We start from the raw sequence: 124,476 nt of genomic DNA, 5'->3' as shown, positions 1-124,476 counted from the left end.
TGGGTGGATGCTGGGTTACCTCTCACTGCGCCACAAGCCGGCAGCGGCAGAAAGTAGCACTACAATACTGTCCTCTACTCAGAAAAAGGGGCAACCAATAAAAAAAAACTTACTGCATTGTCCGGATATTTTTTGACATCCCGAAAAAATGGATCGTATTTACCGTTTTTTTGTAAGTCGATTGGTCGTAAGAAGGGATGCATCTGAAGAGCATTTTTTACCACCATTCTAGTTTTGCAGAGTATTCCCAACTGGACCAGTCAGCGCTCAGTAAACAAGTAATGGACTCCCTGACAATTTGCTGTGTGCCTCTTTGCAGTACAGTGGGACCTCGGTTATCACGGTTAATGGGAACCAAAACCACCCACGATAAGTGAAGATCCGCAAAGTAGCGGCGGCACCTTGGGAAAAAAAAGAAGTATTTTTTAATTTTTATTTTATTATTATTATTATTATTTTTTAGACCCGGTTAATGGGGACCAAAACCACCCGCGAAAAGTGAAAATCTGCGAAGTAGCGACGCCCCTTCAAAAATGCTTTTGAAAAAAAAAAAAAAAATATATATATATATATATATATATATATATATATTTTTTTTTTTTTTTTTAATTATTTTATTTTATTATTTTTTTAGACCTACGAAGCTCTGAACCCGTAAACATGGAAGCACGAAGTAGCGACACCCCTTCAAAAATGCTAAAAAAAAAATACATTTTATTTTATTATTATTATTTTTTATGCCCGCAAAGCTCTGAATCCGCGGACGTCGAAGCGCAAAGTAGCGAGGTCCCACTGTATATTTAATAAAGCATGTTTCTGTGTATTTACCGAAAGAATGGAGCATCTCCTCAGACTCTCTTTACTGCATGCACTGTACGAGGGTGTTGTTTCAAGATGCGATTATATTATGTCAGAACAGGCCTCACTTCAGGGGAGAAAAAACGTTTTATACTTTGCTGAAAGGAAATTGATATTGTTTGACTGCTATTGATTTAAGAAAAAAAAAAACGTCTCAGATGCCATTTGTAACGTGATCCACTCCTCAATGTCTAATCCTTGTACATTATCATTCCATGTGGTTATCTTTCCTTTAATGCTTAATTGACCAGACCAAATTTGAATGCGAAAGTGGCCTTTTTCACTTAGCTGAGTTCCTTCCGCATCCACTTTGAAGTTTTCGGACATGGCTCCTTTTCTTTAACATCGAAATTAGTTGCTGGGTTCTTTGTGGACGCACCCGGCCATGGCTGATTACAGGCTTGTCATGGTTGGAGAAGTTGATCCCATAAATGCAGGCGCAAAATTAGATGACTGAAAAGGAATTTGTACCAGATACTGTATAAAAGTTTACTAGGATCTTCACAATTCAAAGACGTCTAATCTACTCTGACAGGCTGTAATACTCATCCCTGGTACATCAAGTTGAAACACTTACTTGATCTAAATGAACAAATCATGAAAGGACGTCGACACAGGATATTTTGGAACACAAACTAGCTCACACTGAACAAACATGAAGGTAAGACAATGCGGCATATGTTGGAATAACGACTGGTTCTAACTGAACAAAACACAACCAAAGCATGAAACGTGTGGAAAGAAAAGAATGTCCCAACACCAACCAGCTCTAACAGAACAAAACATGAAAGTAATACACCACAAGAACCATTCCCACAGGTGGAGAGAACAACAGGAGTGCCATGATGATGGGACCAAGACATTTAATGCAGTTCTACTAACTACCTCTAAATGAACAAAAACATAAATGAAATAAAACGTGCAATATGTTTGAACACAATCTAGCTCAAACTGAACAAAATGTGGAAGGTAGTGATGAGTTCAAACCTTTTTGCACTCTTAAAATAAAGAGAGAATACCTCAACAATTTGGAACAAGACGGAATAAGTTACAATAACAACTGGTTCTAACTGAACAAAATAGGAAAGGAAGATGACGCAGGGATGGAACTACACCATAATGTTCAAACACCAACCAGCTCTGACGGGACAAAACATGACAAATGACACAGATATTCTCACACATGGACTGAACGAGAGTGCCAATGTGACAAGACCAATACACATAATGGAATACCCACACACGAAATAGCATGTGGGGAACAAACTAAATGGTAGATTGAACTACATAATGTTTGAATACCAAGTGGCTCCAGCAGAACAAAACATGAGTCACTAGCTGTCACTGGACAAAAACATGAAAGAAAGCCAAATTATGAGATGTTGGAACACAAACTAGCTCTAACTGAACAAAACGTGAATGTAATACAACTCGTATACCGTATTTTCCACACTATAAGGCGCACCTAAAAGCCTTTATTTTTTTCAAAAGCTGACCATGCGCCTTATAATACAGTGCGCCTTATATATGGATCAATATTAAGACGCAAAGTCTTGCAACTAAGGCAAGCAGCCGCCAACTAGATTTTCCCCTGAAGGCGAAATAGTCCGCGGTGTGTGCTGGGATTTATATACCGGCGTTTCATTTCCTAACCAATGTGTCAATCATCATTTGAATCAGTCACTATTGGCTAAAGTTATTCAGAGGTAAAGGGGGCGGATCCTTTTTATCATTTACAGGCTCGCATAGGCTAAAGACGCGAAACAAAGCCTGCAATTGGCCGAAAAAGATGAATGTGAATCGCACGTTGGGTTGCACTACGGCATAGAGAAAACATTTTTTACTATTCTGTATTTGTAAATATTTTACTCTCCTGGATTTACCACACTCACGGTTGTAAGAAGACCATGGTTATGTATCATTATTGAACGTGATGGCTGCAAGAGAACTTAGGTGAGCTATGCGGCTTTATATTTTCCCGGTATCTTGTTTTAAAACGATCTTGATGTTTCTGTGATGAGTCTATTTTTAAACTAAATTAAATTCAAAGTGTTTATTGTCATATGCACAGTAAAGAACCCCGTTTCCATGCACAGTAAAATTCCTACTTTGCTGTCCACACAGTTGCCAGCAAAAAATAAAATGGAAACTAAGAAATGTTTGGTATTTCTTGAATCCCAAGACTTTAACCCTCCGAATGATATCTGGAACGATTTAATTTATATATTAACGATATTTTTAATGTTTCAAAACTATTGAAAATAGTAGTATTTGCAGACGACACTAACATTTTCTATTCAAATGATAACTATATGGATTTGGTAACCTGTATTAATCGTGAACTAATTAACCTAAAAATATGGATGGATATAAATAAATTATCTTTAAATTTAAATAAAACCAAAGTAATATTCTTTGGTAATCGTAAGGCAAATCAAGATTTAGAAGTAAAAATGGATGGTGTCACAATAGACATTGTATCAGAAATTAAGTTTTTAGGGGTCATAATAGACAATAAATTAAGTTGGAAAACACACATCAGACACATACAAATAAAGGTATCTAAAAGCATTTCAATAATTAATAAAACCAAAGTTCTTTTACATTATAATGCATTGTATTTATTATATTGTTCTCTCGTTCTGCCATATTTAACATATGGTGCAGAAGTCTGGGGCAATAATTACAAAAGTTCACTACAGCCCCTTTTTATCCTTCAAAAACGTGCAATAAGAACCATACACAGGGTAGGATATCGGGATCATACCAATATTTTATTCATGCAGTCCAATTTATTGAAATTGGATGATTTAATAAATTTTTTCACTTCACAACTGTTATTTAAGGTCAACATATACATAGTGCCAGAAAACATACAAAGATTATTCACTCGAAAAGAGGGAAATTATAACTTGAGGGGCTGTGGTGAATTCAAAATCCCAAAGGTGAGAACCACCAGGAGAAGTATGTGTGTGTCTGTGTGTGGAGTCAGACTTTGGAATAATTTGCAAAATGAAATCAAACAATGTCCAAATATCCATGTGTTCAAATTTAAATACAAAAAAGCATTACTGGCGAAATACAGAGATGAAGAAAATGGATATGACGGAGACTGGAAATACTGCACTTCAAACTATGGCTAACTTGTTGTTATTGTGCTATTATCACATCAGAACTGTTATAAGTATTGTGTTTATTTTTATTGATATTGTCACTGGTGCCGCAGTGATATTATGCGCATTATGACGTTGAGGGATGGGTATTGCGAAGATTAGTGTATAAAATATGTGATTATTGTAACTATTATAATAATTGATATCCGACCTATGTAATAAGTATATCCATGAGATTTTGTTGTATTGGACACAAGAGGAGCTATCTATAAAATGTATTTAATAGGGAAGATAAAGGGGTAGGAAAAATAAGCATCTGCTTCTGACTACCCCTTTTCGAACATGTTGTGTGACATTATTTCGTTGCTGACTCATTGTTTTTGTCTTGTTTTTATTTTTATGTTCGAAAAAAAGTTTTCATTCATTCATGCATTTGAGTGATTGGTGACATCGTACAGACACTGTTTCCGTACATGTCTGAGACACGTATTTGCTTCTTTGCAAGCTTTCGGATTGTTGACTGAACTATCTGACTGTTTTGTCGACGGTCCCATTATAGCACCTTATAATCCGGTGCGCCTCATGTATGGAAAATATAGGACCAAAAACTATTTTTTGGGGGTGCGCCTTATAGTGCGGAAAATGCAGTACCCTCAAGAACACAATGAACAGTAACGAGAGTACCACGACAACAAGACCACGAAACATAATGTTGGTACACAAACTAGCTCTAACAAAACAACACATGAAAGGGAGGCGACACAGGATATGTTGAAATACTAACCAACTCTTAACTGAACAAAATGTAAAGAAAAGACTACGCAGGACTTATACGATACACATTGATGGAACAATGACGGGAGTGCCGTGATGGCCAGATCAAAACACAGAACATGAAAGCACAAAACATTACACTACACTCAACATGTCCACCCAAATTCAAATCTTTGGGGATTAATTGTATACAAGTCATGAAGTAAACTAACATACAACTGTTTAGAACTTGTAAGTCGTTCTTTCCTATCGCGTTTTATCACAGTAGCTGCCATTCTCTTGTTCAATTGTGTGAAAGGAAGTGTTGCGTAAGTTACATGTGTAAGTGTAACCTAATAATAAAACGTCCTAGACGAACATGCTTGCTGCTTTGTCCAGGAAGTGATCAAGTTTCACCACTAAGTAGTCATTTGCAACCTCTTGCCGCAGTAAATGATGTTTTGACGAGGATCACTCCCCTACCAGCCTGGGGGAAATGAAATTAGAATGCTAGCCCAATGCCTTTTTTATTGGAAATGTAATTTGGTTAGTTTCCTGCAACCTTTCGTCTTGATAAAAATTGTTTTGCTTCTGTAAGAAGTTCTTTTTGTCTTTTCCATGCCAAAGTTTTTCTATAAATTCTTTAATGGGACAGTGTGTAATATTTGACCACTCGATGTTGCTGTATTGTCATGCAAGCAAAAATCTGCTATAAAGCATAAGGGAAAATATAAATTAGAGACTCAAAGTGAACAAACCGCAACAAGTTTCTTCTCGTTTTTTTTTTTTTTTGCCTTTCACAGGGTGTTTGGTTTTTCAGGGTGCCCATTGCAACAAGATGGCCGACCGTTTATCTCAGCTCGCTCAAGGTGAGCCTCATGTTATTTAAAAAAAAAAATAAAATCTTGACGAGTATTTAAAAAAAAGCATGTTCCGGCCGGTCCAAATTGTCCCTAGGTGTGAATGAGTAAGTGAGTTGTCTGTCCCCGTGTGCCCTGCGATTGGCTGGCAACCAGTTCAGGGTGTCCCCTGCCCACTGCCCGATGATTGCTGGGATGGGCTCCAGCACCCCCGCGACCCTACTGAGGATAAGCGGTGCAGCTAATGAGATGAGATGTTAAATGTAAGCTTATTAAGTTTTTTTAATGAATGATGTTTTTTTACCATTAGGAGGCGCTAATAACACAATGTTCCTGTAAGGTTAATTTAGGAATAAACAACGGTAATAATAAACCAATTATAAATAGTTACCTTTTAAAGAATGTATTTATTAAAAAATAAGAATTATTGTAATGATAAAATATTTTGGCTGTTTAAAGTGTATCTTTAAAAATAGTTTAGATATTCAGTAAAACGTATTAAAAATGTTGCTTTTAAATACTAAATTATAACTACATATAATGCATATCTACAATAATCTGTCTTTTGATGTTAGAAGTGTTTGAAACACATTTTTTCCAAGTTTAAAAATGTACATAGGATACAATTTCATGAAAAACTTACTTTTAATATGTGACAGACACGTTCAGCACAACACTTTATTACACTACAGAAACTTTGAACTGGACCATACTTGGGTTATTTTTGCACGACAGTCATTTTCAACTGTGTTTTATCTAATTTTAATGTTCTTGCCTTAAGTCATCTTGAGCTAATCTTGTATTTTTATCTTTTTGATATTCGTAATATTCTTTTATGTCTACATGTATACAGTTTCTTAGATTTATTAAGCTGGCATCTGTGTGCACAGGAAAGTAGGAATTTTTGTCATGATTACTCATCGCCCTCACCTGTGCCCGCTCTTTTGGCGCCAGCTGCTGCTCGTTGCCTGATTGATTCCCCTCCTATTTAAACTAAGTACTCCAGTCACTCTTTTTCAGTCCGTCAGCGAACCTCCCCATACGCAAGGCAAGCACTTTGACTCTGGCTCCCGTCTGTCCCATCCTCATCTGTTTCCTGCTCGTATGTCCCTGATTTCCTGATCGTCTCCGGCTCCCTGACTCTTCCCTTCCTTCGACAACGCTCTAATCTCCCGCTCCGGCTTGTGACCCGTTTTTGCCCACCGACCACGCTCCGGTCTCCCACTGCGGCCACTCGACCCGTTTTTGCCCACCGACCACGCTCCGGTCTCCCACTCCGGCCACTCGACCCGTTTTGCCCATTGACCACGCTCCGATCTCCCGACCAGGCTATTTGATCCGTTTTGCACGTCGACCACGCTCCGATCTCCCACTCTGTCAACTCTACCCGTTTCCGCATTCCGTCCACGCTCCGATCTCGTGAGCTCCTTGCTCCTCCTGCCCAGTGAGCACCGGATCGCTGGCGTTTGTTTTCCCGGACCTGACTTCCTCGTTTATCCAATAAACTTTTGTGTGAAACGTTACGCATTTGGGTCTCCCATCTGTTCTGGATCTGACAATTTTATTGTGCAGGGAATTATGGTTATTTATTGTGCATATGTCAATAAACACTTTGAATATTTTAGATATTAAATATAATTGTTATTTATTTGGATGTTGAAAGTTGTCCAGTATACAACATGTATTTGAAGAGTTCAGAGCTTCACTAACAATTTTATGAAAAGAATACTCATCAATACTAAATAATAACTACATAAAAATAAACGTTTTGTCTTTGGATGTTGGAAGTGTATGAAAAACACAAGTGTTTAGAAATAGACAAAAAATTTTTTTGAAAAGAGTTACATTTAAATACTAAATAATCAAATGTTTTATTTGAATGTTGAAAGTTGTAGCGTGTACAATGAATGTTTTTGCTGAATTTAGACATTTAAAAAAAAATTATGTAAAAAAAAGTTTTTTTTTTCAATTTTAAATACTGACGATCTTAAAAAAAATCTGCCTTTTCTATGGTGTAAGTCGGACAGTGTACTAAACATGTTTTTGAAGAGTTTAGAAATCCATCCATCCTTAATCCGCACTGCTTATCCTCAGTAGGGTCGCGGGGGTGCTGGAGCCTATCCCATATATCTTCAGGCAGTGGGCAGGGGACACCCTGATCTGGTTACAGGGCACACAGAGTCCGACAACTGACTTGCTAATTAATGCCAAGGGACAATTTGGACCGGCCAATTAACCTGCCATGCATGTTTTTTGAATGTGGGTGGAAACCGTAGTGCCCGAAGAAACCCTCGCAAGGACGGGGAGAACATGCAAACTTCACACAGGAAGGTTTAATCTCATGAACTAAGAACTGTGCCGCACGTGTGCTAACCATTACATCACCGTGCTGCCGAGTTTAGAAATGTCCCTCCAAAAAAGTCACTTATGGAAGATGTTACATTCTTTTATGAAAAAAAGTTTCTGTTTTATTCTGGTGTACATTTCCTACATTATTGTTGGTCAAATTGTGTTTCTTTGACATTTGGTGTCACAATGTCTACATTGATTATATATTCATCATCAAACTTGCTTATTTTTTTTCACTGTTGTTACTTTGTAGGTGAGCTTGACTGGAAAATGTGTGACTACGTTTACATGCTGGCAATGATTCAATTGGAAATGGAATAACGTTTTAATGAATCATTTAAATCCTGAGAGACAATCAAATAACACTGTTTTCGAGTATTCAGATTACAAGGGTGACGTGAGAGCGAACTGATGCAAATAGGCGTCGTTTACGTATTTCACTTTTGATATTATTTATGTCACTCACGTAATTCAACCAAGTACCGTCCTCTAAAGGTGAGCGCTGTTGCGGCATCTCCTATGTTTACAAGTTGTACTCATACGTGACTCGCCAAAAGCATGGACTTACACTATATATATGAATGTCTACAATCGTTGCATTTTCACCTTTGGGGCAGAACATTAAATGGAGAAATCAACCAGGAAACATGAGGCTTTTTGCATGTACCATTCGTCTCTGTACTACAGGTCCAACAGTTTTCCGGGCATTAAAAATCCCGAATGAGAGAAACAAGATATTGGATTACTCTAATGCAGGGGTGGCCAACCATTCAGCGACTAAGAGCCGATTTTTCGTCTGTGTTACTACAAAGAGCCACATCATAGTTGTTAACGGGGGCGAGTTGATTATTTTTTTTCTTTGTTACTAAAAAGCCACATTATACACATAAACATCTTTTAATCATGTACGCACGCATACACAAATCTCTACTCGACTAGATCTGATGAAAATAACCACACCAACATGATAATATCAATAATTTTCAACAGTTAACATTGTGAGCACTGTTCCAGATCCATTATCGACTTGAGGTCTGAGAGCTTGGGATAGTCCTTGTCCTTCTCTTCCATGAACAGTTTCACTGGATCCAAAAGCTCAAAGAAGCGAGATAGTACCTGGCTTTTTGACAGCCACCTCACAGTGCAGTGCAGCGGCAGGTCACCTGGAAGTCCTTGGTCCAGTTCAGCGATGATATTCCTGAATATCCTCCGGTTAAGCGCATGTGTGCAGATGAAGTTGACGATTTCCATCACAGGTTTCATGACGTTGTCAAATTTGAGTGATTTAGACACGAGTTGCTCCCTGTGGATGATGCAGTGGAAATCCCAAAAGTCTGGAAATGTTTGATCAGCTTTGTACAGTCCCACAAGCCCGTTCATTGATCCGATGATGGCTGGCGCTCCATCCGTAGCTCTTGCAGTTAGTTTGTGTGCAACTGTTATTCAACAGCTATTAATATCGGATATTCTTCGTTCCATACTGTGGCGAGACAGTTGAACATCTGATTTGCTCTGTTTTAGTTTGTTGTCTACAGGAGCCAAGATTTCAAAGGCGTCAATGACTCATTTTTAATGAATTCTCTTTTGTTGTATAGCTTTTTAGCCCGTGCTATGTTCCAAGCTAACTGATACGAAGCAAGCGTTACGGTCTCAGACTGTTTCAGATTTTTTTTTTGAAAGAAATGCAACTGTTTTTCTGCTTTGCTTTTCGTAGTCAACAACTTTTTCTTACTAAGTTCAGTCCCTTTTGGAAATTCCTGTTCGATGTTAGGGTGGAGTGAGCTGAATTGACACCGAAGATTTGAAGCTTTGAAATGTCCTAATGCCGCGTCACGTATAAGGCAGATAGGCTTGCCATTACGTTCAATAAAATAATATAAACTCTCCCATTCTGGCAAAAACGTCCTGTGTTTTTCTTCATATTTTAGTTTGGCTGCTCCTTTTTACCTGCCATTTCAAGAGGTAATTTCACATAAATTGACTACAATACATTTTGTCAAACAAATATTTTCTCGTCGCTCGTTTTACGTCACTAAAACAGACATTCATTGTCGGAGTGCCATCTAGCTGTAGGAAGGCAAATAACAGTGCCGGCTAAACATTCTTGATGCATGTCATGTTACAGCTTCGAAAGAGCCGCATTAAACCAGTTTATAACAGCTCCTAAAGAGCCGCATGAAACTAGTTCAAGAGCCGCATGCGGCTCGAGAGCCGCGGGTTGGCCACCCCTGCTCTAATGTGTATACATGCACAAATAATCAGAAAAGGTAAGGACGGAACCAACTATAGCAATCGATATACAATTGGATTATTGTGTGTGTTTGCCTTTTCGGAATATTGGGAATGCGCAGTTTATGCACCGATTATTCAATTTTTGCAGCTTAATAGGATTCCCTATTTTATTTTATTTTTTTAAAGTTGTTTTTGTAAAATATGTCCAATTGTTTATAATCAATCTCCGTGGGCGGCCATTTTAAGTATTCGTATCGTGAGACGAGGATTTTGATGGTTTTGACCAATGGTGGTCCTGCTTTAGAAAACATGGGAACCGTGATTGGTTGTTCGACTTTGGCAACATCAACGACATCATTATTTTTTAGAATCGCTGTCTCCAGAAAAGGGAAGAGGTGGATTTTGCCTCCTAAATCATATTCTACAAAATGAATGAATTAATTAATAAATTAATCTATACACCATTTTTTAGAATAAGGGTGACTTATACATGTGAGGCTCCAATATACTGTTTTTCTGTTCGAATGTTAATATTTTTTTACGGTTGACACGTTCATCATTGTGGCAGCACGGCGGTGCAGTGGTTAGCGCGTGTGCGGCACAATTCAGAGGTCGTGGGAACCTCCTGTGTGGGTTCAAATCCAGCGACCGGCCTTACTGTGCGGAGTTTGTATGTTCTCCCCGTGCTTGCGTGGGTTTCTTCTAGGCACCCTGGTTTCCTCCCACATTCCAAAGACATGCATTTCAGGTGAATTGGGCAGTCCAAATTGACTGAGCGAGTGAGTTGTCTGTCCACGTGTGCCCTGCGATTGGCTGGCACCCAGTTCAGGGTGTCCCCTGCCCACTGCCCGGAGATGGCTGGTATGGGCCCCAGCCCCCGGCCACGTTTTTAGAGTTACTAAGGACAAGTTTTATCTCCAATGTACTCGTCCCGAGTGTACGCATGCGCAGTATGATGGTTGGCGTGGGGGTGTTTGCGGAGGAATCCAGTAACGTTGCCGTTGTGCTGACTTCACACGCCCTCGGGGCTATTTTGCCTGAACTCCCCTAAAAGTTCCGTCTTCCTTTCATTCCTGCAATCAGCTTCTCCACTCACTCCCCGCCGCCCCCTCCTCCCTCTGCCCACGGCTGTGTGGGCGCGAGGCTGGCGGGACAGCAGCTGGAAATGGTCACCACCTCGCGGAGGATTTTTGCGCTCTCCCGGTACCGTGACGCGGTCGTTTGACTTCAGGTAAGTTCACCTTGCTTCTTCCTTTTTAAAATTTCATTTCATTTTTTATGGTAATACCTTGACACTTCTTGACTAAGTTTTACATTTGTCAACGGAACAGAACAGGTTAAGTTTGGTCGAACTTGTTTGAACAACAATTGTACTTTAGACTCTCGTACGTGGAAGGTTTTTTTTTCAAGGCTCTTAAGAATTCTTATAGATTTTTCGCTAAATATTCACTTTCTGAAAAAATTAATATATTACCAGCAAAAATAGAACTAATAATTGTCCAGAGTTACACACATTCTTGTCAGACTTTTAATATTCACTATTTCGCTCAAAAAGAGTAAATGTATGGAAGCCCAAAAGGGCCAAATTTCTATTGATAAATACACTTTTTAATTTACAATTTTTTACTAAATTAAAGAAGTTTTTTGGTGTATTTTTTAAAATAGGGCGACCGTGACTCCGGAGACACAAAATAAATCTGTTCTGAGTTGAAAAGTAAAATTGCCTTATAGCACAGGAACCCCCCCAGCTCCCTAGATTAAAATCACAAAATAGTACATTGTTAGTACTACTAATGTGTAATTGTGTGCGTATGATAAACACTATAAATAAAAACACATGTAAAGGAGAATGAAATTTAATTTAGTTTTGTGGTGTTGTGTGAGGGGCTGAAGTCAGTGGGTGAATGCAGAAGTTATACGACTATTTTGGATGAATTTGGTCACATTTGAGATTAGTCTGTATTAATTTGAATACAATTATGTCTAATAGGGACCAGACCCATCCAGCACTGCAGGTCCAAAAGATGTCTTTATTTGATTGAAAAGGACAATAGGAGGGAAAAAGTCTTGTAAAATATGTTTTGGGGTGGACTAAATTTCATCTTTGTCAGATAGGGCTAAACAATACAATTGAATATGTTTATTTTCTGTCTAGATTTGGTCTTCAAAGGACAACATTGAAACCGAACAGCACTGGAGGTCCAAAAGACGTCTTTATCTGGTTGTAAAAGTAGGGAAAATGTCTTGGAAAAAGACCACTCTTGGGGATTCAATTCAGTCCACGTCGGCAGGCTCAATACAGTCAAATTTTAGGCGCCTATTTTTGTTCTGAATCGTGTCTAAATTTGGACTAGACCAAAATACAACGTCCATTGGATGTCCAGTAAAGGGTGGGTTGATTTACTTGATAATGCACTATTAATCCATTGAAAAAAAATATGCTCAAGTGACTTGAAGTTGCCAAGAATCCTTTTAAGCATTTACTCAATACAAAAATCGATGTCGAGTTCTCACCACAGTTCATCTGCAATAATAAAATGTGTGGCAAATCCTCCACTTTTTGGATGGCACAGAAGACTGCTTCACTGTGCTGTCTGGGCACGTCCATTGTCTTTGTCTTTTATTGTCTTCCTGTTGTCGGTAACTGCCTTTTGTTTTTTTGCATGTGAGACCTTTACAGTAGAGTGACATTCTTGGAGGTTTAACAAATTGTTTTTTTTAGGTTTTTCTTTTAATGTGTGAGCATGAACTTGAGATAAACATATTGGTACACTCAACCCAACAGACCTTATACACTGATTGAGTATTTGAATGAAGTGGACGGAGCAACACAGGTGGAAAGGCAGTGTTATTCAAATGACTTGCATGTTGTTTCGATGAGATGAATGTTGGCTTTGTGCTTTATATTATGTGTTTTTCTTTGGGCAGATTTTAAAGAAAAAAAATCTCCGGCATACAAAGTATCTGTTCTGAGGTGATGATAGCAATGTGAAATTGCTATCTCTCTTTCTCTCTCTCTCTCAACACCATCCATCCACGCGGCCTTCCTCTTGGTCTCCCTCCATTTACTTCTGCTCTGTAGCTCTTCTTCAACATTCGCTTCTCATCCATCCTCTCCATGTGTCCAAAACAACCGATCACTCTTATCCAAACGCTTGCACTCCATTCCACCAACTGCAGCCACATTACAACCCAAGTACCTAAAGCTTTCAATTTATTCTAGTACCTGTCCATGCAACCTTATTTCTAACGCCATGCCCACTCCACCACGTGAACACTTCATCACCTTACTCTTTCCGACATTCACACATAACTTACGCCTATCACACATTCTTCCAAACTCCATAACCAACCTTCTCAATGTTTCTTCAGAATCAGCCACAAGTGCTGTGTGGTCTGCAAACAACAACTGACTTACCTGCCACACCGTTCCACTGTTATCGATCATCTCTACACCTCTGCCAAATACTCTTGCATTCACCTCTCTCACCACGCCATCCATGTACATATTAAACAGCCCTGGTGACATCACACACACCCATGTCTCACACCAGTCAACACAGGGAACCACTCACTTGTCTCACTCCCTACTCTTTCACATGCTCTGCTGTTCACATAAAAAAAGAAACCTACACTAATTAGCTTTGAACCCCCCTACCCCTCATATAAAAATTGAAATAACAAAATAGTTTTTAATAACTACTACTTATTTAAACATGCATACATATACTACACATAACTATCCATGTAAAATAATTTTGCGCTGCCATGACAAGCTAGTCGAGTGGAGTTGCGGGTGGAGGCGGAGACTGACGACTAAAGACTGACTTGTTCTAAAACTTGCACTCGCGAATATTGCCATACCTTTAGAATATGTCCCTGCTTTAATTGCCTCCCTGGTTTTTATAATAGTCCCCATTGTCGATTGGTCACAGCCATATTCTTAAACAAGAGTCACTATGTGTGTGTGTCTTCTTAATGATTGGAAGCTTATTTTCGGTTTTTGCTTCTCCCTTAAACATCAATGCAAGCCCTGGGACACATAGATGAACAAACTCAAGTTTGTTACACAAGATTCGTAACTGAACAAAGAGTGAGCAAGAGAGTGTTGTGGGAAGGGACTTAGTTCATAGTAAACCCAAGTTTTCATATTTTATTTGTTTGGACTCAAGAAGAGGAAGGAAGGGTGATTTTGGCTGACTCCTCCGCCCTGGCACACACTTACTTCTCTGTGTCCAATAATGTCGGAGGGCGTGCGTGCTGCATGGATCTTTTGCAAAGAAAAAGAAACATTGAACAAAGGAAGGGTCGATAATTTGGGGGGGGAAAAAAGTAAGCAAGAAAGAAACCCGGCCTAAACCAGAACGTAAAGATTGACATTTTTGGCCCAACACGAATTTTGGGCCGGGTCGGGCCTACGACTTGAGCTTTTAATCTCTGAATAATCTTATGCTGGTTGTAAACTTGGTCAGGAGCTGGTTAGCTGTAGTACCGTAAATGCAGTAACTAAGACGAGCTAAATTTAACCTTCTTATATGCAATTGACTTGAGTCTAAATTCAGACAACATAACAAACCGGCTTAATCCCTTATTTAGGTTTCATGCAATATACTCTTTTGGATCACTGAAATCCAGAGTAAATTGACAGACCTCAACATTTTCGGGGTTGTACAGTGCACTGGAACTTTTTTCCACACACTGTTTTTGACCTATTTCATGCCTGTCTGTACCTAATTTTTGCTTTATTTTATGCAGAAAAAAATGGCGTCGCCCAACCAGAGTTGTCACTATGACAAGCCCATGAGCTTCTTCTACAACAACAGTGGTGCCGACGACAAATGGGACACCACGCAGTTGATACTGGTCCAGGTGGTGGGCTCGTTCTTCTGCTGCTTCATCCTGCTCTCCAACGCCATGGTCATCGCCGCCGTCATCACCAACACGAGGTTCCACTACCCCTTCTACTACCTGCTCTCCAACCTGGCCGCCTCCGACTTCCTGGCGGGCATCGCCTACGTCTACTTGATGTTCAACACGGGCGAGGTCTCTCGAAGGCTGACGGTCAAAGGTTACTTCATCCGCCAGGGCCTCCTGGACATCAGCCTCTCGGCCTCGCTGGCAAACCTGCTCGTCATCGCGCTGGAGCGCTACATCTCAATCATGAACTTCAAAGTCCACAGCAACTTGACCAAGAGGAGGGTTACCCTACTCATTGTGCTGGTTTGGGGCATCTCCATCCTCATAGGCGCCGTGCCCAGCTTGGGCTGGAATTGCATCTGCAACCTGAGCGACTGCTCCCAGCTGGCACCCATTTTCAGCAGGGGCTACTTGATCTTCTGGTCCGTGTCCAACCTGGTGGTTTTCCTGGTGATGGTGGGCATCTACATGCGGATCTATGCTTACGTCAAGAAGAAGACCTCCCTGCTCACGCCACACACCGGCGGCTCAATCAACCGCAAGAGGACGCCCATCAAGCTGATGAAAACAGTCATGGTGGTGCTAGGTCAGTGCTACTCGGCGTTATGACTTATAACGTTTTCTTCTGAATTACTGCATGAAATACAGTCATTGCTGACAAACTTCCTGATAACTACAACTCCCAATATATTGCGTCACAAAAACCTTGACTTTTCGTTACACAATACCATAGACCCCTGGGATACGACATGTATTTGTTCTATGGTGGGGGTCGCAAGGTAAAATTGCCTTTTGGCTGGGGAGAGAAACCTATAGTAATGCATAGCTAATGTGTTCTACAGATTAAGAAAAGTAAAATAACAAAATGTTATGTAGTAATTACTACTTATTCGTAGTATGCGTGCATATGATTGTATTAAATTATGAATGAATTTAAAGGAAAAATGAAATGTTATATACCTTAAGCGGGACATCACTTGAGCTGGTTGAGTGAAGTAGCAGGTGGATGCAGGGGGAAGTGATGCCTGAATTAAAAAAAAATAATAATTTCAAACTGTCAACCTGTTAGGATTGTCATGAACTTAATAAATTTAATTACTATAATTGGCTGCTTATTTTTTATAATTTTTCTTTGATTAGTTACGGCCATGCAATTTGACAAGGGTAGCGATCCACGTGCCTTCATGTTTCTTGATAATCTAATGCTTTATTTCCATGGTTTTCATGTTATTTCTTCAACCTTTTGCGTAACAGACTTGGAACACATAACGTACAAACAAAGTACAAAAAAATGATGTATTTGGTTGGATTTTTTTCCAACACGGTCTTGTTCTGATACCTTGGCATTGCATGAAAAAAGATATCCTGTTTTTAAAATATTTATTGTTGAATATACATACATGCCTATATTTAAATGCTCATCTTATATTCTATTTTATTAACAGAACATTTGATCAAATTGGTTTTGGAACACCCGGAAAGGGAAAGTATTATGCAATGCCTCTTTTTAAGCAATGCATTTGATAAAATGCATTGAAAAAAAATCAACATCCAATAGTGTTTCATTTTGCATAACATTTGATAAATATCGTGATAAATAAAATAAGTGCATGATTTAAAAAATTGTACATGCGGTAAAAAAAGCACATTTAAAAATGTTAAAAATGACATGAACATTATTTCAATATACACAACGTGGTACAAATGTTTTTTGAAAAATATTTTTATGGAGTAGGGGGCCACAAAGGGAAACTTTGGAAAATATACCAAAATAACAACAATTTCCTTTTTTCTTTTTGTTCACTGGGCCATATTAATAAGTCTGACCAGGCTGCAGTTTTCCCACTGCTGGTTTAAGCTAATTCAATAATCCCTCGGTTATCGCGGTTAATGGGGACCAAAACCACCCTTGAAAAGTGAAAATCCGCGAAGTAGCGACGCCCCTTCAAAAATACTTACAAAAATAAATTTTTAAAAATTATTATTATTATTTTTTTAAATTATTATTATTTTTTTAGACCCGGTTAATGGGGACCAAAACCACCCGCAGAAAGTGAAAATCTGCGAAGTAGCGACACACGCCCCTTCAAAAATGCTTAAAAAAATGTATTTTTTTTAAAAATTATTTTATTATTATTTTTTAGATCCGGTTAATGGGGACCAAAACCACCCTCGAAAAGTGAAAATCCGCGAAGTAGCGACGCCCCTTCAAAAATACTTACAAAATAAATTTTTAAAAATTATTATTATTATTTTTTTAAATTATTATTATTTTTTTAGACCCGGTTAATGGGGACCAAAACCACCCGCGGAAAGTGAAAATCTGCGAAGTAGCGACACACGCCCCTTCAAAAATGCTTAAAAAAATGTATTTTTTTTAAAAATTATTTTATTATTATTTTTTAGATCCAGTTAATGGGGACCAAAACCACCTGCGAAAAGTGAAAATCTTTCAAAAAATGCTTAATATATATATATATATATATATATATATATATATATTCATTTATTTTTTTAAATTTTTTTTTGAATTATTTTATTTAATTATTATTATTTTTTAGACCCGCGAAGCTCTGAGCCCGTGAACGTGGAACCGCGAAGTAGCGAGGTCCCACTGTATAGTGATTGTTCCTAAAAAATGTTAATCTCTAAAAAAATTACACAGGTGAGACCAGGACTGAAACGGTTTTCCTTTTAGGGATGTGGTTTTTTTTTTTGCCCCACCCAGACTTACACAGAAATGTTCAGTCTTTTTCAATATCCAATGTCATTATCCTTTGACCATGCCAGTTCTTTTTGTCCGTCCAACTAGCTCAATTTACATGTGTTTTTGTTTTCCAAAGCACTGTTTAATTATCGCGTCCTGCTGCAAGGCACCTTTTTTATTACCCCATCAAAAAAAACTCCACGCACGCTGTCAATCCAATTTGTATGAAATGTAATTCCCGGCACCAGTTTTGTTTTTTTAAAAGCTTTAACAATCATGTTATCCAAAGGTAATAATGGTAATTCATTTTTGCTGCAATTTAAAATTTTACTATATTTTTAACCTGTTTTAAATTTTACTATGAATTTTTTGTCTTGTTTTTTCTTAAAAAAAACATTTATGACCAAAAATATCTCCAATGATACTAAGTATTTGGGAAAAAAAACCTGTAAAATCACAAAAAAACAACTACTTTCACATTCGTCTTTCCTTTTGAACATCCAATAAAATGAGTGTAGACCTGTGATAACATCAAAGTAAATCTGTGGGACCCAGTCAGTATGGCCGAATGTCTCCATCTGGGTATGCGCCTGATGTCACAGTCAACTATCACACTTGAGCGTTTATGCCGGACATGCCCCTCCATACGTAGGTGTAGATATTGCATTAAAAACAGACATTCGCAGCTAAAACTCAATTACCATATTAACAATGTATGGGCTGTACAGAAATCCCCTTTGATTTCGGTTGCGTCGCACCTTCATAAAAGCTCCCAAAGGGTTAAACTTACCTCAAGATCTCGTCATTCCCGACTGAGAGTGCATGTCTCTCACAAAATTATTATAGATCTACAAATAATAATACAGAACACAAAATTGCGGTTGACTTCATGTTTTTATTGTCATTATACAAAAGTAAAACAAAATAGGCACCTCTTCCTTTCAGTTTAAGAAAGCAATTTAGACAACGTCCACCAAAATGCACGCTAGCAAATGGAGACCGATTTCTGCAATGATTAAAATAAAACCGCCACGAATGTAGCGGTTTCCCACAAGTTGTCGCTCTAAGTTATTATTTCGTGGCTAATGGACCTGGCAAGATACGGAGTCCGCAGCAGTGGCTTCAAGTTAGAGGTAAGATCGGGCCAAAAAAAAGCACCCGAGCCCGACGCAGGCCCGAGAGGTATTAAACCCGACCCGGACCGAGCCCGACTAATTAACTGGATTTGCTGGCCCTGCCCGAAAGGGGCCCGAAATTACATATTTTATTTATAAGGAGGGGTGATTTATGATAACAAATTAAACTCTGCCTTTTGTTACAACATCTAGGCCTAAGTTAAATAAAACTGTATAAACATTTACATATTTTATATTTCTGTGTCTGCACTGCAGATGTTACATTAAGCGACAATCTGTCATTGACGTTTTTTTTTTTTTTTGAGGTAGCGAAAACATTTAAGGGCGTCCGTCATTTTGACGACTTGATCATTGGGCCATAATCCACAGCAGCAGTAGTAGTACGTCCTTAAGATTTTAGCGCAGCACTTTCATTGAGGGGGTGTTGACGTGTTGTGCCCTTTTCCGATTCCTATGCAAATTCCCCCCCCCCCCCCCCCCCCTCCTGATCGTATTCTATATAAAACGCTTATTAAAACAATAAAGCGAGCTAATTATAATAATTGGGAGATCCTAGTCTATATAACGCGTTTATTTAAACAATAAAGCGTGATTTTATTCTGCAAATTGCGTTTTTTAACGCGGATGAAAATGTCACCAACGTCAATGTACGCTTCCGACAAAAGCGATCGTATTCTATATAAAACGCTTATTAAAACAATAAAGCGAGCTAATTATAACAATTGGGAGATCCTAGTCTATATAACGCGTTTATTTAAACAATGAAGCGCGATCGTATTCTACAAATTGCGTTTTTTAACGCGGATGAAAATGTCACCAACGTGAAATTGCTCCACACTTCACTCTTACCAGAGTGCGTTTTCCTCGTCAGTTCTCCTCTCTTGAGTTTATCCTTAACTTCTTGTTGGTCCGACTCCATATCAGGGATACCAGGCCAAAATCACGCGAATTTGCGGAGGGGAAGATTATTAATAGGACAGCATTCACGTCACGTCACGTGCACAGAGCATGCTCTGGCTCCGTTAAAAGCAATTACAGCTCCTTCTCCGTTTTATCCAAATTATTTATTTTATAACAAGTATTCCTTGGTCTAGTATCCATACATAGTTTAAGTATATATTTTTAATGAACATATATTTATAATTATTAACTAATTTAAAACCCGACCCGACCGTATGACTGACATTTCAGGCCCGACCCGGCCCGAAATTGCCTCGGGTTCGGGCTCGGGCCATAAATCTTAGGTCTACTTCAAGTACGGTAGTTTTTAGCCGAGTCGTTAACAGTAGGCTGGACCAGCAGCACCGCTCTTGCCTACACCGAAACTCCGCCTGAGTCGCGTTCTGAAACCCGATAATCACGATAATTCACGACGCACTCACTGGTATTCACAATTTCATTGCGCTTTTCTATCTTTCCTTAGAGTCCGATTTAATTGATGAATTTATTTTCATTTAAAGAGCCGCTAAAAGCTAGCAATGGCTATGCTTCCTAGTTTGTTTACAGTTGGCCTGTTAAGACTGGTGTAAGCTGTCAGTCAATCAGAGTTGCTCACCCAGACATTCACGCTCACCCAACACAGAGTACCCTCCTCAATCCGTCCTCGCGGAGCGCTGTCTAACGAGATACAATGCTCGATAAATTGATGTAACAATAAATGACAAGAAAGACAAAATCAATTCGTTTAGAAATCTGTGAAGAAGTGGACCAAGTGGCAATGGTTCTCTGTATTTCCGATTAGTCTAAATAACAACAACAGTTATTTTCTTTAAAAAAACATTTATAAGCAACCCCAAACATTTACACAGTAGTGTGTATATTAGAATGATTGGGAAATTTCCATGGTACACTAGTTAAAAATACACTTCTTTTAATGAGTCCTTGCCCCCCTCCCCCAGGACTAAAAAAAAAAAAAAACATCATCGTCTATTATGAAACACTGCTTCATTGATAAAGTGACATCGCGTTTTCAAACGCACCAGTGCAAACAAGATGGCAAGAAAAAACACGAAAGAGTTCACGGCGCTTGAATTGCTAAATACTCCATAGTATAAATGGCTTTGTGTGAAAACTGGACCGACTGGTTTCAAGGTCCTTACGGGGTCTGATCGGATCCAGGTCTTTCGTAACATATTGTGTGATTACCGAAAAAAGTAAAAGAGTATTTGCATAATGAAAAGCAAATTGAATTTAGTCATGGTGTTGAATTCTAAAGTTTTTAAAATCAAAGGTGGAGGATAAATACTTTCTTTCGTCTGCAGAGTTGCTGCTGTACACAAGTCTGAGCTTGTGCTTCCGCAGAGTGCCAAAAATCTTTTCGTGTGCCTGGGCATGTTCGCTTGTGTTACATGCTACATTCTCTTTGTGATATCTTAGTGTGTGCACTTTTAACCTCTAAAATTATGAAAATTAAATGAGGATTTTTTAAAAAAAATCATTTTTGCTAATGTATGCTTAGCATAAATGGACCTTTTTTTTCCTTTTTTTGATGCTTTATTGAACAACATCTTATATGCAATTTCTTAAAAAGATTAAATAAATATTATACAGTATATTTTGTCTTGATTGTTTAAGACCTTGACTGCTTGCTTGACATCATGGAATAAAAGTCAGCCTACCTTAAATATTACTGTTAATGTAAATAATAAAATTATATGAATAATATAGTAATATAGATATGTTAAAATAAAACAACATTGTAAAAACCTAATAATAATAAAAATAATTCATATCATAATAAATATTAACAAAATTATTAAAAAAAACACAATATACAAATAACAGTAAAAAAGGGAGACCTTTAACAAAACATTCTAAATAATTAAAATATTAGTTAAACTAGTCATCATATTAAGAAAAATGATTTTAAAAATACATATATATATATATATATATATATATATATATATATATATATATACTAGCAAAATTATGAAAAGAAACACAAAATATATGAATAACGTGAATAATATTTTGAAATATTAACTTGATAATAAAAGAATAATAAATAATAAGATTCCAAATTGAATAAAAACCAATGATCTTAACACAATTGAATAAGCGTAAGAGGACAAGTAATAATACAAAACATGATAAGTCATATTAAAAAAATAATAAAAAAAATAAAAATAAAGATTAATAACATTTTTAAATGATTATGCATTGAATGACTTAGATTATAGTTTAGTAATACTTTGCTGCCATTAGAAATTTGTTTCAGTAATAACAATTAGTTTCATTTTTATAATAATTTATAACTGTTAGTAATAGGAAATATCCAAGTGGAAAAAATGATAGTGTCAGGAAAGACGGACTGACAGTGAGGAACTCCGCAACAACACAGCATTCCTTCTCGTGCACACAACAAGAACGCAAAAAACTGGTTTCGCTCGTGTAAAATCGTATAATGTGTGAGCACAACCACATCCTCGTGGCTGTCAGATTTTGGTTTCCGTCTTTGTATCGTTTGGCATTTTTCACAGCGCTTTGCCGCAATTGCATTGCAGGAAGAAAGACTTCTTAGTCACATTTGATTTCAAAATATCAAATTCCCCAAAAGTCAAAACCTTTGGCATTGTATTCGCTTGAGTTTTTGTTGACGGGACCAATTGCATCAGGTAGTTTTTTCAAACAGGGCCGGAGTGGACCCCTTTTTTAGCCCGGGAGTTTTACACCCAAAGCCGGCCCAGGATGTATTTGAATCATTGGAACAGCAGCGAGCTCTTAAGTTGCATTTTTATTGGGAAGAAATTCGGGTATATGTTGATAAGTTAACAGAAAACACTATTTTAAATCAAAGGAAAATCATATAAAGATTCAGATATAGACGAAAACATAATTACCTATGTTTAAAGTTAACGGATCCCTTAACCGCATGGATCGTCAGTCACCAATAAGAATGCAACTCTGAACAGCTTTCTCCACTGTTGACAGTTCCTGGACTGGTTTTGGGTCTGGGGCACACAAAATTATTTGGCGGGCCGTATTTGGCACGCGTGCCATAGGTTTTGACAAATGTGCCCTAGATAAAAACATTGAAATAACAAAATACTAAATAGTACTGTGCTAATTTTATGTAATATACATGTATACGATTAGATAACATCGATAAACAAAAATTTAATTTGATTGACCTTTTGTGTAATGTGACTTGAGCTGGTGGAGTAGAGCAGCGGGTGGATGCAGATGAAGGAGACTTGAGATTCAAATTGAAATTTATTTTAAAACTTACACTTGCAAGGATTCTCATGCCCTTCAAAGTTTGATTTGCTTTAATCACTTCCTTATTGTTAATAATTGTATCTGGCGACAATATTGGACAATGTAATTAATTTTTGACTATTTCTATTATTGAAATTTGACGACAACATCGACTAATCTTAGCAGCCCTTCTTTATACATCCTGAAATATGATTTTCAATGTTTTGTGCGGTTCCTGTAACAGGGTTTATACAAGTTGTCAAAATCCTTGAAAATGCTTGAATTTTGATGTTGTGTTTTCAAGGATTAAAAATGGCTTGAATCTTGGGTGAAGTTTTCAAAAATGCAGTTGCCATTATTTTTGATTGACTGAATATCTCTTGTTCCTCCAATGTCGGATTTTCCCGTTGCAGGAGCCTTCGGATTTAAAATGGCTTGAATTTTGAGTGAAGTTTTTATAAATGCAGTTGCTATTATTTTTGATCGGCTGAATGACTCTTGTTTCTCCAATGTCGGATTTTCCCGTTGCAGGAGCCTTCGTGATCTGCTGGACCCCCGGCCTGGTTGTCCTGCTCCTAGATGGCCTAAACTGCACCAGCTGCAGCGTGATGAAGCTAAAACGCTGGCTCCTCTTGCTGGCCGTGCTCAATTCTGTCATGAACCCGTGCATTTACTCCTACAAGGACGAGGAAATGTGGGCCACCTTCAAGAACCTTCTGCGCTGCATTGGCAACGGTACCCGGCGCCAGCGATCTACCCGGGCCAACGCGCGGCCCCTCAGCTCTGCCCAGGATACCGGCAACAGCCAGCCGCCGTCCGAAGAGACCAAAACTGGAGATCAGGAGATCTTACAGACTTGAGGGCAGGATTTGCCGTTGACTTTGAAGGAATCTCTGCACGCTTGGAGAAGCACTCAGTGGAGAAGATAATGCGGCGACTGGTGTCGGTCGCTTATCTTCAAAGCAAATTTTGTCTGGAGGAGGGAGAACGGCAAGGGCAAACAAGACATTTGTTGGGATTTCACCTTTTTGAAAAGGAAAGTTGCAGTTTTGTATGCACGATAAGGACAACCCGACATCAGACAAGTTAAAAAACACACCCTCCAGGTTGGTTTTACCCAGAAAACGCGCTTAACCTGGAGGCCAAAACTGGACATCAGATCATATTTACATCGTATTGGGAAAGGTCCACATCATGCCTACTAAGCATTGGGAGAAACCCTGCCAAAAGTGATTCTACTGTTTCTGTACTCGTTGTCAGAATGACTGTTTTGTAGTGCAACAAAGTGTCAATACAGAAGACCCCGGGATACAACATGAATCGGTTCATATATCGCAAAGTGAAATACCCGTATAGCGGGGTATTGAAATATATGCTAATCAGCTATTGCCTACGGAACCTCCAGTGCCTCAGATAAAAACATTGAAGGTGAGGTGGACCATTTGAGTTGAAATGTAATTGTTTTCCCTATTAAGTGTATGTTAACAATGCCCACCTGAGTTTGAAGAGCACTTATTCTTAATTTTCCACTGCGGCTGTCTGCTTTTAACAGAGATGGTTACGGCAAGGCACAGTAGGTTCGAGGAATAGTGGCGGGGGGTTTTTGGCAGTGACGTTATGCCTGTCCCCACAGGTTTTTTATTTATTTATTTCCATCCGTCAGTGTATCATGAAAATGATGGAAGTAGGGCCTGCTTTCAGTCCAAATGTCAAACCAAACCCCAAGAAAGATGACAATATCAGATCTGCATTTTAATGATGCAGTGACCCAAACTAAGAGCAGACCACAGCATTCTATACGATGTTGACCAATAGCAGACAGGCATCATTACAGACAGAACTCGTAATGCACAAACACTGCAAAGTTTGAATTTTGTACATTTTTAGGCATTCAAATTAATTTGTTGATTTATTATATGGAAAAGGCTGTTAAAAAGGGGTGAAGAAAACAAACACTCTATTCCACACTATTGAGTGAAAACATCTTAATGCGGTTTGCCATGTCCCGGGGTCTACTGCATGAAATATCTAAGTAACACTTAGCATTGTTCAGCATACTATTTTCGATAACGACCTCTGTCAACCTCAACCACTTGCATGCCACCTTGACAAAGGTAAAAAAAAATTCACAAGTGTTCCACTTCAGCTATCATGTGGAGCGTAGGAAATTTTCCCCCGCCTCATTTTTGGTGTTGCAAAGACTTTTTTTAATGGCTATCGGCAAAACAAGAGCAAAAAAGTAAAGGGGGGAAAAAGTGGTAAGGAATCTGGTCGGAGGTCGGGGCTCAATAGCTCACCTTCAGGAAGTGAAGAGGATGTGAGCGACGAGGCCGCTATAAATAAGCTTCAGTTTAGACAAAAGAGCGCCGCAGACGCCAACACGCACAGACAGGATGGCCGCCACCAAAACGATGTGATGTTTTTTCATTTGAAGTGTCCATTTTGTTTGTGTAGAGCGCAACACACGGAATATTTTTTTTATGGTTTTAAAAAAGAGATTTTTATTTATAAACAAATGTAAGAACAATGAGGAACTAGCTTGTTTTTTTGTTGATGCATTAGAATAAAAATATATGTGAATTATAGTAGCGACTTGGACTTTTGAGTATTAAAAAAATACGTTCAAAAATTAAAACTTTCTCTGCCCCTATTTAATGTTAAGCTCCTGCATGTATAAAAATCCTAATGATTCTTATAAATAAGCCAAACCATTTCTCATAACATAACCATCTCTTTTTTTAGACTTGTAGGATTAGTAATGCCCTGTGGTGAGGGGGGCCTCTCCTCGTGAGAGGTAAGAGAATTCTCGCACCGTGGTCTGCTGTGTGTCGTAATAGGCGACTAAAGTGGAGGGAGCGAGGGGACTGGGGATCCTCTCCTCTCTATCTCTACTCCCTAAAAGTCAGCAAGGCAAAGAAAGGGTGGCGGGACACGGAAAGGTCTCGCAAACCCTAGTTATAGGGTCACTAAATGTGAGAGGATGTTGAAGTAAAGCGACTTAGTGGAAGAAAGAGGAGATCGGAAGGATGATGACTAAAAGGAGGGTTGATGTGTTAGCATTGAGTGAAACAAAGATGAAAGGGTGAATTACAGCTTGGAGGTTTGTATGGTAGAAGGTCTGGAGTTATGGGTGGACATGCTAGAGAAGGAGTGGCTGTGCTTGTGAGTGAGAAAGAAAAGGAAAAACTGGTGGAGTGGAAAGAGATATCTTCCAGATTGATGTGGGTGAGGTTGAAGTGGGGTGTAGAAGTATGGATGTTTATAAGTGCATATGGACCTGGTTCAGAAAGGAGCGCTGAGGAGAGAGAGGAGTTCTGGAAGGACTTGTCTGAATGTGTGGCAAGTGCGAAAGAAGGGTGGAAAGTGGTAATACTAGGTGACGAGAATGCTTGAGTGGGTGATGAAACGGTTGAAAATGTGATTGGTAGATATGGAGTACCAGGAAGAAATGAGAGTGGGAAGAAATTGACTGAGTTATGTGTGGAAAATGAGTTGGTGATTGGAAATGCATTGTTTAAAAAGAGGGACGTGAATAAGTATACCTTTGTCAGAGTGGATAGTGGCAAGATGGTGGACAGAGCACCGATGGATTATGTAGTGGTTAGAGAAGGGATGTTAAGTAGATTGTTGTATTTGCATGTTTACAGAGGCGAAATGAGTGGTATGTCTGATCGTTTTTATGTGGGAGGAAAACTGAGAATAGATGGATTGTGGAGGGCTAGTTATAAGAAGAGTGTGAGGGAAGAGGTGAAAATGTCAGAGTTGAATAAGGCAGAAAAGGAAAGAGAGGATAAGGGAAGAGTATGAACGGATTGGTAGAAGAGAAATGGAGAGTAAGGAAATTGAATGGAAGTGGTTTAAAGAGGCAGTGTTGAGGAGTGCAAAAGAAGTGTGTGGAATGAGAAAAGTTGGTCGAGGTATTAGGAAAGGAAGTGAATGGTGGAATGATGAGGTATCAGAGGCTGTGACAGAAAAGAGACGTGCCTTTGAGGACTGGCTGCAAGATAAGAGTGGCGATGCGTATGAAAGCTATAAAGTGAAGAAAAGGTTGGTAAAAGTGGCAATGGAAGCAGCGAAAAGGAAAGCAAATGATGAATGGTGTCGAAAGATAGGAGTGAACTTTGAGGAAAGTAAAAAGTGTTCTGGAAAGAAGTGAAAAGAGTAAGAAACAGTGAGTCTGGAAAGGAAGAGAAAGTGAAAGATAAAGATGGTATATTGCTGGTTAGCGGTACTGCAGTCAGGACGAGATGGGCAGAGTATTTTGAGGAGTTGCTAAATGTGGAGGATGGGAGAGAAGTGAGAGTCGAGGCGATCGATGGTATGGAGAGAATGCCCGTGTTGGGTGATTTAAATGTGAAGCCTGTGGAAACATGGGAGGTGCAAGAGGCAGTGAAAGAAATGAAAGGGGGGAAGGCGCCTGGGTTGGATGGTTATACTGCTGAATGCCTGAAAAAAGGTGGCACAGCTATGATTGACTGGTTAGTACGCTTTTTGAATGTATGCTTTTTAAGTGGTGTGGTTCCTGTTGATTGGTGTAGTGCATGTGTGGTGCCATTGTACAAGGGTAAAGGTGATAAGTATGAATGTAGCAATTCGAGAGGTATCAGTTTGTTGTCTGTGCCGGGTAAGCTGTACAAAAGAGTCTTGATTAAGAGAGTGAGAGAAAGAACGAGTGAGGTGGCGATGGAGGAGCAGAGTGGTTTCAGGAAAGGAAGAGGATGCGTGGATCAGGTGTTTGCAGTACGACATGTGTGTGAGAAATATATTGTAAAAGGTAAGGATGTTTATTTTGGCTTTCATGGATTTGGAAAAGGCGTATGACAAAGTTGATAGACAGGCGTTGTGGCAAGTGATGGTAATGTATGGAGTGGGTGGAAAGTTGTTGGAAGCATTGAAGAGTTTTTATATGAACAGCAGAGCATGTGTAAGAGTAGGGAGTGAGACAAGTGAGTGGTTCCCTGTGTTGACTGGTGTGAGACAGGGGTGTGTGATGTCACCATGGCTGTTTAATGTGTACATGGATGGCGTGGTGAGAGAGGTGAATGCGAGAGTATTTGGCAGAGGTGTAGAGATGATGGACAACAGTGGAACAGTGTGGCAGGTAAGTCAGGTGTTGTTTGCAGATGACACAGCGCTTGTGGCTGATTCTGAGGAAACATTGAGAAGGTTGGTAACGGAGTTTGGAAGAGTATGTGATAGGCGTAAGTTATGTGTCAATGTTGGGAAGAGTAAGGTGATGAAGTGTTCACGTGATGGAGTGGGCATGATGTTAGAAATGAGGTTGCATGGACAGGTGCTGGAAGAAGTCGAAAGCTTTTGGTACTTTGGTTGTGATGTGGCTGCAGTTGGTGAAATGGAGTGCGAGGTATTGCAAGTGAATCAAGGAAGCAAGGTTCTGGGTGCTTTGATGAGAGTGATGAGTAACAACAGTATGAGTATGGATGTTAAGAGGGGACTGTATGACAGTCTGATTGAGACAACTGTGTTGTATGGTGCAGAGACTTGGAGCCCAAATGCAGATTTAAGAAGAAAATTGAATGTTTTTGAGATTAAGTGTTTGGGGAGTATGTTAGGAGTGGCAAGATTGGATAGATTGAGAAATTAAATTGTGAGAGACGGAACTGGAGTAGTCGTGGAACTGAGCAAGCATGTTGATAAGAGAGTACTCGGTTGTTTTGGACACATGGAGTGAATGGATGAGGTGCGAATGTTGAAGAGGATCTACAGAGCAGTAGTCAATGGAAGGAGACCAAGAGGAAGTCAGCGATTGACGTGGATGGATGGTATTATGAGTGCATTGCAGGAAAGAGGTCTAAATATAATGGAAGCTAGAACTCTTGTTGGTGATAGGAAGGAGTGGAGAGGTGTGAAAAGATTGTGGGATTGTGGACGCGTTCTTAAGGATGGGCTGGGCACCCGAATGATGCGGCAGGGGTAAACCAGTGAAAGCTGTCGGGCCCTGCTGTTGAACAGAAGAGTGTGTTGTGTCACCCTGACCCGAGTGACATGGCCGCTTTCTGGTGTCCCATTTCATCTTGAGGGACGAAAGCACGACCAACTTAGGTGCCCGAGGTGCCTAACTTGTTTGGGTGTTTTGGCAATTGGGTTGGCCATGGTCCAAAAAAATGGTGTGTGGTTTTTTTTTTTTGCTTTATTTTTTTATTTTTTCCCTTTTATTTTCTTTGTTATTGTATGTGTCTGTCTGCTGTCGGTCACCCCTCTTAAGGGATATGACCAAGGTAGATAGATAGAATAGGATTAGAAATTTGTTGCAGAGTCCTGTCATATCTTCTCCAATATACATCCCACCCTACCCCCAAAGTTTCCTTCTCTAGCTTTACACATTAGCCACTTAGCCGAGGGCTATGAATCATCACCATTGTTACTGTTAGCTCCTCCTGCTTCAGCTTTCAGTTTCAGCTGAACATCGTGCGGAGTCTCGGGATTCAGGGATCCTGTGCTTTTTTCCCCACAGATCCACCTCCGGCCACCCATGTTTGTCACTTGGATGCAGGCTATGGCTCCATGTAAATAAAGTTTGCTCTTACACTCTTTTACTGACTTTTAGTAAAGGGTTCGTACGGGTGCTTGAAAACCTTGAAAATGCAAGAAATCTAATGTTTTGTTTTCAAGGTATGAAAAGTGCTTGAATTTTGGGTGACATGCTTGAAGTTGTTGCCATGTTTTTTTCTCAAGTGTGCTTAAAAATGCTGCTGACACTGCTCGCCGGTGGCTTAGCTTTGCCATTGCGTTTCTTCTTCCTTCTAGTTAACTGCAGATGGCATTAGTTTGTATGGCATAGTCTAATGACGTGTCACAGTACTAAGAAATGTGTATTAGAGCAAGGATAATGTATCAATACTAGACGTTTTAATGGCCCATGCAAAAAATGAAGGTAGCGTTTCCCAATGGTAAATTATCCTGGAAAGATATTCCTGAAGCTGAAAATGGAAGCAACATATTACCATGATTTTATCCCACACTTGACTCAGGAGAGGTTTTTCCCCAAAACAAATATATTCATGGTTTACTCAAGCTCTAAAAATCATGTGTCTTGATAATTGCACACGCAAGATTAATAATCGCAGATATAAATCGGAGATACTCACGTGCCTCTTTAAAATTCATTCACACCAGATTTTTTTAAATGGAAAATTGGCTTTAAAAGTCCTTAAAGTGTGGCCATAAAAAAGGTGTACAAAGCTAGTTTGTAGCCTACCTCGCTAACAACTGAAGTTAGCTTCTTCAACCAGTTCTGACCAACTACATTTACTGCCTCTTTTGAGCTGCTCCAGGGGTACCCAGCTCACTCAGTCTTTAGTTGTAACTCACCAGCTTTCATGTCCTAGTAGGGAATATTGTACACTGTCACTTTAAGGAAAATATCTCATCTCCCATCTTATCTCATTAGCTCCACCGCTTATCCTCAGTAGGGTCGCGGGGGTGCGGGAGCCCATCCCAGCAATCATCGGGCAGTGGGCAGGGGACACCCTGAACTGGTTTCCAGCCAATCGCAGGGCACACAATTTGGACTGGCCAATCCACCTGAAATGCATGTCTTTGGAATGTGGCAGGAAACCGGAGTGCCCGGAGGAAACCCACGCAAGCACGGGGAGAACATACAAACTCCGCACAGGAAGTCCGGTAGCTAGATTTGAACCCACACAGGAGGTTCCCAAGACCTTAGAACTCTGCCGCACACGCGCTAACCACTGCGCCGCCGTGCTGCCCTAAGGAAAATATGTCTGGTTTTAAGGGTATTTCTTGAAAAAACATTTTTATTACGGTACTCACTTTGCTTGCATTCAAAATGTCCCAACTTGTAAAGCGGTCTGTTTACCTTTGCAAAGTGGCTGTAAAATATCCCAAACCTCTTAAAGTTTAATCCTCTGATCTTGACATGCAACCTTGAGGAACTGCTGGGGAAAAAATGAATTCTGCCTGTTTTCTGGGAATTTCTTTTGCTTGGAATCTCGAGCCAAAATAGGTTACACATTGACAATCCCAAAAACCTTGAACCAACAAAAGCAAAATAAAATTAGACATTTGAATCCATATATAATACTCATTCTGGAGTGTTAGTGCACTCTTATTACATTGTATTTACACTTCACAATAAGAGATAGATTTGTTATTTTCTTTACCAGAGCAAGTAAATATTACGAGTTGGGATTAAAGCTGATTTACTAACTCAAGTTGTCTGAACACTGATTGGAGAGACACTTGAGCTGATTGAAAAATTGAAGAGGGCAAAGTGAAGGTCACGCATGGGCTTCCCTTCCTTTGCAGTCAGATAGAAAAGTATGAATATGAATTAAAACATATTTTCTTTTCAAACCTGAGCTTGCTAAAACTAATCTGAATCAAAATAAGGTGAATATTTTTTATTTTGAGGCAGACCCAAAAAGGTATGAGAAAGTGCCAAAATACCACTCCTAAGAAATTATCAGTGTTTTAATAGGTGTTTTTATTATTTAATGGGCAATATATAAAGTTTTTTTGTTTATCAATATAGGATGATATTAATGTGATAAGTGTACCAAATATTCTTAAAATAGTCATAAAATTTAAGATCATACTTATAACAATGACTAGATTTATTAAACATGTTTTATTTTTATTTTATTTTTTCTAATGACCTTTAAAAAAATCTAACAGTATTTTATAAAAATATATTTTATAAAGCATTTTATATAATATATTTTAATGTGTTTTTTGTTTTTATTATGATATATATACTTTATATATAACCAATTTAATTGACAAATATTTCTTAAAATCTAAAAGAATTATACATAACTTAATAATGTCTTTTAAATTATTTTCCATGTGGAACAAGGTGCTTTGGTCAGATGAGACCAAAATGGAACTTTTTGGGCTGAATACAAAGGGTCATGTTTGGCATTAGAGGTACATTCCACATCATCCTGAAAACACCATCCCAGCTGTCAAACATGGTGCTGGCAGCATCATGCTCTGCAGTGCTCTTCTTTAGCAGGAACTGGGAAGATGGTTAGAGTCGATAGGAAGATGGATAGAGCCAAATACAGGGCGATTCTGCCAGAAAATCAGTTGGAATCTGTAAGAGACCTCAGAATGCGGCGCATTCTTCCTACAGGACAACGACCCTAAACATAAAGAAAAATCTAACAATTTAATGGTTTAAAACTAACAATATAAAGGTGTTAGAATAGCCAACCCAAAGTTCAGACCTCAATCCTATAAAAAATCTTTGGAAAGATCTGAAAAATGTTGTGAACAAACAATCACTATCAAACCTTAAGGAACTTGAGATCTTTTGTAAAGAAGCATGCGCAAATATTTGTTTTAACCTGTGCAAAACGTATAACTTTAGCTTTGTACCATTTACATTTTAAATGGATGCTTTGATGTTAGTATAGGGCCTGGTTTGATGGAATATGTGATCCTACACTTCAGCCGATAAGATTTTTTGGCAATTGTACAAAATAGTTTGGTCATATGGTTAACTGTATGTTGTCTAAAGTCTTTTTTTTATTATAGTTGTGATCAAATTGAAAGAAAAGCCCCAAAACTTGTACTGCCATCAGTTTAGAGAATTTAACGAGCATGCTCTTTACATGTTTAGGTCAAGTGTTCTTTTTCTGTAGTATCTAAAGGAAGGGTGTCAAACAGGCGGCCCGCAGGCCGGATCAGGCCAGCGAAGAGATTGAATCCGGCCCGCGAGACAACACTCAGAGAAGCGAAAGAGAAAAACGAGCTGCAGGTTGAAATATGTACAATTGATGTTGCCAAAGCCAGGTGCCTCTCACAAACGATGCACTTGTATTTCTTTCTCTATTTCTCTCTCTCCCTTCCTATATTTTCTCTGACGCTCTATCTCTCTCTTTCTTTGTTCCTCTATGTCTCTTTCTCTCTGTGTGTCTTTTACCTTTTTTTTACTTTCTCATCATTATTTCCTTTTCTCTCTTTTTCACCTTCTCTTCTCTCTTTCTATTTCTCTTTGGATTTCTTTCTTTCTCTCTCTTTCTTCTCCCCTCACTATTTCTCTATCTCTTCTGTTTCTCGTGTTCTCTCTCACTCTATCTCTCTCTATTTCACCCTCTCTGTCTCTCTTTTTCTTTGTTCTTCTTTGTCTCTTTCTCTCTTTACCTTGTTTTGCCTTCTCTTCCGTTTTTTCCTTTTCCCTCACGCTCTCTCGCTTACCTCTTCTCACTTTCTCCCTTTATCTCCTTTTCTCTCCTTTCTTTTTCTCTTTCTGTTTCTCTTTGGATTCTTTCTTCATCTCTCTTTCGTTCCCCCTATCTCACTATTTCTCTTTTTATATCTTTCGTTTCCCACATTATCTCTCTATCTCTTTGTCCCACCCCATCTCTTTTTCTCTCTTTCTCTTATTTATTTCTCTCTCTTTTTCTTTCGCTCTAATCTACTATGCCGGCCCCCGAGAGAATGTTTGTTCTATTGTGTGGCCCCTAAATTAAAATGAGTTTAACACCCCTGATTTAAAGGGACAGTGTGTAATATTTAGTGTCTTCTGGTGATAAAAAAAATGTCATCCAGTAAAGGAAAAAAACCATGAACTTGAATACGAGGCGAAAATACATTAATTAGCATACGATTGTTATTTTTTTATTGAAAAAGAAATGTCGAGAAATTTGTATTTCTTTGACATAGTCCCTAAGGTTGCCCGCCATGTTTGTCTGCTGTTCTATGGCTTGCTGTAGCACTGGTTTTTGTTTGCTTTAGACAACAGTGCCATCTATTGGTTAAATATCATACACTGAGGCTTTAACATTTAAATGGTAATTTAAAGGAAAGTTACTTTTTATATGGCACTTTAAACTAAGTCAGAACCAACAATCGCACGATTATTGATACCAAAATGTTGCAACGATTTGTAGTTGTTTTATACCAGTTTTTTTTTTTTTTTTTTTACAAAATTTATGAAATGGCTGACATTTCCAACAAACGAACACGTGGTATATGAAACAGTTAAAAATAACACCAATGTTATCCATAAGTTTGAAGTGTGAAATATGGCAATATGTCAAAAAGTAATTGGGGCCAATGCTTATGCAAGGCACAGCAACTTGGCAACATAACCATCAATGGTTGGCAACAAATGGGAACTTAGTTACTTTTTTAATCATTATTTCTTCAAAGGCTGAGGAGGGGTTAGTACCCTCCCCTGATGGTGTGCTTGTCCTTAGTGCAGCCACAATTGAAGGCGACTCCCTCTGTCATTAATCGATGACGATCGTCATGGCGACGTGGACGGCAGCATCCATCTTCTTGGCATTCTTTTGGGTGGGTCTGCAAAATGATTAGCTATTTAGAAAAAAACAAATGAAGTAATTTTATTTAAATGAAAGGAAGAAAATGACACCAAAAAAGAGAAACGTTTTATTCCCGTGACATTTTGTTTGCATTTTTTTCTTGCAGAGCGTATGTGGTTGGCACGATCTGGACAACACTGAGTATGACTGCTGGCCGAGTAATAATCCCAACGATTACAACATGATAAATTGCGGGGGTATGTTTTATTTATGAATACAGCTTATATTTCTTTGCTTTTGTGCTTGGTAATCTTATTGGTCAATTTGTTGTAAATTATTTAGTAACAATTTTATTTTTTATTTGTGCACTTGTTTATTAATTGTGTTTATCAATTAATTAATTGAATTGATCAAATTTATTCTATATTGTTTTGTAACCAGTTTATTTATCATTGTATATATTTTTCAATATTCGTACCGATTATCAATTTTGCTATACGTTTCTTCACTTGATTTATTTTGTCTTACTTATTTTACTCAATTTTGTTAGTTGTATAATTTTTTTAATCAATGTTATTTACTTTTATTTTTTTTCAGTTATGTTTTTTTGACTTATTTATTCTTTAAGATTTTTTATGTTTTTCTTTACCTATTCTTTTTAGTAATTCAGTTTTATTCTTATTTTATTTTATTTGTTTTATGATATTTACAATTTTATGTTGATCGTTATTTATTACTTTCTCTTTATTCATCATTTCAGGTGTTTTAATATGTGTTGTAGTTATTATTTTTCACTTATTTTATCTACTTATTTAATTTTACTTATTTTATTTCAATTATCTATGTATTCATTTATTTTTTATTTTTGTGTATTTTATCTATTCTCATTCTTTTTTGAATATTTTATTTACTCATGTAATTTTACTTGTTTTCAATTATCGTTGTATAGTATTGATTTTATTACTTTAATTCATTTTTCATATTTTTCATTTTTTGACTTATTTATTCATCAAGTTTTTAAAAAAATTTTTTTTTAACCTATTTAATTGATCAACTTTTTGGTTTTATTTTTTTAAGTCATGAATTTTATCAATGTAATCTATATGTTTTAACGTATTGGTATTTATTTTATTCATTATCTTTTCTTATTTACTCATTTTCACAAGTCTATTTAGTCTCTAGTTTATTTAATTTAATTTATCAATTGATTCATTTTATTTTTTTACTTATTCTATTGTTTAATTTATAAGGTTTACATAATTTTTGTCCTATGGATTTGTTTGTTATGTTATTTATTCATTAATTCATCCTTTTTTTGAACTTATTTTATTTGATTACTCATTGTTTTATTTACTTTATTCTTTACTATTTTATTTATTTGATACACCCATTTATCGGATCTTCTTTTACTTTATAATGTTTGACCTATTCATTTGTACTTACTTCATTTACTAATATTCTTTTTTTTTTAAATTTCATTCGTTTATAAAATATTTTTTACTGTATGTCTTTGATTTTATTATTGTATTATTCATCTAATTATGCTCAAAAAATTGCATGGACTGATGCTTTTAGGAGCCTGCTGTTCCACGTGGGGTGCAGAAGTTGAATGATTTAAAGCAAATATTATTTACGTATTTTCAGGTGTATAAGGCACACCTAAAACATATACAAACATATATGCCAACATTTTCTTGGGTAAATTTTGTGTAAATTATAACTATAACCTTATCCTCCTTGTTTTATAACCTTATCTTCTCTGTTCCTTTATCTTCTTGGGTTTTTTACCTCACTGTGAAACCCAATCTTGTTGTCACAATATGTTAACCCATTTTGTAACAATGACAATAAAGGTGTATTTTATTCTATTCTATTCTATTCTATTCTATTCTATTCTATTCTAAAAACATCAAATTGGTCAAAAATTTATAAGTTCGCGTTGTATTCCAGTGCATTTTGTGTACTGGAAAATACAGTGGATGAAATTGATAATGGATACAGTATTTACTTGTGTACGATTTACTTCCGTATTTGTGCAATAATCAATGATTACAAAACATTGTATGCAACGGGAATTGGACTTGGTTTATTCACGTTGCTGGAGACAAAAGATACAGAAATTTCATCTTTATAAATAAATGCAAAGTCTGATTCATCATCAGATGCCTTTTCGTATGTCATCTGTATCACTAGTAGTCTAGTGGTTTGGCTTCGGCGCTTTCACTGTTGCGACCCAGTTTTGATTCCCGTCGCATACAATGTTTTGCGGTTTTGCTCAGCAACATTTTTTGATTGATCATTGCATATATATATATATATATATATATATATGTATAATCATAATTATGCACATAAACAGCTCTTAATGTAGTTTTGTTTCCATCGACCTCATAGTAAAGTGCACCTTCCATATGAAAAATATATGATAAAAGGCTATTTTTGTGGGTGTGCCATGTAGACAGGTGTGCCTTAAAGAGTGGAAAATGTGGTTCATTCAATTTTTTTTAATTTTGGAGGTCTGGAAATGGCATGGGTGCAACGCCCCCCGGAGAAAGTCACCAACGGGGAAGAATTCAACGTGTCGTACACCGTCACCGCTTCTGATTCCTTCTACCATTATGCCGTCAGCAACAAGATTTTCCAGTTCAGGTGAAAGTCGATACACTTGTTGCTCAGGGATTTTTTTTAATTATTATATAAGCGTTGGATGCAAATGTAGTTTGAACTCAGGCAGGTTAGACTGAGTATTTGTATTCGGTTGTACTACGCGTTATCTAAGGCTGATGGACTGTTTATTCATGAGCGTCAATATCGGAGATTGTAAATCAAATCCAATTGAATAACCACTCATTTTTTACGGGGGTTGCATTTCAAAAAAGTCCCGCGATAGTCAAAAGTAGCAAATTAGAAAACTTTATTTATTTTTTATAAACTAATATTATAAAATCAAACCAAAGGAAAATAATTACAGGCTCAAGCATTTGTTTGAAGAATAAAAAATACTGTCTCCAATGTCAATTTATAATTTTAACAAAATAATATTTTGCACTAAGGGCGAAATTGATTCCATGACACAACGTTTTTACATGACATATTTTGTTGTCATCATGTGAACGTTATGGAAAACTTTATTAGGCAGGGGTCGTCAACCTAAGACGTTGAAAGTATGGACCAAAACAAAACATGTCAGGAGCAGCAAAAATAAAAAGCCTTATATAAACCTCGTGAGAAAGGAAACACATACTGTATTTATATTTATTGGAAATCGCCAAGAAAGTGTCTTGTTTGTCCTAAAGAAACAATATATTTTTCCATTACCAAACATTTTGAAAAGAGCCCCAGGGAGCCACTAGGGGGTGCCGAAAATCCACATGCAGCTTCAGGGCAAGTTTAGCCGGTCAAGGAGTTCAACTTTGTAAACATAAGATAGCATCTTCAACTGCCTTTTGCTGCTTTGGCGTTTATGTATACATGATGGCTTTTAGAATAACTTTAAATTGAAGAAGATTTTAGGTTGGTCAAGCTGTTTTACGTATGTGTACAACTCAGACCGCAACGTTATATGACGCAAAAGCAGACACAGGCAGAAAAGGGGCGGGGTGACCACCATTCAAGTACAGGATGATATCCAATACTTTTTGATGGGGGGATGTTATACAAGCAATATCACATCATTCAGGGAACACCAACCTTTTTGAACCAGAGAGTTGCTTTTTTGATACAGATTAACGCGACATTAATATTGTTTTCAATCAAATTGACAAAAATTGTGTTGCACTACCCGCGCCAAGAATTAGACATGTTTTTTTGTGTTGTAGCGATGCTGCCGAGGCGAAGCGCTTCTGCCATGAGCATGAGTGTCCGTCCAACTGGAACAATGCTAACGAACTCAACTGTTGCGTGCACCATGCTAATATTCACTCCTGTCCTCTTGGACTCATGGTCAGTTTATACACACACGAAATAAATAAAATAAATTATATATATGTATATATATATATATATATATATATATATACAGTGCATCCGGAAAGTATTCACAGCGCTTCACTTTTTCCAGATTTTGTTATGTTACAGCCTCATTCCAAATTGTATTAATTTAATCTCTTATCTCAAAATTCTACACAAAATACTCCATTATGACAATGTGAAAAAGTTTTCCTTTTTACTTTTTTTGAATTGATTAAAAATAGAAAACTAAGAAATCACATTTACACTAGTATTCACAGCCTTTGCTTAATACTTTGTTGATCCACCTTTGGCAGCAAATACAGCCTCAAGTCTTTTTTGAATATGATCCCACAAGTCTAGCACACCTATCTTTAGGCGGTTTTGCTCATTTTTCTTTGCAATAAGTCTCAAGCTCAATCAGGTTGGATGGGAGATGTTTGTGCACAGCCATTTTCAGATCTCTCCAGAGATGTTCGATCGGATTCAAGTCTGGACTCTGGCTGGGCCACTCCAGGACATTCACGGAGTGGTTCTGAAGCTTATCTTTTGAGATCTTGGCTGTGTGCTTTGGGTCGTTGTCCTGCTGAAAAATGAACCTTCGCCCCAGCCTGAGGTCAAGAGCGCTCTGGAGCAGGTTTTCATCCAGGATATCTCTATATATTGCTGCATTCATTTTTCCTTCTGTCCTGACTAGTCTGCCAGTTCCTGCTGCTGAAAAACATCCCCACAGCATGATGCTGCCACCACCATGCTTCACTGTAGGGATGGTATTGGCCTGGTGATGAGCGGTGCCTGGTTTCCTCCAAACATGGCGCCTGGCATTCACACCAAAGAGTTCAATCTTTGTCTCATCAGAACCAGAGAATTTTGTTTCTCATAGTCTGAGAGTCATTCAGGTGTTTTTTGGCAAATTCCAGACGGGCTTCCATGTTCCTTTTACTAAGGAGTGGCTTTCGTCTGGCCACTCTACCATACAGGCCTGATTGGTGGATTGCTGCAGAGATGGTTGTCCTTCTGGAAGGCTCTCCTCTCCCCACAGAGGAACGCTGGAGCTCTGACAGAGTGACCATCGGGTTCTTGGTCACCTCCCTGACTAAGGCCCTTCTTCCCCGATCGCTCAGTTTAGAAGGCCGGCCAGATCTAGGAAGAGTCCTGGTGGTTCCAAATGTCTTCAATTTACGAATAATGGAGGCCACAGTGCTCATTTGGACCTTCAAAGCAGCAGAATTTTTTCTGTATCCTTCCCCAGATTTGTGCCTCAGGACAATCCTGTCTCGCAGGTCTACAGACAGTTCTTTTGACTTCATGCTTGGTGTTTGTGCTCTGACATGCACACTCAATTGTGGGACCTTATGTCGACAGGTGTGTGCCTTTCCAAATCATGTCCAATCAACTGAATTTACTGCAGGTGGACTCAAGTTAAGCTGTAGAAAGATCTCAAGAATGATCAGTGGAAAAAAGATGCACCTGAGCTCAATTTTGAGTTTCATGGCAAAGGCTGTGAATACTTATGTAAATGTGATTTCTTAGTTTTCTATTTTTAATAAATTCAAAAAAAGTAAAAAAAAACTTTTTCATATTGTCATAATGGAGTATTTTGTGTAGAATTTTGAGATAAGAGATCAAATTAATTCAATTTGGAATGAGGCTGTAACATAACAAAATGTGGAAAAAGTGAAGAGATGTGAATACTTTCCGGATGCACTGTATCTACAATATATATATATATATATTTTATATATATATATATATAAATATATATATATATATATATATATATATATATATATATATATATACTTTATATGTGTATACATATATATTTATAGGGGCAGTGGTTAGCGCATGTGCGGCACAGTTATGTCTTGGGAGCCTCCTGCGTGGGTTCAAATCCAGCTCCAGACTTCCTGTGCGGAGTTTGTATGTTCTCCCCGTGCTTGCGTGAGTTTCCTCCGGGCGCTCCGGTTTCCTCCCACTTTACAAAAACATGCATTTCAGGTGAATTGGCCAGTCCAAATTGTCCCTAGGTGTGAATGAGCGAATGAGTTGTCTGTCCCTGTGTGCCCTGCGATTGGCCGGCAACCAGTTCAGGGTGTCCCCTGCCCACTGCCCGATGATTGCTGGGATGGGCTCCAGCACCCCCGCGACCCTACTGAGGATAAGCGGTGTAGCTAATGAGAAAATGAGATGAGATATATATATATATATATATATATATATATATATATATATATGTATAAATAAAATGTATGTATAAATATATGTATGTATGTATATAAATGTCCATCCATCCATCCATTATCTGCACCGCTTATCCTCAGTAGGGTCGCAGGGGTGCTGGAGCCCATCCCAGCTATCTTTGGGCAGTGGGAAGGGGGACACCCTGAACTGGTTGCCAGATTTTTATTGCTTTAATTCCCTACTTGTGTTTAATAATAGTCCCATTTGTTGATTGGTTACGGGCATATTGAGATTATTGTGGCTTCTTTGTATTCCTTGATCATTGTGAGCTTCATTTATTTAGTTATAGTGTTTTTTGCATTTTACTTTAGCATCACTGCAAGCCTATGGACCCATATGCAATGAATATAGTACAAAAACATTTTGGGAGGAAGTTCAGTCAATAACATTTCTGAATTTTCTTGATTTGATGACCCCAAACCAACAGCAGACCAACCTTTTACATGACATCATCCAATAGCAGACAGACATCTAAGGGACATAACTCGACATGATCTGTTGATGTTATAAAGTGGGGAAAATACTGTTAAGAGGGGACGAAAATATGTCTGATTCCACTCTGTAAAGTCAAAAAGTTGTATATCCTGGGGTCTTCGATGTTCTGATTTGCTATAAATCATCTCTTTGCAAACTGACGTGCTTTTTCCAGAAACAAGGCGGAATCTGCGGGCCGTGGATTCCTGACGATGGCAAGATTGTGACTCACACCGTGTCCAAAGCAGGAAAGATGAGCCAGAAATTGTGGACGTCAAAGGTGAATGGGCCCGTTCATACGTTTATAGTGTTAAAATAAAACATTCAATGCTTTGATGGGTATCATTTAGCAACCCGTAGTGGTGTAAAAATATATCATTCGTTGCAATAGAACACTCTGGATTCAAATAATAACCTTAAAAACGTATATATATATATATATATATATATATATATATATATATATATATATATATGTAATATTGAAAGGTTCACCTGATGCTCACTATACTAGAAATAAGAATCAGCAGATTGCATATTCCCTTTTAACAATTTATCGAGTGCCAGAAATATTGACTACACCGCTGTGGAGCCCTTTTCAGCATCGCACAAAAGTCTGTCTTTTCTACGATAGTGCCTAGTCTTATACAGCTTTTGCCACCTACCCACACGGGTTAGGTAGGGGCTTGGGGAGGGCATTGCCTTCAATGTGACTTATCTGGTTCAAACTGGATAATGTGTGCGAGTGCTTTTATATGCTAATACGCCAAAGCAAATACAAGTCACAGCAACCGAGCGGGTCAGCTCACGTCTTCTATCAAATATCTGAGAGGCCTAATCAATCAGATATAAAGTTTTGAAACTTTTAATGAAGTAACACAACTTAGAGAAGTTTGCTACGAAGGAAGACATAATGAGGATTTTGGAGAGAAAGGTGGATGGCGGGGGTGTAGTACATATTTGTGTACACCTTGCAAAAAAACCTAATGCTGTCCACAATTTGTGTACTTTACACTTTTTTGCAAACGATTCTCCCTTAGGTGGTTCTCATCCATGTGGGTGTGACCTCGGTGATCGCCCACATAAAAATCGGACAAATGCACGCAGCTCTGGAATCCAAAGTTCTTGTCGTCAGTGCTCAAGGTCAGCCATGATAAAAAAAGTGCATATTTTCTCAAAGAATTCGATACCAATTTCAACAATTATTTCCAGTGTGTGGCGACGATGTCTGCGAGCTGGAGGAAAATTGCCTCAATTGCCCAGCAGACTGCGGCATCTGCCCCATGTCCTTTGCCATTAAGGTGGCCATCGGCCTGCCAGTGGCGCTCTTCAGCGCTGGCTTCATCCTCACTATGGTGGTAAGTGTTTTATGAAACAATCAGATATGCAAACTCTAATTATTTAATGTTTTCGAGATAGTGGCTTCAATACCAGAAACAGAAGATGTTTTGGGATGAAAGCTGGATCATTGACTATAAGAGTATCATATTTGGTAAGCAATAAAGATGCACCATAACTCTTTTTCCCTACTGATTACCAATAAAAACCTGCTCCTGAATGCTATATGTATTAAGAAAAAAAACCTCTCAGGTGCCTCACACAAATTACACGGAGTGAGAGGAGACACAACCAAGCTCTGCTACTACTTCCATAGAAAATCTAAATATCCTAAAACAAAATAACCTGTACACATTCTGAGCCATGCAACTCTTGTCGGGCGAAGTACTCACCGACATTATTAGGAGGTAGAGAAAAGACACTACAAAGTTGTACGACTACAGTTCATAAAAATAAAATAAAAATAATGAAGTGCATAAATGCTTGGAATCTTTCTAACAAGCTGGGTTCTGCGGTGCCTCGCGCTCGAAGAGGTAGAGAGTTGACACGACCAAGTTGGGATATGACTTATATAGAAAAATTGAAATTCATTCTAATGAGGAAAATAAACGTTTCAAATATTTTCTTGGCCGAGCTTTCCAGTGCCTCCAGCCCATTATTAAGAGCTAGAGAGGTGACATGACCAAGTTGTGCTACTACTTATATAGAAAATCCAAATATATTCCAATGAAGAACATAAAAGTTACTAAATAAGGCCGAGCTCTCTGGTGCCTCACGCACAGTATGAAGAGATAATAAGCCGACACCACTAAATTGTGCTGCTACTCCCATACAAAATCTAAATACATTTTAATAAGTAACATAAGCACTTTTTGGGAATTTTTTCTTGCATTCTTCAGACTTAAAAAAAATATTTCAAACACTACAAATTGTATAAATCATTTTAAATCTAAATATATTCTAATATCAAACACCATTACTTTTTTTGTAATATTTTTTGCATATTTGTTTTAACTACAACATTTCCACATTCATTATTCTATTATTGCACTATATCTCATGTGACGTTTTATTGTAATTTTCTTCATAGTTTTTGTTTTGTTCTTATGAACATACCATACTACGAAACGCAACCAGTGCTGAATCTACACTGATTTAACCATGCAACTCCTGGTAAAGAGAAACCGCGACCAATTTATGCTACAACTTTAATAGAAAATCAAAATCATTTCTAATAAGGAACAAAAATGCATAGAATCTTTGTAATAAGTAGTGTTGACTAAATGGTGAGCTTTCTGGTGCTTGGAACACATTACAAAGAAGCAGAGAGGGGATACTAGTTCTGCTCCTTCTCAAATGGATAATCAAAAAAATATTATAATGAGGAACACAAATGCTTCTCTTTAGCAAGTTATACCTTCTAAAAGGCGAACTCTCTGATGCCTTGCTCACATTACAGAAAGGCAGAGAGGCGAAACGACCAAGTTGTTATTTTACTTCTGTTGAAAATTAAAATAAATTTTAATTATAAATCGCAATAAGACAAATGTTTACAGACTAGGTCGGACCGCTGTCAATCTTAAATCAGAGACATGCCATTGTTAATTAAATCGGCATCTCTGGTGCCATGCGCAGATTATGAAGAGGTAGAGAAAAGACACGACGAAGTTTTGTTACTACTTTTAAAGAAAATTGAAATATATTCTAATGAAGATCATAATTGTGAAGAATCTTTCTAACAATTTGTGTCGGCTAAAACGCGAGCTCTCTGGTGCCTCATGCGCATTATGAATAGGTAGAGAGGAGAAACAACCAAGTTGTAATTCCTCTCAGGCAGAGGGTGCGGCACAGACTTTGGCTGCACCAACAGCGCACAGCACGTGAAGAGCACATCCAACGTCAGCCAATTGACCGACACAACCGTCTGCACCGGCGTCAACGCTTTCTTCAAACCTGGATACATCCAGCCCGGGATTTAGTAAGTCCGCTTTGCAAAAAATAATTTTTAAAAATCTATTAAATCAAATTTGAATATTCAGTCAAATTTTAAAAAATTAATTCATTACCCAGCAAATAAATGATAATCAAATCGTCAGCTCTTTTGTCCTAAACGGAGGTAATTAAATATTGTTTCATTACCTTTGATTTATTTTAATAAATGTTTAAACAGCGGCTGGAAAGCAACATGCTTTTTACACGTATCATATCTGTTTTTTTCCTCGTATTTATTCGCACTGTTATTTGTAGTATCTTTAACTTATTTTTTATCATTATAATTACTTTTATCCATATAATTGTTGATTTTTTGTATTTATGTTTTGAATTGTATAGTTGCTGAATATTTATATTTTCAAATGATATTTTTTTTGTTAATTGAGTGATATTTAAATGTTGTTATATATTTATTTTCATATTGGTTTGCCATCTTGTATGTGTTTTTACAGTACTTTTAATTTCTTATTTTGGTATTATGTTTATTTTCAGTTATTATTTTGCTTAAATAATTTTATTTCAGTGCTTATTTCTAACTTTTTTTCATGGGTATGTATGGGTACATATACTGATATATATACATATACTGATGGATATATATATATATATATATATATATATATATATATATATATTGCCCTGCAATTGGCTGGCAACCAGTTCAGGGTGTCCCCTGCCCGGAGATGGCTGGGATGGGCTCCAGCCCCCCGCGACCCTAACAAGGATAAGCGGTACAGCTAATGAGATATATATATATATATATATATATATATATATACACACAAAATACCATTATTTCAAAAATACATTACATTATTATTTGGGGGTTTTCAAAGCTCGCTTTTATTTTAGTTTTTTTTTTTATTTCATTTATTTACGCTGTTGTGTAAGTTTTTTTGGGTCCTCAAATTGCTGCATCGTAGTCATTGCATTTCCATGAAAAATGCCCCTCCACTTGCCATTTTTTCCCCCCTCTTTTAGCGATGGCAGAATCGTCGCAGTCAAACACATCCAAAAGAAACACTTTCCTCTCTCCAGAAGCATTCGGAAGGAAGTCAAAGAGGTCAGGTAAGGAATAACATTTTTTAGTCCTCATAAAAATAGCCTCTCTTGTTTTCTTTGTTGGCAAGTATATCTTAGCCAACAAGATAAAAAGTTAGGGCCTGGTTAAAGTAAATCCAAATTGGAGTGACTGACTGTAAAGAAGAATGGTCAAAATAGCTTTAAGCTGAATTCAGATGCTCATTGGAATTGTTTGGAAGCTGATATCTCTGCAAAAGGAGAATCTACTAAATACTGCATGTACAGTACAACTTTATATTTTTCTCTCTGACAAACAAAATCATTGCGCCAGGCATGAAAATTCGCACTATACCCACACTGTGGAAAACAGTAAGTATTATCCCAGTACCAAAAAAAAAACCCAGACCCACAGAACTCAACCACTACAGCCCCATAGCACTCACATCCATAATTATGAAGTGCCCGGAGAAGCTGTCGCTCAACACCATCATTCCAGTATCCTACCTGGGAAGAAGAAATACTCTCGCCCCTCCCAAGACCTGACAGATACAGCTTTTTGTACAGAGCTTTTTGAAGCAGGACCAAGCGGCTCTCTGCTCCCGGCTTTTGGCACCTTTTACCAAAAAAAAAAACTAGAGCGTGATTGGGGTGTAGTGTCTTGAAATGACAGTTCAAATTATTTGGCTACTGGCTTCACTGCAATCTCAAATAGTGGTGTGTCATTCATGAACAAAAGGGCTCTTTGAGCTGTTTCTTGGAAGTTAAATTTACTATTTAATTTATGAGGACTCGGGTGGAGTAGAAGTAATTTGTGCTGACCCCGACCCACACTGCACGCCAGGTTCTGTGTGCAACGGCAGCGCTCTTGCCCGAAAACTATTTGGACCTACTTAAACCAGGTCTTAGCTTTTGCATAATGTAATGTCTGTTGCTTTCCTCAAATTGTCGGTGGAAGTGAATTACCCTAAGCGGACCAATAAATTAAATATAACCTAAATTTAATCTAAAGTGTAGTCCTATTTTTATTTTTTTCTTGTAATTCTTACACTAGACAACTGGACCATCCAAATCTCTGCAAGTTCATCGGCGGGTCAATTGAGATTCCTTACGTGGGCATCATCACGGAACATTGCCCCAAAGGAAGCCTGTCTGACGTTCTCATCAACGACGAGATCCCCATCAACTGGGGCTTTAGGTCAGGAAGGTTTTTTTTCAGGAAAATATGACTTTTGAGCATTACATTTCTTGGCAGATTGTCGTTCGCCACCGACGTCGCCCGTGGGATGTCCTACCTGCACCAGCACAAGGTGTACCACGGTCGACTCCACTCAAGGAATTGCGTCATTGACGATCGCTGGGTTTGCAAGATCTCAGGTAGAAAACTCACTTCAATTAACTTATTTCTTAGGGATGCACAATACATATTTGCTTCCCCCCCCCCCATTAATACCCATCAATACCCTGCCTTCGAAGACCAAAAACTACCTCACATGCTCGCATGTAAACCAAATTTGGAGTGATAAAATACTATACAGAAATTAGTGGGTCAGCGTTTACACGCATAAAACAAACTGAACAGAAGGGGGTGTAATACAGGCATAGCCACCCGAAGCCCACAGCCGTGCCTTGTCCGCATGCTTATTCTCACCCGATCTCGTATTCCTATTCAATCGGCGCTGTCCGGATTTTATTTGAGAGGGACTACATCTCATTTTATTGAGATCTAATGATCTTTTTGCTGTTAATAATGGGTCCCAAGAAACTTAGTGATGAGAAAAGTGGAAAACAGTGACAACAATCAAGTTGAAGAAGGATATGATCGGGAAAATGAAAATGGTGCCATTAAAATGCTGCTAAAAGGCTCAGTACCATTATGGAGAGGTAAAGAGAAAGAAAATCAAAATATATTAAGAATGAGGAACATAAAAGTGATTGATTATGGTCCAACTCGCCGATACCTCATGCACATTACGGAGAGGTAAAGAGGAGACAATGGTAATGGTAGAAAATGGCATCAACCACGCCGGGAGATCGCCAGCATGGCTCTGGACCTGGTCAGTGTCTGCCACAGCTTCAAGATCCCTCACAAACCCAGCACGCAGCTGAAGAACCGAGCCGACATGGTAAGGCTACTACTTCTATAGAAAATCTAAATATATTTTAATTAGGAATATAAATGTGACGGATAATAGCCAAGCTCTCCAGTGCCTTGCACACATTATGAATAGGTGGAGAGGAGACATGATCAACTTCTACAGAAAATCAAAATATATCCCAGTAGTGTCAGTTGAAAATCAAAATCTCCAGTGTCTTGCAAACATTTCGAAAAGGAAGAGAGGATACACAACCAAGTTATTCTCCTACTTCTATAGAAAACCAAAACATTTTCTGATGAAAAATACAAATGCTTAGAATATACTGTATCTAAGGCTAGTTTTGGCTAAAAGTGTCAGGCACCAGGAACAGAGACGGGAACCCAATTGCGTTAGTTTCTTAGTTTTATTGAGAAGGAGATGTAAGCTGGCACCCACGATCCAGTGAACGTTGGTTGTGGGGAGCTGGTCGCTCTGGACGCGGAAGTGGCACTTCTCTAGCGAGCGATAGCGGTGTCGAAGAGGGGAAAGCAGGTCGGGGCGCAGGGGGCAGAGACGTGATCAAACGGAAACAGGTCGAAGCCGGGAAACGTACGAGAGCCAAAAAACAGGGAGTCAGGTTCGTAGGGCTTGGCCGCAGGTGCCCCAAATCAGAATCATGACAAAATGTCAGTACCTCATGCACACTATAGAGAGATAGACACATGACCAAGTTGTGTTACTTCTTGCATTCAAAATAAAAATACTACTAATCTAATGAGGAATCTAAATACTTTGAATCTTTGTAATATGTGGTGTCAGTTGAAAAACATTCGCTCTGGTTCCTCACGCACATTACAGTGAGGTAGAGAGGAGACACGACCAAGTTGTGCGACTACTTTTATTAAAAATGAAAACGTCCTCTAATGAAGAATATAATTCCTCGAATCTTTCAAACAAGTCGTGTTGGCTGAAAGATGTGCTCTCTCTTGTGCTACATGCACATTACAGAGAGGTAAGAAAGGAGACACAGCCAAATTGTGTGACTACTTCTATAGAAAATGAAATTATTCTAATAAGGGACATAAATGCTTGTAATTTGTCAGCTGATTGAATATTATATATAGTGTGACTGATCATGTTTTTTTTCCTATCGGGCCACTAACCTTAAAGTCATATTTTGCCTGTATTAGCCCAATAATTATTTCTTCTTCTTCCTTCCGCCAGATTACGGCCTCACGCTTTATCGAAAAGAAGACTTTGACGCTGTGAGCAGCGATTTCACTTGTGGAGACGTCAACCGAATTTATTGTGCCCCCGAAGTTTTGCTGGGGAGCAGCTCCTCCATGACGGCGGTGGCAGACGTCTACAGGTTACTAACACGCTATGTTTTTTAATTCAAATTATGCTAACGTTTGGCGTTCGTTCTCCAGCTACGCCATGATCTTAGTAGAGATCGCCACTCGCTCCGACCTCATCTCGGTAAGTACGTTGATTAAGTCTTTTTTTTGTTCCGATTTTGACCTGGGACGGACAACAGGACCAGGCGGAAGGAGTGAGGATGGATATTATCTGGCGTCCACCGCTGCCTGAGCTCAAAGCAGGAAAAAACGATGTGGATTGCCCCAGTCAGGAAGATTATAGAGAGGTAATGCTTTTGCTTGTGACTGCAACCTGTGGCCTATGGTAGAACTGCAGCGTATGTTTCTAGCCGTTGCAAAAAAAGAACAACTGAAATGTTGAAATTCTTTCTTCTCATTCTGAGATAATATATGAATACTTATATTTAAAAGGTAATTTATCCTTGAGCCTTTATTTTCTTTTCTATTTTTACTATATGTAACTCTTTTTTAAAGAAAAAAAGGCCTTGGGGGTATGGCGCCCACCCCGAGACTGGGAAGTTGTGGTTCAAGCCTCGGCCGAGTCATACCTAAGACTAAACATTGGTACCTGTTGCCTCCCTGCTTGGCGTTAGGGGTTGGAATTGGGGGGTTTAGTCACCTAATGACTCCCAACACCTTGGTTGGGTTGAGCGAGGGGGCTGGGAATCCCCTCCTCTGAATTAATCTCCCAAAAAGAGTCATAAATGACTCTAGCCACCTCCCACTAAGGGTAATATGGCTGTGGTATATATATATATATATATATATATATATATATATATATATATATATATATATATATATATATATATATATAAAACCTTTTTGTTTAAATGTCATTTGTGTATTCTCACGAAAATAAGATTTGTCAACCCATAAAAAAGAAAAAAAAAACTAATTCTGAACCAAAAAAAGAGGGCCTTTAAAGATGGTGATGAGCAGGAGCCAAAACGAGTACAGAAGGAGCTCAGAGTCCAGCTCCGGGAAGGAAAGGAGCAGTACAGGAGGAAGTTGGAGAAAAAGCTGCAGAACAACAGCATGAAGGAGGTGTGGGAAGGGATGAAAACAATTACTGCCTGCAGCACCAAGCAGGGTGTGGCTGTGGATGTAGATGTGGGGCGAGTAAACCAGTTGAACAACTTTTTCAACAGGTTTGACCACTCCGCCTCATCCTCACCCCTAAGTAATGCAGCTGTCCATCCCCCTCCCTCTCTGGACACTAGCACGGAAGACATTCCCCCACTCAAGATAACTGCAGCCCAGGTGTGTGGAGAGCTGAGGAGGCTGCGAACCAGCAAGGCAGCTGGTCCAGATGGAATATCCTCCCGACTGCTGAAGGCCTGTGCGTTTGAGCTGGGAGACCCTCTACAGCGCATCTTCAACCTGAGCCTTTAACAGGGGAGGGTCCCTCAGCTGTGAAAAACATCCTGCATCATCCCAGTCCCAAAGAAATCAAGACCTGAGGAACTCAACGACTTCAGGCCGGTCGCCCTGACATCACATGTGATGAAAACCATGGAGCAGTTGCTGCTGCCCCACCTGAGGCTACAGGTCTGTCACGCCATCGGCCCTCTGCAACTTGCTTACCAGGAGAAGGTGGGAGTGGAGGATGCTATAGCCTACATGTTACACCGATCCCTCTCTCACCTGGATAGGGCTAAGGGGGCTGTGAGGATTACATTTTTGGACTTCTCCAGTGCCTTCAATACCATACAGCCTCTGATACTGGGAAGGAAACTGACAGAGATGGGTGTTAGCTCACACCTTGTAGAATGGACTACGGACTACCTGACAGGCAGACCCCAGTATGTGAAACAGAGGGGCTGTACATCGGACACTGTGGTTAGCAGCACAGGATCTCCGCAGGGGACCGTGCTCTCTCCGTTCCTATTCACTCTGTATACATCAGACTTTCAGTACAACTCTGAGTCCTGCCATGTGCAAAGTTTGCTGATGACACTGCGATCGTGAGATGTATCAGAAGCGGGCAGGAGGAGGAGTACAGGAAATTGATTCAGGACTTTGTACAATGGAGCGACGCAAACCACCTGCACCTGAACACCACCAAGACCAGGGAGATGGTGGTGGACTTTAGGAGAACAAGAACTCACCCGGTTCCTGTAACCATCAAAGGAGAATGTGTAGAATTTGTCCAGACCTACAAATACCTGGGTGTGCAACTGGACAACAAACTGGACTGGATTGCAAACACAGAAGCTCTATGTAGGAAAGGCCAAAGCCAACTTTACTTCCTCAGAAGGCTGGCCTCCTTCAACATCTGCAAAAAGCTCCTGAAAATATTCTATGAGACAGTTGTGGCAAGCGCCCTCTTCTATGCGGCAGCGTGTTGGGGAGGCAGCGTAATGAAGAAGGATGCCTCTCGTCTCAATAAACTGGCGAGGAAAGCGAGCTCTGTTGTGGGCACAGAGCTGGACAGCCTAAAAACAGTAGCTGAGAGACGGGCACTGGAAAAGCTGCGGTCAATCGTGGACAATCCATCGCATCCACTACACAGCATTATCTCTAGACAGAAGAGCAGTTTCAGCGACAGACCTGCTGTCACTGTCTTGTACTACGGACAGACTGAAGAGATCTTTTCTTCCTCATGCCATGAGGCTCTTTAACTCTACCCGGCAGAAAAAAGGCCCACATTAAACCACACCCCCCTACATTGCATATTACCGTATTTCTTATTGCAATATGTATTCTGTGTAGCACTATCTAGACACTCTATATAACACGCTACAGTGGACATATGCACGTCACATTGGGTATTTGTATATTGTATTCTTTTTGCTTTATTATTGTATTGTTCTCAGCTCAGGGATGCTGCTGGAAATGTGAACTTCTCTGCGGGGATGAATAAAGTATCTATCTATCTATCTATCTATCTATCTATCTATCTATCTATCTATCTATCTATCTATCTATCTATCTATCTATCTATCTATCTATCTATCTATCTATCTATCTATCTATCTATCTATCTATCTATCTATCTATCTATCTATCTATCTATCTATCTATCTATCTATCTATCTATCTATCTATTTAATCATATATTCTTAAATATTAAATACATCATTTTGGGGATCATCGACAAATTTAGTATTGATTTTTTTTTTACCTAAATGAGTTTTCTTTTAAAACTAGAATAACATGTTACTATGTATATTTTTCTGTATTTATTCCATTTATGTTTTTTAACCTAAAAAAGCTTTTTTTCACAGTATCAAATTTTATTTTTAAAACAAAAAATATATAATGCTTATTTTTGATTACGTGTTCATTCTTGAAAACAGATCAATACTTTTATGGAACATATAAACATGGTAATGAGGATTATTTTCATTTTTCATGTCTTTTTTGTTTTACAAAATCTGACGTCACTTAAAAAAATACATTAACACTTTTACGGAACATTGACAAATGTAATGTTAAGCATTTTTTGTTTGTTTTTATTTTTTTATCCAAAAAGCATTTTTGGTATTTTCTTCTCTTTTTTTCTCCACTTTTTCACAAAAGCAAATACTTGGTAGTTCCCTTATCTGTTTTTCTTCCTGTCTAAAGGAGTGTTTTTTGTAATGTTAATTAATTTATTTTGTATTTTTGCATTTTGATTTATTTTTTTTCCATTTTTTTTACAAAATCTAAGGCTTGGTAGTTGATTTTTTTCCCCCAGCTAATCAAAAAGTGCTGGTCCCACAACGTAACGAACAGGCCGACCTTCGAGCAGGTCAAGAAGATGCTGGAAAAGATGAACCCGCATAAAGTCAGCCCCGTGGACATGATGATGAACCTGGTAGACTCCTTCAAAATAAAAGCATTGTCCCGCTAGGTCCTAGATGGACATCATTTTATTTTGTTTTGATTTATTTCTTTTTTATGGAGCATAGATGGAGAAGTACAGCAAACATCTGGAAGCCATCGTGGCTGAGAGGACACAGGACCTTCTTCAAGAAAAGCAGAAGACAGATTGCTTGTTATACAGTGAGCATTGGTTTGCATATTTATTACTTTGTATGAGGCACTTTGTATGAGCAGACTGACAGCCTTCCTTTGGTATTTCTAATGTATTTTCCAAGCGAATGTGCAATGTTAGTTCCAAAGACACATTTATTTTTTGCTCCATTGCTTTTGCAGGCATGTTACCAAAGCCAGTGGCGGATGACCTCCGCCAAGGTCGCACGGCCGAGGCCCAAAGCTTCTGCAATGCAACTGTCTATTTTAGGTTGGTTTTGATGGATGGGCAGATGGATGGGTGGATGGATGAAAACATTCATGGATGAAACTGTCGACAGATGGTGATGTGGATGGGTTAATGAGTTGATTGATGGACAAATGAACAAAGGCGTTAATGGATGGAGACATAAATGGACAAACAGATTAATGGACGGATCGAAGCGAACATTGATGAATTAGTGGAGACGGCTATGGATGGACAGCCAGATAGATAATGGAGACATTGGATAGATGGATGTATGCATGGATAATCAGATGGGAACATAGTTTGTGGGTGTACACAATAAAGATGGATGAACAAATGGATGGATGGTCAAATGGAGACCTTGGATGGATGGACAGAGATATGAATGGAATGAGCGACTACTGGACAATTGAAAGGATGGAGTAAGAGAGGGAGGAATAAATGAATGGATGGATTGGGGCAAAGCAGTACACAATAGTCAAAAGCACTTAAGACTGTAAAATACCATCAATTTGAATCACCAATGCATATTTTACAATCATTGAAAATCCTTAAAAAGACCAAAAATCTAAAGCAGTCCACTTTTCCTTTTCTCTCCAGCGACATTGTGGGCTTCACACAGCTGTCGGGGGCCAGCACGCCCCACCAGGTAGTGGACTTCCTCAACCAGCTTTACACCACCTTCGACGACATCATCGACAACTACGACGTTTATAAAGTGGAGACCATCGGTGACGCTTGTAAGCCCACAAAAAAGGAGAAATGGACCCCAGGTATGAAAACATCCCTTTTTTTGGGCAGACATGGTGGTGTCGGGGGTCCCCCAAGAAAACGGCATCAACCACGCCGGGGAGATCGCCAGCATGGCTCTGGACCTGGTCAGTGTCTGCCACAGCTTCAAGATCCCTCACAAACCCAGCACGCAGCTGAAGATCCGAGCCGGCATACACTCGGGTATATAACCCCAAAACTGTAATTCTAAGGCTATCCATCTACACTTGACATGTAGGAATAGACACAGCGGTATCGTAAAAGTGGCAAGACGGGCTCATGTCACGATGACATAATTCTGTGTCATTATAAATAAACCCCAAAATCAAGTGGCGTGATCTTTTTCATCACAAAAATTTTAAAATCTCAGAGTTAACAATCAAATTGACCCCGTACATATAAAATAACAGTATCGTAGCTACTTATAAATCATAGGTGACTCAAACTTGAGATACATAATCTTTTGTTCATCACAAATATCATAAAATCTTCCATCTAGTAATCATAATTGACTCTGGTACATATATAACAAGAGAATCACTGCTAGCTAGCAATTAAAAGTGACAAATCTAGATACGTCATCTTTTTATCACAAAAATCTTGAGTAAAAAATTTCACAGATAGAAATCATAAATTACCATAGTACATCTAGTACAACAGCTAGGTAGCTCTCATAAACGACCAGAAAATCAAGATATGTAATATTTTTTATCACAAAAATCCCACATGTTGATAACATTTGACACAGAATGATGGCACATCCTCTATAGACAGGCACCTGTGAGTCCTGGCCGTGTCTATTCCTATAAAACTATGGATACGTCGCCCCAAACCCCAAAGCTAAAGCGAATGCCAACGTTGCTTCAGGCCCTGTGGTGGCTGGTGTGGTGGGAACCAAAATGCCCCGCTACTGTCTGTTCGGAGACACAGTCAACACAGCGTCCAGGATGGAGTCCACTAGTGAAGGTGAGCTTGTTTGGACTGAATAATTGTTATTATTATCTATTTATGTATTATTATTAATAACATCATCATAATTTTTATTATTATTATGTGACCGTCTGCTAAGCCCTAAAGATACAAGTGAGCGGGGCCACGGCTGACCTACTTCACGCGTTGAGAGGATACGTTCTCACCTGCAGGGGCACACTCAATGTCAAGGTAAAAATGGTTCAAGTCCTTGAGTGCCAAAGACTGCTATAGGCTTTAAAGTCGTATTGTTTTCTATCACTTTCAACACATTTTAGCTTTGGGGCCACCTGGTAGAAAAAGTATTCTCACAAGGGCCTAACTAGGAAATGAATGGCATAAAAAGGGGGCCTTAGCTGGAGGGCTGGGGGTCTTTTCGGATGCTCGCAATTAAATAATGATTCAGAGATGTAAGATTTGACTATAAAACAATTATTGCGGGTTTTTTCCTCAATTTTGTTTTTCCTTCACTAACATTGAATCTCTAGTAGTAAACTTTGCATTTGTAAAAAGAAAAAGAACAATAGCTTATAAACAGCAATTTGAATGATTGATTTAATAATTTAAAAGTATTACTACTTTTTTTTAATTATAAAAATGTTAACTTGAATATGGGAACTTAGCTACCTGTTAGGTTTCTAACAGGTTGTTGCTATTATTAACTATTATTGACTTTGACGTCACGTTGCCTTCCCAGGCAGAATGAGAGCCATGACAGAAGGCAATAGCCCCTTCAAAAATGCTTTAAAAAAAAAAAAAATATTATTTTATTTTATTATTATTATTTTTTAGACCCGCGAAGCTCTGAACCCGCGAACGTGGAACCACGAAGTAGCGAGGTCCCACTGTATATACAGTTCAGTTAGTTTATATTACAGTCACTTTTAGGATATCTACTGTCCTAAAGAGCAGGGGGAGGAATGAATAAATGAAAACTCTATGTGTATGGATAGGTCTGCCACTGAACATTTTGAGGGGTTGGAAATAAAAAAAATATTAACAAAAGGCTGGGTTATCACACTTCAAGTTCAGGTCCCAAAAATGTACACAGGCATACATTGTGCCACCAAAAAAAATGCATGGCACAAGGGTTAGACTTCGGCAAAGACACACATTTTATTTTAAGTATAACGTCAGGGTTCTCTGGTTGATTAACGGTAGTGAGAAAATATAGCTACCGTATTTTCACAACAATAAGGCGCACCTAAAAGTCTCAGATTTTCTTCAAATTGCGCGGCGCGCCCTATTGGGAAGTGCGCCGTGTGTGTAGTGTGAAGCGGCGGACCAGCTCGGTAGCATTAGGTATGGGCGCTCGCCTCAAGACTGGGAGGTCACAAGTTTGACCCTTGGCTGAGACTTACAAAATTTTGGGGTGAATTCTGATGTTTTTGTGAAATTGTTCCCCGTTCCAACTAAATGCGATTCTGTGCGATCGTCTGTAAATTTTAATTGTCTCTTGTTTTAACGCCTAAGCTTCCCGCTTTTGCAGAAGAGGACACGTTGCATCACACGGACTGCATTGTTTGTGGAAGTGCTCATATATGCTAACAGCGTAGCGTATCTAGCAATTTGAAAGTTATTGTGCTACCGGAGGCTTTCCAGGGTTGTCCCTCTAAATGTGAAATAAATCCAAAACGTTACTTGCCCTTAACTGTCCGTTATGGTGTGTCGATGACTACACTACGTGGAAGATCATGGAAACTGCGGCAGATAGAGATGTCGTGCCTTTATTCCCGTGCAAAATCTTACTCCCCTCGCGTGAACAAACACTGTGCTTCCGACACAACGTGTGTCGCAGTTGTAGTCTGTATAATGTGTTTATTAATACATATTGATTGGCGTGTTTAAGACAAAAACATAACATTTTAATGAGTTTTTAAAGACAAATGCAAACATTGCCAACATGGCAGTGCTGAGACGCATTGTTCACACAAAGGGCAGTCGGATTTAAGCGGATTTGACAGCAGTGGTCGCAACAGAAGCCACCAGCGCCCAATCATTCAGTGCGCCTTGTGTTTGTGTTGAATACAGAATGGAACCACATAGGGAGACTGCACCCTTTCACACGGTGCTCCCTGGGGGTGTGAAAATATGTTGCAATGGGTTTTGTGCAGGTGGCGCCTGGCTTTGAGGACATCCAGTGGACATATTCAAAACTGCAAATCATTGTTTGATCCTGTGAAGCTCATTTCTCTCTTGTGCTTCGCTACGCATTGTCTCACGGGCCACATAAAGGGATGAGGCGGGTAACGGTCGGCCCATGGGTCTTGAGTCTACTATGCTTTCTTTGCATAAAATTAACCTAAATATTTTGATAAATAAAATGAACACATAAAAAATATCAATCTCAGAAAAACGTAGCAAGCGGTACACATTAATTTGCTTCATGAAAAATATATTTTCATAGAGAAAGTTGCCTCAAAGGGACAAAAGCAGCATATTTTTATCATTAATACTTATTTTTACCATTTTTGAAAAGAGATTATTTTTTAAATAACATTACATCAAATTAAATTATGTTATATTTTTACTATTTTTGTTTAGCCGATATGTTTAAAAAGCCTGATGGGCGTTAAATGGCCCACAAGCCATAGTTTGCCCATCCCTAGCCATGTTTCAAAGTCCAGTTTAGTCTCGATAGGAAGCCAATGATAGAATTTTGAGAATTTTCTTATCTGCAATCCATTATCTCAATAAAAGATTTCGATAATTTAGGAAAAAAAACTCGAGGTTGAAAATAAATCGAAGTGAATGTGTGAGACTAAATCACTGAAAAGAAGAACTGTACTAAACAAAAATCTCAGGTTTTTTTTGAGAGAGAGAGAGAGAGAGAGAGAGAGAGAGAGAGAGAGAGAGAGAGAGAGAGAGAGAGAGAGAGAGAGAGAGAGAGAGAGAGAGATTAAGAAAAAATGAGAGAAATAAAGGGGGGGGAATAAATGAATAGAAACAGAAAAAGATAGAGAAAAAACCAAGAGAGGGGAAAAAAGAGGCTATAGCTCGCCGCAAGCTGCTATTGTTATCGTTAGTTGCTCCTTCTTTGTTTTTAAGCGTCACTCGCCTTTTACAGCTGAGTTCTGTAATTCGGGCATTTATTACCTTTTTATAGTGTTTCCCTCTTTAGAGACTTATGTTAATTATGCACCTATAGCTCGCTGCTATTGTTATTGTGAGTGTCTCCTGCTTTGTCCTTGAGGGTCACTTGTTTTCTACAGTTGAGTTCAGGAATTCAGTTAAGTCAAGTCATTTTATTTGTTTAGCCCTTAATCAGGCTATTTTTCTTCCTTTCTCTAGCCACTCATGTTAAGCATGAGGTTATATCTCCTGCAACTCATATTGGGGAGGGAATAAAGGTAATTAAAACTTTCCTTTGAAGTAGGTAAAAGAAGTTTGGTGTGTCTTTCCTACTGTCACTCATGCTCGTAACCACATTTATTGTCAATGCTCCTTCTGGAAGAGACAGGGTCCACCGGGGTCTACAGCCACCCTCACTTTGATGACTGCTTTCAGTGACAATTTTTAAGTGACAATTAATTTTACTCCAAAAGGGCAAAGGCGACATGGAAACATGGTGGCTGGAGGCGAAGCATAATCAGCTCGCCGACCCGCTTCTCAGCACAGCCGGGTTAGCAGGTGGTCCAGCACCGGTCAGCAACTGACGATGTTCAACAAAATAATAAATTATATTTGTCTCTGTATTTATTGTTCTTTTTTGTCTGTGTTTTCCAATCTTCTTCATGTTAGTTTTCACTTAACTGAGTTATTATTTCATGAAAAGTTTATGTATTGTATCTTGTATGCTAGTGCGCAACTTCATGCATAATTAAAGTGACTGTGAGTATGATATAGTACCCCCTAGTGGTGTAAAAGTACCTTATTTAATCAAATAAAACACTTGATGCAAATGAATACTAAAAACACATATAGTCTCCTAAACATGATTTGTTAACTACACATCTTGAGATGTCCAACATCCTCCACTCTTTTTTCACTGTTTCCTCTTTTAGACACACATGTCAGCCAGTTGGCTTCATGTTATGGCTCGCTACTAGCTGCTATTGTAATTTTTAGCTGCTGTGTTCGTCCTTCAGTGTCACTCACCTTCCACAGCTGAACGCCGCAGATTCCCGTCATTCTGACAGTTTTGCTCCCCCTTGTGTTTCCTTCTCTAGGCACTCATGTACCCATTTGACTTGTTATTAAATGTCCAATATTGTTGCATATATTTTCTCATTTTCTTATTGGTACCATATTACTGTATTAAGTTATTTGTGTGTGTGTGTGGGGGGGGGGGGGGGGGGTGGGTCTATTATTTAAAAAAAACATTTAAAATTTATATTAATTGATTTGACAACCGGTGCCTTCTTTGTGTTGTGTATTGTACCACAAGATTGTCTTTAAGACGCGCGTAGCAATATACAAATAATAAATACATTGTCATTTTGCAGGCTTTTTTCTAGTTAGTTTTGATTGCTTCAGCAAGGCACGACTACATTGCCAAGTGCTGTAAGCACAGGGCAATGTAGTTGTGCTTGCTATTATAATCCCCCGTTTTCTTCTTATTATTATATCTATCTTCTTCCGCCGAAGTTTAACAGGGAAGTCCTCCCAGAGCTTTTGGAGTAGCCTAACGATTCATGTACCAAAAATTCCGGACCGACCAGGACTGTTGTGGGATGTCTTTTTACAGCGATACGAGTCACCCCATCCGGTCTAATGTATTTTGAGATTCGCCCATCCGGAATACATGGGCCCATTCATTTCTATGGGTAGTCATGGAAACGAGGGCTTTTCCAGAGGGTAGTAGGGACTAAGCAGGGGCTGTCCAGGGTGGCTTGAGGGGTCCCTACCCCACATTACCTTTAACCATGGGTAAATGGTGAATTCCAAAGAGCTGATGCTAGCGAGAGGATGCCAACAGCTATGTGCGCCACTAGCAAAGTCTTGGGCTGGCTATGCCAGATGAGTTATGCTAATGGCTACATTACATATACCCTGGCATAGCCAGCCCAAGTATTAGCGCAAGCTAGCTGTAAACACTGTCGGTGATTAGTTGGGCTGGCTATTCCAGCCCAAGTATTAGCTATGAGAGGTTGAAGGTATGCTTACTCATGCTAGCTGTAAAAACTGTTGGTGGCGAATTGGGCTGGCACAGCAAGCCCAAGTATTAGCTCAAATTAGCTGTAAACACTGTCCGCATTGGGTTGGGCTGGCTCAGCCAGCCCAAGCATTAGCGCAAGCTAGCTGTAAACACTGTCGTAAATGCTAACTTCTTCATGCCAAAAAATTCCCCCCCACAGAACCAAGGAAAAAATTACAAATACATCTTTCTGAGTTAATAACTTCATGCTAACTCATAATGCTAAGAACTCAACGCTACCGGTTCTCTACCAACATCTTCCAGATCAATCACAACTCTTACAATTGCCGCGGGAATCGTCTAGTTTTTGTATTATTATTCTTGTTTTGCACATACAGTATCTTTACTATCATTATTTTATATCAAGAATCCGACTTTATTGCTCACTATTTGCGTCAATTCTACAGACATGTTTGTAGTTTGAGGTATGACGCCTGCTCAATCGTAACCGAAGGTCAGAATTGTCCCGTAAGAAAAACATACAAAATATACATAAAATAATCATTTTTTTTTCTCACATGTTGTCTATATTTGTGTATTCATAATAAAACTATGACTTAATTAGATTTTCGCAGTTCAAGTAACGACGCGGGCTCCTCCATAACAAAAAAAATATCCCAAAACATATTAAATATTTTTCAATATTACTTTTTTATTCAAACAAGTGCCTTAAAAGTGATCAAAATAATTTCCAAGTGCATTTGCTAACCCAAACACTTTTGACAACGAATACAAGTCATTAATTTAAAAGCCAATCATAAGCGTTGTTGTACGTTGCTGAGCGACACAGGGGCTAATCAGCGAGCTGCATTGCTTTGAGTGCCACAATTCGCAAAACCAAGCTGTGGGAAGAGGGCAGGAGGACCAAAATGACTCTTTGTGAGTGTTTCTTCTTTTTTTACAACCTTTTTTCGTCCACCACAATTGATATAACATTTATTAGAATCGGCATCAAATTCTGATGCTAATCGAAAATTTTTGTGGGCAGTTTTCGTCACCGGCTGCCGTGTACACCTGACCTCTTTTGTGCAAAAATAATCAAAAATAAAATACACAATATATGATGATTTCTCTGACCTCATGTGTATTCCCTCGTAATAAAGCGTGTCATAATTTTGACCGTCTTATTCAAATGATTACATTTGTTGCCGTCATTGTGAGCTCTCTTTTAGCGTATTTTTTCGTTTCAATCATTTTATCAGATTTTCAGATGAACTTGAAGGTACATACTCTTCGGGATCATTTCTATAGTTTTTGACTTGTGGAAATGCTATAGAACCCATGTAGTCATTCTAGCAATGTGTACTAACTGATTTTTGCAATCCGGAGATGGAATAAGAGCTTGCTCTGTCCACTCCACGCATCGGCCCGGTATTGCAGTACCTCCGGGAACGGTGCATTCGCAATGATCGCAGCAAGGCTTTAAGGCTAGGACCTTCGCTTGGCCTTTTGGCTGAGAGTAAGTGTCCCGTCTTCTAGGCTTTGTAGCGTATTATGAACTGACCGATAATGGATAATGAATAAAGAAGATAGAACAATAACCCTTAAAAATCCCCCATACCCCCCCCCCCCCCCCGCTTTTAAAACTATACAGTAAAAAATTTCAACCCTTAAAAAGTCGACTTAATTTTAAAAACTGTACACATGTTGTTTAACTTTGAAGTTTCACAATTTTACTTGCAAAATCATATTGCAATGATTATAACTGAACACACATCTGACAACCCCAATTAGCTGTAGTAAGGGAGGGGATTATTTGAGTGCCCTATTGTGCACATAAATCGCCATACTGTCTGCAAGGGATTAGTGTGATCAACTAAGTAAAAGAGCATGGAGATAAGATGTGGGTCACCTGCTAAATAAAACAATAATGCTTCGTAAATAGTGCACAATTTCACAAATTGCATTTATTTTTAAAGTAAAATTCTACCATGAGTTTCACCTATTTCCAATGTTTTTGAGCAGGGTTTCCAGTGCTTTATAGGCCTGGCGGCCAAAGATCTGTTATTGTGCCCCGATGAAGCAATTGATTTATATTTTAAATGATTCTGTATCAATTTTAAATGATTCTTTATCCAAACTTCAGGCTTCATTTTGGAAGTTCATAGCTAACGGATTTTGAAAAAGATCAGACTAAACCATGCCCGAGTCGTCTTCGGGTGAGTTCAAGAAGAATAGTTCGAATGAAATCTCTAATGTAACGAATGATATTTTATGAATATTTTTTTTAAGTTTTAAAGAATATGTATTTCAGTATATTTTTCTCCTCCTTTAGATTTGTTTCTCCTAAATTTTAGAATTTAAATTTTTCAAATATTTGAAACATTTTTAGTTTTTGGGAATGGTTTATTTCTATCTTTCAGAACATTTTTGTTGATTTCAGCATATTTTATTATTGTTTGTAAAGTAAGTTCTCCTGTTCTATGGAATACAATATTTTTTGTGTTTTTTTAAATTTTTGGAATATTTTCTGTTTTGCAGCTTTTTTTGTTTTGTTTTTATTAATATTTTTGTCCAATTTTCAAAATATTTCTTTTAATTGCTCATAATTCTTTTCAATATCTATTTATTTAAAAAAAAAAATGTGTTAAAGTTTTCTCTTTTTATAAATGTTATATATATATATATATATATATATATATATATATATATATATATATATATATATATATATATATGGGGGGTTGTGCGCACTACTCATATTGACCTCCGGGCTAATTAGTAACTGCTGGCAAGTTATGAATGATAGGACCAGAAATACAATGTTATTAGGGCCTCTGTCCCATATTTGTTGTTGCACTTTTGACTTCTGGCGCTTGTATGTAGCTCAGTCACCTTGGGAATCTTAACCTCCTTCTTGTGCTCATTTTCCAAGCCAGAATTAAATAAATCATAGGCTGCTTTTTTTGACCTGAATTCCTGTTACAATGGGGAAAAAAATGGAAGGAATATATAGGAAAATATACATACATACAGTGGCTTGCGAAACTATTTGGCCCCCTTGAACTTTGTGACCTTTTGCCACATTTCAGACTACAAAGATATAAAACTGTAATTTCTTGTGAAGAATTAACAATAACTAGGACAAAATTATGAATTGGAACACACTTTATTGGATGTTTTAAACTTTTTTAACAAATAAAAAAACCAAAAAGCGGGTGTGCAAAATTATTCAGCCCCGTTGAATTAATACTTTGTATTTAATACTTTTGCTGCGATTACAGCTGCAAGTCGCTCGGGGTGTGTCTATCAGTTTTGCACATTGAGAAACTGATATTTTCGCCCATTCCTCCTTGCAAAAGAGCTCAAGCTCAGTGAGGTTGGATGGAAAGCGTTTGTGAACAGCAGTTTTCAGGTCTTTCCAGAAATTCTCAATTGAGGTCTGGACTTTGATTTGGCCCTTCTAAGGGGCCGGTCACACAGACATTTGCGGCTGAATGACGGCTAAAATTTTGGGATTTTTTTTCGCCCGTGTTTGCCCGCAATGGAAAATGCGCAAAAATGGCCAACCCGCTTTTGACCTGTGGTGTGGCCGGAAAAAAGACGCCGGCGACTGTTCCGCTTCCTCTCATCGCGTCATTTGCGTGTCATTTCCGTGTTTAGACCACGTGTATGAAAACTGCCGAGCCGGTGATGTGCCCAAATCCGACTCCTACGCAACAACCAAACCGCCCCACCCCCTCGCGTGACTTTTTCTTCCATATGAACAAACGCATTTTGTAAAATAAGATCGCAATTTTTTGTTTAAATAAACGCGTTATATAGACTAGGATCTCCCAATCATTATAATTAGCTCGCTTTATAGTTTTAATGAGCGTTTTATATAGAATACGATCGCTTTCGTTGGGAGCGCAGGAGAATGCGCGTTCACGCGAGGGGGGGAGGATCTATCGTCAAATTACGTTCACAACAAAAACAATGACGGAACTGTTTAATCTGTATCACATTTCCAACAAATGCAAGATGAAGAGGTTTTGATTGTATATTCGCCATTAGATTCGTTAAATGTGAGATTGGACGATGTAAACGTGGTTGTAGTAGCGGGGGAACGCTAATCTTGGAACCGAGCTGTAGAATAACATAATAGAACAAATCACAGTCTCGTGAGGAACAAGATTTCAAGCTATAGCATTATTTTTATTTTATTATCGTGAAAAGAACTGTCAAGTTATAATAATGGATTGAGACGAAGTTGTTACGTTGACGAAGAGGGGGTGGGTCTTTAGGATTTTGATTCTATCTGCTTTACTCATTATTCATTATCGATAATAATCATATCGTGTATTAAGGCTTAATAGCTGGGATTCTTAATCTCAGCCAAAAGGGGTTTTTAAGGGTTATTGATCTATCTTCGTCATTCATTATCCATTATCCGTTATCGGTCAGTTCATAATACACTACAAAGCCTAGGAGCCGGGACACTTACTCTCAGCCAAAAAGCCAAGCTAAGGTCCTAGCCCTAAAGCCTTGCTGCGATCATTGCGAATGCACCGTTCCCGGAGGTACTGCAATACCGGGCTGATGCGTGGAGTGGACAGAGCAAGCTCATATTCCATCTCCGAAATGCAAAAATCAAAGGAGGAAGATAAGTACGGTATGTTTTTTTAAAAGGCCTAATTAAGGTACTAGCTTTAAAGCCTTGCTGCGACCATTTCGGATGCACCGAATGATTTATTCGAAATGAAGAGAAACTACGCTGACGGGGATCCATGTTCAGCCCTTTGACGTCACGAGCACGCTCGGCATTTGCGCTGTTTATACGCAGAGAAAGGCGTTTGACTGTCACATGCGTAACACGCTAATTTCACGTAATAACACCGCGATACAGGCACAGAACATGCTATTACTATGCTCCACCCACGATTACCCGCTGAAATTTCCCGTCCTACCCAAGTGTAACTGCGCCCTGGCCGCGACCATAGCACGTCATTTCCGCGTCATTAACTTGTGTTGACCACGTGTGCGGCACACGTTTTAAACATGTGCTCAAACTTTTGAGCTGCTCAAAAGTTTTGAGCGCGCCCAACCACGTGAAAATTTGCGACCGCGAGTAAAGCACAGCTCTAGCTCGTCTATATTGCGGGCTCAAAACGTCCAACAGCGCCTCAGCGGCATCTGCTTCACGATCATAAATTTCTGGCCGTGTTTAAGCCTCACTACGCTCGTCAAAGGCTGTGTACCCGCGCTCAGAAGAATTGAGCAGGCCAAAAGTGTTTCGCGCTGCCACCCGCGCGCAAATTCCCGAACTCGAGTTAAGCACAGCTTTATCACGTTTCAATGGTGAGCTCAATACGTCCAATAGCGTCCGCCTCAAAGGCAGAAATTTCTGGCCGTCATTCAGCCGCAAATGTCTGTGTGACCGGCCCCTAACACCTTGATATGTTTTTTTGGTGAACCATTCCATTGTAGCTTTTGCTTTATGTTTTGGATCATTGTCTTGTTGGAAGACAAATCTCCATCCCAGTCTCGGGTCTTTTGCAGACTCCATCAGGTTTTCTTTCAGAATGGTCCTGTATTTGGCTCCATCCATCTTTCCATCATCAACACCATGTTTGACTGTGGGGATGGTGTGTTGAGGGTGATGAGCCGTGCTGCTTTGACACCAAACATAACATCTTGCACGGTTGCCAAAAAGTTTGATTTTGGTCTCATCTGACCAGAGCACCTTCTTCCACATGTTTGGTGTGTCTCCCAGGTGGATTGTGGTCACTTTAAACGACTAAGAAATGGCTTCCTTCTTGCCACTCTTCCATAAGGCCAGATTTGTGCAGTATACGACTATGGACAGATTCTCCCACCTCAGCTGCAGTTCATCTAGAGTGATCATCAGCCTCTTGGCTGCATCTCTGATGAGTTTTCTTTGTATGAGCTGAAAGTTTAGGGGGGACGGCCCGATCTTGATCACTTGATCTTGACCACTGTCTGATACTCCTTCCATTTCAATATTATTGCTTGAACAGTGCTCCTTGTGACGTTTAAAGCTTGGGAAATCTTTTTGTATCCAAATCCAGCTTTAAACTTCTCCACAACAGTATCTCAGACCTGCCTGGTATGTTCCTTGTTCTTCATGATTCAGATTCAGATTTACTTTATTGTCATTCGTGTACACGTGTATACAGAACGAAATGTCGATACATCTGACCCGCACAGTTTCCTTGGGCGTCAGCCAGGATAGATAAGATTAACCATGTCTTCGTCAGAATTTTAGCGCAGCAGTTCGTCATCTCGCGGTTCTATGTTACTTCCAGTTGTAAATGGTCCAGTTTATTGTCCAGAGAGCGAACGTTGGAGAGGAAAATGGATGGGAGAGGCGTTTTGAAGGGTTTAGCCTTTAGCCTGGCGGTTAGCCCGGCCCGACAACCTCGCTTCCTCCTCCGGCACACCACTCTTGCCACTCTGCTTCGCTGCTTTGTAGGCCGCTGGGTCTTGTTGATGTAGCAGTCCGTGGCTGAATAAACACTCCCGAGTGGTTGTAGCACAGAGCGCTTGATGTCTGGATGATCGCATAGCCAGCAACAAAAACTGCGATCGTATATTAATCTGCAGTTTGAGTTGACTTTGGGCGCCGTCAAAACTGAGTCAAAGACTGGGTTTTATGGCCGAAGTGTAAAAAAACTGCAGCGAGCCGATGTAGCCGCAGCCGAACAAGGGCACCGCCATCTTGATTGATGCTCTCTACGCTTTAAACAGAGAGCTGAGACTATCACAGTGCAGGTTCATTTCTACAGAGACCTGATTACACACAGGTGGGATCCATTTTTCATTGTTAGTCTTTAGATCAACATTGAATCATTCAAGGATCCTCACTCAAATACTTTCACAATCCATGGTTTATGTATATATGTATATGTATGTATGTATATAAATATATGTATGTATGTATATATATATATATATATATATATATATATATATATATCCATCCATTCTCTGCACCGCTTATCCTCATTAGGGTTGCGGGGGTGCTGGAGCCCAACCCAGCTATTTTCGGGCAGTGGGCAGGGGACACCCTAAATTGGTTGCCAGCCAATCATATATTTATATATATATATATATATATATATATATATATATATATATATATATATATATATATATATATATATGGAGTTATTAGATAGATAGATAGATAGATAGATAGATAGATAGATAGATAGATAGATACTTTATTCATCCCCGAAGGGAAATTCACTTTTCCAGCAGCATCCCTAAGCTGAGAACAATCGAAAATAACTGAGAACAATCGAAAATAACACGGGAGCTGCTGGAGTGGCTGCCATTCATGACGGCGCCGGAGAAACGATTCAATTTGAATCATGTACAAACAAACAAACAATTGAATCATGTACAAGAAACGATTCAATTTGAATCATGTACAAACAAACAAACAATTGAATCATGTACAACAAACAAACAAAATATTTATGTTTCAATATTGTGATTAGCTATAAAATGTAAGCTTGCTTACTCACATTGTGTTTTGTGTCCTCAGATCACAAGGACGTCAAGGACGTCCACAACAAATCCGTGAAAGGTCTAAATTGTTCCCTGACGGGGCAGCTGTCTCTACAGGGAAAAACATACGCGCTCATGACTTTCTGCAGTGAGCTGAACGTGCCGGAATGTTTGACCCATATCAATCAGGTGAGAAAACTTTGACCTTTGCAGTATTATGAGGATTTATTAAAAGTACTCTCAATCGGTAGCGGATAGTGTACACTGTACAGAAACAGAAAAGTGACGTTTACTCGAACCAGCAGAATTCACATGAACAAAACACTAAATCAAGAGGACACAGGGAACCTACTCGCGTGTGCTTAGAACTACATCATGATCCGACACTAACTGGCTCAAACAGAAGAAAACAGGAAGAGACACACGAAATACTGTACATGTTAACGAGTGTGCCATGACAACAAAACTATGATATATAATGCATGCCTTAAAAAGCTCTTACTGAACAAAAACATGAAAGGCACAAGACAAATTATATTGGGGCAGTAATTACCTCTAAATAAAAACCTAAAGGAAGATAATTAATGACATGTTGGAACACTAAATGAAGCAAAACTTGAAAGGACAATTCAGAGCATTTTGAGAAGCTAGCTCCAACTGAACAATATGTGAGGTACAACACAGATTATGCGAGGAAACAAACAAAAATACCAAAAGACAATTTAAAAAAATGTTACAATGCTATTTAGCTCTAACTGAACAAAAAATTAAAGGAAGACAACACAGAATATGTTCAGACAGTAACTCAAACTAATCGAAATACAGTGAATGAAATGTTGGAAAAATTACTAGCTCTAACTGGACAGAAACACAAACAAAGGACAATGCAGAATATGTTGGTTTATGTATTTTTGCCCATTATTGAAATCAATATTCTTTTTACTAAATGAAGGTACTATTACACACTGCCCCTTAAAGCCATGTATGTGTGTTTTTTTACTATACTTGATATTTAATGTTTTCTGTTTTCTTGTCTATTGTTTAGTTAATTGCTATTGTTGAAATTAATTTAGACTAGTCTGCAATCTCTACAGCCCTTTGAGACTTCTTGTGATTATGGGCTACACAAAAAACATGGCTGAGAATATGTCAGAACACTATCTAATGACAACTGAACAAAACATGAGAAAAAGCTAACACGCGATATGTTAGGACACTAGCTCTGACTTAAATAAACATAAAAGGAAAATAACTCGGGACATGTTTTAAGACAAACTCTCTATAACTAAACAAAAACAAGAAAGACAACACGAAATAGGTTAGGGCACTAACTAACTCTGACTTAACAATACATGAAAGTTAAACAATGCAGAATATGTAGGGACACTAACTAGATCAAACTGAACAAACACATTAATGGAAGACACCTTAAGATATGTTAGAACTCTAACAGTACAAATCGTGATAGGTCAACATAGACTCTGTAGTCCCTTGTGGATAAAACAAGCAAAATTCCAATGGAAGCAACCACGCAGAACATGGAAGTTCAATAAGAACAGGACATAACACACCGGATATGGAGTTATTTAGTGCATAAAGTAACAGAGACGAGCACTTTTGGCCCTCACATTTTTGTTATTTATTAATAAAAAGCTGCCCATTTATTTTATGATCAGGAGATGTTATCTCTGAATCTCCCCCCGATCTGGAGCCAATTGAGCAGCTCGGAAGTTGACGTCATTTCCGCGCTCAATTGCATGTACGAGCTGCTGCAGATGCACAGAAGAAACATAGGAGCCTTGCACGACTTGGAGGCGGAGCAACTGAAGTTGAGCAACAATGTGGACTCGCTGCAGAATACCAGTGATAGATTAAAGGTAAAAAAAAGACGTTAAACACGTCTTTGGAATTCAATGTTTTCATTGTGATGAGCGACAAAAGTTGTAATGAGTTCAAGAAGCACTTAACAGCCATTTACTACGGACAGCTGAGCCCAAAATGAGCCCCATCTTTCAGACATCTTTTTTTCCACGGTTTCCTTCTTTAGCGACCCATGTTAACTACTTGGCTGCTATGGCTTGCCAGTAGCTGCTATTCTTGTTAGCTGCTCCCTGTAAATAGAGCTTGCTTTATCCTCCCAAAGCTGGCAATGCAAGCAAATGTCGCTAAGTGGTTCAGGCATCTTCCATCCATCCATTATCTCCACCACTTATCCTCAGGAGGTTTTCGGGGGTGATGGAGCCGATCCCAGCTGTCTTCGGGCAGTGGGCAGGGGACACCCTGAACTGCTAGCCACTTGTCTGAGCCACCTGGCAGCGGTGATTATTATCACCTGCTTTGTGTAAATAAAGCTTGCTCTTGCAATATGTTACTGACCTTTCAAGTGGCTTCTCAGTCTAGCCGGGGGTGTCGTAACCTTTGAGAAACAGGGCCAGATTTGTTACGCTGAAAATGTGTGAGGGTCGACCATTCAGCCTGGCAATTTATCAAACAGTTTTTAATCAATTCACAAAAGTTTGCAGTGCTTGGCGATCAGCGTTGTAACCTCTTAGATTACCTTTGTAGCATTTTTATTTCACTCCCTGGGTCTCGTGAAAAGGCACTGTTGTGTCGTTAAAACAGCATCCAGTTGTTTCACCTTTTCACAGCTTTCTTTTCTAATTAGCTTTTTGTAGTCAGCATGTTTCGCCTGGGAGTGCCTCTTGACGTTACATGCTTTGAAAACAGCCACAGTCTCTTGGCAAATTAGGCAGACGCAGTTGTTTTGGATTTCAGTGAATAAAATACTCCAATTTCTAGTTGTCCTGGAAGCGGCTGCTGTGTCTGTTAATTTAGAGTCGCCATTTCAGCAATTGGCTGGGCTAAAATTGTCACGGAATGCAAGAGCAAAGTGGCCAAAGGGCTTACTGCCATAATCTGGTGAAATGGTAATATTTTTTTCATAAAAATAAATTTTATACTGCGGTCAATTTTACTGGTTGGCGACTTATTATTACTTTTGGTGTTGTCTGCAGGCCAGGTAAAATTTGATGTCGGGCTTTAACTGGCCCACGGACATGCCTGCGCTAGCTACTAAGGTTAGCCACCTTTACCAGGTCTGACCAACTCTAGCTATAGACTCTTTTCAGCTGCTTCAGCCATATTGTTAGGCTTGGGAATTATGCCAAGTTATATTTTTGAGGATTCCTTAGAGTATTTTCTTTTAATGTACACGCTTTAATTCCATACTAAGCTCCCGTGAATTCTAGTTGTGAATTATTACTGTTATTTTAACAATTTTTTTCACAATAATGGGCTGCTCTGTTTTTTTTTCACAGGAGCAGCTAGAACTCGCCAGACGAGAGAGAACGGCACTCTCAGAAAGGGAACGCCAACTCCTGACCAAAATCAAAAATCTGCAGAGCTTCCTGAAGAAGGAAAAGGAAGAGGTGGTAGGCGCAGGATGATGATATCATTATTTTATCCACACCCCCTGGTTGATTGACGTTTATGGGGCAGGTCCACAAGCTGCAGAACATCATCTCCAGTCGGGCTTGCCAGTACAACCACGACATGAAGAGGAAGGAGAGAGACTTCCACAAACTCAAGGAGAGACTCAGTCAGCTTCTGGTGGACAAAAAGGACAAAAAACTTGGTTTGTTTTTTTTTCCATTTCGGATCTTAGCTAATTTTTCAGGATGCAGCATAACTGATTTTTTTATTACCCATAGCACTAAATCAATACATCAGTTTCAATTACAATAACTTCGTGGGTTTTCAATAAACATGCCTTTTCTGATTGACACAATATTTTGGGGGGATTTTTGACCGTTGATCTTTTCTTCTTTTTTTGGGAATAATTGTCTTTTTTCTTATAACATATTTCAACTGTTGTTCTTTTTTTATAGATTTTTTTAAATTTGTAATCAAGAATATTTCATGTTCAAATTTTGGGAATACATACTTATATTTTCAATATTTTTTTTTTTGTTTCTGTTTTTAATTTTTAAAACATCTGAATTTCAGAATATCTTCTGTTCTTTTTTTGAAAATATATTTATGTACAAGCTCTCCAGTGTCACACGTACATGATAAAGAGGTAGAAAGGAGACATTAAGTTGTGCTACTGCTTGTATCAAAAATATAAATATATTCTAATAATGGAACATAAATGTTTAGAATCCTTGTAACAAATTCAGTCTTCTGAAATGGGAGTTCTCCCCTGGCTTGCACTCATTAAAAAGAGGTAGAGAGGAGACACAACCAAGTTTTGCTCTTCAAAAGAAAATCAAAATCTAATAGGGAACAAAAATGCTCAAAACGTATCACGTAGACGTCTTGAGCCATTCAACTGATTATGGCCGAGCCTTCCATTGCCTCGCTCTTATTGAAAAGAAGTAGAGAGGAGACACAATCAAGTTATGCTCTTCAAAAGAAAATCCCAATCTAATAAGGAACTAATATGCTTATCACATTCTGGAGACGTCTTGAGCCAATCGATTGATTATGGCTGAGCTCTCCCCTGCCTCGCACTCATTAAAAAGGTAGAGATGAGACACAACCAAGCTTTGTTCTTACTTCAAAAGAAAATCAAAGAGTCGTCTGATTAGATATTATAGTGAGTAATTATATGCTCTTTTCATATTGGTCCCATAACATGACATAATTTTCGTCCGTTATTGCTCAGCTATCTCTGTTGCATTTTCACTAACTTTCTGTTTGTTTTTTTAGGCATCGACATGTCCTGCAAACTGGTAAGAGCAGACGGCAAGAGAAGTCTCTGGAAGACGCAGAAGACAGAAGTAAAGTAAGAAACCTATCAAGATTCAAGATTGTCTTAATTGTCATTACCATAAAATGCTAATGAATTTCTTTGCAACCTTGATGTGCAGTGTTTACAAAGAAAGTTCAAACAGATTACAATAATATGAAATCAAATATATACAAAAAGGAAAAGACAATGTATGTTTTTTCCCATGATGATTCTGTCCATCCTTCCATTATCTGCACTGCATATACTCATTCGAGTCGCAGGGGAGCTGGAGCCCAACCGAGCTATCTTCGGGCAGTGGGCAGGGGACACCCTAAACCTGTTGCCAGCCAGTCCCAGGGCACATAGAGACAGACAACTCACTCGCTCATTCACACCTAGGGACAATATGGAACGGGCAATTAACCTGACTTGCATGTTTTGGGGAATGTCGGAGGAAACCCACGCAAGCACGGTGAGAACATGCAAAATCCACACAGGAAGGTTCAATCTCGTGACCTCAGAACAGTACCGCGCACGCGCTAACCACTACCTTGCCGTGCTGGCTGTTAAAGTTAAAACTTATATAAACTCTATGTTGGCAAAATTACTCAAATAAAAATAAGCATTAGGGTAAATAAAATTCCCAATCGGGAGAGCACTGTCGAGTAGCCCATCCGGGCCAGGACCTCGGCAGCACTGGCACCTCCCGTGTGTGAAGCTAACTTTTATTCACACTGGAAACAGAAAAATACACCTGAAATGCGACTTCAAAATAAGAGTACAAGACTGATAAACGTACAAGAGATGCATTAGACTGATTATTGAAACGTTAATTTGTGTGTGTGTGTGTGTGTGTTTGTGTGTGTGTGTGTGTGTGTGTGTGTTTGTGTGTGAGAAAGATTGTTTTTATATTTAGGAATATAAAAACAATTTATATCCACACAGTGAATTCTGAGAAATATTACAACCAAAACGACCAACCTATCATGGCCCAAGACGATTCTGTGTTGTGTCAAAATGCATCTGAGAAGTAAAGTGATTTGTGCTGTGGCTCACTGCCTATAAGTTATTGTCCTGTAGTCAAGACGTTGGTGGTGGGGCTGATGAAATTGAAAGTTCTGGAAAAAAAAAGTATCTCGGTCTGTTTGTGGTGGCGTGGATGTTCTTGCACAGCTTCCAAACAGTCTGTGGCCCTGGTGGCTGGGATCTGTGGCGATGGCCTTTGCTCTTTCCTCTATATTTTGCCCCGATATATGTATTCAAAGTCAGGAAAGGGGCGGCCCAAGATGCCGCATGCAATCTTGACAACCCATTGCAGTTGTTTTCTCTCCTATGTAGTGCAACTGCCATACCACTTGGCCACGTTGAGGCCTAGGATGCTCTGGATTGTTGCTCTGTGTGCCTTTTATACTATATTCTACTCTTACTTCTATACTTTTAGCGAGCGCCTTCAAGGTCAAGAGTTAGCTTCCCAACTTAAAAGAACTTTGTCTCTACAACTTGGAGGCCACTGGTAAGCTCCCTATCTGTTATGAAACAGGTGCACAGAACTCCTTTCTGCGAACCCATACAACTTGAAGGCCACTTTGAGGCCTGCTAGATAGCTAGTCAAGTTGACCTTGACACTCCCAAATTCCTCGCAAAGACGCATTGTGTTTATAAAGTTTACTCATTAATTATACTCACATGCATTTAGCGACCAAAATTATACACTGCATTTAAATATGTGATTCCTGTCTAAACCAATCAGATTCATTCCCTGTGTTCATTTAAATCAATCAGATGTGTAGTTTCCTTTTTGTGTTTTAATATAAATGAGCCTTCTGCTAAAGAAAGAGGGTGTTTTTCCTTGAGCCGATTCTGGAAGCATGTACCTCCAACGGAAGGGGCTATCAAAAGTTTCCGAGTGTGTTCTTTTCTTCTTTCTACTTCAACCATAGGTTTTAACCTTGACTGTAACACACTTCGGCGCTGCACCTTTGCGTATTTCTGCACAAGATTGCGCACTTAGAGGGCGAAGTGTGCATTCAGTACTGCACTTGGGCCTCGAGGTGCGCACTTGATTAGCGGAACCGACACTGAAGTAAACCCAAAACTGCATCTCAGTGCCGCATTTCAGAGCCGCGCATACTTAAAAGAAGGCACTTCAGTGCCAAAGCGCATTCTGCTGTGCCAAAGTGCACGCGGTGCCGAAATACAGTTTCGGGTTTACTCCAGGCCCAGTACCTCAAATCAAGGCTGGTTTGGGCTTTTATATCCGCGGGCCAGGTTTGGTCAGGAAGGAATTTTTGGGCCCAGCCTTACCTCTAACCTCCTCTCTGTATTGGGTCTCATTGTTGCCTAAAATAAAACCCACCACTTTAATGTCTGGTGGGATGGATGGCAGCGCAGTCGAGAGTAAATTGTGTGAAGAGGGCTGGGCTGAGCACCCCCCCCTGTTGTGTTCCCGTGCTGTGGAGCAGGGCGGATGATGTTGTCTTTCCTATTCTCTGTTGGTGATAAAGTCTCTAACCCAGTGGCACAATGACACAGGTATAGTGTGAGTAGTGCCAGCTTGTCAAACGTGAACAGTCCCAAAAATACCTTTTCTACTTGTATTGCAGGCACGAGGGCGAGATGTACAAAAGTGTGCTGAGGGACTATGAGAGCCGACAGAAGACACTCGTGCTGGAAAATGACGAACTGAAAAATGTTTTAGAGCAGATGAAAAGAGACATGACAGACATTACGAGTCGTCGGAAGCCAGCTGGAGACAAACATGACGAGGCTGACCCCCAGGTGAGTCCGAACCTAGGAAATAAGAGTAGAATAATAAGTATATCACAATTAATTGCACATTTTAAAAAAATTATTTAGGAACAATCTTGGATTGAATTGTTGACATTTTTTTCCTGACTAGTTTTTAGACTAGAGTTTAGATTTTTGAATGATTTTCATAAGCTGTTTTATTGTTTTTTTCTGCTTTTCAGAATATTTATTTCTGGAAGTATTCTTTTATTTTCATCAAATATTTTGGGGGGTATTTTTATAATATTTTCGGTCCTTTTTTCTGAATTTTCTGTTTTTTTTCTGAAATAATGAGATTGCTTTTAGGATTTTTTTTTTTCAGTTTTCAGATTTTTCTTTGTTTTAAGAGGATTTTTTTAATTGTCAAAATATTTTTTCTAATTTTCAGAATATCTATATTTGGATTTATCTCTATTTTATGGGAACATATCTAATTTTTGTTTTTTAGAAATTATTTTTCAGATTTTTGGAATATATTACTGATTTTTAGATTATGTTTTTTTATTGTTTATCATTTTTTCTTGTTTCTGCTTTTTTGTGTGTATTCAGATTTTTGGGGGCCGAAAATACATTTAGTATTTTTATTTTTTTAAGTGTTTTTTTCTTCTGGTATTTTTCTGAATATTTTATCTTGTTGTTGTTGAGTTATAACGGTTTTTTATTTTGAAGATATTATTTTCACATTTTTTAATATTTTTTTAATATTCAGATTTTTAGAATATATAAATATATATTTCTGGACACTTTTCCCTGTTTTTCAAAATAATTTCTTGCAATTTTCTGGATTTTTCTTTTTACTTTGAAATTGTTTTGAATGAAATTACATCTTTTTAAATTCATTTAATTATTAAAAATAGTTCTTATATGTCACAATTTTTAAAAATTATGACATCATCTAAAACTTCCTTTGTTTATTGTTTCATTTCACTAAATTGAGTTTGATTGTATAATTTTATATGATTTTTTTCCCCCCGCCCATCATTTTTTTATATATTTAGGGACAGGGGGGTTCAGACAAGGAACAAGAAGAAAGTCCGAATTCATGCATGATGAAGGTGGATCTTTTTGGTCTTAACGCTCAGGAGGAGCTACCCAATAGTGTCCGACGTCAATGGACAAAACTCAAGACTCACGTGGAAAAGCTGGACACCCAAAGTCAGGACTTGCACATAAAAATATATTTAAGAAAGCTGGCTTAACATTATTTGTCTCAAATGAATGTAAAGATGTCGACAACATCCCTCAAGGGATGTCCAAGGAAATGGTCCAACTCCGACAGGAAGTCCGACAATGTAAAGACTACATCGAGAAGCAACAGGACCTCCTGCTGGTAAGAGAGTCAAACTCTCTTCGCCGAATTGCATCTTCTGGTTGTCTACCTCTGGCAGCAGTCCCTAAACTTCCGTCGCGAGGATGAGACGTCCCCCTCACTCCAGGAGGACCGTCTTCTAGACGAGCGAAAGGACCTGGAGGAGCAGAGGCGGAATTTGGAGAAGGAGAGGCGGAATTTAACTGAGGCCGCCATTCGTCTCAGTCGGGAGGTGAGCGCCAAGGAAAATAGACGATCGTTCCGGACCCTTTTTCAGAGTCTTTCGCCTTCTCGCAGAGAAAGAACCTGGAAGAAGATCGCGCCATGTGGCTTAAGCAGCAGTTTTTGAATCTGACGCCGCTTTCTGACTCCAACCAAAACTCCTCACGTGAGTTTTTGTTTTGCCCCTCTTGGCCACGGTATGAGGATATTTTTCATAGATTTCACCTTTAAAAAAAAGACTCATTTTGCAATGCTTACCATAACTATGTATGAAAAGGATCAAGAACATGTCCATAAAAATATTGAGTCACCCAGCATCAACCAAATGTAATTTTCTGCGAGTTTTCAGGGCAATATTTTTTTTTAGTTATGAGTAGTATTAATTTTTTGTTCTTAATATTTTTGTAGTTTTGGGATTTTAATTGTATTTAGTTTTTCAAATTGTTTTCAATTTTAATTGAATATTTATTCTTCTGTTCTTTTGTATATTATTTTTAGGTTATCTTTTGAGGAATATTTATTTTCCTGTTTTTCCCATACTGTTTTTTTGTGGGGAGATCATATTTTTCTATTTTGTGAATAGTTTTTTTGCAGTTTTTTTTCTATTCATCAATGTTCTTCTGTTTTTTGGAAATCTTTTCCTGCTTTTCGGAATATTGTTTTTTGTTGTGGGAATATTTTTTTTTCTGGAAACAACATATATATATATATATATATATATATATATATATATATATATATATATATATATATATATATATATATATATAATTAGGGTGGAACTTGTTTTCAAAGTTGCAAAAAGTCACTGTCTTACCCCCTAATTGTGTTCCATTACACAAAAGAACAATCACCGTGCAGTTTGGTCTAAATAAAATACATTTTAGAGGTAGCTCAATTGCCGAGAAGTTTGGCGTTTTCGATCAGCTTTCTTAAATGGGAGTTCTAGAGATGTTGGGATAAGCCACAGATGTGTAAGTTTTTATCTCAAACAATTATTAACCACAAGTCACTGCTCAGCAAAATCAGTCTAATTCAACTAGTATATATTCCCTTGACCTACTTTTGAAGACAAGGCTAGCAGACCTTCTTTGTTCTCTAAGAAGTGATTGGCTTTCAAAGATCAACATCAGGTAAATATTCAGTACATTCAAACAATTCCATTTCACGATCCACAAAATTGTCAGACTAAACTTTAAAAAAAAATTCAAGCATGGCATTTGCTAGAAAAAGAACAGAGGACGACAAACGGCAACACAAAAAGCCAAGGAATGTGAGTTCAAAGAAGAACTTTATGACTCTTTTGACATTGCTCAAGCTAATGCTCAACATTATGACAATTCCAGAAGACAAAGCGTTTTTGTTGGTTCAAAGAGTAAAGGGAAGAAAAGGGTCAATGACAGGTTAGCAAAAAGGTTAGCAAAGAAAGAATAAAGACTGAAAGAAAAACAAGAAAAGACCTTGAAAAGACGCCTAAAATCTGGAGCTGAGCAAAGAATTGCGATTGAGTCAGTTCAATTATCATGAAGTAGTATAGTTCGGAAGATGATAAACCAGGAACAAGTCAGGACATATCAGATTTATTCTTTAAAAATATGGATGTTTCGATCCCAGTTCCGTTTGACTAGAAGGGAAGAACAAGCACTCCTTGGCGTGTGTGTCTTCACAGTAAGGATCTACGTGAAGGCCCTGGATCATGGCACCTCTTGCTGCAAGTACCCATTGCACTGATTTGCAGCATTTAAAGTCTTTGGTGCAATATTCAAACATAAATGCTGCAATATCGAAGGCTGCTCTTCAGAGAATTTCCAATCACCTAACCCTAACCCTAACACCAGAAACGGTTACACTCGCTTTGTTTGACAATCAAGTCAGTGTATCAACGCTCCAATTTAATATATATATATATATATATATATATATATATATATATATATATATGTACAATAATTACCTAAACAAAAGTAGGCAGGTGCATAAATTGGGCACCCCCAAAAATTACATAAATATTAAGAAGATCCTCCTTTTGCAGAAATAATAGCCTCTAAACGCTTCCTATAGCTTCCAATGAGGGTCTGGATTCTGGTTGAAGGTATTTTTGACCATTCTTCTTTACAAAGCATCTCCACTTCAGTTAGGTTTGTTGGTTTCCAAGCATAGACATCCCGCTTTAAATCACACCACAGATTTTCAATAATATTCAGGTCTGGGGACTGAGATGGCCATTCCAGAACATTGTACTTGTTCCTTGCATGAATGCCTTAGTAGAATTTGAGCAGTGTTTGGGGTCATTGCTTTGTTGAAGTATCCAACCCTGGCGCAACTTCAGCTTTGTCACTGATTCTAGAGCATTGTTCGCAAGAATCAACTTTAACTAGATTACCAGTACCTGCACTGGCCACACAGCCCCGTTGTTCGTTCGTTGGGGTTGTCCATCGATTTGATGATGACCATCTTCTTTTATTTGTGAGTCTGCTGATGTTAGAACAGTCCGATCCTGGATTGTGGTTGGAGACTCAGGTAAAAGAGGATACCTGCGCAATGACGGTTTTTAAAGTGGCGTAAAGGGTGCGCTTTCCCCAACGCAACTATCTTGATTGTAAAGAAGATGGTTCCAGTGGCAAGGGAGACCCTAGACGACCGGCATCTTTCTACAACTGCAGGCAGCTAACGGGATCCAGGTCTGTAGGAAACCGCCTCAAAGCGTGCCGCCACCAGCTTTTGGGATCACTCTTAGTCTGGACTCTACCCTTCGACCTGTTCGGCTTGGGTAACCCTACCAGGAGTACGAGACTCCCGCCGACATAGCTCTAGGGGTCATGGAGACGCTCAAAGTGCCCCACCACGATAAGGTGGTGATCCGTCGGGACACCCACACAGCCCCACAGCATGGTAGAACCACCACCAAATTTTACTGTGGGTAGCAAGTGTTTTTCTTGGAATGCTGTGTTTTTCTTCCGTCATGCATACACTTGTTATGTCCAAATAACTCCATTTTAGTTTCATCAGTCTAGAGCACCTTATTTCAAAATAAAGCTGACTTGTCCAAATGTGCTTTAGCATACCTCAAGCGACTCTGTTTGTGGCATGTGCGCTGAAAAAGCTTCTGTCGCATTACTCTCCCATACAGCATCTCTTTGTGTATTGTATATTTGAACGATGTGCAGTGACACCGTCTGCAGCAAGATCATGTTGTAGGCCTTACGAGCTGGTCTTTGGGTTGAGTTTGATTGTTCTCACCATCCTTCGCCTCTGCCTATCTGAGATCTTTCATGGCCTGCTACCCCGGGCCTTAACTAGAACTGTGTCTGTGGTTTTCCATTTCATCACTATGCTCCTCACAGTGGAAAATGACAGCTGAAATCTCTCAGCTAGCTTTTTGTATCCTTTCCCAAAACCATGATGTTGCACAATCTTCGTTTTCAGGTCATTTGACAGTTGTTCCGAGGCTCCCATGTTGCCACTCTTTGGAGAAGATGCAAAGAGGAGAACAACTTGCAACTGGCCGCCTTAAATACCCTTTCTCATGATTGGCTTCACATGTGTATGTAGGTAGAGGTTTAATGAGTTTATTAAACAAATTTTGAGTTCCAATAATTAGTGCTAAAGGTATTCAAATCAATAAAACAACAAGGGTGCCCAAATTTATATATATATATATATATATATATATATATATATATATATATAGCACGGTGGCTCAGGGTTAAGCTTGTGCAGCACAGTTCTGAGGTTGTGAGATCAAACCTTCCTGTGTGGAGTTTGCATATTCTCCCCGTCATGTCAGGTTAATCGGCTGGTCCAAATTGTCCCTAGGTGTGAATGAGCGAGTGAGTTGCCTGTCTCTGTGTGCCCACTGCCCGAAGACAGCTGGTATGGGCTCCAGCAACCCTGCGACCCTAATAAGGATGCAGATAATGGATGAAAGGATATATATATATATATATATATATATATATATATATATATATTTATATATATATTGGCCTTTGCCAATTCTGGCTAAACTTAAAAACGGACATAGTTGCAGCGAACATCAGACAACCCAGTTCCATGTCCCACAGGTTTTTGTCGACTCCCCTTTTGACTTGTACATGCCAGTTAAAATAAGAAGCCATAAGTATGCACGGAGTGGCTGTGCGGCGATAGTGTTCCAGCGCATTAATGCCCTCCTTGTAAATTACCGTATTTTCCGCACTATAAGGTTCACCGGGTTATAGGGTGCACCCCCCAAAAATAGCTTTTGGTCCTATATTTTCCATACATAAGGTGCACCGGATTATAAGGCGCTAAAATGGGGACGTCGACAAAACAGTCAGATAGTTCAGTCAAACTTATTACCCCCTTAACATTCCAAAAGCTTGCCAAGAAGCAAATACGTGTCTCAGACATGTATGGAAACAGTGTCTGTACGATTTCACCAATCACTCAAATGCATCGTTCCAAATATCATTCGGAATGTTAAAGTCTTGGGATTCAAGAAATGCCAAACATTTCTTAGTTTCCATTTTATTTTTTGCAGGCAACTGTGTGGACAGCAAAGAAATTATTTTATTGTGCAGGGAAACAGGGTTCTTTACTGTGCATACGACAATAAACACTTTGAATTGAATTTAGTTTAAAAATAGACTCATCACAGAAACATCAAGATTGTTCTAAAACAAGATACCGGGAAAATATAAAGCAGCATAGCTCACCTAAGTTCTCTTGCAGCCATCACGTTCAATAATGATACATAACCATGGTCTTCTTACAACCGTGAGTGTAGTAAATCCAGGAGAGTAAAATATTTACAAATACAGAATAGTAAAAAATGTTTACTCTATGCCGTAGTGCAACCCAACCTGTGATTCACATTCATATTTTTCGGCCAATTGCAGGCTTCGTTTCGCCCCTTTAGCCTATGCGAGCTTGTAAATGATAAAAAGGATCTGCCCCCTTTACCCCCGAATAACTTTAGCCAATAGTGACTGATTCAAATGATGATTGGCACATTGGTTAGGAAATGAAACGCCAGTATATAAATCCCATCATACACCGCAGACTACTGTACGGGAAAATCTAATCGGCGGCTGCTTGCCTTAGTTGCAAGACTTTGCGACTTAATATTGATCCATATATAAGGCACACTGTATTATAAGGCGCATGGTCAGCTTTTGAGAAAAATAAAGGCTTTTAGGTGCGCCTTATAGTGCAGAAAATACGGTACTCTGATTAAAACAAGAAAAAATATAAAATAATGTAAAGAAAAAAATCCACAAAAAAGAAAAAAAATGATATATATTTTTCAAAAGTCCTTGTTTTCAGCTCCACTCATCAAAATGGCTCGTTAAAATTTGTGAATATTGTGTTTCAAAATGTCGTTCTTCTGTCGTTAAAAATGTAACCCCGCTCTACTTCTCTCTTATTTGATTTCCGCTTCTCTGCAGTCTCGTAAAAAAAAAAGTTAAAAAAGCTCATAAATGTCTTCCGATCTCCACAGTCGTGGAAATTGATCCTGCCCAAGTTCCACCCCCAGAAAGTTTGGGCCCCGTCCCCAGCAACATGGCGTCTTCCACGTCCGATCTTCACGCCTTGAGCCTTATTTGCGACAACAGGTGACACAGTTTTCCCATTTTACGATTTCCATTTTTTAGAATATTTTATTTTAAAATGTCTTCTGTTTTTGTTTTTAAAGTTTTCTCATCATTTTCTTTCTTTCATAATTCTTTTTATCATTATTTATGATTTTTTTTCTTGTTTGCATATTTGTATTTTTTAAATAATTTTGTTTTTCTTATCATTTTACTTTTTTCAGGATTTTTGTTTTTCCTGTATTTCTGATTTATTTGTTTGTTTTTTTGTTTTGTGGGTATAGTTCAGGGGTGGCCAACCATTCAGCGACTAAGAGCCAATTTTTCGTCTGTGTTACTACAAAGACCCACATCATAGTTGTTAACGGGGGCGAGTTGATTATTTTTTTTCTTTGTTACTAAAAAGCCACATTATACACATAAACATCTTTTAATCATGTACGCACGCATACACAAATCTCTACTCGACTAGATCTGATGAAAATAACCACACCAACATGATAATATCAATAATTTTCAACAGTTAACATTGTGAGCACTGTTCCAGATCCATTATCGACTTGAGGTCTGAGAGCTTGGGATAGTCCTTGTCCTTCTCTTCCATGAACAGTTTCACTGGATCCAAAAGCTCAAAGAAGCGAGATACCTGGCTTTTTGACAGCCACCTCACAGTGCAGTGCAGCGGCAGGTCACCTGGAAGTCCTTGGTCCAGTTCAGCGATGATATTCCTGAATATCCTCCGGTTAAGCGCATGTGTGCAGATGAAGTTGACGATTTCCATCACAGGTTTCATGACGTTGTCAAATTTGAGTGATTTAGACACGAGTTGCTCCCTATGGATGATGCAGTGGAAATCCCAAAAGTCTGGAAATGTTTGATCAGCTTTGTACAGTCCCACAAGCCCGTTCATTGATCCGATGATGGCTGGCGCTCCATCCGTAGCTCTTGCAGTTAGTTTGTTGCAACTGTTATTCAACAGCTGCATTAATATCGGATATTCTTCGTTCCATACTGTGGCGAGACAGTTGAACATCTGATTTGCTCTGTTTTAGTTTGTTGTCTACAGGAGCCAAGATTTCAAAGGCGTCAATGACGCATTTTTAATGAATTCTCTTTCGTTGTATAGCTTTTTAGCCCGTGCTATGTTCCAAGCTAACTGATACGAAGCAAGCGTTACGGTCTCAGAGTGTTTCATAATTTTTTTGAAAGAAATGCAACTGTTTTTCTGCTTTGCTTTTCGTAGTCAACAACTTTTTCTTACTAAGTTCAGTCCCTTTTGGAAATTCCTGTTCCATGTTAGGGTGGAGTGAGCTGAATTGACGCTGAAGATTTGAAGCTTTGAAATGTGCTAATGCCGCGTTACGTATAAGGCAGATAGGCTTGCCATTACGTTCAATAAAATAATATAAACTCTCCCATTCTGGCAAAAACGTCCTGTGTTCTTCTTCATATTTTAGTTTGGCTGTGCCTTTTTACCTGCCTTTTCAAGAGGTAATTTCACATAAATTGACTACAATACATTTTGTCAAACAAATTTTTTCTCGTCGCTCGTTTTACGTCACTAAAACAGACATTCATTGTCGGAGTGCCATCTAGCTGTAGGGAAGGCAAATTACAGGGCCGGCTAAACATTCTTGATGCATGTCATGTTACAGCTTCGAAAGAGCCGCATTAAACCAGTTTATAACAGCTCCTAAAGAGCCGCATGAAACTAGTTCAAGAGCCGCATGCGGCTCGAGAGCCGCGGGTTGGCCACCCCTGGTATAGTTTGTCATTTTTGTTTTTATGATTTCCGATTTTCTTTGTTTCTTTTTCTTATTATTCTCATTCTATTTTAACATTCTATTTTTTCCCTTTTCTCTTTTTTATTGTTTGTTTCTGTATTACTTTGGTTTTCATTTTTTTGTTTGTTTTTCTGGTGATTTTCTCTTATTTTACAATACTTTTTTTCCATGTTTTTCTGATTTTAATTTCTTATTTTGGTTTGTTTTTCTTTTTTCATTGTATATATTTTCTTTTGTTTTATGAATCATTTTCTTGTTTTCTCATGAAAACTACAGGGAGTGCAGAATTATTAGGCAAGTTGTATTTTTGAGGATTAATTTTATTATTGAACAACAACCATGTTCTTAATGAACCCAAAAGTCTCATTAATATCAAAGCTGAATATTTTGGAAGTTGGAGTGGGGCTTTTTTAGTTTTAGCTATTTTAGGAGGATATCTGTGTGTGCAGGTGACTATTACTGTGCATAATTATTAGGCAACTTAACAAAAAACAAATGTATACCCATTTCAATTATTTATTTTCATCAGGGAAACCAATATAACAGCTCAACATTCACAAATATACATTTCTGACATTCAAAAACAAAACAAAAACAAATCAGTGACCAATATAGCCACCTTTCTTTGCAAGGACACTCAAAAGCCTGCCATCCATGGATTCTGTCAGTGCTTTGATCTGTTCACGATCAACATTGCGTGCAGCAGCGACCACAGCCTCCCAGACACTGTTCAGAGAGGTGTACTGTTTTCCCTCCTTGTAAATCTCACATTTGATGAGGGACCACAGGTTCTCTATGGGGTTCAGATCAGGTGAACAAGGAGGCCATGTCATTAGTTTTTCTTCTTTTAGACCCTTTCTTGCCAGCCACGCTGTGGAGTACTTGGATGCGTGTGATGGAGCGTTGTCCTGCATGAAAATCATGTTTTTCTTGAAGGATGCGGACTTCTTCCTGTACCACTGCTTGAAGAAGGTGTCTTCCAGAAACTGGCAGTAGGACTGGGAGTTGAGCTTGAGTCCATCCTCAACCCGAAAAGGCCCCACAAGCTCATCTTTGATGATACCAGCCCATACCAGTACCCCACCTCCACCTTGCTGGCGTCTGAGGCGGACTGGAGCTCTCTGCCCTTTACCGATCCAGCCACGGGCCCATCCATCTGGCCCATCAAGACTCACTCTCATTTCATCAGTCCATAAAACCTTAGAAAAATCCATCTTGAGATTTTTCTTGGCCCAGTCTTGACGTTTCAGCCTGTGTGTCTTGTTCAGTGGTGGTCGTTTTTCAGCCTTTCTTACCTTGGCCATGTCTCTGAGTATTGCACACCTTGTGCTTTTGGGCACTCCAGTGATGTTGCAGCTCTGAAATATGGCAAAACTGGTGGCAAGTGGCATCTTGGCAGCTGTACGCTTGACTTTTCTCAGTTCACGGGCAGTTATTTTGCGCCTTGGTTTTTCTACACGCTTCTTGCGACCCTGTTGACTATTTTGAATGTAACGCTTGATTGTTCGATGATCACGCTTCAGAAGCTTGGCAATTTTAAGAGTGCTGCATCCCTCTGCAAGATATCTCACTAATTTTGACTTTTCAGAGCCTGTCAAGTCCCTCTTCTGACCCATTTTGCCAAAGGAAAGGAAGTTGCCTAATAATTATGCACACCTGATATAGGGTGTTGATGTCATTAGACCACACCCCTTCTCATTACAGAGATGCACATCACCTGATATGCTTAATTGGTAGTAGGCTTTCGAGCCTATACAGCTTGGAGTAAGACAACATGCATAAAGAGGATGATGTGGTCAAAATACTCATTTGCCTAATAATTCTGCACTCCCTGTATGTATTTTCAGAATACTTTTTTTGCTATTTTTCTGATTGTCATTTGATGTAATGTTTTTGTTTTCATTAAATTTTGTTGTTCTTTTTGCTCTTTGTTTTTCCAGACAAATTCTTTTCCATTTTTTTCGTAAATTGTTTTTATTTTTTTTAATAATTTTTTTCAGATTTTTATCTGTATTTTAGAATATTCTTTGGAAATATTTTCAAATATATTGTTTTAAAATATTCATTTTACTTTCAGCTCTAGCAAAAGGAGCGAAGATGCAGGTGACGCCGGCTGCCCGGCCTTGCACCACAAATGGCAGGTCTTCGGCACCGACCACAATACCCTCGCGCTCACGCCAGGCAACGGCGCCGTCTGAAGCAAAAAAGGGCACTAGAGCATATATTTTGTGGAGGGATTTTTTTTACCTCCTCTTAAGGTGGCCGAGACGTGCAAAACACTTTTACATTTTTGGAAACACTTTTACATATCATAAGACAAAATTACAAGTTTCACAAGTTCGTCTTGTGGCGAACACTTGACGCAGTTTCGCTTTTTGTGTGGTCAGTCTTTGGAGTTTTTAAATACGCGCTCGCTGTCCATGTCTTTGCTGCTCATGTTTAACCATTAATATTAGCTCCTCGTATCAGCCGCTTCTCGCCGTCACTTTCGGTTGAGCCCTAGAGTTGGAGCATTCCCTTTCTGGTAAAGTTTCAGACGTAAAAGTGTTTTTGGATTTGTATAAGTGGGTTGTGTCTTGTTTAGTTGTTCTCTGAAATAAATGTACATTTGTTTCAAAACTACTGATTTTGTTTTATGATATGTAAAAGTGTTTCCTATAATGTAAAAGTGTTTCCTAAAATTCAAAAGTGTTTCTTTTAATGTAAAAGTGTTTTTTAAAATGTAAAACCGTTTTACACAATTCAAAAGTGTTTTGCACCTCTTACCCATTGTACCCTAGAAGTAGAAAAAAATGTTTTGAGCTGGATCGTAATATAAAAAAATAATAGTTATCGTTGAATGTGAGTTCACTTATCCAGGACACACCCCACCCTCCCTTCTTTTTAATTTTATTTTGGAAGTGAGCGGGTTTGTTATTTGTTATTTGTTATTTTATATCTTGTGGAAGCTCACGCTTGAAAAATATTAAAACACTCATGCATTCTATGATTGGATTTTTAAGAGGCTTTTAAACGTTTCTTATGGGGGGTTTTTTCACATTTGAGTGTTGGGGAATATTTTCTCTTTTTTTTCGGTTTGGTGGAATACTTTTTCTGCTTTTTGAAAGGATTTATGTTTTTCAGGTTTTTTTTCCTGCTTTTGTATTTCTTTTTTTGCTTTTGAAACAATTTTGACTGTTTTGAGATTTGTTTTCTGGTTTTCAGAATGATTTTTCTTCAGTTCTTTTTTTTAATTTTTTTTTTTTTTTCAGATTTTCTGGCTATTTTTTTTAATTTCATTTAAAATGTCTTTCTATTTTTCATGATGATTACAATTGTTTAATTTTCAGGGAAGAAAATGTTTTCTTTTTTTATGTTTTTTGAAGTTTTACTGTATTTGAATATATTTTTTTTTACTATCATACTTGTTTGTTAAATTTGATTGCTGTTCTTCTATTTCCCCCCTGAATACCAGCTCAGTAGCCTAGATGGTAGTGTGCCCGCTTTGAGACTGGGAGGTCGCTGGTTCGCGCCTCGGCCGAGACATACCTAATTGGTATAATGGCGGCGCCCTCTGTTGGCTGCGGCTGCATCGACTCGCTACAACGGGTCAGGTGTATCGACATTTCGTTCTGTGTACATTGTTACAAAGAATGACAATACAAAGGAAATTATTATTATTATTATAATTACATGTATTCAATTTGTTTAGGTTTTTTATTTAGTTTTTTAGTTTTTTGAAGGGGGGAGCTTTATTTTTTTCCATTTTTGATGACACTGCTTTGGTGGCTGACTCTGCATCAGCACCAATGTTTTGGTAGTGGAGTTGATAGAGTGTGCAACAAAAGGAAGCTTAAGGTGAATGCAGACAAGAGTAAGGTAATGAGGTTTTTGAGAGGTGGTGGGTAGGTTGATAACAGGTTTGGTTGAGTGGTGTAAAATTGTAGATGATTTTAAGTATTTGGGTCCGTACTCGGCGGCGCGGTGGTTAGCGCGTGTGCAGCACAGTTCTGAGGTCATGGGTTCAAATCCAGCTACCAACCCTCCTGTGCGGAGTTCGCATGTTCTCCCCGTGCTTGCATGGGTTTCCTCCGGGCACTCCGGTTTCCTCCCACATTCCAAAAACATGCATGTCAGGTTAATCGGCCGATCCCTACTGTCCCTAGGTGTGAATGAGCGAGTGAGTTGTCTCTGTGTGCCCTGCGACTGGCTGGCAACCAGTTCAGTCCCCTGCCCACTGCCCGAAGATGGCTGGGATGGGCTCCAGTTCTCCCGTGTGCCTACTGAGGATAAGCGGTGCAGATGATGGATGGATGGATGGATGAGTGCGTACTGTATGTGACAACATGTGTTGTCAGGAGGAGGATGTGAAGAAGATAGTGAATGAGGTGCATTGCAATTGGTGTGCTGAACAAATAAAGAGATCTGCGAGTGGATGCAAAGCGAGGATTGTATGAATAGAGATGCGGGGTTTGAGAGTAAATGAGCATAACAAGCTTAAAGTCTTTGAAACAAAATGTTTACGTAGTGTGTGTGGAGTGACACGATCAGAGAAGTTAAGGAAGGAGAAAGTAGAGAGAAGAACTGTTGTAATGAGAGAACCTGCTGAGAGGGTTGATGAAAATGTTCTGAGATGGTTTGGACATATGTAAAGGATGGAATGGTTTTAATTTCAGACTTTTTTCCCCCCGCTTTTCAGACAAATTTTAATTTCCTCTTTCTATTTTTCCAGTTTTTTTTCCAAATATTTTCTCGTTTTGTTTTTTTCAAGATTTTTTAATAGAATAATTGACATGCGTTTTCTGTTTTTCTGATTTTTCTTTTCAATTTCTGAATATTTTCTAATTTTTCTGATTTTCTTCCCCTGTTTTTAGGAATAATTTAATAACCCAGTCTCCCAGATAATAAAACTCCATGAAACTGAATGTCTACATAAAAACTCCACACATCATCAAATTGGTTTTGCGATGCACTTTATTGACTACAACATTGAGACTAAGTGACAAGGTCAAGGATCCTATGCGCACTGAGGAGTGCAGCTGCAAGCCAGGTGAGCTTGGGTAGTTTCCCTCAGATCGACGCTGTAGTTGTTGAAGTCCTGGGGAACTACGGTGCTCTCTAAAAAGGACACAATTATGAGGAACTGAAGTTCATCTCAAGAGTAGATGTCTATTTTGGGGGCACTCACCGATGGGCTGGCAGTGGAAGCCGATGTTGATGGGCGTGGTCTTTATGGGGAGGCAGCCAGGCAAGCAGCGCAGGACGGGCTCCACAGAGAAGCATTTGGATTCCTGGCCTTGGATGTTCATCTGTTTTTCCAGCTGCACGGACTCAAGCCTTATGCGGCACTCTGCAAGAAAAAGTCAGTCAGTTGTGGATATAATATATGCTAGCATAAGAGCTGAAAAAATTGCAGCCCAGAGACACTTCTTTTTATCAGGTTTGTGCCTGATAGCCCTGGATATCGAAGGAATAGGGGGATCTATCTGATGAAGATCACGCTAAAGAATTGGGCAATATGTGATTTGACAGTCATTTGAATTTATTCCAAAAGAAGAGTTGAAAAATACAAAGTAGCTTGTCAAAAAGACCCTTTTTTTTCAGGCTACGTACTAGACAGCTGAAACTCATGGCAGGTTTGTGCCTGGTACCCCTGGACATCGAGAACTACAGGGAATATCACTCGTAAATTTATCATGCTCATGAATTGGAAAATCTTTGAAGTTGATTAAATATATGCTAGTAGAAGAGCTGAAAAAATGTCATAAAGACACTTTTTTTGTCAGGGTATGCACGACTCAAGTCACGTACACAGTGGAAACTCCTGCCGTGGTCTGTGTCTAGCACTCGTGGACATTGAGGGCTCAAAGAATGTCTATCTGATGATCTTCCTGCTGAGGATTTGAACAATCAATGCAATTAAATATGTATGCTACCAGAATAGTTAACAAAACTAAAAGGCGTGTCTAAAAGGGACTTTCTTGTCAGGGTATGAGACGGTACTTGCCAAAGACACACAACAGAACCTGGCGGTTAAGGGGTCCTTGAACTGTGAATGTACAAGACAGAAGGACACCTGACACGGTCTGTGCCTGGTACCCCTGGACATCGAGGACTCAGAGGATGTCTCTCTGATTATAGTCATGCTAATTAAGTTGGCATTTAGTGTAATTGATCACATATATGCTAGCAGAAGAGTTGAAAAACTGTGTCCTAAAGACACTTATTTGTTAGGGTATATACTAGACAGCAAGAACTCCTGAGGTGGTCTTTTTCTGGCACCCCTGGACATCAAGAAGTCTGAAGATGTCTTGCTGATGATTGTCACGCTAATGGTACTTAATAAACAATGTTCAGTATCTCACCAGTGGGGTCACGGCAGCTCTCAGCGGGAAGAACCCAGGAATGAGAGAAGCTGATGGGGTTCTTGGACAAGTGGCCGTTGGAAGTGCGGAATTCCTGTCTTATCTCACCGTCGGCCCTTCCACAGATTCCACAAGTTTGGCCCTTAACCCAGTCAGCAACTTTGATCTGCGTGGAAAGACTAAGTAGTCAACACATCTGGTGACTGTTATATTCTTTAAAGTTTTCACCTTCCAGGAGGTGCTGTCAAAGTAGACTTCATGAAGACCCAGGCTTGGAGCATAGACGGAGAGTCCATCTTTGTTGGTTCGGATCTCGATTTTACCTGGGTATCGCATTTTAAGATTTTTTAGTCAGGGTTTGTAATGCATGGAAAAGACTTGAGAGTTGAATTATTTTACCTGAGGGGTGACGGTAAGGTAGACTGCTGATGGGCACCTCCCTTCCATTAACCTTCACGACTACCTCAGTGTTTTTCAGGAAGAGATCGATGTCACTAAGGAAAAGTGAAAAAAATCAGAACTGGTTTTCTATACGAATGGTCCTGTTTGGGCTCACATGTCAGCGATTTTAACGTTGATGTGGTTGCGCACGCTGTCTTCCTTCCTCAGAAGGACCATGAACTTCATCTCCTCGCTGCAGTCCTGAGCCAGAACCTGGTAGCAGAACTGTGGCATTTCACTCTTGTACCTCCTGTGGTTGAATGTGGTCACTGTGTCTTTGACAGAGCTGCATTCAACTGAATTGGAGAAGAAAAATACATTTTGGTTGTCAATATTTAGGTTGAGGTCCAAAATCTGAAGGTTTTATAAGTCCTTGTTTTAATTGAAAATCTTATTGACTTTGTAAAACCTTTTCAAGTTCCATTAGTGTAACTTACCTGCGGCAGCCTTTGAAACCAAGTAACGGACTTTGTCAGCCATGTCATCAAAGGGAGTCAGTCCTGTCATCTCCTCCAAGGGCAGAGTAAGGGGAAGACGCAAAGCCAGTTTGTAAATGCTGCGCTGTAGACAAAAGAGTCGGAATGTTAGGAATCGTCCTTCAAAATCAATCCAGAAAGTCGGCAATCTTCCTTACAGTTGGTGTCTTGAAAATCAAATCCAAGGTTCTCTCTGACGTGGCGGCCACAGTGAAGGACAGTTGGTTGACACTGTTGGCATCCTTTCCACGGATGAATCGGTCCAGGACGGAAGACGGGATGTACTCATAAGCCCTAAGATGGAAAAAGTTTTTTTTTTCAAATCCGTCTTTACAGTCATAAAGCTAGCATACTTCTTTGAGTAGTGTTTCAAGGCAGAAGGGATTTGGTTCCATGCCATCCTTAGACGGGCAGCGGGGCTATGACCGAGAAGACCGGTCTCAGCGGTGACGGTCATGTCGTACTGTCTGCATGACTCTCCCCAAGCAACTTTGGCCTTGGAGAGACAACAACCCAGATGAAGACGCAACTTTTTCAACCAAACTTGAAAATCTAGAAGTTTCCTCACTGTGACTTTGTGTTTGCTGAGGACGACACCGTCGGCACAGATCCTCCAGTTGTTCTCAGGAGCCAGGGCAGCAAAGATTACTTGAAGTCTAGCATTCGTCTTGTCAGCGTAGCCGGAGATCTGGTATCCCTGGGGCTTACCGTCGTTCCTTACGGCTTGCAGGATGACAACCACAATAGGCGCATGGCCGTCGCCAAGGAATTTGTCCTACGGAAAGAAGAAAACAACATAAGCTTTGCCATTTAAACATTTGATGCTTGTATTCCAGAAAATAAAGGCCCACCTTGTTGTAGAGGGCCTCGAAACTAGAGGCGCTGCTTCTGCTCTTTTTAGATGATGAGGTAGCTTGAGACTGCAATGATAGATTATCATAATTAAATCCTTACATCAATCTATGTCAGGAGTAGCCAACCCAGTCTTCGACAGCTGCATGTTCTAGAGGGTCTCCTCTCAAACTCATTTATTAATTTACAGAGGGTCATGCAGGTGCTGGAGCCCATCCTAGCAGGGATCACTTTGTCCTTGAGAGCCACATGTGCTACACATCTTTCTTCTACATCTCAGTTGATTGCAAATGATCATTTCCTTAGCAAGTGGTGCAGGAGCTTGATCAAAATTTTGGTGATTGGAATCGGCATCATTGGAGCAGAGAAACTCCAAAAATCATGCAAGACATGTGGCTCCCGGAACAGGTTGTCCACCCCTGTTTTAGTCTTAAGGGAGAGTCTGGCCACAATGCATAGGAGACTTATTCCAACACCTTCTTTCCCAGATTGGCTCTTGAGGACAAGGTTAGCCACCCCTTATTTCGAAGTTCTATAGAAGTTGGACTACCTTTTTGTGGTTCCTGTGGAAGGTGCGCACTTCGTTAACCCGCTGCAAAGAAGAAGGCAAATCAGGGATCCTTTAGTTGCCCAACCAAAAATCTGACTGGGGCACGCTTACCTTGGAGACGGAACGGCTGGAATGTGAAGAACTAGAGCTGGCGCTAAAGAGAGATTCCAAGCTAGATGCAGAGCTGCTGTTGGCAAGCTTGGTGCTGCTGCTTCTGCTGCTTCTGCTGCTGCGTTTGCTAGCGGGCCTGCTGCTGCTGCTGCTCCTGCTGCTGCTGCTGCTGCTCCTGCTGCTGCTGCTGCTTTTGCCACTGCTGCTTTGGCCGACGCTCTGTTTGCCGCTTCGGCTGCTGCTGCTGCTGCTGCTGCTGCTGCTGCTGCTGCTGCTGCTTCGGCTGCTGCTGCTACGACTACTGACAGTGGATGACGAGGACTTGCTTGAAGAAGATGATGAAGAGGTGCCATTCAGGAGTTTCTTGAGCTTCATCAGGACCGGTCTTCCCTGGATAACATCCTCTTCGGTCAGAGTTATCTTCTTGATGATCTTCTCGGCTGCCTTAGGTCCAACTTGGACCAGCATCTCCAGTCTTTCGATAGGTTCAGCTTCATCTGAAATAAACATTGAATGAGTTGTTAGCATAACGTATTCAGAACTGGTAGTGTACTAGGACTTACTTTGCTTCACTGATACCGAGACATAATGTTTTCCAGCCATTCTGTACAATGGGATGTCCCTGATAAAAGCGGCGTTGTCTGTGGCAACCTTGACGCAGCTTTTCAGTCCAGTTCCGTAAGCTTGGAAGCAATACTTCTTAGAGAAGGCCTTACTTTTGACAGGGATGACACCTGCTTCCAAGTCCTGGATGAGCTCCGAGGATGCAGCCTGTTGAAAGGGAAAAAAGGTGACGGCAGTCCTTGGTGTGTCCTGTGGGCATAGAGTCAGTTTTTCAAAAGGCTTACCAAACTAGCAGATTGAGAGGAACTTCTTGAGTTGAGGATCTCCTTCGAGCTTGGTCTCATGTTCTGGGTCGGGATGAGGGGGGTCATTTTGCCACTGGGGATATCTTCAACGTTTCTCACTACAGCGTGGCTCACAATCCTGTTAAAATATCAAAGTCAGGGTTAGGTTATCCAAAATTTAATACCATTCTTAAAATCAAAGTCTTACTCGATAGCCGCAACTTGTTCAGGTGCTGAAACGGGGAGAGCGGCGATCTTAAATTGCCCGTCGTTGATATCAATTTTTGCTGAAACAGAGGCTGGGACAATCGAGTTTATCTTGGCTCTTGTGATGATGGCTGCCTGGAGGATTGCGGTATTCACTCCCACCACGGCAAACATGTTTGCTGCCACGCTAAGAGTATGGAATTTGGTTTAAACTTTATGACTAAAAGGTTAAGTTGTCGCATGTCGGACTTGATATACCTTGGTTTGATGTCGGCCCTAAGCTCAATGCTGGTCTTCAGGAGCTGGCGGAACTGGATGGGCTCAGGCAGAGCTGGAGTTGCGGTTGCCTTGACTGGTAGAAAGTACAAATTGTTGTTTATCTTGGGTACTTGACCAAAAGTCAAAGTTTGGAAGTCAGTTTTTACCTTTGATAGTAGCAGCAGTTACAGCTGCGGTGTACAGGCCCAACTCCATTGGAAGTCCAGCAGCCGTTGGCATAATGCGTCTCACTTCAGTAGCCAGCACTGGCTTAGCCACTTGGAGGGAAATACCGGAGAGTATTGATTTGATAGCATTTCTACCGAGCTCCTGAACCGATGGGCCACTGGCCAGCTGCGCAGAAATAATTCATTTTTTCATTTGTCTTTCTTTAAAACTGTTGGTTGCTCTTTGAAAAAGAACCCTACCGCAACAGCCTGATTGATCAATTCCTGGTTGATGTCGGCATAGGCGATTTCTTGTCCGAAGAACCTGACATAGATGGAGGCAAGGGGCTTGCTGGTGGGCAAAGCCCTCCAGTCCATCAGCTGTAAAAAACAAACCGGTTTAGAAACCAATTTTCCATTAGGCGGTAGATTTCGAAAGGGTGTCGGTGGCTTACAGCTTTGATGACACGCTGCATCTTGGTGACCCTGTTCAAATCATCAGCCAAGGCATGGTTTTTCAGCAAAGCCTCCTGGAGACCCTCGGTTCTCACCCCAACCTAGCAGAGTATCGACCATGTCAAACTGATGTGATAAAGTATTAGTCAAAAGTGAGAGAATTGAGTTACTTCAAGGACGTCAGCAGCAGCTCCGGCAATGTAGGCACTGGTCTTGGCCACAATGCTTCTTGGCAAAATGGTGGCAGCGTCATTGATGTAGAAGGTACTGGCAGCGGCACCGAGCGTCAAGGGATCTAAGAAAATTTCTTTAGTTAATATTGGTGATGTCAGCATCTGGCACGCTACCTCTACCCAGAGGGCACCATTCTGGAAGAGTGGTGAACTGCCCACACCTGCGTCCAATCTCCCACCCACCCGGACTATAATCATCCATAGCCTTTTAACCCCACATCTGCCTTGGTTCTAAAATTCCAATAGAACTGAGGCAATAGAATATTGTTCTTACAGCTGTACAAGTCCATCTGAATGGCTCTGCTGAAGCGGAGGCTCAATCTTTCCAGCTTGCGGCTCATGATTTTGACCGCAACGTTGCAGGCGGCGGCACTGCAACAGAAATTTGCTCACTTCAATTTGTGCCGCACATATTGAGCAGGTACACAGAGCTGTCCTGAGAGAGTATTTACATGGAAGCATGGTTGGGAGCTGTGCTTCTGGTCAGAGATTTCATGTGGGAGTAGGTGAAGCTGGCCACTTGCATGTTCTCCTCCATCTTTACAAGGTTGGCAAGACTGGTCACTAAACCGATTGGTGGTCTGGTCTCAAAAATTACGATGCAGGCGAGCATGCGAAGCTCAGGGTGAAGAGTCTTGTCCATGTAGAGCTGGAGAGCAAGTTCCTGGACCTGGAAGGCAAGGATTTCATGTGTAGGACCTTCAGTTTTTGTGACTAAAGAGCTCCTGTTTTACCATTCTTGATTCCTTTTTGGCGATGTTCCTCAGGGCCATGATGGCCTCAGAATGGACTCTGGTGGGCAGGCTGGTGGCTGGTGTGCCGTGAATGGGAAGGGCCTTTGTGATGGGTTTCAGACTCATTGGATGGCCAGCGTTGCTCAACACCTTCAAGAGAGAGACGATCTGGCGAGCTTCGTTCTTGGAGATGGCCTCGGAAAGAAGGGTGTGAATGGGCTGTTTGAGAAAAAGGAAGAGCAATGTCACCTTTCATTTAGAAATTGAATCAGGCAGCCTTTAGGTTAAAATCATACCTTAACCAATTCCACAGGACAGACGTGCCTCTCAGCACAGTACTTGGAAATCATAGTACCATAGCCGAGCAACGCAATCTCGGCCACGACTGGGTTCTTCTTTATTTTGGGTTTTCCGATCAAGCTCTAGAAAAAAAGAGGTTTTGAAATATGTCAAATCCAATCGAAAGATTACCTAAGAACTCTGGGCAGATCCCCTCACCTCAAGCATCTGAATGACCTCGTTGTTGGCAGTCACAGTATGGACTGAGGCAATCAAAGCCTGGGCAAACTCCAGGGTGCTGATTTCCTCTGACTCGTATTTCTCGATGAAAAATCGCAGAGCAACAGGAGTACCAACGGAGGGAAGAGCATCCAAAATCCATTGCCTTGAAGGTAAAAGTGAGATTTCTTCAGTATCCATCCATCCTAATATCTGATCCGGGGTCGGGTCCCAAGGTCAGCAGCCCCAGCGAAGACCAGACCCCCCTATTCCTAAGCGCTCTGCCCAAATCATATGAAGGGACCCCAATGCATTTCCAGGCCAACCTAGAGACTTAGCATCTCCAGCGTGTCCTGGGTTGTCCAGGAGACATCTTTTCCCAATGCCTGAGGAGCAACGGTTCCACACTGAGTCCCTCCCGGACGACCGAGCATCTCACCCGATTTCTAAATGAGAGGCCCAGACTTCCGGTGGAGGAAACATTTTTCAGCCGGTTGTATCTGGCATTGTGTTCTTCACATCCTACAGTGATGGTAGGAACGTAGATCGTCTAGTAAATTGAAAGCTCTGTATTTCGGCTCAGCTCCTTTTTCACCATGGACCAGAACAGCGTCCGCATAACTACAGATGCTGCACCAATCCACTTATCGTTATCAAGACCCCGAGATACTTGAACTCCTCTTCTTGGGGCAGGATCTCATCCCCGACCCAGAAAAAGTATGCCACATTTTCTAACATCTCTTCAGCACTCGTTTGAAATTCCTGAAATGTTCCTAAAGCCTACCTGTAGGCTTCTTTGGCCTTGTTCTGGCTCCACAGCATCTGCACATCTTCAAACTTGGCCATACGAAGCAGTTGAATGAGCTCCAAATACTTGAGAGGGGCATCGTCATGGACTCGCTCCACATTGTTGGCTACGATATGGTTCAGAACCTCAGCAATCTATGAAAAAGAATTTAGGCACATTTTCATTTGTTTTGTAGCTTTGCTTTTAAATTGTGATCTACCAAATAGGTCATACTAGGTACCTGAGTCTGGATGTTGGTGATCTTCACAAGCTGAAGGGGCGTTCGCAGAAGCTCGGTTGAGAACTCGTACTGGAGAGATCCACGCTGGCGGTACTCAGCTTTCACAGGGGCAAGGGGAGTTTTCTGAACCTCGACAAAAGTAAAACGTTGCCTAGAACATAGTTGGAAAAATATGTTACTTTGGTGATCTTTTAACTCTAACGAATGGATTTCATACTTGGTCTCCATCTGAGCTGCTCCGTTCCCTTCATTGAAAGGTGTGAACTGGATTAGCTCGTTGACGGACGCTTCCATGATCATGATTCCGGAAGGGACAGTCTTCAGGATGTAGTTATAGGAGGTTGCTCCCTTGAAATTCTTGGAATCCTGAAAGGGAAATATTGGCCTTAGCACACTACCATGTTCCCCACCGTTTGGAAGACGGATTCTCGCAGTTACCCGCTGACACTTGTGACAGGTCTCAGTGTAGGCCAATCCAATGTCTTTCATGATCCTTTCCTGACAATGGCTCAGGTCCTTAGTCTTTGTCAGGAGGATACGTTCAGCCTTGTCATCTTCAGTGATGGCATAGAAAGTCTTGCACACACCCTGAGCTCCAGCCTGGATTAAAGAGTGAATTTTAGAAGACGCTGTGAAAGATTTTCCACAGGGGGTTTCTTTGGTTTACCTCCTGCATCTCGTAGACATTCTGTGTCTTCTTCACGTTAAGCTGCAGGACGTTTAGGATACCTCTGTATATGTTCAGCACCATGACTGAGACTCCCTCGGGGGCAAACAGCTTTCCGACGACTCCATTGGAGTATTCAAACTTGATAGGGATCATCAGCTGAGACGCCAGGGCTGAGGACAGCTTGTTAGCCGGGGTGAAGGTATCCTTGGGCCAGACATCGCTGTACTCGAAAAACTCTGGTTCAGCCAGCTGCAGTTTTTGACACATATGTGAGTTTTAGACCTTTATACAACCCGGCTTTTCTTGAGAAAGGTCTGTTAACTTCACCTTGAGCAAGAGCATGTTCGATTCAACAGCGCTGATCAGGACTTTGCTCCTGACTTTGAGTCCGGCTCTGGCCAGACCTTCCTCCGGAAGACCGCCAAGAAGCAGTGTCTCATACTTGTACACGTAGGTCTTACCGGGAGCAAAGTCGGGGGCTTTGAAAGTGAAAAAAAAAACGGTTGCGCAAATCACAATTTACTACTGATTACACAAAATTAAAAGCTAGAGTGTATACAGTGAATCCTTTTTACAGTAATAGTGGCGTATTGTATATGTTGGATATGGGTCCCAAAGTTTGCAGTAATGCTAAAGGGAGAAGCTAAATGATAATAACTGTGGAAATTAAAAGCTTGCAGCAATCAAAAAATACAAAAAAAGGAGCGCCAATCCTTATCCCTGCTAAGTAATATAGGTAAGCAATTGAGACTATTGTTAAAAATATGGAGATTAAGATTCTGATCTACTATTAGCTAAACTACCTCCCACGGTGCCTTTCTCTTCATTCAGTTCACAATCTCATGTGATTCAAAAAGACTACGAGTTAGCGATATAGTATTTTTTTTTCTGTACTGTATTTATTGGCTATAGATCCCAAGAAAAAGGGAAAAAGCAAAAAACAAGGACCACAATGTTAGCGGTATTAATACTTACCGAAGTTATGCTGACAGGCTATGAAGGACGGGAAAAAATACATAGTTAATAATACGATAGAAGAAGTAACTCATTTGTATTCAGTAATCAAATAAAAATGTTGAAAAAAGAAGTAAATGTAGACTTACCCGCAAGGGCCAGAGTCAGGGCAAGCACAACCAATCTCATGGCTGATGGGTCGTACTTTTGGAGACTCTGGAGCAGCCTTTTATAGGCAAAAATTGCCCTGCCCGGTTATTTACTTGGTCAAAGTCACGCATCCTTTGTAAATATTTGCTGTCTTGCGTTGTCGCCATCAAAAGGAATACCGCGTTTATACTTATATTCACATACAGGAAGTAAATTCTGAATGTATATTTATCACATGAAGATTGAGTATATTTCTTATATCTCTTTTTCTATTGTTTTAACCCTAACTTTTTTTTTAAATGTTTGTCAAATTCAATTATGTATATATATTTCATATTAATAAGAAGAGTAATTTTAACACTTTTCTTTTTTTTAAATTTAAGTCTTAGTTGGGAGTGTTTTCTTACAATTTTTTTTATATCAACAACAACAAAAACTAATGTATCACTTTTTTTACAGATGCATTGATGTGTCATGCAAAGAAATATTGATATTTTTCCAAATCAATAATAACACTACTTTTCCCATTTTAGTTTCTTAAATTTCAGGGTTTAATTGGGACTAACAAGTATCTTCCTATCTTTTCAATTTTTCTCAATGAATAAAAAAGCATCACAATTTACTAAAAATGCATTTATGAGTCATGCAAAAATAAAACGAAGAGATAGTAATTTTTCCAATTTTCATTCAAAGGTTTAGTCGGTGTATTCATAAATACTCTCCTGTAATTTGTAATTCATGTCAAGGAATAAAGAAACGTATCACAATTTATTACAAATGTATTTATTTGTCATGTGAAAATAAAATTATATTGTTTCCCACTTTTTTATTTCAGGGTTTAGTTGGGATTAATACATACTCTTATAACCTTTATTTTTTTTCTCAAGGAATTAACAAATGTAGCACAATGTATTGCAAACGCAATCATGTGTCATACAAAAATAAAATGAATAATAGTAATTTTCCCCGCTCAATTATTTTTAGAGTTTAATTGGGATAAATAAATGCTTTACTTCTGCAGAATTTGTAATTCATGTCAAGGAATAAACATATATATGTCACAATTCATATAAAAATTTCTGCGTCATGTGAAAAAAATACTGATACTTTCCAAATTAATAATAATAGTAATTTCCCAACTTTTCTTTTTTTGATTCCAGGGTTTAGTCGGGATTAATAACCGTTTTTCTATATTTTGTATTTTTTCTCAATGAATAAACAAATGTATTACAATTTATTACAAATGAAATCATGTGTCATGTGAAAATAAAATTAATATTAGTATTTTTTCCCCTTTTTATTTCAAAGTTTAGTTGTTATTAATAAATGCTCTCCTATAATTTCTGAATGATGTCAAAAAATAAACAATCATATCTCATGTAAAAAAAAATCAAGGAATATTGATATTTTTTAAATAAATAATAAAAATTCCAATTTTATTTCATGGTTAAGTTGTGCGTAATAACAACTCTTATAATTTGTAATTAAAGTCAATAATGAAAATGAATCACACTGGCATTCATGTGTCATGCAAAAAAATCTTTATTTTCCAGATTAATAAAAACAATGTACCCATTTTTTTCAGTATTTAGTTGTGAGCAATAATTACTTCTTATATACTTCATATATGTTAAGCAATAAACTAATGTATCACAATTTATTCCAAATGCAGTCATTCATTAATTCATTGTGACATTCAAAATAAGAATTAATAAAAAATAAAAAATAAATCAGGGTTTAAGTGGGATTTATACATAATTTCGTGCTCATATTGATATATTCCTAATTAATAACAATGCAATTTGCCCCCTTTTTCATTTTAGGGTTTTGTTGGAATTACTAAGTGTCTTTCGATCATTAGTAATGTATGCCAAATAAAAAGAACATTGATAACAATGGTATTCATGTGTCCTGCCCAAAAAAATGTTTTGGTAATAATAATAATACTTTCCCTTTTTTATTTTTTATTTCGGGGTAATAGTTGTAAGTAATATGGTATTTCCTTGCAACAAAAGCATTTATTTGTCATGTAAAAGAAAACAAAGAAAAGCTCTTTCTTTAAACTCCATTGGGATCCAGACGTCTAGAAAGTAAAATAAAGTTTATTATATTAAATAGTAATTATTTTTACAGTAAATGTATTTCTTACTATGTGGGATTGTTGATAGGTGGTCTCAAAGTTCAGAATGATGGGGAACAACAGCTCTAGGGTTTAGTGTATTAAATAGCAATTATTTTTGCATTGAATTTATTTCTTACCATATGAAATTGTTGAAATGTGGTTTCAAAGTTCACAGTACCGGGGCAGAACGACAAGAGTTGTTTGCCGACTTTATTTGAAGTGGTCGACCTGACCGCGGACAATGTGACATTTTCACAATTGTCAAAGTCGTCGGACAGATATGGCATCAAAAAAGGAAAAAACGTAAAGTGGACAGAGAGAACAGACTTTTTCAAACGTGGAAAATCAAGCAAGACATATTTTAACATTTAAAACATACATATATACAGGACTGTCTGAGAAAATGAGAATACTGTGATAAAGTTTTGTATTTTTTGTAAAGCAATTGAAAAACAAAAATGTCAGACTTTCTGGACTCATTAAAATTCCACTGAAATATTGCAAGTCCTCTATTGTTTTAACATTGCTAATTATGATGAAAATCCGGCAGCACGGCGGCGCAGTGGTTAGCGCATGTACGGCACAGTTCATGTCTTGGGAACCTCCTGCGTGGGTTCAAATCCAGCTCCAGACTTCCTGTGCGGAGTTTGTATGTTCTCTCAGTGCTTGTGTGGGTTTCCTCCGGGCACTCCGGCTTCCTCCCACATTCCAAAGACATGCATTTCAGGTGAATTGGCCGGTCCAAATTGTCCCTAGGTGTGACTGAGCGAGTGAGTTGTCTGTCCCCGTGTGCCCTGCAGTTGGCTGGCAACCAGTTCCGGGTGTCCCCTGCCCACTGCCTGATGATTGCGGGGATGGGCTCCAGCACCCCCGCGACCCTACTGAGGATAAGCGGTGTAGCTAATGAGATGAGATGAGATAATGAAAATCCACACATCTCAAAATCCATCCATTATCTTCCGCTTATCCGAGGTCAGCAGCCTTAAAAGGGAAGCCCAGATGTCCCTATCCCCAGCCACCTCCTCCAGCTCATCCGACGGGATCCCGAGGCGTTTCCAAGCCAGCCGAGAAACATAGTCTCTCCAGCGCGGTCTGGGTCGCCCCCGGGGCCTCCTGCCGGTGGGACATGCCCGGAACACCTCCCGCTGTCGGTCACCCCTCTCGAAGGATATGACCAGGGTATATAGATAGATAGATAGAAGGAATATTATAGGAATGAATTAGAGGACAAAAAAAATAATGTACATTGGATATGGAATAAACAGCATCATTTGAGATCGTACTAAACAAAATAATTTGCCTAAATATTTATATTAACATTGAAAATTACAATATGGATGAGATGGCAAGCAGTTTTAATCAGTTCTTTGTAAATATTGGTCCTTAACTGGCAAAAAACATTCAGAATCTAGGGAAGTATGGAGATTACATGGATAAACTAATCGAGAGGAATCCCTGATCAATGTTCCTGATGGCAGTTGAGGAAAATGAAATTATTGACATTGTTCAAACAGCAAAAATAAAACATACGAACTGCCAGATATGCCATTTGTCAAGCAGGGGATATCGAAACCATGAGTTCACATCTGCAATTTGTCCTTTTTGACTAGTATATTCCCAAATTAAATTAAATGATCTGCATTTATATAGCGCTTTTCAAGTCAATGAAGACTTCCCAACGCGCTTTACAATGTGCTTCACATTTACCCATTCACACACACTCACACACCAATAGCGGCCCTGCAGCCATGCAAGGCACCAACCTGCTTATTGGGGGCATTCGGGGTTCAGTGTCTTACACAAGGACACTTCGACATGTAGCACAGAGGAGCCAGGATTCGAACCTGTGATCTCTTGATCCCAAGACGAAAATAGCGAAGGTCAGTCCACTATTCAAAACCGGGAGTAAATACAACTACAAAAACTACAAACCTAAAAATATTGAAAAAATGTTTCAACAATAGAATGGATGCATTTTTGGAAAAACAAAATCAGTTTTCAGAGAGTCAATATGGTTTCAAGGTTAATCGCTCAACAACACAGGCAGTAATCGAAACAGTAGAGGAAATCATAGGGGCAACATCTATAAAACTTCATTAAAGTCACTTGTCATACTGCAAAAAAAGAGCAGTAAGGATTATTTGTCAAGTCAACAATTTAGGACACACAAATACACTTTTTATTCGATCAAAACTGTTGAAATGTCCTGACATTGTATCATATCAAACCGCAATTATCATGTATAAGGCAGAAAAGAGGTTACGACCACAAAATATTCAGAATATATTTAGAAACTGGGAGGCTATGAGTTAAGAGGGCGAAATAACTTCAAAATGTTAAATGTAAGAACAACATTGAAAAGTTTCTGTATTTCTATAGCCGGTGTCAAACTATCGAACATTCTATGTGAGGACCTGAAGCAAATTAAAAATATCCATCAGTTCAAGAAAACTTACAAAAATATACTAAGTGGTTATAAAGGAGAATGAACATCTACAATTGAACAATTCCCCATGCTTGCGTGAGTTTCCTCCGGGCACTCCGGTTTCCTCCCACATTCCAAAAACATGTCAGGTTAATTGGCCCTAGGTGTGACTGAGCGAGTGAGTTGTCTGTTCCCGTGTGCCCTGCGGTTGGCTGGCAACTAGTTTAGGGTGTCCCCTGCCCACTGCCCGAAGATAATTGGGATGAGCTCCAGCACCCCCGCGACCTTCAAATAGAAATACAGGATGGTAGTCTTCCTGCTGGGCATTTCTGCCTGACAAGCCTCCTCCGACGCCTTTGGAATGCTTGTGTGCCCTGAACACTCGGGCCTGACTGGGTCGTCAGCTGGGGACCACCGGTTATTGTTATACTAAGGATAAGCGGTGCAGACAATGGATGGATGATATACATAGGCGGCACGGCAGCTTGGTTGGTTAGCGCAGAGCCCCACGGTGCAGAATTTCAGGGTTCAAGTCCAACCTCCCCGTGTGGAGTTTGCATGTTCTCCCCGTGTCTGCGTGAGTTTCCAACGGGCACTCGGTTTCCTCCCACATTTCAAAAACATGCTTGTGAGGTAAAATGGGTGCTTCAAATTGTCCCTGGGTGTTACTGAGCGAGTGAGTTGTCTGTCTCTGTGTGCCCTGCGACCGGCTGGCGACCAGTTCAGGGTGTCCTCTTTCCACTGGACATACAGGATGGTAGTCTTCCTGCTGGGCATTTCTGCCTGACGAGCCTCCTCCGACGCCTTTGGAAGGCTCGTGTGCCCTGAACACTCAGGCCTGACTGGGTCGTCAGCTGCGGACCACCAGTTATTGATTTTTCGCTCCTTTAACCCCAGGACATCTTAAACCAACATGCGGGCAAGGAAATGCGATGGCTGGGAAATCTCCCTGCCAAGCCCACTGATGCCCTAGGTGTTGCTTGAAAGCCTCCAGCTCCTGTCATTCCTCTGCAGCCACAGCCAGAAGATGCCCTTTTCCGCCTCTTCTTACAGCTCTCTGGTTGCCAGTTCCTGTGGATCCAAGGTGTCTGAGCAGGCGGGAGGTTGATGAGCCCACAAAGCCTCTGCACCTTACCTCCACTGGGCATATTGGAGTTTTTCAGTCCACCTCCCTGCACTCGGCTGCCAGGTCTTCGTACTTCATCCGTTTTCTCTCATATGCTGCCTCTATTCCCTCCTTCCAAGGGACAGTGGGCTCAACCAGGAGGACCGCCTTGCTGGCTGCAGACCACAGCACAATGTCTGGCCGCAATGATGTTTCGGCGATCTCACTGGGGAACTGCAACTACCTTTTGAGGTCAACTTTCAGTCTCCATTCGCTGGCGGGCGAGAGGAGCCTTCCAGGTGTCGTGGGCGAGGGGCATTGGTGTTTTTGTAAACGCTGTCTCCAGCCCTTGAAAACTGGATGAGGTGATTTGATGGAGGAGCTGGCCGACTGTTCCTGTCTGCAACCTTCGACTAGCTCTGCCAGCTTTCTTCATCATGCCGCCACCTGTTGGGAAAAGAGCCATATTGCAGCTTGAGAGGATATGCTGAAGGCTAGCATTGATGGTACTACAAAGGGGGCAGATCACATCAGTGCCAACCCACAGATTTGGATTTTGAGGGCAGGGTAGTGGTGTTGTAGGTTACCCGGATCATAAAGCTGAGCCTGGCTTGAGGGATATTCCACAGGTCATGCCACGACAAAGGCCTGTCTATGACCCCTTCCCATGTTGTCCAGATGCCCTGTCTGCTGTGGGAAACCGCTTTGATGGTATGGCGTTCCTGCTCAGACCTTATCACTTAAGTCACCACCATCTCTTTCTTCTCCCGCCTTTGACCAGAAGAGGGGCACGTCGCTCCAACCAACACATGCTCGCCAGACTTGGACCCTGCCGACCTCTTCGCCATGTTTTAACCTGCCGATTGCCTGGTCGACCTCTTCTTCTGCCTTCCACCTCCTTCCTATTTGAAATTTGGTGCCCGCTGATCTACCAAGATGATCAGAGGACCCTTTCAAATCCATTCGGGCCTCTCCTTTTTGTATCCTAGGCTGGTGGAATGCAGTGGCAATTGGAGTATGTTCTGACCAAATAAGCCCACGTCTGAGAGGCATCTTGGCAGCCCCAGCCACTTCCTAATACAAGAGTTTGCCACCCTGTACAGGTTGCTTGCCAGTGAGGAAGGGACCTCACTCACCTTCAAAGGCCACCTTACCTGATGGTATAGTATGTGCTGTTAACACCATACTTTGTATTTGCCTGGGACCTGGCAATCTGCAAGCTGTTTCTTCACAGCCTCTGCCGCCTGCCTGTCTGAGTGGTCTGCTAAGTAGGAGCGCCCCAGGCGCTCTGGGTTGTTTTAATAGTAGCTGGATCTGCTCTCCCCCTGCAGTGAAGATAGTACGATCGACCCTGATACTGAGGATAAGCGGTGCAGATAATGGATGGATATATATATATATATATATATATATATATATATATATATATATATATATAGTGAAAGTATGCATTTTGGATTGTATCAGTGTTTATACATGTAGGATTGTAGCTATGCTTCATTTCACTCCGTTCTGAATATGTGTCTTCTTTTCTATGACTTTGTTTTGTAGTAGTCTCCTCATTTTTCTTTTTTCCTTTTTTACATTTTTTCATTTCAAATTTTTTTTGGCAATAATCAGTAAGCCTTGCACCGCTTGTGATGCATATTCAGAACAAATAAATGTCAACAAGAACTATCACACCAATGGTTATTGTTATTAAAAATAATAGGTTGAGAAATTTGTATTTCTTGTACACCTTGGAAACCTCAATTAAATCGGTGCCATGTTTGTTATGACATCCTGCCGCCACGCTGTCCTGTGTAACGCCCTCGCTAGTACCAGATGACACAGTGCCATCTAGTGGTCAAATTTTACACTTTGGAGCTTTCATGTTCTTGTCATGTTTGTCCTTCCATTATCACACTTTTTAAAAAGTGCCAGGAAGCCACGAGGAAGCGCCAAAGAGCTGCTTGATGCCGACTTACATACTAGAGAAACATGTAAAACTTGTGAAGAGAATTCTTTGCAAGAAGAAATTACTGAATGAATATAAATGAATAAATGAAAAATGGCATTCCAAGTGTCTTGACTTAAAAACGTACAGTTGTTTCTTGACGGAGAATGTGTCGCCATGGCGACACCTTTTTTTCTTTTTCTGTAAACCCACAAACCAGTCAAGCCAGCAGGTGGTGCTATCATTATTTATTAATGTTACGTCCTAAATATTTTTGGAGTGTATTTTTAGTAAAAAACAATTTCCTCTTAAAGAGGACAAACTCTCAAACCCTGTCCCCAACAAATACTATTTAAAAAGTTCAGATTTGATTTCTTTCTTTGTTCTGGCCCCAGATTCTTTACCATCTTTTAGTAAGTCATTCATTTCATTTATTTCAGGCTGTTATATTCTTTGTGGACACATGTAAATATAACCTAAATCCCAACAGAATGCCTGGAAAGGAGTGGAACAAAGATAGCATATTAAATCCCACCCCTTTTTTCTCATATACATAACTTAAAGCAATTCATATTAAATTTCCTCCCACTTTTGGTTGGATTAAATACTTTGTAGAAAATGGCAAAAAAAGTAACCCATAGAAAAAAAGAAAACAGTTAGCCATAGATGTGACTTCAAGGTTCTCTTAGTATTGTACAAAATCATACATGGACTTGCTCCCTCTTATCTTTCAGATCTGATTTGCCCCTATGTCCCGGTCCGAAGCCTACAATCTGAGAGTGCCGGTCTTCTGGTGATCCCAAGAGCAAAAACTGTTCTGCTGGTTCGGGAGCGTTCTCCATCCGGGCACCGGTGCTGTGGAATGCTCTTCCCCCTGAGATCCGATCTGCAACCTCAGTGGAAATGTTTAAATCTAAACTTAAAACTCACTTCTACTCCATAGCATATGAATAACCTACACTTCTCGTCGGCTGAAAAATAGTCTGTGTAATATAGTGTAATAATCTGTGAAGCCCTTTGAGACTCTTCGTGATTTAGGGCTATACAAATAAAGATGACTTGACTTGACTTGACTCAATAGTCTTTTTTCTCATTGATCACAATGCATTGATAGATAGATAGATAGATAGATAGATAGATAGATAGATAGATAGATAGATAGATAGATAGATAGATAGATAGATAGATAGATAGATAGATAGATAGATACTTTATTCATCATTCATTGTACATTGTTTATGAAATTGGATGTGGCGCTCCGGAATCAAATTAATCATATAAGACTTAAAAGATTACGATTTGCTTCCTGTTTTTGTTTTGGTTCCAGATTCATTACAAACTTGTAAGTAAATCAGATGAATTAATTTGGAGAAAATGGCAAGGATAAAATTAGACGTGGGCAGCACGGCGGCGCAGTGGTTAGCGCGTGTGCACTATAGTTCTGAGGTCATGGGAACCTTCTGCGTGGGTTCAAATCCAGCTACCGGTCTTACTATGCGGAGTTCGTATGTTATCCCCGTGCCTGCGTGGGTTTCCTCTTGGCACTCCAATTTCCTCCCACATTCTAAAGACATGCATTTCAGGTGAATTAGCCGGTCCAAATTGCCCCTAGGTGTGACTGAGCGAGTGAGTTGTCTGTTCCCGTGTGCCCTGCGGTTGGCTGGCAACTAGTTTAGGGTGTCCCCTGCCCACTGCCCGGAGATGGCTGGGATTCTATCTTCGCGACTCTAATAAGGATAAGCGGTACAGCTAATGAGATGAGATGAGAAATATAGACATAGCACTCCAGGATCAATTTAATCATAAAGCACTTAACTTTGTCATCCTGGAAGGGGGATAACCACTAGTGAGGCCCCTTCCCAAGGTTTCTTATTTTCTTCGTGCTGAGCTTCTGAGTTTTTCCTTGCCCGCATGTTGGTTTAAGATCAGGGGATGGTGTAATCGTAACCTGTGCAGTCCTTTGACACTTTTTGTGATTGAGGGGGTCACAAATAAATATGACTTAACTGGACTTAAAATACAGTATATGAATAAAATAAATAATATTTGAATACATTTGTAATATTTACAAGTTCGTACTTGTAGACTGGCTTAAGTTAGGCAAAGAACAGCCCATGATTTTTCAGGGCTGTGTTGATGAGCTGCTGGACGTGAAGCATTTCCTATTTTCTGACAAAAAAAGAGAAAAATCTTAAACCCTGCCCCTACCAAAGAGATTTCCCCCCAACTTTTTGTACCAGATTCTTGTGACCTTTTAAGTATACTGAAAAAAATCTCTTAGCAGATTGTGCTGAGGTTCTGGTCCCCATTAACTACAAATAACAAGGCATTACAGCAGTGCGTCTCAATCATTTTCTGTCTCGTCCCCACTCGAAAGATAAAAACCCTCCCACCGCCCCCCAAAAACCTCATTTGTTCTATCAACTTGATTTCTGTGTAATGTCGTTAGTGGACAGCTTAATTTACTTGGCTTTATGCTGTCTGCTGCCAATATACACAGTATAAATGTTGCAAGCACACCGATATTTCCTTATCTCACGCAATGGTTGCAGTGAAGCTAATTGCTACACATGCTTCATTAAACTTTATTGTCTTAGCTTTCGGTAGACTTTCATTTTCGTCTTTAACCCGGTCTCTCTCTTGTTCTTCTTTGCAAATTCAGAATTCATTGGTGTCTTTACTCCTTATTTTGAGTGTCTGTTAAACTACAAATTTAACTGTTGCTCTGATGGAAAGCGAGAGTATGCAAGCAGAACTGATCCAGGGATTTGTGATTTAAACTATTCCCTTGATTTTTACTTGTGCAGTTTTCCTCCCCCGGGATATTTTGATGCCACAATGCACTATGGAACTTGTAGGACACAAAGAAATGGTACATTTAAACTCTTAAAAAGCCTTGCGTGTATTGATTGATTTCTTGGGGACATTTCCATTTTTCTTCAGCCTCAACTTCAAAAATACTAGAGTCCATTTATGGTGGATCCAACAGTTGTATATTCATATTTAGTTTAAATCTATGCTATTGGCAACCCACGTACAAGATTTGGTGTTGTATGCAAAAATCCACAAAACTAATTATTAGAAAAAAATAAAAATCAAAGGATGCAAAAGTAGACACGCAATGTGACAAGGGAAAACTGTATTTGAAATAAATTCCACACACCACATAAACTTGCTGTTATAGTTTACACTTTATTGATAGAGTAGTGGTATGAATGGAAATAAACATTGTTGGCCTGACTAAGCGCACTGAGTGGTGCAACGGCAGGCGATGTGGGCCTCTGTGGTTTCTCTTAGGTCCACGCTCTTGTCGAAGATGCCGCTCAATCCCTCGGAACGGTTCAGGCGGGTGTCTGAAAAGGGAAACAGGTGGTGTTCAGTGAAAGTGGTTGAACTAGAGGGTTCTGTCATGGTAGTGGACTGACCAACAGGCAGGCAGTGGAAGCCAATTGACACGGTGGTGGTTCTCAGAGGCATGCAGCCAGGCAGGCAACGCAGGACTGGTTCTACAGAGAAGCATTTGGACTCTTGGCCGTGAACGATCATCTGCTTCTCCAGCTTCACAGACTCAAGCTTCATGAAGCATTCTGGAGGAAATAAGAGGAACATTGTCCGCTGAATACGCTTAAAAGACTTAAACCCCTAGTATAGAGCCCAACCATTAGTTGGAAACCCTAGATAGAAACCCTAATAAGACTTGGAAACCCTAATGTCAAGCCCAAACAAGTTCAAAACACCCCTAAAACCCAACGGTCAAATGAAAACTTTAATGGAAACATTAAAAAGGGTTCATAATCCCTAAATCTAGACCAAACTCTGGTTGGAATTCCTAGCTTGAAACCACAATAAGCATTTAAAACTGTAATATAGAGCTTAAACCCTGATAGGAAACCCTTGCTGGAAGCCATTAAAAGGTTTTAAAGCCCTAATATCAAGTCCAGATCCTAATTTGAAACCCTAGCTTGTGACAGTTAGAAGATCAACATACCACTAGAGTCTCTGCAGCTCTCAGCGGGCAGAACCCAGGAATGAGCATAGCTGACTGCATTCTTGGTCAAGCGGCTGTTGGGGGTGCGATACTCCTGTCTGATCTCGCCGTCTGCTTTCCCACAAAGTCCACAGGTTTGACCTCGCATCCAGTCCACAACTTTAACCTAGTCAAAAGAACAGTTCCGACAATCAGTTTCTACATTTTGTCCCTGGGCTTCACCTTCTATTTCCTACCCTCTGGCCTTCAGTGTCAAAGTAGACCTCCTGGAGACCGAGTCTGGGAGCGTGGAGAGCAATGCCCTCACCGTTACGTCTGATTTGGATGTCAGCTGAAGGCAAAGACACCAATGTTGATGTTTTTTTAGATCAAAAGGAAGACTTCAAGTGGCACAAATGTGCAAAACCTGTTGGGTGACGGTATGGCAGGTTCAGGGCAGGGATTTCTTCTTTGTTGATCTTCACTACTGCGACGCGGTTCTTCTGGTACATGTCCACCTCACTGATGATCACACAGGAGACATGTGAATCGTGTGTTGGCTTTCTAGGTTCATTCAGAGATCTGACCACTCCCTTACATATCTGCGATCTTCACAGTCAGCATGTTTTGGTCATGTTCTTGGTCTCTCTTCAACAGAACCAGGAACTTTGCCTCTCTTGTACAGTCTTGAGCCAACACCTGGGCGCAAGAGTGAGGCATCTCTGCCTTGAACTTCCTGTTGTTGAATGTGACCACGGTGTCCTTGATCACTCTGCACTCAGCTAGACAAAATTAGCAGATCGGTTTATGTTAATCAGAAAATTTCTCCAGCGGGCAGTCAAGGGTAAAGGATTTCGTACCTGTGTGGGCCTTGCTGACCATGTAAGAGATGCTATCAACCCAGCTATCCTGGTATGACTGCAGCTCTGACGCCGTATTACCAATGGGCAGAGAAATAGGAATGTACATTCCTTCCTTGAAGATGGTCCTCTGTGGTAGACAGCTCAGCGTTTAGAAGTTGGGTGGAACCGATAAAGCATGATCAAAATTATGGCATACCTTTGGTGTTTTCAAGACAATATTCAGGGATTGTTCGGAAGCGACAGCCACAGTCAGTTTGACCTCCTTAGGCGCGTTGTTGACCTTTGCCTGGTTGATTCCGGTTTGCAGAGCGAACCGATAAGCGTAGTCGGACAACCTGGACATTGCAAGAAACAACGCAAATGAGACATTTCTTCCGGAATGCCAAACAATTTCCAATGGGCTCCTGAATCTTACTCTTTTTCATAGTATTTCCAGCTGCTTGGAATTTTGGCCCAAGCCAGTTTCAGGCGTATTGCTGGCAGTTGGCTAACGATACCTGCTTCAACTGCAATCTCAAGCTCATATTGTTTGCAGTCCTGACCCCAGGTGACCTTGGACTGAAAACGTTAAAGTAACATTTGTTAGATCTGAATCAAAGTCAGGCGGGACAACATCGAGATGTGTCCAGGTACCATTAGCTTGTGGTCGCTCAGTTTGACTCCATCAGCACAGATTCTCCAGTTGTTGTTCTCTGCCAGGTTGGTGAGGATGATCTGGACTCTGGAAGTAGCCTTGTCGAAGTAAGCGGCGATCTGGTATCCTTGTTCCTTGTGGTCAGCTCTCACGGCACGGATGAGGACAGTCACAGTTGGGGTGACGGCACCAGCAAGGTACTTGGCCTGGGATAGAAATAAATAAACCAACATGTGTTTCGAGAACAGTTTCTCCAGATTCTGGACTGGGATTACTATATGACTTACCTTATTGTAGATGAGCTCAAAGCTTCTGGCACTGCTCTTGCTTTGATGGGACTTAGGGTGTGAATGCTGAAAAACAATGGAAACTTTTAACAGACTGAAGGTTTTTTATTTTTTTAAATGTGCATACTTGGTGAACATGGGTCTTGGTGAAGTTCATGTCATATAGTTCTTGCTGAAATTAAAAAAACAAACTCTGTTATGTTTCTGTTTGAACTGAGGAGAACGTTACAGAGTGTTTTTACCACAGCCCTAGTAATCTCGGGCTGCTCTCAGCTCAGTTCTACTCTATTTGAATTTGATTTGGTGAGTTGAGTAACTTTTGTCTCACTTTTGACTTAGAGCTAGACACCGAGCTCCGGCTGCTGCTTCGGCTGCTGCTCGAGGAACTGCTGGAGGATTTGCTGGAGGATTTGCTGGAGGATTTGCTGGATGATTTGCCGGAATGAAGACTGGATCTGCTGCTAGAAGATTTGCTAGAACTGGATTTACTGCCTGAGGACTTGCTGGAACTGCTGCTGGATTTGCTGCTGGAAGATTTGCTAGGGGTTATTTGCAACTTGGACGTAGGGTCAACCGTCTGGCTAGCTTGGCGAGAGGAACTCGAAGAGCTCTTGGATGAGCTGGAAGAGCTTGAGCTGCTGGAGCGAGAGCTGGAGGAACTGGAACTGCTTGAGCTGGATGAGTTGCGGTTTTTCAGACCAGGGACAAGGATCTTCTTCAGTTTTAAGAGGACGTTTTTGTCCTGGAGAAGTCCATCATCTTGACTAAGCTCGATGACTTTAACGATCTTTTCGGCTGCTTTCTCTCCGACCTGAACCTCAATTTCAACCTTCTCGATGGCTGGTCCAGAAGCTAGAAAAAAATCAAAGGAACTGAATTTCCTAGAACTATAATCTATTCCAGATACTTCCTCTATATTTCATACTTGCCTGGTTTAACCTCAATAACAGCCGAATGTTTTCCAACCGCGGCATACAACGGAACATCTCGGATGCAGGCTGCATTGCGAGATTTGATCAGAGTGCATGCCTTGATTCCAAACGTCTTGCTTTCCTCACACATTTTTTTCTCAAAGACCTTGATGAGTTTGGTCATTTTGGTCAACGGGGAAAAAAGGAGCTCAGACGACACGGACTGAAAAAAAAAACGTAAAAATGTAGTACGTTAGGCTTGTTTTGCAGGAAAGTGATTCCATTGCAATGACCGGACAAGGATTTAAACTCACCTTGCCGTCACTCATGGAGGCAGCCATCCTGGAGGACCTGGAGGAGCTCCTCTTGGAGGACCGTGGTGAAAAGTCAGCAGGAATCATTGGTGTCACTTTAGCAGCAGAAAGCTCTTCCACGTTTCGTGCAACGGCAAACGTCTCAACACTGTTGTGATGCACCACAGAGAAAAAAATCAGAGACTGCAAACCATATTAAAATCCCTTCAATTTCCCTCAAGTATTTTTACATACGCAGCAGATGCAAGCTTATTGATGCCCTGGACAGGCAGGAAGTCAAACTTGAAGTTGCCCTTGATCAAGTCAAGTTTGGTTTCGATCTTGGCTGGGATTATTGTGTGAACTTTGGCTCTTGAGACTACGGCGGCCTGGACGAATGCCGTATTCACACCCATGACTGCATAGGTATGTATGGCAACACTGCAAGAAAAGATTAGTAATTGTTTTGGCTTTCTGGTAGACTAAAAGGGAGGATATTTCAAGTACCTCGGAGTAAATGCAGCCCTCATGCGGATATCAGACTTCAAAAGCTGGGAAGGATGGAATTTCTGAGCAATGGGTGGTGTCACGGTGACTTGGACTGTAGAAAAGAGACTAAATGAATTGGCAAAAGTTTTTTGTTTTCATTTATGATGTGTGACCAGTAGGTCCATCTTACGTTCAGCGGCAGCAGTTAACACAGAAGAAGTGTAGAAACTGAGTTCGATAGGCAGACCAACAGTAGTGGGCAGGATACGACGAACCTCAGCCACCAGCATGGGCAGAGCGTAGGTCCACTTGGTGCCGGCCAGCAACTGATCCAGAGCTTTCCTTCCGTAAGACTGAACTTCTGGTCCAGTGATAAGCTGTCAATAAAATGAAGATTCAGACTTTGCCTGTTGTTAAATATTCACACGAGTTTTTAAATAACAGGACACATACCGCCATCAACTGATCAACAAACACTTTGTCGACATTGGCAAAGGCAACCTCCTGTCCAAAGAGTTTCACATGTGCAGAGGCCAAGGGCTTCCTGGAAGGCTCAGCTCTCCACTCAGAAAGCTACAAGATGCAGAGGAAAAAGTAAAGGTGTAACAGAGTTGATATTTGATTTTTCTGAGATTTTTTGAATTCTCGCAAAATCTGTGTTTTATTGCATTACTGTTAAAACTCTGGTACCGCATTCATATGTTAAGTCATGGGCGTGTGCGACTGTCTTTTTCATTTGGCACTTTATGGGCTTCTGCGCTTGCCGTACGTTCAGATGTATAACCTCGTGCTGAAGATGTATGCAGTCGTGCACAGATGCCCTAACTTATTTGTATTGTTTATCGAATTCAGGCAATGAACAGAGTGAATGTGAACCCTTGTGTCGCGCATGATTGAGGGTCGTTAAAAATGCGTCGATAAAAGTTTGTTACTAGAAAACAGATCACGCGGACTTACAGCCTTGAGAACTCTTTGCATCTTGGTGACCCTATCAGCACTGTCAGAAAGATCTTGGACCTTCAGAAGAGCTTCCTGGATTCCTTCAGTTCTCACACCAACCTGATGAAGTCGATATGAATAACTTACAGTAAATCAACCCCAAACCTTGATTGCTTTAATTTGCTACCTCAATGACATCAGCATAAGCTCCCGCCAAGTAGGTGCGAGCTTTAGCCAGGACAGATCTCGGCAAGACGGTTGCGGCTTCGTTCACGTAAAAGGCACTGGCAGCAGCACCAACCATCCAGGGGCCTGCAGGTGCAAGCAGAAGTTATCAGTTCACTCAGTCAGGAAAGCTTTACCTATTAAGATATGTCTTACTGTAGTAGCCATCAACCAGGAGCGCTCTGCTGAAGCGATAGCTCAGTCGGTTGAGTTTGGGGCTCAGGATTCTCACAGCAACGTTGCAGGCGGCGGCACTAATGATAAAAATATCCATCCATTATCCATCCATTATCTGCACCGCTTATCCTCAGTAGGGTCGCGGGGGTGCTGGAGCCCATCCCAGCTATTTTGAACTGGTTGCCAGCCAATCGCAGGGAACACAGAGACAGACAAGTCACTCGCTCATTCACACCAAGGGACAATTTTGACTGACCAATTGACATAACATGTATGTTTTTGGAATGTGGGAGGAAACTGGAGTGCCCGGAGGAAACCCACGCAATCACGGGGAGAACATGCAAACCCCACACAGGAGGTTCAATCTCATGACCTCAGAACTGTGCTGAACACACGCTAACCACTGCGTTGCAGTGCTGCCTTAATAAAAATTTGTTTTCGAGAAAAAATAAAACCATCAGAGTAGGCAATGAAATCCAACAATTGCATACCGAGACTGTTTTTGAGGTACTTACACTGGCACCATATCAGGTGAGGTGGACCTGGTCATGGACTTCATGTAAGAATAGACCAAGCTGGCAACTTGGAGATTGGGTTCTTTCAAGACCGCGTCAGCAAGAACGGCCACGAGACCCATGGGGAGTCTTGTCTCAAACAGGACAATGGCGGCAACCATGCGGAGCTCTGGGTGGAGAGCTCTACCCATCAACAGCTGAACAGCAACCTCCTGGACCTAATTTGTGAGATCACACATTCTGTCAACTAAATGGCTCCAAGGAATTTTAATTATCAAAGGTACCAGGTACCATTTTGGGCTCTCTCTTGGCAATGTTCCTCAGGGCCAAAACACCTTCGATGTGAACTTGCAGTGGAAGGTTAGCAGCAGCACTGCCAAAGCTTGGCAAGACCTTCAAGATTGGCTTGAGACTGCTAGGATGTCCTGCATTACCCATCACTTTGAGAGTGATAATGATGTCCCTGATATCACCCTTGGAAACGGCACGAGCAACCCAGTCATGGATGGGCTGCAGAGGTCAATAAAAACGACCATTACTGATGTTAAAAGAACCAATTCAGCTGTAGAAAAGTAGCAAGCTCTCCTACCCTGATAAGGTCAACGGGACATGATGGGTGCACTGCGCAGTACTTATAGACGGCACTACCATAGCCCATGGCAACCACCTCTTTCAGAACCGGAGTATTCACAACTTTTTGGTTTTCACCCAACTCCTGGATCGAGATTAAAACATCAAAATTACAATTCTTGACATACTTTTGATGCATTTCCTGTAGAAGGTGTGGAGTATGGACTTGCCCGCAGGAATTTGATGGCTTCAAAGTCAGCGGTCACCATGTGCACAGTTACCATCAATGCCCGAGTGGTTTCAGGCAAAGTCAGCTCACCAGAAAGATATTTCTCCTTGATGAACCTCAGGGCAACATGAGTACCGATGGCAGGGACCGTATTCAGAATCCATTCTCTGAAAGGGAAAAATATAATCTCCAAGTCCTTATTTAGTAATATGTTTGGTTTATCTTTTTATATCCTGGCGGAAGCTACCTGTGAGCCGTACGAGACTTGAACTGGGACCAAAGGGCCTCGATGCTCTCGTATTTGGCCAAACGCAACAGTTGTATAAGCTCTATGAACTTCAGAGGTGCGTCTTCCTGCACTGTGGCCACATTGTTGTCCACCAGGTGACTCAGAATCTCAACAATCTGCCCGGCAATATTAGAATACATAGGCTAAAGGCCCAGGAAAACTCCTAGGGAGTTGAAGTCTGTTTGTCAAGTACCTGAGCCTCAGCATTGGTAATCCTGAGGAGCTGGATGGGGGTCTGAAGCAACTCGCTGCCAAACTCGTACTGAAGGCTACCACGTTGGAGATACTCGGCTCTGATAGGCTCCACGGGTGTTTTCTGGATCTCCAGGAATTTCAGGAATTGCCTGAGGATTCGCACAGTTTATAAAACCTTTGCTTTTGCCGCACATAGTGCCGTTTATTCTGAGCACGTACTTAGCTTCCATCTGGGCAGCACCATTCAGGATATTGATGGGGGAGAACTGCATCATCTCAACGGAGGTCGCCTCCAGAATCAGAGCTCCAGATTCGGATGGTTTCATGATGTAGTTGAAAGCCGCGGTTCCTTTAAGGGCTTTGCCTCTCTGGATGTAGCAAAAATAAACATTCAGCTTTGTTTTGAGTTGGCAAAAGTCATTAGTTTTGCTTACCACTTGACACTCGGAACATTTTTCTGTATATGCCAAGCTGACATCTTTGACTATCTTCTCTTGGCAGTGGTTCAGGTCCTTGGTCTTGGTCAAAAGGACGCGATCAGCCTTTGCATCCTCGGTGATCACATAGTGGGTCTTGCACACCCCCCCGACTCCAGGCTGTCAGATTAAAGAACATATGTAAGCTCACCCGGAGAGGTAGAATGAACCACAGCGGTTCTTCAGACCTCTTGAAGCTCATAGACATTCATGGTCTTCTTGATGTTCATTTGGAAGATGTTGAGGATTCCCCTGACGATGTTCAGCACTGAGGCAGAGACACCAGCCGGGGCAAAGAGTTTGCCCACCACGCCATTAGCGTACTCGAACTTGAGCGGGGTCGAGAGTTGAGCCGACAAGGTCGATGTGAGCTTTGGGGCTGGGACAAAGGAGTCTTTGGGCCAGATGCCACTGTACTCTAACAGTTCCGGTTCCACAAGCTACAAAAAGTCACAAGACTTTGTGAATCTCCTCGGGATATTGTTGTCCATGCAAGTTGCACAAGACTGGTCACTACCTTCAGCACGTAGGTGTCAGGCGTGGTAGCGCTGATCAAAACTTTGCTCTTGATTTTGAATCCAGCCCGTGCCAGACCTTCCTCAGGGAGTCCGCCCATGAGGATGGCTTCATATTTGTAACTGTAGGTCTTTCCGTCAGCGAATTCTGGAGCTTCAACCAGACACAGAAACTTTTACATTGGAGCTCCAAACAAAATCATTTTTTTTGCCAACAATTTACTTACCAATTTTGACCTGGTGGCCAGCTGGGTTGTAAAAATTGAAATAGAGAATGATTAACGTTCAGAACAATCTGAAATTCCAAAAAGATGGGAAAGACTTACCCACAAGGGCCACAGCCAAGGCTAGCAGGAGCACCCTCATGGCGATGGATGTGACTGGTCCAGTTGGGGAGCCCTCTTTTAAAGGCACGTCTAGGCCCAAAACTGCAATGATTGACCAGGCAGGTGGGGTTATCTCGCCCTGGCTGCGAGGGTCGGGCAAATAAGACCCATCAAAAATGTCACAAATCAAACGAGTCAACTCAACCTGACTTTTGCCTGACAGTTAGTTTCCTTTGAACTTTTTTTAAACTATCATACTTAGGTGATTATTACTACATAAGGAAGATGGCCTATATATAAAACCTGATTTTGTTAACTTTGGACGTTAGGTGATTGGTCAATTCACAAGAAAACTATTTTAGAGAAAAGTACTTAATATGTTTATGAAACAACACTGGCTGTACTGCTCTGATATTAATATCTGATATTGGATTTTGTCAGATTGAGATTTAAGGTATGGAGGTGAGGGTGAGGATTAGGGTTAAATTTAGAGTTACGTTTAAAGTCGTAGTGTTGGGTCCTGGGTTAAATTTAAAGGGTTAGAGTTAGGATTAGACATAAGGTGTATGGGGTAAATGTTACAATTAGGGTTAGGGAGTTAGGGAATAAGGGATCGGGGATTAGGTGGTTAGGGCTAGTGTTTGGGGGTTAAGGCTAAGGATTACGTTTAAAATGAGCATTAACGTTTGTGGTTAAAGGTTGGATTAAATGGCTAGTGTTATGGTTAGGATTTGTTTCAGGGTTTGTGGTTAGAGGGTTATGGTTAAAATGAGAGTTAGGGTTTAGAATTACAGGGGTAAGGGTTAGATGGTTAGGGTTATGGTCAGTAATAGGGTTTACGTTAAGAGTTGGGGTTAGGTTTGAGGAGTGAGGGTAAGAGTTTGGGTTTGGGCAGGAACTCAAACTCAATTTATTTGGGGGCCTTCAGATCAGGGGTCTGGTTGAGATTTGGCAGAATAGGGTTTTCCACAATAAAAGCTCTGAAAAAAAACTTTCCACTGTTCTAAAATATGTATTTCTTATTTTTTACATGAAATAAGATCTAAATATAAAATAACATTAAGAATGAATAAGAAATAAACACTCCACACTGGCCATATCAGCCCCTGAGCCGCGAGTTTTAGATACCTGGTTTAGAATAATCCAAACAAATGGGTTGTTTCTTGTCAAACTACTTACAAAATTGGGTCAAATTTGACCCAAGTACTGGGTTGGTCCCGTTTGAATAAATGCTTGTTTTATACCGCTAAAAGGTGCCTAATAATAATAATAATAATAATAATCATAATACACACTGTCCTTTTTAACGTTCGTATTAAAACTGGCCTCAAATTATCATCTTGTGGGCTGCAATTGGCCCCCGGGCACTGAGTTTGAGACACCTGGTTTCGAACAACCCGAATTGTGTTTTGTGTTTAACGACCTAGAAATCTGGGTCAAATTGAGGTTTGTCCCATTTCAATGAATTATTTTTTTTTGCCACTAGGAGGCTACTAATAATACACACCATCCCTTTAAACATGGGGGCCTCAAATGATCGCAGCAATCAGCCCACAATGTTTGAGACACCTGGGTTAAGGGGTTTGTGTTATAGTTGGGATTCTAGTTAGCTAGGGGGTTATGGCTAGGGGGATCGGGTTAAGGTTAGACTCAGGGTTTAGGGTTAGTGGGTTAGTGTTAGGGTTAGTGTTAGAGGGTTTAAGTTTAAGTTACAAGGTTAAACATAGGGGTAATTGTAAACTAGGGTTAGAGGTTAGAAAATGGGTTACTGTTGGGGTTATAGTCACAGTTGTGATATAAGTTTCTGTCAGTAGAAATGTGAATTGTAGTGAGCCCCAAAAACGTTTTCAAATGGGATTATTATTTTTTTTACTCACTCACTAATATAAAAAAGTACAATTGAAATAATATAGAAATTAAAGTAAACTAGTAGCAGTAAAATGTTTAATTTCAAAATCTGTTGAAATCAAAGGCTCACATCTAATTTTGTAATTTTGTTTTGGTCCCGAAAATGGTCGCAATTGTAATAATCATAATAGTTCTGCTTATAAATGCCAGAAAATAAATAATAAACAAACATTTGCAACCGCAGAGTAACGAAACCTCACTATAGCACTGATATGTCATTACAACCTGACCCGAAATTTCGCAAACTGCAAGAGTGACCTGTAAACTCTGTGGCGACGGTTATTTGGTGTCATCTGGTGCCAGCCGGAGTGTGGCAGCGAAAACTGACAACCCGCCCAAGCTGCGCCTTCAATCGTTTTGCCCCAAATTGAAAAATAGAGTAAAAAACTGTTGAAAGTGCTAATTTTGAAAATATATACGTCGTTTTTTCTGGCAAAACAATATGGATTTAATAAGAACGTTTTGCATGTTTTTACATGTAATTTACGTTCTGCAGGTCCTCACTTAACCCACAATCCCTCAACAATAAAAAAACAGATTTGACATAGTAATTTTGTGTTTTGTCCTTACATCTTCTTAAGTGGGGCAAACAAACAAAAAACCCTCATCAGTGCTTTAAAACGCTACTGAAAACCGTTTTGAATCTCGTTTTGAATCCCTAGTTTAAACTCTAAAAACGGTTTAAAACTGTACATTGAAGATAAAACCCTGGTTTGCAACCATAATTGGAAACCCTAAAAGCACTTTAATACTTTATTTTTTAAGTCGAAACCCATGTACAAAACTCTACCAGAAAATCCTCAAAGCGTTTCAAAACTATTTTGAAGCCAAACCCCTAGCTGGAAAAACTAAAAGCGCCCTGAAATTGTTTAAAATTGTATTTTTAGGCCAAAACCCAAATTGCAAACCCTAAAGCACTTTCAAATAGAAAACCCTAGCTGGAAACCATAGTACAGTGAGACCTCGCTACTTCGCGGTTCGACGTTCGCGGATTCAGAGCTTCGCGGTCTGTAATGGTAAGAATTTTTTTAACTTTTTTTTTAAGGGGCGTCGCTACTTTTTGCGGGAATCCCCCTTGGCCGACGACCCTAGCACGGCGCGGTGTTCTCGTTTCCCGGTGTTGTGCCCAAATCCGGCTCCCGTACCTCAAAGACTATTATGCATTACAGCGCCGGTGTTGTGCCAAAATCCAACTCCCGTACAAAATCCTCCCCCCCTCGCGTGAACGCGCATTCTGCTGCGCTTCCGACAGACCGTCGCGGTGTCGTGCGTATCGCGCCCGAAAGTAGGGGCTCACTTGTGAATAATAAGGATAAGCGGTGCTGATAATGATTTTTTTTCTTTTTGAAGGGGCGTCGCTACTTCGCAGATTTTCACTTTTTGCGGGTGGTTTTGGTCCCCATTAACCGGGTCTAAAAAATAATAATTTAAAAAAAAAAGTTTTTTTTTTTTTTTTAAAGGTGCGCCGCTACTTCGCGGATTTTCACTTATCGTGGGTGGTTTTGGTCCCCATTAACCACGATAACCAAGGTCTTAGTGTAGTGGTTTAATACCCCGGTTTGGGTTAAAACCTCCTTAGTTGAAAACCCTAGCTGGAAACCCTCAAGCCATTGAAATCTCAATTTTGAAGCAAAACCCTAGTTTGAGTTCCTAGTTCAAAGCCTTGAAAACAGTTTGAAATCCTATTTTCAAGCTTGAACCCTAAAAGCGCTTCAAAACATTTTGAAGCCAAGACCCTAGTTCAATTCCCTAGAGTTTGGGGCCGAACACTACCTTGAAATCCACCCTGTTTTTTGGCCGAGACCTTAGTTGGAAACCCTCGGTGCACTTTAAAAACCTAGTTTATTGTCTGAGCCATAATTGGAACCCTAACTGACAACCCTAAAACAGTTTAAAACCCTAGCATTGTGCCGAACACCTAATTTAATACCCTAGCTTAAACCTTAGAAGTGCTCTAAAACCTTATTTTGGGGCAAAAACATACTACAAAACCCAAAGAAGAGCTTTAAATGGTAAAGTAGTTTAGTGCCGAAACCCTACCTTCAAACCCTACCAAGTTTGGGGCCGGAACCTTTGTTAGAAACCGCAGAGGTGCTTTAAAACTCTTGTTTAGGGCTGCAACCCTACAATAAAACCCAAGCTATGAACCAAATAAGTGCATTAAAATCCTATTTTGGGGTCAAAACATCTGTGGGAAGTCCTAGATGGAAACCCTAAAAGCACCTCAAAACGCTATTTTGAAGCAAAAACCTTAGCTTAAAACCCTACCTAGTTTGGGGCAGAAACCCTACTTCAAAACCCTGACTGGAAACTCTAGATGTGCTTAAATACCGTGTCTAGGGCAGGAACTCTAGCTGGAAACTCCAAAGGCACTTTAAACCCCTTGTTTGGGGCTGAAACCCTACTTAAAACCTTAGCTGGAAACCTCAGGAGTATTACTTTGAGGCCAAAACCCGACTTCAAAACCCGAGCTGGAAACCCAAAAAGCGCTTGTTATAATCCATGTAAAGTGCATGGCCAAAAAAAGAAGCCATTTTCACAACTTAATTCTTCCGGATTCAGTTTTATGTTTTCCGCACAATAATGAACATCCCAAAATTCTTTATAAAAATATACAACTTCATCCGCCAAAGACAGACTAAAAATATGTAAAAATCAGAGAAATAATAGTCTCCTAAACTAAAATGCTATGGCAAGATATAAACTATACAATAATATTGTTATTAAAGGGACACTGTGTAATATTTGACCACTAGATGATGCTGTATTGTGCAGTACAATGAAAAATTTGTGCTTAAAAAAAGCACAAACTATGGAGATTTAAGTGACAATTTTTCCTTTTTCCCATCCTTTCAAGAGATTGTTGTTTTTCAGGTCGGTGAGCCACATGTAAATGTAAAATAAATATATATTTCTTGATCAATAAGTATTTTCAAATGCATTTTTATATGAAGGCTCATTTATTTTTTCTTATTATTCAGATTTTTTTTAACCAAGAGACGCTAAATAAAACTGTTCTCATAAATGTGGCGTCTCAACTCAATTTACCTGGAGGCCGCCAAAGCATGAGCCAGGTGAGATTGGGCCTAACCAAGTTTTCCCCAAAAACGTTCAGATAAAAACAGTTCCTACACAACTCCCTACACAAAATAAGATCTACACATAAGTGAAATGATCTGAAATGATCTGCATTTATATAGCGCTTTTCAAGTCAATGACTTCCCAAAGCGCTTTACATTGTGCTTCACATTTCCCAATAGCGGCCGTGATCTTTGCAGCCATGTAAGGCGCTAACCTGCTTATTAGGGGTAATTGGGGGTTCAATGTCTTACCCAAGGACACTTCGACATGTAACACGGACAAGCCGGGATTCGAACTGGGATCCCTTAATCCTAAAACGATCGCTCTACCTCCTGAGCTACTGCCGCCCCCCGAAGTCAAGTAAAGTCATTTTTTTTGTATAGCCCTTAATCACAAAGAGTCTCAAAGGGCTGCACAGGTTATTACACAGACTATCATTTCAGACTATAATTACACCATCCCCTGATCTGAAACCAACATGAGGGCAAGGAAAAACTCAAAAACCTCAACATGAGGAAAATGAAGGAACCTTGAGAAGGGACCGCATATGTGGATAATCCCTCTTTCAGGATGACCAGGCTGCAATGGATGTTGCAAGTACGAATAGTACAGAGATATTGTCAACAAAAAATATAGGTTATTCATATGCTATAGAGGAGAAGTGTGTTTTAAGCTTAGATTTAAAATTTGCACCTAGGTTGCAGATCGGATCTCAAGGGGAAGAGCATTCCACAGCACCGGTGCCCGGATGGAGAACGCCCTCCAACCTGCGGAACTCACCAGTAGACCAGCGCTTTCAGAACGAAGGCTCCGGACCGGAACATAGGGGGAAATCAAATCTGAAAGCTATGAGGGAGCAAGTCCATGTAAGATTTTGTATAATACCAAGAGAACCTTGAAATCACATCTTAAGCTAACAGGGAGCCAATGCAGATTAGCTAAAATCGGCGTAATGTGATCAGACTTTCTTGTCTTAGTGAAAAGCCTCGGTGCAGCATTTTGTACTAGCTGAAGACTCTTGATTTTGGACTTTGGGAGACCGGAGAGTAGTGCATTACTGTAGTCGAGACGGGAAGTAACAAACGCGTGAGTTATAATCTCTGCATCCGACGGAGACAGCATATGACGAATTTGAGCAATGTTGCGAAGATGGAAGAAAGCGGTTCTAGTAATTTTCTTCACGTGTGTTTGAAAGGACAGATCGGGGTCAAATATGACACCTA

General features: G+C 40.0%; 5 protein-coding genes and 2 pseudogenes across 12 annotated transcripts; 4 read left to right on the top strand and 3 right to left on the bottom strand.

Annotated features, from left to right (window-relative positions):
• The first annotated feature begins 11,106 nt into the window (after nucleotides 1-11,106).
• Nucleotides 11,107-25,710, top strand: lpar3 (lysophosphatidic acid receptor 3). 2 transcript variants are annotated; one of them, XM_088350339.1, is made up of 4 exons: nucleotides 11,107-11,396; nucleotides 12,321-12,555; nucleotides 14,921-15,668; nucleotides 23,657-25,710. In XM_088350339.1, exons 3-4 carry the CDS (start codon nucleotides 14,927-14,929, stop codon nucleotides 23,983-23,985), a joined length of 1,071 nt encoding a protein of 356 aa, XP_088206465.1. In that variant the 5' UTR covers nucleotides 11,107-11,396; nucleotides 12,321-12,555; nucleotides 14,921-14,926; the 3' UTR covers nucleotides 23,986-25,710. The 2 variants fall into 2 exon arrangements, with proteins under 2 accessions (XP_088206465.1, XP_088206464.1); XM_088350338.1 differs by lacking the exon at nucleotides 12,321-12,555 and having other exon boundaries at nucleotides 11,109-11,396.
• Nucleotides 25,711-34,312: 8,602 nt separating this feature from the next.
• Nucleotides 34,313-59,018, top strand: LOC148354657 (atrial natriuretic peptide receptor 2-like). The gene is made up of 23 exons (XM_088349240.1): nucleotides 34,313-34,411; nucleotides 34,547-34,637; nucleotides 36,897-37,029; nucleotides 38,199-38,322; nucleotides 41,222-41,326; nucleotides 42,087-42,189; nucleotides 42,259-42,404; nucleotides 42,466-42,538; nucleotides 44,218-44,362; nucleotides 45,358-45,444; nucleotides 46,451-46,594; nucleotides 46,652-46,773; nucleotides 48,699-48,843; nucleotides 48,905-48,953; nucleotides 49,012-49,119; nucleotides 52,536-52,655; nucleotides 52,750-52,843; nucleotides 52,997-53,084; nucleotides 53,661-53,800; nucleotides 53,862-54,014; nucleotides 54,699-54,797; nucleotides 54,901-54,992; nucleotides 58,346-59,018. Exons 1-23 carry the CDS (start codon nucleotides 34,355-34,357, stop codon nucleotides 58,454-58,456), a joined length of 2,529 nt encoding a protein of 842 aa, XP_088205366.1. The 5' UTR covers nucleotides 34,313-34,354; the 3' UTR covers nucleotides 58,457-59,018.
• A 1,717-nt stretch (nucleotides 59,019-60,735) lies between these two features.
• Nucleotides 60,736-86,785, top strand: ssx2ipb (synovial sarcoma, X breakpoint 2 interacting protein b). 6 transcript variants are annotated; one of them, XM_088349485.1, is made up of 14 exons: nucleotides 61,178-61,396; nucleotides 62,024-62,096; nucleotides 67,430-67,581; nucleotides 69,069-69,269; nucleotides 70,710-70,823; nucleotides 70,891-71,026; nucleotides 72,103-72,178; nucleotides 74,728-74,902; nucleotides 75,910-76,066; nucleotides 76,138-76,241; nucleotides 76,303-76,452; nucleotides 76,518-76,608; nucleotides 81,925-82,039; nucleotides 85,877-86,785. In XM_088349485.1, the coding sequence occupies exons 2-14, from the start codon at nucleotides 62,078-62,080 to the stop codon at nucleotides 85,995-85,997; spliced, it is 1,611 nt and encodes a 536-aa protein (XP_088205611.1). In that variant the 5' UTR covers nucleotides 61,178-61,396; nucleotides 62,024-62,077; the 3' UTR covers nucleotides 85,998-86,785. The 6 variants fall into 6 exon arrangements, with proteins under 6 accessions (XP_088205612.1, XP_088205611.1, XP_088205614.1 ...); XM_088349488.1 differs by having other exon boundaries at nucleotides 70,710-70,820; nucleotides 85,877-86,023; XM_088349483.1 differs by having other exon boundaries at nucleotides 61,179-61,396; nucleotides 76,300-76,452.
• On the top strand, nucleotides 61,176-61,342 carry LOC148354656 (U2 spliceosomal RNA; annotated as a pseudogene).
• Nucleotides 64,418-64,586, bottom strand: LOC148354655 (U2 spliceosomal RNA; annotated as a pseudogene).
• A 1,955-nt stretch (nucleotides 86,786-88,740) lies between the features above and the next one.
• LOC148354653 (vitellogenin-1-like) lies at nucleotides 88,741-98,815 on the bottom strand. Its single transcript, XM_088350431.1, has 34 exons — nucleotides 98,776-98,815; nucleotides 98,648-98,665; nucleotides 98,000-98,151; nucleotides 97,670-97,921; nucleotides 97,441-97,602; nucleotides 97,220-97,368; nucleotides 97,003-97,153; nucleotides 96,759-96,916; nucleotides 95,975-96,140; nucleotides 95,773-95,898; nucleotides 95,477-95,695; nucleotides 95,195-95,412; nucleotides 95,017-95,114; nucleotides 94,680-94,804; nucleotides 94,509-94,610; nucleotides 94,315-94,434; nucleotides 94,054-94,240; nucleotides 93,887-93,980; nucleotides 93,630-93,815; nucleotides 93,422-93,560; nucleotides 93,137-93,344; nucleotides 92,574-93,070; nucleotides 92,463-92,504; nucleotides 91,912-91,980; nucleotides 91,629-91,835; nucleotides 91,414-91,556; nucleotides 91,219-91,354; nucleotides 91,022-91,145; nucleotides 90,700-90,880; nucleotides 90,543-90,637; nucleotides 90,372-90,466; nucleotides 90,144-90,309; nucleotides 88,967-89,128; nucleotides 88,741-88,896 (listed from the first exon to the last, which is right to left on the bottom strand). The coding sequence occupies exons 1-34, from the start codon at nucleotides 98,813-98,815 to the stop codon at nucleotides 88,796-88,798; spliced, it is 5,088 nt and encodes a 1,695-aa protein (XP_088206557.1). The 3' UTR covers nucleotides 88,741-88,795.
• A 10,763-nt stretch (nucleotides 98,816-109,578) lies between these two features.
• On the bottom strand, nucleotides 109,579-118,304 carry LOC148354652 (vitellogenin-2-like). 2 transcript variants are annotated; one of them, XM_088350524.1, is made up of 35 exons: nucleotides 118,265-118,304; nucleotides 118,166-118,186; nucleotides 117,941-118,092; nucleotides 117,612-117,863; nucleotides 117,382-117,543; nucleotides 117,167-117,315; nucleotides 116,946-117,096; nucleotides 116,711-116,868; nucleotides 116,465-116,630; nucleotides 116,254-116,379; nucleotides 115,956-116,174; nucleotides 115,665-115,882; nucleotides 115,129-115,226; nucleotides 114,935-115,059; nucleotides 114,766-114,867; nucleotides 114,262-114,381; nucleotides 113,999-114,185; nucleotides 113,827-113,920; nucleotides 113,575-113,760; nucleotides 113,306-113,488; nucleotides 113,045-113,274; nucleotides 112,616-112,967; nucleotides 112,444-112,492; nucleotides 112,243-112,287; nucleotides 112,116-112,181; nucleotides 111,828-112,034; nucleotides 111,610-111,752; nucleotides 111,391-111,529; nucleotides 111,192-111,321; nucleotides 110,930-111,113; nucleotides 110,759-110,853; nucleotides 110,589-110,683; nucleotides 110,353-110,518; nucleotides 109,790-109,951; nucleotides 109,579-109,717 (listed from the first exon to the last, which is right to left on the bottom strand). In XM_088350524.1, exons 1-35 carry the CDS (start codon nucleotides 118,302-118,304, stop codon nucleotides 109,605-109,607), a joined length of 5,085 nt encoding a protein of 1,694 aa, XP_088206650.1. In that variant the 3' UTR covers nucleotides 109,579-109,604. The 2 variants fall into 2 exon arrangements, with proteins under 2 accessions (XP_088206650.1, XP_088206649.1); XM_088350523.1 differs by having other exon boundaries at nucleotides 111,391-111,565; nucleotides 112,444-112,967; nucleotides 113,045-113,249; nucleotides 113,341-113,488.
• Between the last annotated feature and the right edge of the window lie 6,172 nt (nucleotides 118,305-124,476).

The sequence above is a fragment of the Urocampus carinirostris genome, chromosome 12, assembly GCF_059441175.1.
Source record: "Urocampus carinirostris isolate Australia breed hairy pipefish chromosome 12, RoL_Ucar_1.0, whole genome shotgun sequence".
NCBI lineage: Eukaryota > Metazoa > Chordata > Actinopteri > Syngnathiformes > Syngnathidae > Urocampus > Urocampus carinirostris.
Note: the sequence above shows the minus strand (reverse complement) of the source record. Positions and strands in the feature narration are given on the sequence as shown.

Bases quoted from the DNA above. Each gene is read 5' to 3' on its own strand.
- LOC148354653 (XM_088350431.1), bottom strand. From the start codon at position 98,815: ATGAGATTGGTTGTGCTTGCCCTGACTCTGGCCCTTGCGG. The intron at 94,611-94,679 runs GTAACTCAATTC...ATACTCTGCTAG, and splicing joins CTGCTGCTGACGTCCTTGAA to GTTGGGGTGAGAACCGAGGG. The intron at 91,146-91,218 runs GTAAGGAAGATT...TTTTGTCTACAG, and splicing joins TGATTTTCAAGACACCAACT to CGCAGCATTTACAAACTGGC.
- lpar3 (XM_088350339.1), top strand. From the start codon at position 14,927: ATGGCGTCGCCCAACCAGAGTTGTCACTATGACAAGCCCATGAGCTTC. The intron at 15,669-23,656 runs GTCAGTGCTACT...TTCCCGTTGCAG, and splicing joins AACAGTCATGGTGGTGCTAG to GAGCCTTCGTGATCTGCTGG.
- LOC148354657 (XM_088349240.1), top strand. From the start codon at position 34,355: ATGACGATCGTCATGGCGACGTGGACGGCAGCATCCATCTTCTTGGCA. The intron at 49,120-52,535 runs GTAATGCTTTTG...TTTTTCCCCCAG, and splicing joins GTCAGGAAGATTATAGAGAG to CTAATCAAAAAGTGCTGGTC. The intron at 53,085-53,660 runs GTTGGTTTTGAT...TTTTCTCTCCAG, and splicing joins AATGCAACTGTCTATTTTAG to CGACATTGTGGGCTTCACAC.
- LOC148354652 (XM_088350523.1), bottom strand. From the start codon at position 118,304: ATGAGGGTGCTCCTGCTAGCCTTGGCTGTGGCCCTTGTGG. The intron at 114,382-114,765 runs GTAAGTCCGCGT...TGCATCTTGTAG, and splicing joins TGCAAAGAGTTCTCAAGGCT to CTTTCTGAGTGGAGAGCTGA. The intron at 112,288-112,443 runs GTGAGACAAAAG...TTTTAATTTCAG, and splicing joins TGTCTAGCTCTAAGTCAAAA to CAAGAACTATATGACATGAA.
- ssx2ipb (XM_088349483.1), top strand. The intron at 70,824-70,890 runs GTAGGCGCAGGA...TTTATGGGGCAG, and splicing joins AGAAGGAAAAGGAAGAGGTG to GTCCACAAGCTGCAGAACAT. The intron at 76,067-76,137 runs GTCAGGACTTGC...ATGAATGTAAAG, and splicing joins GGAAAAGCTGGACACCCAAA to ATGTCGACAACATCCCTCAA.